A 112,955-nucleotide genomic window follows, 5' to 3' on the forward strand; every position below is an offset into this window, starting at 1 on the left:
TATTTTTGATATTAATGTACTTCGACGCGGTTTCACCAGTAACCATGAAAATTAGGTCATATATGAATTCTTCCATGGAAGTTTTTATAATGTTGCAACTCGTCACTAGATGGCGTTGTTGCATTACAACTACTTAACATTCAACCGATCGTCACAAAAATTAAGAATCGGCATTCATAGAGCACGGAATATTTTACCGCAATATTGTAGCGTCGCACAATAGTTTTTATGTATATGGACTCTAGCTAGTATATATACATTTTAAAATGACGTTGAAAATGCTTCGTTTTTACAAAATTATTATTTATTTTCGTACCTTCGCATCAAATCACCTTGAGCGAGATAAACCAGGGCTGCAGGCTCTAAGTTCCATTAGTATTTAGATCTAAATCCTAGCTGCAATAAAAAACTTGACCAATCCCTTGCTAATATTGGTAGAGTTTTTCTTTTATTCATCCAGTCAGCCAGTTGTATTGCCGCTTCAAACCTTTATCTCCGAAGAAGTTCCTAGTTCCTAGTACTTGCAAGTTCTGATCGTCCTATAACGGCAAATTCACAAATACACTTGCTTGTTAAACAGACGGCATGTAATTTGTAACATACCCATCGTGTAATTCAACTACATTGCTATTTAGCGGTTTTTTTATCACATAAGGTAGACTGGGAAATGAACCATTTTATAAAGTAATCATTACCCATTAGACCTTTGCGACGTATGAAGAATTAAACGTCCCTTATACCTCCAAAGCACCACCTTGGAAACTATGTTGGGTAGATGTTTTGTCCCTTGTGCCTGTAGTTACACTGGCTCAAGTATTGCTGTTTGGCGGTTGAATATTTGAGTGGTACCTACTCAGACGGGCTTGCACAAAGCCCTACCACCAAATAAATATAGTTCTAAATACTAATTATTTATTTAAAAATATAAAAGCATAGCGACATAAAGTTCTACATTAAATGTGTCACAAACTGTAATCGTTTCAATCTGAATGTCTGTACAATAATAATTAAAATATTTAAAAACATTTTATTAACAACATCGTACAATTTAAAATATTTTATAACGTCTTGAAATCATAGGAATATTTTATTTAAATGTGTTTGTTTGTAAATACGTTTCGTAAGCACACGGCTTATTATATGATGTCTGTGAGTCATGTACTATTATGTATAGACATATTAAAGTTGTTTACTTATTTCTAATGGCGTTTTTTTATTTCTACATTTTTTCATGAAGACTTTGATCTATCTGTCCTATTGTTTAAATTGAAGAGTTTGTTTATTTGTGTGCACCAGTATCGGCCCCTATCTAACGCCTCGAAACATTATTTTATCCTATAACTTTTCCTATTTTAGATTGATATAACCTTACAAAAATATTTTGAGAGTTTTTTTTTTCGAAACTTGACATTTCAGTCATAATAAAATACATAAAAAGTACGTGTTGAGTTTTTTACTTTCCAACAGGGCACCATGTTCTCCCTAGATGTATCAATGCTCCCCAGAATGTGCTACGACCAAGATCCTCAGATTAAAGCGAACCAGGCCCTGGTTTATATACCAAGCCAATTAAAAAAAAAATCATAATATCTTGCCTTAGATAGCCCATTCATTGAGGAAGTTATAGCTTAAGATGAAGTGGTAACGTAAATAGTGTTGGAATATTTTTCCGCGAGTTGAGCATATTAGTGATTTTTTTCTTTATCACTTCTATCCTTTCTGAATGAATTATACGTCTATTACCACTGATTAGATATAATTTTCTTCAATTGGAACGTAGTAGAACGTTGAACGTAAGTAGTGTACGAATGAGGAACGTCTTTACCTTTTGCAAGAGAACATTTTTTCAAGAAATTGACGTCGATGATATTTTATACGAGCAAAGAGGTCATATAACAGTTAGTTACAAGCTGTACGAAATCTAACGATAACATATTTAATTACTAAGGGGATTGTATTTGTTATTCCCCCTCGAGCCCGCACAAAGTTAAAATGGTTAAATAAAGAAGTAGTTTCTAAGGGACACTTCATCGAAATATAATTTTTTTTATTTATTTCCTTCTTAAATATTTCATTATAGGAAAATCTAATACGTTTAACCATTTTAAATTTTCCATAGAATTTTGAAATTAACCATTATTTTCTGCGAGCTGGAATTGTTCAAAATCCTGATAGATTTGTTGCGATAGAACCATAAATGAATTTCTACCATTGCACAGATAATAAAAAAAAAAAAAATTAGAAAAAAAACGCCTGGTTTTAAGCTCTGGTTCCAACACAGGCTTGATTGAACAATAATTGTGAATGAAAAGATGAATAATTATGATGAAAAGAGCATCTGTACGAGTTTCTTGCCGTTTCTTTTCGCTGGATACTGCTTTCCGAAACGGCGGTAGTGTTAAAATACAGTCATACAAATAAATTTTATTTGATTTTAATAATGTACAAAGGAAATGCAGAAGTAATTTTTATTATAAAAACCTTCCAAGGCAGCCTAAGCTCCTTCTAAGTAATACTTGTATTGAATTTAATTCTAGAATTTTTCACTCATGACCAATGACTACACACTTTATACACATTTTGTAATTAAGTGGTATTCCAACTGTTTACATTGTTGAGATATATAATAAAAAACATCCGATTCTTTTTATTATTATTCTCAATACAATTCAAGGTCGAAGTCGTAAGTGGTTAAAATATTATTCGTTACTCGTTCGAGTCAGAAGTTATTTATTTAAAGACTTTATTGACCACCACAAAGTAAATGGAACTAAAGGCGGACTTAGTGCTAGGTGCTCTCTGCCATTCAACCTTTAGGTTAAACAGAAAACCATGAAGGTGGTTATTAATAAGTGTCACTACATAAAAATATAAGTACATATTATAATACTTGTATAGGTATAGAACTATGAAAAAAATTCATATATATGTTGAGATTTGATTCTGGATGGCCAGTGAAGTCAATTACTCTTGGTCACGTTAGAAAAACATAAAATGTCAGTTGTCAAGAAGGATAAGATAATCCACTAATGACGATAATCCACCCATCGATTTGTTGTATTATTTGTGAACATGTATGACGAAGATGGTAACCCCGAACCAAACAATATTGCCGGCTCGCCGTTATATACATAGACATACTTATATATATACTTAGTATAAGTAAAATGCAAATGAAATAGGATTCGTGCGCGCGTGCGCGTGCGCGCGTGCGTGCGTTAAATAAAGTTAGTATTTTGTTTACAATATGTTTACAACAATATTATCTATATTCATAACAATATAGATCTTTTCGAAAGAAACGGTGACAATCATGGTATAGACACGAGGAGGAAAGGTAAACTAACGTCACCTTGTTTGTGACTTTTCAGACTTAATACATCCTTCCTGGGGCACATATTCGTTTCTATAATGATTACAACCTAGACAAGGTTTGAACCCGCAATCATCAGTTAAAATGCACGCGTTCTAACCATTGGGCCATCTCGGCTATGCAATCAGCGTTGCAGTAGTTTGGCTGATTATTCTTCAAACATGAGGATGGAAGAAAATAGTCCACAAGTTGGGCATAAACTGCAGATCGGTGACACATATCCGGCTAAATAATATTCCATCAGAACACTCATGTTTGTCAACAGAGGTTAGATCCTTAAATTCCTCAATGACGTGACTCAGTTTTAGAAGGATCTGAATTGGACATATTCATAGAAATGCTCTAATTGAGTCACAGTTAAATCTAGACACGCGGTAGCGTGTCAGCCAAGTTCTAGTAACAGAACTGGCGTGCAGCACCGTGTGTAATATTACACGAACCATTTGGAGCCACTTTTGACCTCCTCATAACTCATAAACTATTTGTCATAAATGTGTCAAATTTGGCTCATATATTGAGACTCGCGAGATACATATGTGTTCCAAATTTCATAAACGCATCTCAAATGGTTATTTAGATATTAACGTCTAAAAATCGTCATTTTTATCACTGACTGACCTATAGATCAAAACTATATCCTACTTCCAGGTGACCTAGAAAGTTCAAATTTGGTATGCAGGTAGATAATTAGGCCAATATAAAGGAAAAAATCTGAAACTGGTAATTTTTTATCATTTTATTATAATTTTTCATTTTATTGGGTCTATAGGAACACTTATATACTTAGTTCCTGTAATAACTGTAATAATAAAAAAAATTATGTAAGAACCAGCAATCAAAACTTATGACAGCCGGTCTTAATATGGATTTTAAGGTCTTCACGTGAATACATAACAAGTTGAATACCACCCTTAAGTTTTTTAAATCCAAATATTTCCATTTTATCACTTATTAGTATAGCCGACTTTGGTATTTATTACGTTATTAACTAGCATTTAGCGCACATCAATGGTGCAAAATCTATATATATATATATACTTCAAAGAAATAAAATAATAGGCATTTCGGTACACGGCGCGTAACGTGACGCCGAAGCAGGGGGATAGAAGCGTTGTGATTAAACCTTAACGCGGACGTGTCTGAGCGAGTGGCAACCGCACTCATAAGAATTATTTCAATGCCTTCCGATGGAAGCTGCCTAGTCTATTCGACTGCATATTTTTTGTTTGAGTATACTAGTATACAACAATAAAATAGGTTTCGTGAGACTGTAGTAGAGTAACTGTACTTACTGTAGTAGAGTGACTGTAATCGTAACTGGAATGATTTAAGTTTGTACTCTAGCGCTTCAAACGGGGATCCTTATTGCTTGGAAGAACAGTATCGAGCGAGCATGCTGATGTCAGCAAAGGACTGGTGAATGGATCCAATGGAAAAATAGAGAAAGTACATTGAGGACGTCGACAACAGCAATAGCGCACGTAAAATAACAATTCAATTTAAACATAATTTAATTTGCGAACTAGAAACCAAACCAAGTTACAGATATTAAGTAATGTCCATATATGTTCAAAGGAAACAATTCTCTATTTGCTTAGCATATTCTACTACTATACACAAATCACAAGGCCTTCGCCTTGACGGTGCTCTTTTCGACATAGGCTCCTCTATATTAAGTAAAGAGCAGGCTTACGTTGGCCTCTCTAGAGTTAAAAACTTAGATGGAGTACATCTTATCAATTTAGGTCCAAGTCAAATCAAGACACAAGAGAGCTCTATTGTAGAGTACAACCGTCTGCGCACATTATACCACCCCTACTTGGGCAAATTAAGTATAAACAGAAAACGCGTAAAAAATATCCGGACACTGAATGATCAATTCACTCGAACATTTAAGAGGTACCTACAAGAAAAATAAGAACGTATAAAAAAAAAGACAATTATACCCCGTAAACATAAGAAAATAGAATAGCTTAACAAAAACCATTTGGTATTCATTTTGTTATTAATAAGTACCTACTAATAATTTATATACAAAAAGTAGTGATATCCCATCAAAAACATAAATGTAAAAATGAGAGCCAAGTTAAATATTATGATATATACCTTGGTTGTTGTCTTCAACGACAAAAGAAGTGAGATCTAAATTTGTGCCAAGTTAAATAGTCCTTTCTGAAATTTATTTATAACTACATAAAATATCATTTCTTCTTATAACTTGGGGTAATATATTGTTGCCTAAGGTCTGACTTGGCTAGTTCTTATATACGAATTATATTATAGCCTTCGTAAGTTGCAAGCCTGTTACAAATGAATTATAAACACAAATTAAGCACACAAATATTCAATGGTACTTGTCTGGATATGAACTCGCAATATCTAGTTAAGATTCATGTTTTCTGGTGACTGGACCGTCGCAGCTCTTAATGTACGTTAATACTAACTAAGCAATACTGAGTTGTCCTCCATTCTTCTTAGATGTTCTGAGTTATAATTTGTTATTCTAAACGCAAACTACAATTTGTGTTTATAAACATATAAGAACTAGCCAAGTCAGACCTTAGGCAACAATATATTACCCCAAGTTATAAGAAGAAATGATATTTTATGTAGTTATAAATAAATTTCAGAAAGGACTATTTAACTTGGCACAAATTTAGATCTCACTTCTTTTGTCGTTGAAGACAACAACCAAGGTATATATCATAATATTTAACTTGGCTCTCATTTTTACATTTATGTTTTTGATGGGATTAAATAAACCGCCTACATACGGCGCCGCTTTGATTTATCGCAAATCCCACATCCTACTATTAATAAAATAATTCCATAACTTGAAATATAATTTAAGTATATATGATATATGTGCTATATTAAGATAGTTAGGTTAATTATTTTAATGTTACACCTCCTTATTATTTATTATTTGCCTTCACGGTAGCATGCGTAAGCGATCCCGTGGCGCCCGCCGAAAGACGGAGAGGGTACCGCTGGTTTTTTAGTGGGTAAACCCGGCGTACCTGGGCGTACTCGGCGTCCAGGGCTCTGGGGAGTCCTCCCCCCCATTTATCATCACATGGAGGAAGCGCGTAAAGCGTTTTTCCAGCGAGAAAAAAAAAGGATTTATTATTTGTAAGTATGATGACACTAGGCAGCTGTCATAGAATAAAACCCGATGTCAGACGTGTTAATTTTGATTCCGGAGTTATTAAGGCAATATCACTCTTTCTGAAACGTTTCACTCAAAATAATCCCACATATATACACAATAAGTTACCTCTTCACGCATAAGCAGCTGATTTCGACCAAATTTGGTAAGGAGAAAGAAGAGCCCCGGGAAAGGCAATAGGCTACATTTATAACTCACCCTTCTAGGGGGTAAAATGGTGGGTATAAAGTTTTATAAATTTCGTGCGTGTAAAGCCGCAGGTTCCGCTAGTTGATCTATATTTTAACACGTGAATACCGAAAGTATAGTACAACATGAATATTCATTTCTTGTAAAGTGGTAGAACCTTGTGCAGTCTTCCTGGGTACTACATTCCATATACACTCTGGAAAACGATCAACAACAGTAACAGCCTGTAAATTTCCCGCTGCTGGGCTAAGGCCTCCTCCCCCTTTGAGAAGAAGGTTTGAAGAAAATTCCACCACCATGCTGCAATTCGGGTTGTGAATACAGCAGGTTTACTCACGATGTATTCCTTCGCCGCCGAGTACGAAATGAATTATAAACACAAATTAATCACATGAAAATTCAGTTATTGCCCCTGGGTTTGAACCCGCAATCTTCGGTTAAGATGCACGCGTTCTAACCTCTGGATCATCTCAGTTCAATACGATCAAATAATATTCTATTCAAATCGACTCTTACTTTTGAGATCGCTTTATTCTGGTCTCAATGGTGAACGAGCGAATGTAATTACAGATAATATAAGAGACATAACATCTACTGACTTATCGTTGACGGCAGTTAGACGTATATTAGGTAGTTATAATAATTATTTGCTTTACAAACTCAATAGCTACTTACAATGGTAAGGTAAGGATGAGCTAACATAACATATTTACCTTCCTCAAACAAATTAAATACATAAATAAAAGGCGATATATATGAAGAAACTATTGTCCAATGTTGTCGAGTCGATTTTAAACACGTTTTAGCGACTTTAAATAAATCGCTAATTCAAAGCGATGCTAACGTCAGGTTTGTTGCAAATGGCATACAGTACATTTCCGCATCCTACGCAGTAATTATAAACCAGCTTACTTGGGTTAGAAATACATGTTCATTAATAATATTTGCGACTTAGATCTAATCATTTTGACGCTCATATTGATAGAGGAAATAATGCCTATTCAATAGCCCCTTGCTACACATATGTAAGGCTTCGCTGCTGAGAATATTAGGAGCGGAGCTTGCTTAGATACGGAAGACAATAGACTGAAATATTCAACCACTGGCCTTAGTTCTCCTGGAAGTTAGCTCCACGGTGTTCTAATAAGGGTTGGAGACCCATGAGACAGATTTTGATGCGACACATTCGAATTCCCTTACGATCTTGTTCACAACTGATGTGATGAAATATAAACGGTGTGAAGGAATAAAGATACATATTTAAAGAGGAATATGATAGTTACATATTATACGTCCGTTAAAATTGTAAATAGTGACAACACACATCAAACTTAACATTAATTGCCGGCGCAAAAAATAGGTCTCATCGACCTTCAACGGATTAATCACAAATACTACGTATTATAAAAGTTAATTTGCGGAAGCTTATTATGTAATAATTATATTCGCGCGATAATATTTTATTGTATACATATTTCAAATTATGGAACATTCATTATCTGTGACGCAAGCATGCCTCCTTTCATTGACTAAGGAAAGCAGTGACGCTCTGTAATCCTGCCATTCCAGCGGAATCCCGCAAAATTTTCTCGGTATTTTGGGATCCAGTGATACCGAGATTACAGTCCCTAGTTCTGACAGATGTGCGTTCTTTATTTGTAACACAGATAAAAAATGTAACATAATTTGTTTACAAAATTAAATAACAAAATAAATTTATTTCTCAATATTAAAAGCATATTTAATTAGTTTTTTAAGTGACTTATGTATGTAACAGCCCGTTGATGTCCACTACTGGATGCAGGCCTGCCTGGACGGATAAGACAAGGCTGTCTTGAGAAGGAAGACAAGCCGATTTCGCACGACATTTTTATAGTGTACAAGTGTGTACTTAAACACAAATGTACTTTTAATTGGCTCTCCCAAAATGGCTAATCCTATACAACCGGGAAGAGACCGATCTTTACACGTGTTACATGATTTCCGAAGTACGGGAATACATTGGCGATTTATAGTCTTCCAGGCTGACTTATCGTCAGAAAAACTCAATAGTTTTTATTGCTCCGACCTGGAGTTTAAGCATCAACCTTAAGATTCGCGACCTTCACCAACAGTATTATTATGATTTACATTTGTAAGTCTGCAGTTTGGGAAATACTAAATTTAGTTTAAAAAAACCAATATGTCCGGATATCCGCCCTCGCTTCGCCGTATATAATATTAGATACGTTTATTACAAACATATTAAAAAGACAAATTATATGTTTTAATACAATGTTTAGTTGCAGTGTATATGTGTTAAGACTACTATGATTTTGTCATTTGGATCAGGGATGTTATAGAGCTCCGTGGCCGTAACGGAAACCGATAAAAAAAATATTTATTATAATAATTTTGTATTTTGGTTTATTGCTATACTTAGAGAGGGTTGCAAATTGTATTTTAAAGCTATTTTTTTTTTAATTATATAATAGCTTACAAACAGAATCAAATTAATATATTGTAATTGTTTCTTTTATAATTTCTAAATAATGTTATATCCGTATTAGAATATATCCGAAATATTCAGATAATCCTAAATAATTTCGTATCCGTAACCGTAACTGAAACCGGTAAAATATTATTCATATATATTCATACCCAGATCCGAAATAACGTATACATAACATCTCTAATTCGGAAAATAGGACGTGTGTCCACGGCTTTTAATGCTTTCCGAGGCACAGGTGACATTGACCTCTCAGCTATTAACAACTTAACATCAGAAAAACACCATTTTTATTGAACCCAGCCATTCGCAGCCATTCAAACTACAAAACCAAAGAGATATATTAATACAATTACAACTACAGAAGCCTTAAATAATGACTTAACTGCTGTTAATATTTAATCATACTAATATACATATTATCGAAACCAACAGAATATTTTTGTATTTATTATTCATTGAGGAAAAATATGTGTATTATTCCGATTAAAGTGCACGCATTTTCGAGAATCGTTTAGCAAGGTCGCCGTGAGGTCACTAATAAAACACATCATGGATACTTTTCAAAATTAATTAATCCTATTGTACAGTCAATATCAAAATTAAAATATATTTTATTTAAAATAAAAAATATAACAATATTTGGTATATTGTTTTTGAATTGAGCTGGAATGTATAAGATTCATCCGTTATCATTAAATCCTGAGCTAAAGTGTTTAAAACTATTGGATATCGTTCTGATTGTTGTCAATAGATAGAGCTACTTATATACTCGTAATGGCTTGTTTCTTATTAATCCATATTTTGAATGTAATTTTTAGCTACTTTTACTTTTTCTTTGGCAACCCGTCTGAGTAGGTATCACCCAGGGGCGTAGCTACCGCCGTATCTGCCGTATCAATTATACAGGGCCCCCGGGGCACGGGGCCCCTAACGTGCGTAAGCAAAAATTAATAAAAACTTCCTAATTCTTTTTTAATTTCACAAACGACAAAAGTAAAAAAAAGCAATTCCTTAAAAGTGCCCAAAGTTTTGGAAAATGTGACATAATTACGATGAATAAGTATTTCTTTTATTTTTATTTTTATTAGATTCAGAATTCGTTTGATAATTTGATATAGAAATGAAGTTGATAGTTTTTTTTTAAACTACCCTTCATAACGTGCAAGGAACTTAACTTGCTTTTGTTATTAATAAGCATTTCGTGTCATATGTACCGAATTATATGTTGATATACAAATAAGCTTATGTATAATATATGTCGAAGAAAAACACCACTTACCTCATTAACATCATTAGTGGTTACAGGTCTTGAGGACGTCATCCTCGTCTCGTCAATTACTTTACGATTACTTAAAAACGGTCACAACGGTGCGCGACACCGATCAAACTCCACTAAACAACATTATTATTTAAATAACTTTGCCACCTTCCTTGATCCAGCATTCCGCTGTTCGTTGTACCCCAACTCCCATGACATACATTATCACTACGTGATTCCCGCCAAAACGTTAAGATGGCGTCTCAACGCAACTCGAGGCGCCTCTACTCTTATTTGTCATTCACTTCCTACGATTTGTATAACTACATTGTATATTTAAAAAAAAATAAAATATAAAAGGGTAGTTTAGCATATGTTGTTTTCATTTGGACTGTATCAGTACAGTCAGAGAGACATTGGAGTTGGAAATCTGAATGAGAAATATGTCAATAAAATTGTACCCGCAAAGTCTATAAATAGCTTAGATAAATGTCCAGTATGGACTTTATGGTCGTTGACTTTTAATCCTTCAACTAGGACACAAAAATTTAAGTGCTTTTTTATATTTAATATGGATATATATTTATGTACGCCGACTTTTATTTAATGTATAGAAGTCAGAATTATTATTTTTATAATTTTTATAAACAATAAAAATATTATTCACTGCCGGTAATTATATTTTGTGGATGGCAACAATATATGTGAGCAGGGAACGAGGATACGGGTAGTGTTTAAGGTAACAAAAAAAAAGTGTGAAGTCAAGAGGAATTATAAAGTGATTGATAACATTACGGAGTTTTATTTTGGACATATTTTGTTATGTTTACATTTATTACTTTGATTACTAATAAGTGGTAATATAATACTACATTAATGATCTTGAATTATTTTTGAAATCATTATACGTAATTTAATTATTATATATTTAGGAGATTCCTTAAACTATACAACTGGCTGGAATGAATAAAATAAAAAAAATAAAACAAAAGCGCGCGAAACTGTATCAAGCCGTCATTACTTTTGCTGTTTAGGCGCGAACAGTAAGGTCAATATTGGCGCGAATTGTGATTTGTTAAAAGTGTTATTTGTGTTTTATTTGGATTTGTAAGCTCAACTGAGTAAGTAATTTACTTCAATATGTATGATTTGGTGATATATTTATGTTAAGATAAATTCGAAGTTAGAACTATTTGGTTTGTTAGTAAATTGTTTAAACTAACTTATATTCTTGTCTTTTTTTAATCATTTCACATTCATTTCACTTCTGTAAGCTAAATATATAGTCATTATTTAACCAAATAATTGTTGTGTTCGGATTTGGTCAGTGAGCAGGTTAAGATACAAGCCCAAGGGACATTACATCTTAGTTTCGAAGGTACATTGATGATGTGAGACATGGACCATATTTCATAAATCAAAATCAAAACATACTTTATTCAAGTAGGCTTTTACAAGCACTTTTGAATCGTCATTTAACAAACTATTTAAAGTAAAGCTACCACCGGTTCCGAATGTAGATTCTACCGAGAAGAACCGGCAAGAAACTCATACTGCCGGCATACAGTGCCAATATCTATGAGTGATGGTGACCGGTAACAATCAGGAGGCCTGTTCAAACCGTTCTCTCCATTTTAGGTTAATTTAACTAAGTTTAAGTTTAAGCTCTTTATAATTCCACTCGTAATATTTTCAACAAACAAAACTTGTCTAATATCTTATCTTTCGTAATATTTAATAGGAATGTTCGGTGTCCTTTGGGTTTCCCGGTACGCTGGCGTTCATTCACTGATTTAGTTTATGTATCAGCCAAGGTTACTGGTTACTGGTCAATTCGATTTTTATTACATGATGATAATATGTAATCCATACTAAATAGATACCAAAGAGATTTAAGATCGACAGACGGGTTATACGACAGAATGTCATAGAAATACCATGTCCTAGTAACGCCATCTAGTGTAATTTATTAAAATTAGAGCGTGCACTTGGATCATCTCTAGTAGGAAGACACACCCACGGACGAGACACCCACCCGAACAGGACATACCACTGGGTCCACAGGGCCCTGACCACTGGGTCAGAACAAAATGACGCGGTAGCTAAAGGTACCGGGGAGGAACAGCCCGGGTAAGGAGCTCCCTCGAGGCCCATACCCAGTTCGGCCTCGGCCGAGCAGGAAGACCTCACTACATACATCTCTAGTGTCAGTACTGCGAGAAAATGTTCTAGATCTTTTTTCGAAAATTAATTAAATACAATTGCTTAGAATATAAATAATACTTACGAAAATAAACCTAAGCGAGGTCAAGACACTTTATCCGAATGAGATTTGCAATATCGTATTGCGAATAAATTTTATTAGCTATGTCTCTTCTATTCTTGAGTAGTCTGCAATATATTTAACGATCACATATGAAAGAGATAACTATATCTCTTATCTTGTCATGTCATGTCCTATGTCTGCCTGCAGTCTAGTATGTTTTGTGTGTTATGATTGGTTATAATCTATACTACTATATAAATCTGTAGAGTCTGTCTGTACACTAAATTTTTTTGTCGAATTTCGTCATAGATATTCGTTTCACTGACATCAGTTTTACCATTTTTGATTTTTGTCTGTCTGTATGTCCCTTTATAACTCAAGAACGATTGAACTGATCTTTATAAAAATTGGTATATAGTAAGTACTAGTAGAAGTTTATATATAAGCAAAAATTTTGATCATTAATTTTGTACTAATTAAATAAAAAAAATATTTATTTTAATGCCCAGCAAAGCGAGCGGGTAACAGCTAGTAATAAATAAAGCCACTTCTAAGAATGCTTTACTCTTTGCACTTTCCTATGCAGCGTTTTGTTAATCTGTTTGAAGTTTTCGTTAATCTTTTGATATTACTTTTAAAGATTTACGACATGTTTCGTATTAAAATTTAAATGTAACTTGTAAATGAATTGTTATTTTTAATATCAATTAAAAATGTCAGCAGAAAAAAAATATCTTGTTGGTTATTATTATAATCATAATTCGAGGTTCGATGTTTATTTATCGGTAGATACAAAACGGTTTATAACATTTAGGTACGAACGTTCCGTAATTGGCAGATTATTTTTTGCTTTGACTTTATTTAAAAAAAAAAAAATATTTATTTTTATAAATCCTTTTTTCAATATTGTTTTATGTATATGTTGGTACGTCCGATTATGTTTCAAATGAAAAAATTGATCATCGTTCTAGAATTATACTTTTTTATATTGATTGTTTATTGAACAATGCATATTTACTGAATTATAAAACGTATTATTCCGATTACAATCACAATGAACGGTTAAAAATTTCACATAATAATTTATTCTTTCGTCATTACGGCAGGATAAAATTAGTTGATGAAATACATCGCTGATTTCACTGATTTTAAAGATAAATAGCGTTCACCATCGTAATTACCTAAATATATACATATTCGTAGTTTTATTTGGATAGTTGCAAGTGATCGTCGTACCTATCTATTATTATTTTTATTTTTTATTTTTCTTATAGAATTAATTTAAAAAAATACCATAACCTATTGATTTTATTGTAATTAGATTCAATAGTGAGAAACGTAAACAATTTTAATTAACGTTTTTTTTTAAATTGTTTTTTTTTTTAAATTAAAACGAGTTCATGGCAGTGCCTTAATTGTTTAATTTTACATTAAAATGACGATTAATGGTCAAACTATTTGTAACGTCATCCAAGCCTTCCCGGTATTACTTATATTAGTACAAAACAGCAACAAATGTCTCCACACGCCTTTTGTTTACAAACCACCAAGCCCCACCCAGTCCCCCGAATATTACGAAGCTTACGACAATCTCCTCCACCTATTGCTACATGACAGCTGCCATGATTACCAATATGGCGTACCTCATGCATACAGCCAAAAATATCCTCACGAATTAAGCCATAAGAAAATGTGCTATAATTTCCAATATCCAAGCTCAGTTCACGGACACATCCCATACGGATATAATTATGCATCCTATCCGAATCACGGATACGAAGTACCGTATCCGTTAAATGAGAATCATGGCTTTAATTATGGTTCGAAAAATTCCTTCGGGTTCAATGATACGAGTTATGTTTATAAGACGAATTACGCTCCGACACAAGTGCACAGACGAAGATACAAAGTGGTTGTGAAGAATGTGGGAAGGAAGAGATCGGAAAAAATTACACGTAAGTCAATATTATACTTTAATTTTTCCATAGATATGTTTTAATAGACAGTTGTTCCTGGAAGAGTGCGTTGACTTGCTTACGAAACCCAGAGATAATGTGATTTTTTGTTATTTGTGTGAGCCAGATGTTGAAGTATGTGCTTTTTTATCCATTTGTGCTATGCACCAGGTAATTTCGGCAAAGTGATTTGTATTTTGTATAAAATAATAATAATAATAATGGCATTGATGTAGTTACGCAGGAGTACTATAGTGCATGTGTGTACAGACAGTGTTACTCCCTGTACCCTTGCTGTCATAGACCGATGGGATATCAAGACCTCCGTGGTCGAGTTGTGTGTACACCGGTTTTCAAAGGTACGCCACTTCGAGGTCCCGGGTTCGATTCCCGGCCGAGTCGATGTAGAAAAAGTTGATTAGTTTTCTACGTTGTCTTGGGTCTGGGTGTATGTGGTACCGTCGTTACTTCTGATTTTCCATAACACAAGTGCTTTAGCTACTTACATTGGGATCAGAGTAATGTATGTGACGTTGTCCAATATTTATTTATTATTGTATTGACGAGAACAGAAATCATGTGCAACAGGACCAAGGGCGTTCCGTGTAAGGCAATTTAGTCTAGCATTATAAGATTATGTACTTCAAAGTGCTACTTAAAATCTAATAAATACATAATAACTTTTATTCGGCCTTCCCAGTACGGTTTTTTGAAACTCTTGATGTGACCCATTGGTGAACTATATATGTCGTTTGGGAGGCCCTTAATCCGCCAAGGAAAGTAAACACTAAAAAAGCACACATTTTATTTTGCTGTGGGCTTCCTAAACAGTTTAAATAATTATCGGGTCCACTATAAGACGTCATGGAAAAATTAAGATGGTTTTTGGGACAATCTGATTGAGCCGCTTACCGATATAGTCCAGGGTTACATTATACACAATTATTTTGACATACTCAACTGGGATAATGTGCCTTTTTTATGACATATGTTGGCGGACGAGCACATGGGCCACCTGATGGTAAGTGAACACCACCGCCTATAGACAGTGTCTCTGTAAGAAATATTAACCATTCCTTACATCGCCAATGCGCCACCAACCTTGGGAACTAAGATGTTACGCCCTTGTGCCTGTACATTGGCTCACTCACCCCTCAAACCGGAACAAAATACTGAGTAGTGTTGTTTAGCGGTATAATATCTATAACCTTAAATAATCTAAAAATAGCCTTAAAATATAGTGAGCTATTTTAAGGGCAGTTAATATTATTGATGACGTCACAGAACCGTTTAACGTGACATAAATATTACTCAATCTTCTCTTCTCAGCATCTTTATCGCTGAAACTTTCTAAAGTAATTAATCATTCATGTTGTGTGGTTAGATTGATAATATCGACATTACGTATCCAAGCAGTTGACCTAAGTTCAGATAATATTTAGTAATAAAATTAATTGAAATATCATCAACTATATACAAAACTGGCTGTCTATATTGACGTTATATAATCTTTATTCTATTTATGAATATATTTCTTATCTGTAGATGTAGTCTGTGGGAAGATACTCGAAACTCACCGCAGAACACGAGCGAATATGATGATCATAACATACGACATAGAGTATAATAATTTTTAAATTTATAGCATACACGTAACAAAATGGCGTATCTCCGTAAGTCGATTATGAACATTTCACGAGTAAGATACTTGAATTCTAACAGAATCGGACTGCATTTTTATTTTCTTCGAATGTAATGTTTTGCAAAAGCCCGCCAAAATTACCTACTTTTTTTTCCACAGACAATAAAATCCAAGTTCGATTTTAAGAGATACAAGTAAAATGGGTTCATTTCAGTTACACTAATACCTTTTTTATCAGTCAATGATTGCTAGAAAAAACTTTTAAATATTTTATACGTCAACCGACATCATATAAAGTATTTTCTATTCTTCTGCAAAAATAAATAACTGAAATATATATACAAAATATCCTCTGTTTCTGCTTATTTATTGCTAAGTTATCTATAACAAGATTTTTTACTTATAATGGAATACTAAGAAACAAAACAGTAATTCATTACCATTGTATTTATTTGTATTCAATCATATATTTGGGTTATTTTCGTAGAAGATCTTTTTTAATATTTTTATACGTAATCGTTCGCGATAAAATTCCTTTGCCGCCTTACAAATCGCGTTGTGCTGAACCTGACACACTCTTCTCTGCAATTACAAGGAACAGAAGTGTAAGGTGTCCGAATGGCATATATATCGTTTACGCGCAATCGAATAAGGTCAACGACGAATATCTTAAATTAATTCACGAAACGAACGTTTGATTACAGTAGACGCAAACAATTTTTGCTTCGAAGTGTAAAGTAATATTTCAAATAATTGTCATTTGCTTACAATATACACGAGAACTATCCTACACGTGCTAAAGCGCGACTGAGATATTAAAAAAGTTGTATGCAGTGGCACAAAAATAAATCCGACCCTTAAATTTAAGGAGAAAATTATTTTGTTAACTATGGTTAAAATAATAAGTAAGTTCAGTAATAATTAATTTTAGTGAACTCTTTTGATTGGGTAGTTTTATCAATTTCCTTTAACATATATTTAATTAATAAGTAACTAAAAAATAGGGAACAGCTACGAAATGTACAGCCATTGCTCCGAGCACGTGCCTTCTTTGGCAAAAATACGTCACTGGTAAACTCCAAAAACAGTACATACTGCTTTGAAAATAACTGATAAACATATAAATCTAACTATTAACATAACTTCGAAACTCTCTCATAAACGTTATTGTAAATTATCTTTATTATATTTTTAAATAACACAAGACTTAGTTAGGACAAACTATTTTTAAATTATAATTGTAAATTGAAATAGGCGAATACTACAATCAAGCTCGCGGACGCATGTCCGTGGAGAAATAAAATAATGAACAAAAATTCTATGTGAATGTGTAACACATACTTAATTTAAAAATATAATTACTCAGATGACCAATACGGGTTTTTTGATCAATATATCCCCTTGGAAGTGAAGTTCCGGTCAGTACAGTGGACATTTGAATAAGTACAAGTAACCTCGGACGTTTATATTAAAAAATCAGTCAAGATCTCGCCACAAGTTTATCGAACGCGGGGCTGACGCACGCTTTTTAGAATTGAAAGAGTTTGTACAGAGTGTTAAGTTTGATAATGGCGGGTGTGTCCATATTTCTGTGTGTTTGTTTGTGGTTACAATTAGTTACCGGCCAGTTTGGTGAGTCTACTTTCATGGTGTTTTTTTTTTGTTAAAATGGTTTCTATTTTGAGAATGTTTAATATTGAGAATAGATTAAGTTTGTTTTTGTTTCAATTATTTGTTTATGTTAATTAAATAATTAATAAGGGTTTTTATAGTCATTATTAATAATAGTTAATAGTGTTTGTTTTTTTTTTTTTTAACTGTGTTCTCTATTTTAACTTCCTATTTAAGTAATGTTTATAATTCGTAATACGATTTTAAAATTATTATATTTTAAGTTATTTAACTATGCAAATATTCTTGGCTCCAATTAGTTGAGTTGTTAAAAGTTTTATGGAATAAATGTTAATTAAATTAAATTAAAGAAGTTCTATTATTTTATTAGTTCTGTCAAATGTTGTAAATAAATTTAAAATGTGATAAAGTTTTTAAACAACTATTCATATAAGCTTATAGTTTGAAATAATTGTTGTATTATTGCTAATAGTGCCTTATTGGAAATATGTTAAGATTTCTGGGATACTGTGATTTATGTATATGACTAAAATTGTTCGTAATTAACTTTAAAGACAGGAAAAATCCTGACAATTGGAATCTTCCCATTAGAGGTAAACAACTGCCGTTTAAAATTTTATAATTACTGTAATTTGTAAAGAAGAACAATTCAACAGATATTAATCAATTATAAGATAAATCGTTTAGCTTCCATGATTGCTTTATTTATAATTGTTTTAGAGGGGGGGGGGGGATTGTGTGTTAATTAGTTTGACAGATACTACGCTTAACTCTTTCTGGTTGTGTGGGATTTGTCGTCTCATCAGATTAGGGGAATAGATATTGCGCTTATATGGCTAGTCCCTCTTGATAACGAGTGTAACTATGGACACCAAACATCTTAGCTCCTAATGTTGGTGGTGCATTGGCGACGTAAGGAATATTTCTTACAGCGCCAATGTCTATCGGTGGTGAGTTATTGCCTAACCACCCAACTATATATTGTTAATTAATTAACTTACGTTATTTATGGATGAATATTTACTCGATATATTTTTGTATATACACTCGTCTAAGGAGTTGGCGCGTCGTGTGCTGATAATAATCCGATTTTTTTAATAATAACAAACGTAATTATTCTTTTAAGGTCGATTAAATTAGCTATAATATGATATTTGAATAAATATTTTATTTTATGTAATATTGTTTACGTCAGTATTCTTAAAAAAGAAAAAAAAAAACGTGTCAAAAATATTTGGTAATATGATAAACTCATAAAAGTTTCGTTTAAAATTACGCGTTTTATTAATTTGAATATTGTAATTTAAAACTAAAACCTCATATCACTAGTTAATTTAAAAAATATATCATAAATACATAGTAACACTGCACTTAAAATAAATTAAAAAAATAACAGTTGCGTTACATCGGTAGTAATTGCAATTGAAACACATTTAAAAGGAACGTAATAAAAATAATCTAAACAGGTTAAAACTGTGGTGATTAGTGCTAATTAAGACACAATTATAGCATTCATGGGTTTTGCATTTTATTATGTAATTATAAGTTAGTAGTGTAAATTGGCATACATTTTTGCTCGAGTTTAAATAATAAATATTTTTATTTTTTTAAGTTACTTAAATATATATTTACTTTTTTTGTAAATTCCATAATTTGTATTTAATATTTGAATTTTTGCTCAATGACCTTCGCACATTATTATTAAACAAATTAAAAAAAAAATCGTTTCGACGAATCACGTTTTAACCGGTAGTTAAAACAATAAAGCTTAATTAAAATAAAATAACTAAACTCAACGAAAATACATAAAACTCGATCATTCAATATTTTAATATCTTAAATCTTAATATGTAAGATCTTAATTAAAAACTGCCCAAACAACTTTATTACCAAGCAATATAAATTTTAAATTAATAATCCCGATTAATGGAATTCAAGATTTCATAAAAAGGTTTTTATTAGATATTAATAACTTTTGTTTAATATTATTATTATATAATAATTATCAAATTATCAATCATTTAAAATGAACATTGTTACATTTAGCCAATTATAGCCAGCCAATGTTAAAAAAAGCAATTAATAAAAGAAAAAAAAAAAGAAACAAAATACAATTTTGTATTATCTGTGAATCCGAGTAGAAGGTTAAAAAGTTTTGGCGGCAATGACTATAATAGGGACAAAATTGATGTTGTAAACCACGTAACCGAACCGGTTGGTAGCTTAAAAAACGCGGGAGTGTACCGAGTTTATATTGTATTTACAACGTAATAATTATTTATCTTGGAAATACCAATGTCGAGACAAATTAAATCTTTATTTACAATATTACGGGAATATTAGATTTACAGCCACAGTTCAAATAGGTTAAATTAATAAGTAATTGTCATATACGAATCTATAGTAAGAATTTAAATTAAGTTTTATCTTTTATTTCATTGATAGAATTTTATTTCTTGCACAAAAAAAAATGACAAAATATTAATGTTTAAAAAATATATAATGTAACGGATTATGCAAAATCATTGACTGTTTTAAATATTGAAAGGAAACAGACAATAATAAAAGAAAAAAACATTTTGGACTCAACTTATTTTTAATTTAAATTTATATTGTAAGTTTTATTTGTTACAAAGTGTCGTATGTTAATAGAAAAAAGTTAATTAGCTTCACCATAAAAAGCGATGATGTATACTCTGTATTATTATTTGTGTGGCATAATAGGTAATAACCTAAACACGAACCACTGATGTACAATTGTGTTTGAATTTATCATTACATATATTACAGTCTCGGTAAACATAACGTTTTTTTTTAATAACGACGGTTTCGGTACTTCACATAAAAAGTACACCTTTGCCTATTTGAATAGTTTCTATGATTGTAATTAAAAAAAAAAAACACTGTATAAATCTTAATGCTCTAGCTAATTTTATGCGTTTGATTTTGTCCTTAAACAATTACGCGATACGATTCTCAGGCTATCTATTGTCTAACAGAGCTAAACTACAACTACACATGTAATCTCAATAAGCGATAATTTGCATAATTTAACATCTGTAAGAATTAAGAAATTACTATTATAACTATTGTTACACCGTATATACATCAATAAATTAAAAAAATATTGTCTTATGTAGGAATCTTCAATCCTCGCGCTGATCGTCGATTCCCAACATTTGGTTTTACTCAGAACTTCTTAACAAATCCAAATGGAGTGAGGAACACGCTGAATAATCTTTTCAATCCGCAACGAGGCCCGCCAAATCAATACGATCAATATAGACCAAACCAATACGACCAAAACAGACCTATATACAACAACCAATATGATCAAAACAGGCCTATAAACAACAATGGATTTGAACAAAACAGGCCTATAAACAATGAATATGATCAAAACAGGCCTATAAACAATGAATATGATCAAAACAGGCCTATAAACAATGAATATGATCAAAACAGGCCTATAAACAACAATCAATTTGAACAAAATAGGCCTATAAATAACAATGGCTTTGAACAAAACAGGCCTATAAACAATGAATATGATCAAAACAGGCCTATAAACAACAATCAATATGAACAAAATAGACCGGACTATAATCCACCCAATAATGTTCGTTTTCCTAATCGAGGGGGTGAAACAGACATACCGCAAGATAATGTTAACTTTGGACCGGAACAACCAAAGCCTGAAATCCTACAACCGGTTAATGTTCCAAAAGAAGACGAAACGGGTTATGGTTTTCAGAACAATGGAGACCAACCTAACACAGGTTTTCTGAACAACCCCGACGAAAGCTCAGCAAAAAATGAACCTACCTCTGCCCCGTTTGGTAATAATCAAGAAGGCCAGGATGATCTGTTCAGTAACAAGAATGGAATACCGACAGCTCCGCCACCGCTGCCTCCGTCGACTGATTTACCCAAACTGACTCCAGTGCCTCCGTCCGAATCGAGAAACAATTTCAACTTTGGATCGCAAGGACTATTCAGTAATAACTTTTATAATTATAGTTCATAATAATTGTTAACATCCATAATTTATTAATAATTCTCATATGTGATAATTTGCATGGTAAGGCTATTGAGGAACATAGCTCTGTGGTCCTACACTAAACAAAGATTAATTAATGTGTGATAATCATTTTAATTAATTATATTTAGATTGATGCTGACTGTGGCAAGATTACTGACAACGCTAACGCTATTTAATTATTTGAGTATTTGGAATGTATGTAACTAACTAAAGTCGATATTATATCGATCGAATCATCAAGAAAACGATTTTTAAAATCGAAAAAAATATATATTTTTTAATCAAAATATCGTCACGATATTAATATTCGCAACGATATATTCGTAAATGCAACATCGACTTTATTATTATTTGTTAAGATTTAAAGCATGTTAGGTAATACCAACTTACTTATTAACTTAAATGCTAATTATGTTTCTTTACACGTAGTGTTGTGTCTTTAATGATATGACAGATTTTATATAACAAATCTTAAATTGCATTAAGCTTATTTTAGTTAGACAGTTTAGTAATTTTTTTAACTACATAGTAAGCGACCTCCTTTGATCAGAGACCCTAGCATTATAAAAAATTATAACCATATTTACCAATGCACTACCAATAATGAGCTCAGTTTTCATGCTTTGTGCCAAAAATAACAAATGCTTTCAAATAACTTTTAAAATTGGAACTGAGCAATATAAACAATTTACTTTATGGGTATACTGGTGAATATATATTGCTTGTCTATGAGAGACCTTGTCCACATTTACTTGGTGGTAGGGCTTCGTGCTCCGTCTGGGTAGGTACCATCCACTCATCAGATATTCTACCGCCAAACAACAGTACTCAATATTGTTGTGTTCCGGTTTGAAGGTTGAGTGAGCCAGTGTAACTACAGGCACAAGGGACATCTTAGTTCCCAACGTTGGTGGCGCATTGGCGATGTATGGAATGGTTAATATTTCCCACAGCGCCATTGTCTATGGTGATCACTTAGGTGGCCCGTATGCTCGTCCGCCAACTTATGCCAGAAAAAAAAAACAATCAATTGGCCGTTTACCCGTCAGTGTTTCATTTATAAAATACGTAAAGTTCTAGTATTATCTAAATCTCCGCATGAAACGTATCAGCTTCATTCATTCATTTTGACAATCGTGTGCTTAAGATTTTCAACATGTATTTTCCTCTGTGACCGATTACCCAATACAATAAATACGTTTGGACAAATATATTAATGTCTCAACGTCTGTTTGATTAGCATTGATGAGATGTAAAGCCACGAGTGACTTTAACCTTCTTGAAAGACGTCATTGCTATAATTGTACTATTCAAATTCTATTATATTAGACAGCATTGGGACTTTATAGAAATACTTTTATAGGAGATAAAAATTCTAGTTTTAGGCAGTTATTAAATTAGGGTCCTAATAAAAGATGAGTAAGAGAAGTTTACGCTTAGCGTTAGGACTTTGACAGTGCAGTTCTATCGCAAGTCCAATACATACATTACATTAGCAGCCCGTAAATGTCCCACTGCTGGGATAAAGGCCTCCTCTCCCTTTGAGGAGAAGGTTTGGAGCATATTCCACCACGCTGCTCCAATGCGGGTTGGCGGAATACACATGTGGCAGAATTTCGTTGAAATTAGACACATGCAGGTTTCCTCACGATGTTTTCCTTCACCGCCGAGCACGAGATGAATTATAAACACAAATTAAGCACATGAAAATTCAGTGGTGCCTGCCTGGGTTTGAACCCGAAATCATCAGTTAAGATGCACGCGTTCTAACCACTGGGCCATCTCGGTATTTTTCAAGCTGAGATGCTCGATTTGAATTTCAATTATTAAAAACCAATGTTTTCTGACTTGCGACGTTTCGATTAAACGAATTAAGATAGACTTGATTTTTGGATGGAACCTTCTTTGGATAATATAGAAGTAGAATGGATTTTGCAAAAATAGACTTTATGGTGTGTGCTGCAATGTTTAATTTTCAATTTTATTTATTCTACACTACAGTAAAAGACAATGATCGTGTGCGGTTTAGTGATTAAAACGGTACTAAAATATTATTTTTAAAAGCCGCTGTCAAAGTCATGACGTGTGGCGTGGTATTATTATTAATTATAATTCAAAGGTATACCAATATTAGCGCAATGAAATATTGTTTTGTGAGAAACAATAATACGTTAACAGCTTTTTCATAAATATTTTTTTTATTAAACTCAATAAGGATTTCCTTTGTCCATGACTGTAGATAAAAAAGCACTTAAAACACATCCAAGATTAATATAGTTCGTTGAACTGTGAAGCTAAACCTGTCTTAATAGCCGTACTAAATTATTTTTATTAATGACGATTAAACTTATTTCACAAATAAGAAACTGAAATGAATTTTTTTTTATTGTTTACGTAGAAGAATAATTTAAAAAATGACAAATATTTTCGACGTATGTACTAATGTTACAAATAAGAAAGTAACTGCTTTGTATGTCTTTCTTTCTGTTGCTCACGGACAAACGACTGAACCGAATTAGATGAAATTTGATATAAAGGAAGCTTGAACTTCTAGGAAGGATGTAGGCTATTTTTTATGCCTAGCTCGACCAATTCCTAAAACGCGGGCGTTATTCTCAGTAGGCTATTTGACTGGTTTTTAAAATCCATTTTATATTATTTAGTGGAGGTTAAGGAAGTAATAGTTGTTTTTTTTTATTCTAGTACATATTTGCTGAAAAATATCAAATTAAAAATCCCATATTTAAATATAGCGCGAAAACGCTACTTTGACAATATGGCGCTGCAATGGGGTCGGGACGTCACTTGCCTGTATTGTAATCTGTGGCACATATAATCCACGTACAGTAGGCAAACGAGGTTAACAAGCAAGTGACGTCATCATAAGGCCGACCAATCAGGAGTGTTTTGTGTCACGTGACAAATGTTTGAAAAAATGCATTTTTATTTATGGATTCATTAATTAATTATTATTTCAAGGATCAATTCTTGGACCTTTTCTATTCCTCATATATATTAATGACTTGCCCTTTCTTGTTGGGAACAAACATGATATAGTATTGTTTGCTGATGATACCTCTTTGGTTTTTAAAATTAATAGGAAACAGGTACAGTATGACGATGTAAACAATGCTATGTCTGATATAGTACACTGGTTTAGCGTAAATAATCTTAGGCTGAATAATAAAAAAACTAAAATTGTAAAATTTAGCACACCAAACGTGCAAAATGTAAAACCCGATGTACTTATCAATGGGGAATCGATGGATCCAGTTGAAACAACTGAATTTCTTGGCCTTACTCTTGATGCCAAATTACAGTGGCTCCCCCATATAAACGGATTGGCGGGTAGACTGAGTTCTGCGGCATTTGCGGTCAAAAAAATTAGATTATTTACCGATGTTGATACGGCTCGCCTAGTTTATTTCAGTTACTTTCACAGTATAATGTCGTACGGTATTATGCTTTGGGGTAACGCAGCCGCTATCCATACTATATTTGTGCTGCAGAAGAGGGCTATTCGCGCAATCTATAACCTGGGAGCCAAGGAATCTTTGAGGTATAAATTTAAAGAAATTAAGATATTGACTGTTGCTTCTCAATATATATTCTGTAATGTTTTGTATGTACGGAAAAATATTAATGTTTTTATGAGAAAATGTGATTCTCATAACGTTGGTACAAGGAACAAACACAATCTTGTTACTCCTGTTACTCGACTGCATAGAGTCAGTAACTCTTTTGTGGGGCAATGTATACGCTTCTACAACAGGATCCCAGAAAGCGTTCAAAATGCTTCTGTTGCGAAATTTAAAAAAATTGTTAAGGAACGCTTGTGTGCGAAAGGTTACTATACAATTAGTGAGTTTATGTTTGATAGCACACCTTGGGAATGAAACGATCGCCTCCTGGCTGTTTCTACTCATATATAATTATGTATATAATTAATTTGACGTAAAGAAAAAAAAAAGTCCCGCTGAGTTTCTTTCGCCGGTTCTTCTCAGGTCAGGGTGTTTTCTTTTTCCGAACCGGTGGTAGTGTTTAACTTGACAATCAATAAGAAAGTGTAATACTTCTATATTGAATAAAGGAATTTGAGTTTGAGTTTGAGTTTGAATTTTTAACTTTCGTTAATAAATAATCCTTTTTAAACTCATAGTCATAATTTATACTGATTATAATAATGGACTTTTTATTTTTCGCATTGTCAAATAGCCTATTGTCACCGACTACCGACAGCAAATTACGAAATATAAGTGTTGTTAAAATAAAAAAATAATAAACAATCTGACAAATCGGAATATCATTCGAACGACATGAATCATTCATGACCAAATTGACTTCCCTGTACAATCACCAATTCTTTCTACTACTAAAATTAAAATGTCACGAAATTGAAGTAGGTAGTAACAGTTAACACATATATCATATGGCCTTTTAGCGCAATGACATTATTTTTTTATAATTTTGAACCTTTTTATACATAACATTACTGATGCTAAATTATTTCGTTTCTGCCCGTACGTGTACTCTGTTGTCAATCTTAAAACATTTTTTCCATTTTATTTAAACATTGGAATTTAAAAATGGGAAAATATAACCTTGTATTCAGTCCAAATTATCCGTATATAGTCTATTAAAAAACAAAAGCCAAATAAACAACCTTTGACATTGACGCGATACCATTGGTCGAAAGCTTGATGATGACAATATTCAATATGGATTAGATTTGAAATTCATTTTCACAACGAAGCTGTTAGTGGAACTTCGGAAGAAAAATTAAAGTGGATATAAGTCGAAGTGGAATAGTGTTGTACTATAAATAATATTAATCAAGGTCTTTTAGTAGAGCTCAATATAAGCCGAGCTATTAGCAAATTGAATGAAATTTGTAAAGTTAAAATTTCGTTATCTTTATTTCTACTTCGACTGAAATAGACTTGAGATCTATTTACTCTCGAAGGCGCGCCTCTGCGCTAAATTACTATCGGCGTGCATTAGTACGAGTGACGCTCATGATTACAATATTTGTTAGTGTGCGTGAGCCGACTAAGAGTAAGGATTGTAAAAAATATAAATTAGATTGTACTTTTGTTAAGTTTATTATTATAAAACGTTGATTTTTATTAAACGTATAGATCTTTAGAGTATTTGTGCTGAATTAAATAAATTACCTTTTAATATTTAACGGTTCATTTCTTGATATCTTTTTAATCTGTATAATATTATTCCTTTTTTAAAATGCCTGTTTTTTTTTCGGCGAAACAAAGATGGATGCTCTTAACGTAATAATAATAAAACTAAATCATTATTTCAACCGATCGCTATATTTGTACGAGGTACATTTTTATTAAGTTTGCTTGTAAGAGGTTTGACCTCAAGTTTTATTTGAATTTATTAACACTAAAAACTCGCTATTAACAAAATTCGGTCGCTCGTTTTCCTCATATCTATATTTATATACGTTTGAAGTAGTCAAGGTTTTGTTGGTCATCTAACAGGTCAAATGAGCGCCATGACTGGAATTAGCAAACACATCTTGTGTTAGCTTAGTAACTTAGTGATGTGAACTCTCTTTGTGTAACGTAAAAAGAACGAGTCCCTGTAAGCTACTTGAAATTTTATTTAAATTATTTTGACATATAACATTTTTTAAGCGTATTTTCCACCTTGAATACTTTTTTTTTTAAATTTCAACTATTTAATACAACATCAAGACTAGGGCTGCATAAATTGAGGTCCTAAATTTAAATCGAGAGTCGAGCAACTATTAATGAGAGCGGAGTAAATAAATTACACGTGTGCTCACTGAACGCTCATTGGTCGATTATTACGTCATCAGCTACCATCGACCAATAGCAATTCGGCTTAAATTGTTAATTTGACATTGATATCCGAAACTGAAGGTTGATTTAACTAATAACTGATGAATAACATCAGTGATATATTAATCTTTGCTTTGATTAGGTAATGGCATTCTGAAGCCTCTCATTCGTTGAGATGTTAATTGCATTAGTTTTACTGGTAAGAAAGCGTCCACTAAGGGTCCCGGTGTCTTTATAAAATTTTCCACTAAGAATAACTAGATACAACGTCGTATGAAGCGGCTTGTAACAGTAAAGCCTTAATAGATTATATAATAAACTGGAATTAAAATCCGGTCCCCCTTGACATACTGCGTCATAAGTTCCAAACTGTCACGCATATGTTTTTACAATTAATGTTTTTATAAGACTTGTACTATATATCACAAAGTACGGCGTTTTAAAAAGAACGATACAAAGAATGGGAAAATTCGTTGCATATAAATACATTTTTAGTAGAAGTAGAAATTGGAAATATTTGAACACAAAGCCTAAATAAACAGTCTCATATCTTAATTACTGAACCTACATAACATTCGAAAATTGTAAAGCCAGCATTTGTAAAGCCAAAAAACCTTCAGAAAGGTATAATGGGGGTTATGTGTGGTAGCCCTAAAGGTATAACGATGCATGATGCAACGCGCCCGAGGCTCCTCCCGCATTTGTATATTAAATATAAGAAGATAAAGAAACAATCTTGATATTGAATTGATGATACTACGTCTAAATTAATAATAAAGATATATTAATGTGTTTGTTGGACATAATATAGCAGAGTTGTTAACAAATGGCATAAAATATGTAAATTGAAGACCTGTTTGATTGTAATTCTTATTCGGTTAGAATAAATAAATAAATATTGGACAATCACATCACATACATAACTCTGATCCCAATGTAAGTAGCTAAAGCACTTGTGTTATGGAAAATCAGAAGTAACGACGGTACCACTCGGCCTCGGCCGGGAATCGAACCCGGGACCTCGGAGTGGCGTACCCGTGAAAACCGGTGTACACACTACTCGACCACAGACGTCATCATAATTTATAGTATATATATATATATATATATATATATATTTATTTATTTAAGAGAATGGTAGCAATGCACCATTATTAGGAGTTTTTAATATTCTTATTACCCCTCCCTTTAAGCTTGAAGCTTGTTTTAGGAGTGGGGATGACAATAGCCCAAGGAGTCAGGAACGATCCTGCGACTTTTTACATCGCTAGGCGGCCCGTAAACCACTGCGCTAATAATATATACATAAGACTCGGAAAATTTTATATGAAACGATATGCCTCAGTGCACACAGCACGCTAATCTAAGCCGAAGGTTCCGTGTTCATATCTAGGCAGTTCCAACCTATCATTAGTTTTAATAATTCATCTCGTGTTTACGCAGAAGGAAAACTTCACAAGGAAATCTGCATGCATTGCGAAAATCCAAACTAATAATAATTATTCATGAGAGATTGACTTTGTTATTTTGTCTCGTCTTAATTCTTTAGCCGGGATTGAAACACTGTAAACTAATTTCTGATATATCTATTTTTTTCCTATACGTAAGTTAGCGGGCGGTCAATAAGACACTTGGGCTTAATATGTGGCGCCAATCACGACTGCCCGAGGTAATTGGCGCCGTACGAAATTTCAACCATACTTTAATCGAGAATACTCCACTAACTTGGACAACTGAGATATGATATCGTTGTACTTGTAGGTACACTCACTCGACCCTTCAAACCGACACACAATAGTACTCATTACTCTTTGTTGCTTAGCGCTAGAATACATGGATGCGGGGATGGTACCAATTTAATTTGCACAAGACGTACCACCTAGATAAACGTTTCTGACATACATTAACCTGCTATTTCCTCGGCAGGAAACATAGGGATGTAACTTTTCAATTGAAACCGGTAATCATATATTCACGAATCACTATGCGGATACGCGAATTGTTTACGGTTCGTTTTTGTAACTAACGCGTCGTATCTAACGTCAGACTCTCGTTAACTGCAAGACAAACATATTATTTATACATTAGTATAGCTTACGAGGATACACGGTAGTGCTGTGTTTGTAAAAAGGTTTTATATTTATGCGCTAAATCAATAAATTTAAAGGGTTTTTATCCAGCACATTCAGATAGCAACTAAATCCTCACGCATTTTGTTAAGAGGAAGATTTATATACATGAATCTTTAAAATCATATAGCTTATATATCAGAATGAAATAAAGGCTCTATGTTATAAAGATATTGTGTTAATTTTACCTAAAACGCAAGCGAAATCATCAATCAAGCGAAAACTGGTACTAAATAGTCTGTAATTCTATACAAAACAAGGTTCGTAAAAATCCGATATTGTATAAGTAGGTATATATGTATGTATGTATGTGCGATTTTTTAATAGCTCAGCAATATTGTTCGTGTGGACAGTTCTTAATTTTTTTTTTAATGATTTATTATTATTTCCACAAACTTGATGTCCGTGCCATTGGCGTATCTTATTTTTAATTTGTTCTTTTTTAATTTTAGTGTATTGTATATTTTTAAAACCAAGCTGCATCGTCAAATTTGAGGATTAATTATTAATATTATTTTATAATTTGATAAGATTAATATATATTTAGACATAAAACAATTCCATTCCATTTCAAGGTATATTTATAGAGGGTTTAATTTCACTTTCAAAGTTCCGATAACTGCAAAGTAGACACGCCATTTTTTTGCTAATCCATTATTAGTATCAAAGATTATTAAAACTCTCGACCTCGATGTCAAATATTATTTATTTGTCTTAAATCTTCAAAACATACCAAAAGAATAATCCAAATTCTTTTGGTATGTTAAATAATTAGTAGCTATTATAAATATATATCCTGCCAGAAAATCCCCAGCAAAAAAATATAGCATTATGATGAAGCCTAGAGCATGATTTTGTTACCTACTAGTTTTCGCGCACACCTTCGCTCGCGTTTTAGGTGTTGGCTATCAGATAATATTAACACAATCTCTTTATATATAGCCTGTGTTTAATTCTGATGTATAAGCTATATTATTGTAAAGTTTCATTACAATCCGTTCAGTAGTTATTGCGCTAAAGAATAAAAAACAGCCATACATGTTGTGATAATATTAGTGAGGATAGTCTTGTATTCTTATCGTGTGCTTTAATTGTCGAATATAGCGACGTTATGGCTTATTGGATTTGAATTACACCAATTTTGAAAACACTTAAGCAATTGTGTTTTTATGTGAAATAATATTATTTTGATATATTTGACATTTTTTTAAATATTTGTTTCTAAATATTTAAAGGCAAATCTCCATCTCTATCAGGATAGGCCATTTGTTTATTATTTTCATAAGAAACTACAATTACACAATATAAAAAATTATGAGAAATAAAGGCGATTCGTCGCAGACGTGGTAGCGCTTGCCGTTGACTACCCCACAATAATGGCGGCTCTCAAGATTTCTCGCCAACCATCGATACGACGCTTCACCAGACCGACTAGCTGACAGCTGTCAAATCTTGTTTCCTCGTAATTTAAAAGATGTCGCTAGTGACGCGCCGTCATATTTAATCTATCGTCTGCAATGTTTGATTCCTTTTTTAAAAAACTAATCGTCCTCATATGTGACGCGTTCGAATTTTCACAACGTCTTCATCAAAATGTTCGAATGTAATCCGGATCTAAGTCTTGACGTAATTTATTTTCAAGTAATGAGATAAATTGTTACAAGGATATGTTATACCCGTGTGAAGTTTTACAATCATCTGACAACTTTAACATATATGTGTAATAACATACTATGATACATATAGAATGTTACCTGTAAAATTTGGAACGATTTTCATTCATGGTCTTGATTTACGAGTCAGAGTTGGCCAAGTTGGTCAAGTGGTCACCAAACATTGGTGCTATAAAAACGATGCGTTTGTATGTTTGCGTATGTGTGTGTGTCAGATATTAGATACGAGAGGAAAATGCTAATATAGGTTCTGGGCTGTGTGAGAAAATTACTTTCAAAGTTTGATTTCTCGTACAATATTCCGAGTCGCTAAACATCCTTTCGAGGGGACTATTAAATAGACCAATGTGCATAGCCGAGATGGCCCAGTGGTTAGAACGCGTGCACCTTAACCGATGATTGCGGGTTCAACTCCAGGCAAGCATTACTGAATTTTCATGTGCTTAATTTGTATTTATAATTCATCTAGTGCTCGGCGGATCATCTTGTATACGTCCTAGTATAATAAAATTCCGCAGACATTTTTAACTTTGCCGTTTCAAAGATTCAAGTCATTTGTAAAAAATACATCGGTAAAGAAGGCATATTATTCGATACGAGATTATATAGATGATAAAAAAGCGTGGAGTTAATGCTTGTTGACTTCCAGGCAGTAGACATAACATACAAATATAATTGTATTTAACGAACATGACTATTTTTAGATGTTGAAAAAGAGTAACTACTGAGTTTCTTGTCGGTTCTTCTCGGTGGTAGCTTTACTTAAAATAGTGACGAATGATGAATGATTCAGAGTGCTTTTAAAAACCTACTTGAATATAGTATATTTTGATTTTAATTTTGATTTTTGAGTATAACGGAATACCTACTAAAAAACTAGCGGTACCCTCTCTGTCTTTTCATGCGAATGCTCATGCTACTGTGTCCTTCAACGATAAATAGTCATTAATAACAATTATTATGTACATTTAAAATTAATCTTACGAATGTCAAACATGGCCACGAATGACTTATTCGCTCTATATGACGAGATTTATTTATTATTTATTATATTTCTTTGTCGGAAGTCGCCTTGACAATTTGTCGTACAACTGTTACACATATGTCGTGTCCTGTTTAAGTTCCTTCTACACTTAAATATATCATAATAACACGTGTAATATGTATTTTTATGCACGTAACCTCGCGGTCTACTTAGATTTGAAATAATTTTGCACTGGACTCACTCATTGTTGCGTCATAATATATTTACAACAATATTATATATGTTCACAGTAGCATTGGTCACTTTGATAAAATCAGTGATAATCATTGTATGTGCACAAGAAGTAAGGATAAGCTTAGAACGCCAAGTTTTCGACTCCGCAAAGTTAATAAATCATTCTTGGGGCAAGGTATCCGCTACTATAATAAAATTCCGCAGACATTTTTAACTGTGCCGATTCATAGATTCAAGTCGTTTGTAAAAAATACATCGGTAATGAAAGCATATTATTTGATACAAGATTATATTGATGATAAAAAAGCGTGGAATAAATGCTCGTTGACTTCCAGGCAGGAGACATAACATACCTACATATATAATTGTATTTAACTAACATGACTGTATTTTTAGATATTTAAAAAGAGTAACTACTGAGTTTCTTGCCGGTTCTTTTCGGTAGAATCTACATTCCGAACCGGTTTTATCTTTACTTTAAATAGTTTGTTAAATGACGATTCAAAAGTGCTTGTAAAAGCCTATTGTAATTTAGTATATTTTGTTTTGATTACGATAGTCAACTTATTAAGGTAACTTCACATACGAAGTAGTAACGTTCCACATGATCAGCTAGTCTATTAAAAATACAATTGCCTCAATAGATTTTATTTACATAAGAATTATTAAAATTAACTCTTTAAATATTAATTACAAATATGAATTAAAAATAGTTACTGTATAAACATTGACCGCGTGCAATGGTGGCAAGAATGCTAGCAGCATTTCGCCGTTGAATCGCAATTCCTCTGGGAAAAAAACTAATCAGCCCGCCTATCACCAGTGGAGACAATTAGGCGAGGTGTATAATTTTAATGAGTTTAATAATTTAATTAACAATATAGACGTATGCTTCAATTAAAACATGTTTAGTGGCTATACTATATAATAAGATTGCTTAGTAGCTTTTGTGCATGCTCAGCTGGGCAAGTACCCAGCTGTCTTCAGGTATTCTAGCGCAGGAATACTTAGTGCTATTATATTTTAGTGTAACTACAGGCCCAAGGGACATAACCGTGGGAACTAAGATAGTTCTCATAGCTGATGTCATATTGGCGATTATTATTAGAATTCTAAAAATTTCTCAATTTCCCCACCATAACAAACTCTCTCGATCTGTCATCAAAATTTTGAAATTCGAATGTAGTAAAGTTCGCCAGTTCTAATAACAAATTGTCAGTTCGCAATGGAATCGAAACGTTATCGTTGCCGTTTAACCAATTCTTGTAATATAATCCAGTTGCCGCTCGGTCGTAGTTATACCGTAATACAATTATAGGATATGATATTATCATCTACTCATCAGGTATTCTGCCGCCAAACAGTAGTACCCAATATTGTTGTGTTTCGGTTTAAAAGGTTGAGTGAGCCAGTGTAACTACAAGCACAAGGGACATCTTAGTTCACATAGTTGGTAGTGCACATGGTTAATATTTCATACAGCGCTAATGTCTATGTGCGGTGGTGACCACTTACCATCAGGTGGCCCATTTGCTCGTCCGCACGCGATATAAATAAATAGAATAGCCCTCAGTTACGATTAAACGTATCATAAGCGTTATACGTCCTTAGAATTGATCCCCAGCTTTGTTTTAATAATTACCCTATTTATATATTTGTACGAAGCCTTTAATTGATACTCTATTTGCAGAGGAATCATGTACAACAATAGAAGGAGGCATCGGAAGTTGCATATCTATAGTGTCGTGCCCGACGTACGTGAAGCTATTGCAGCAAGTCAGAACGAACCCGGCCGCTGTGCAAGTGTTAAGGAAAGCGCACTGCGGATTCGACGGCAGCAATCCTAAGGTAATATTCACCAGCAGTGTTTTTTGGAACAATGTTATTTTACGCGGCACACACTAGAGTGAACTCGCAGTAATAGCGAAAGGAAAAAGCGTTATGACGCCTCATGGCGACCTTTTTATCCTTTTCTCTTCTCTTCTTCTCCTATTGTTTCCTTAAGACAGGTCCTTTTCTCTTTCTATTGTTTCCTTAACACAGGTTATTTAATTAGCCTAGCTAGGATAGCCAGTACTTGATCTGTGTTTCGTTTGATGACTATGTTATTATACATCGAGAGTTTTTGTTCTAGTTCAACCATGTAATTGTTTATAAAGATGATTGATTAATGATTTTTTGTGGAATCAATTATTATTATTCTATTATCATATTTAACGAATTCAAACCAAGATTCGTATAATCTAATATTAATTTGGCCGTTTCGGCTTCTAATAAAAATATACAATAATGAAAAATTTTATCAAAATATCTACAAAAATAATAATAATATCAACATAAGTATTGTCATTAAGGCTCTTATTATATATAAATAAATGTTATTGTTCACGGTCATTTTTATATACATATCTGTATATATACGGTTAATTTATTTCATTTTGTCTATATTTAATACATAATATACAGAAAAAGGAATTCGTTTCAACTGAGTGTCCGTTTTTTTTTTATTAGTAGCAGATGTGAAGCTTGATTTCGTACGTTCCTTAATAAGTTTTGGATGTTTGAGATTATGATTATTTCATCGTGACATATCAAGATGCTAATATGTATGTCAGCCACTTGTCATCTATTGCTGGACAATGACCTCTCTCAAAGTGAGCCAAACCTCCCGGTTCTCTCCTTTCCTCATAGAATCGGGTCCCTTCCTAAAGTGAAACTCAACTCAAATTCCTTTATTCAATATAGAAGCATTACACTTACTTATTGATAGTCAAATTAAACACTACCACCGGCTCGGAAAAGGAAACACCCTGACCTGAGAAGAACCCACGAAAGATACTCAGCGGGTCTTTTTTTTGTCAATCTAATTAATTACATATATTGAATATGAATAGAAATAGTCAGTCAGCATAGTCAGTCATCGAGCAAGTCATGGTTGCAGATTGGTTTGTAATTAAAATCATTGTTCCAGGTTTGCTGCCCACTTAACACTATACCAAATACTCCGCCGCAAACCCCAGCTCCTCCCGCGACAACGACAACTACAACAGTGGCTCCCGTAACACCTGACGCGGCGTCCGGGAAATCCCTGGAATCCGATTTCCTCCTCGCATTCCCAGCGCCGCCAGAATGTGGTGTTAGCAACGCTTCATTCAGTAGAGTGGTTGGGGGAATTGACGCTAAGCTGGGTAAGATCTATAATGTGTATTGAATATATGTAGAGGAATATTGATGGATGGTAGGAATGCTTTACGATAAAAACTTCCTTGACCAATTCATTCATCTATAAATATATTTTTAAACTCTTCTTAATTTTTGGCTATCCTCTAGTTTGCCATTTCTTTTTCATTGACTGCTTTCGCATTCATCTTTGTCTTCTAGTAAATGAGGAAACTTTTTTTGTAATGCGACCAGACCAATATACATAAAACTTGCACCAGAACAACACGTTCTGCGTGTATCGAAGAAGGTTTTAGTGCATAATATTATTACATAAATGAGTAGCTGCGCTTCGCAGTTTTATCCGGTTTACATTTAGACTATTTACGTGACAAGCTTTAAGTTCACCTTACAATACTTTTTGAAATAAACAATTACTTTAAGGGTAAATCAAACATATATTTTGTACAAAAGTATATGTATACTGAATCTTGACTTATTTATGTGATGTTGAATTTATTTTCTTATCAGGTGACTTCCCCTGGATGGCGTTACTGGGTTACAAAGATAGGCGAGGCGCCTCAACTCGTTGGCTGTGTGGAGGTTCCCTCATCAGCTCGCACCATGTGCTAACCGCTGCCCATTGCATACATAACCATGAAGAGGATTTGTAAGTAATTTTAGTTTTTCCATGGTATTAAATCGTGTACCATACTTCTGTGGGTTATGGTATACAATATTAAACTTTGTTAAGCTCTACGGTTTATTAGTCCGAAAAAATATATTCGAGTTTACTCTACGAATTCTTAACACCAGCCTGGAGTCTGAATTTGCCCTCCCATCGGACTATGAGAAGGAGGAATTCCAATGGGCTTTGTTCGTTGCACACACTTAAGCACGATAATACGCCCTCAAGTGACAGCTAGTCTCCATTTTGAAAGGTCGCTGGGGCCAAATTCGATCAAAACAATTTAGGTCATTTTAACATTAAACAAATTCTAATATATTTTTATATCTGAACAAACTTAAAGCAGACATAATATTTACTTGGTGCAAGGCTTTGTACAAGCCCGCCTGAGTGCCCATTCATCATTTGACGGATGAGTGAGCCAGTATAACAACATGGAAATAATGTCCTAGTTCCTAAGGTAAACAGGCATTATGACGTTATAAAGCAATGGTGACCACTTTATCAAGTGCCCCAACGCTAGCCTGCCTACCTATCATTACATAGTATAAAACAAAGTTACTTACCGCTGTCCGACCCTATGTATGCTTAGATCTCTAAAATTACACAACGGATTTTGATGCGGTTTTTTTTAATAGATAGATTGTTTCAAGAGAAAGGTTTATATATATAATACTTGCACAATATAGTAGAGAAACACTGATAATATTAGAGGTTCCTAATATGATGTCGTAAATATATTTTTTTTTGCGCTTACGTTGCAAACGCTGGCTGAACCCTACGAGATAGATCAAAATAATGTACTACGGTATTGTACACCTTTAAAAGATCTTTCTGCATTACACCCGTGTAAAGCCGGGGCGTGTTGCTAGTTTTAAATAAAATAGTGTTAGTACCACAATGGTTAACAAGTTGCCTAAAGAAGTATAAGGCAGTCTGTCTATCCAGTAAATCTGTATGTTCCACTGCAGATTATTTATCATAACGTTGATGTCTTATGAATAATCAAAGTTTACTGATGATCACACTACGATGCTTATTGAATATATGATATAGTATCCTTACAATTAACACAATATAATCACGTCATTAAAATATATGAGATTATTTTAAGTGAGTCGTGGTTCTAGATGTATCCAACGGAATGTCTCGGATACACTCAACAAATAATCGTCGCGACACCACACTATTCAATGCGAAATAGAAATGAAAATATCTGGCTTGCTTTCTATGAGAGAAAGAGAGAGAGAGAGAGAGAGAGATAGACAGAGAAACATGCGCACGCCGCACAGCTTACAATAGCTAAAAGTGTCGTTACAACTTTTCGCGAGATTATTTTCCGTCGAGGCCCCTGTCACAACGCGCGATAAGGAACTTCGTTCCAAAAACTTTGGTAGAAAGCTGCATTATTTCTAAGTGCTATAGAGTATATACAGCCTATAAGCCTATAACCGTGAAAAGCCACAGGGTAATCTTATATAATCACATATTATATACGAAATGGCTCAAAGATTATGATTGTGGGTTCAGACACAAGCAAGCCAAGCTAGTTTTCAGCACGTCTTGTCTCACGCTGATTTATAAGCAGCCAGAGAGGTTTTTTCAAATTAATTTCCAAAAAATTGCAAATTCACGCCGAAGGCTCCTTTGTTATTGAATTATACTATACACTGGTTTCATTGAATTAATCTTGTGAGAGATTGCTTCCGAACAAAACGAGAACAACGACAAAACAGAGAGCTAAATATCTTATTCAATTATGGTATAGCTTTAATTTGAATAAAAAATGACGTAAAAGTAACAAACAGCAAATAAATGTTTTAAAAGTAAGTAACATATAATTTTCTTAAAGTTTTTTCGATAACTATTACAGAGAAAAGGAGATTTGAATGCGACCCCATTAAGCCCATTTTACATATAAATCACATGAGAAATAAATAAATATGTCATTTAAAGGACCACGTATCTAATGAAGCAATTTCCATAATGATTAGAGTGACTTTATAACAAGCACTAGCCGACGATCAACTTGAGGCTATTTATGCTAAATTATTCTCTTGTAATGACAAGTGTTATTTGTGTGATTTATGTTATAATAGCAACGAAGCGGATGTGGGATTATGATAACTCATGATATTTTATAATTAGATTTTTTGTTCTCTTACGAATGTATTTGGAAGCTCGATTGGCAGTTGTTTTGTGGTCTTTTTTTTAATTGCTAACGACTTTGGTCGAAATCGTATGCTAATGTAATTGCGAAAGTAATTCCGTCTGTCTCTCCGTCTGTTACGCTTTCCCGATCAAAATGTGGAACCGAATTTGTTGCAATTTGGTTTGAAGCAAGCTTAAACCCCATAGGTCATAGGCTACTTTTTGTACCTAATACATGACCATTAACCTCTAAAACACGAGTAAAGCCGCGGGCGGATAGTTGCTAATAAAAATAAGATTTGACATGTAGGATAAGACACATTGATTTGAATTTTAATAGATTTAATTAAGTATATATTTTTTTTACTCAAAGAACAAAATTCGACAAAAGTTTGATTTTTTTTGGCATAAGAAAATTATCCGATTTATATCAGCAATCCAGAACCATGATTATGATAGTGATATGTGCCAAAAGTGTTGCGCCTGCTTTATCTCCGGTACGTTGGATTAATATTCCATCGAACTTTATGAGTGAGGAAATAGAGAGCGCGGCTGGGAAACAAAACAACAACCAATTTTAAAATATATCGTCTTGCGCCTTCTGTATCGCAACACTGTTTTAATAATAAACATATTGTTCGCAGATACGTAGTGCGACTCGGTGAGCTGGACCTCGCGAGTGAGGACGAAGGAGCGACACCAATAGACGTTCTCATTAAGTACAAGATCAAACACGAAGGCTACAATGCCAAGTCTTTTACCAATGATATCGGTTTACTGATATTGCAAAACGATGTACAGTTCACAGGTATATATTTGATTGTGTTATATATGTATTTATTACTAAATATTTAATCGTTATCAATTCATAAACACGGAATAAAAACGAAACCAATGTTTAAAAAAATAAGTAGAATTAAATTAACATAAATTACAAAACAGGTAGACTATACGTGGCTGTGCGTCGACTAAAATTATATACAATATATGTAGAGTTGCTTTTACCAAATTATCAAAATTTATGTGCTACTAAATGCGATGGGGGTCATATCTGCTCTATATGATTCTATAGAACCGAAATCCTTAACAATTTATTCGCTTGCTCAACACCATTGACACTTATGTGATCCAGTATTTTTGTATATATTGTCAACCGATTTTGTGAAGTTATTTTTGTTTTTATTTTTGATGATGTACACTATTAATTCTGAGGAAAGTTTGAAGCTTAATCTTTCACCAACGCGAGGTGGAATTTGTGAGAAATAGTGGTCACATACAGATTTTTTCATGATATTCTTCAATACTGGCCACGAGATAAATTATGAATAAATATTAATCAACAAGAACTCAATGGTACATGTCCGAGTTTTAATCCAACATCGCCGGTTAAGATACATGCGGCCCATGCGGGCTTTGCTTCATCTGTTCCTCTGTTTAAAATTATCGGTTTTCTATTTCAGATCTCATCCATCCCATATGTATACCTCTGTCCAGCGATTTGAGAGCTAAAAACTTCGAGAACTACAACCCTATCATAGCCGGATGGGGAGACACTGAATTCCGTAAGTCAAATTTAAATATACTACATTGTTTTTTACAAGGTCGAATATTGCATTGTTCAATTAACTTCTCGTACAAAAAGGTTTTACTCCTGTATGCTTAATTATCTCATATATCATACTAGAAACTGGCTGTAAATTTATATAATCTTCTTTCAATTGCAGGTGGTCCATCAGCAACACATCTGCAAGTTTTACAGCTGCCAGTTGTCAGCAACGACTTTTGCAAGAAAGCGTACGTCGATTACAAGGCCCAGGTGATTGATGAGCGAGTTTTGTGTGCTGGATACAAGAAGGGTGGTAAAGACGCCTGCCAGGGAGACAGCGGTGGACCTCTGATGCAGCCAATTGTAAGTAGCAATCAAATTACCTATCTCTCTAGGAATGTTTATGGTCATGAGATAACTGAGTATTTTTTAAAGGCCTTTAAAACTGGAAATGGTTACTGGTGACTCAATATTAGAGTATTGAATGAGTTTTGTATTCGATCTAGTAAGTCTGACTCTTCGTTTACCATTGTCGGTTAAAAATTAGAAACGTTTGAAGTATCGTATCAAATTACTAACAGAGGGATAAATAGCAGCCAAAAATGGCGTATTGCTTATATTTCCAAATATTTCAAAATTGAACCGTGTTGTCTAAAAATTTTTCAAACATTACAAACTTATAATCGTCAAAATTTTAGATTTCGATAAAACAAATTAAAATATGTAGACCATTATATCTCCCGTATTACGACTTCCTAACATATGTTAACTTTGATATAATAATAGTAATCTTAATTTCCAGTACTACCCCCAAAACTTGACGACATACTTCTTTCAAATCGGAGTGGTGTCCTACGGCAAGCGTTGCGCGGAAGCTGGCTTCCCCGGCGTGTACTCGCGCGTCACCAACTTCGTACCGTGGCTACAAGAGAACGTCTTAGGCAGGGCCTAGCAAACATGTTTAGCTATGAACTCAAAAAACTTGACAATACTTAGTTGTGTGGAACAAACGGCTTGACTGTGAAGAACGAAAACGACAGTCTCATTCTAGAAGATGGGAACTTAACTTGCCGCGTGGATCGTAATATCCCAAAGTTCCCTTCCTTCATAAGTAATGTCATTTACCAGTGCGAGATTGACTGTAAATAACTTATCCGTAGCCATGACGTCTAGAATAGATTTACAAGACGTAATAAATATTGTGCATCGGCAAACATCGGACACAACCGTATTTACTTTACTTAATCCATTGTGAAAAGTAATTTGGACGTAATAAACACTTTACTCCAAAATAATACGTATCAATGACGTTTCTAAAACAACAACAGCTGTCCCGCTCTTTGCCAGCAGTGCAAGTGAGACAGCAAATTATTAAATCATTTACGACTAGCATTCAAATTTCTAATGGAATTAATAATAATACAGAGTAGTTATAACCCCTCATTATTCAAGATAATTTTGTTATTTAAAGGGCACTTTTATTGTAGTTTGAAATTAATTTTCGAAAAAATCGTTATGAGAATCTATTAAGCACTGTTAACAGTCTTGATGCAGTCGGTCATGTTCGTAAGTATGACGTTAGCCGACGTACAATATTTATTCTGAAGTACTTTATCTACATTATAAATAAGCTTATTGAATGTTTTAATTTAAGATTATTTTATTTTATTATCACTTATTGTATTAATTGTTTCTGAATCACTTTTTATATTGTTTTTATTTATCTTGAACTTTGTGAGTTCCGTACAAGCGATTGCTATGATAATTTGCATATATTTATTTTGCTTGTGACGGTACAAATTATAAAGTAGGTTAAAGTACCGTTGACATAAAAAGAAGTAATATAGTAAGATTGTATTTTTATTTTGTAACACTAGATATATTTTTCGTATTTGACAAACATAAACAAATATAGTTTTGTTCCGTATACTAAATAATTTATTTAAGGTTATACGTGTATACTTAATAAGTTATAAGTTTTATAATTAAATCGTATTTCTAGATATATGGTAAATAATATATTAAATGTAAATCAGTAAAATTAATCACAAGCGATATTGAATTTCGTCAGGTTAATAATGATTTACGTATTTAAAATTGCGAGCTGGTTTGAATCTCATTTGAAAAATCCTAATATGATATAGACCGTTTATTAAAGACGGTTAATTCAGATTTAATAAAACTATTTATCAATATAATAGTTATTTTCATTGCGAACTTCTAATAATTAATAATATTACTGTACAAAACATCACCGCGGTTATAGCGAGAATTATATCTCCATTGAATCACAATTCAGATTTTCTGGATAACATTTGGAATCAACCTTTCTGTCATGTGTGTTATACGTATAGTATTAAAAGTATATTTGCACTCTTACACAGAGATCCAAGTGTGTTAACAACAAACGAATATAACTTGGAATCATATATGTCATATGTTATTAATCCAAATATAACAAGGATGAAACGGGGAGTACGTGTAGTAATACGTTACACTGTATCCGTAGATCAATTAGTTTATATTTAACATTGACCTTCTATGAGGTCAAGTATTGTATTTCACTGTTTTATCTAAAACTTGAAGTTCTTTCTACTTCTGTGACAGTTGTATGCATTTATTTATATTTAATATAAACTCGGAGAGTGTGTATTTAATGTTCTATTTATTGTTACCTAATGTTCTATATATTTAGCGATACCTCTATGTTTGTATGTTTATATTTCAATAAATATATCGCAAGTATACGAATGACATACTCAATTTGATTTATATGTATTCTGTTGTATTATGTATCTTAAGTTTTATATAGGTATATATACTTGTTTAATAAGTATCATGACGAAGACAGTAGTATGAGATTAATCTATTTTTATAAGCAAGTATACGTATATATGTATAATACTAGTTGTCGTCTGCAGCTTCGCTCGCGTTTTGGGGGTTGGTTGTTACGCAAAAAAATATCGGCTTATGTGTTTCCTTGAAGTTCAAGTTTGCTTCGTATTAAATTTCGTCAAATTCTGTTCATTGATTTGGCAGTAAAAGAGCGACCGACAGACAGACAAAGTTACTTTCACATTTATAATATTAGTATTGATGTATTTGCTAGCAATAAGTCCAATTCCATATAAGAAAAGTTTTCAACTTTTGTGTTGTCAACAAAAATTGTCACTATATTACGCATTAGTTGGTAACCTCGTGAAGAAGAGTAAACACAAAAATTGACAATTCGGTCGAAACGAACCAAGAAGTTGCTCGAAAAGTATTTTGCTTCTGTGTTGTCAACTCGTCTTGGTGACAAGAATTCCAAACACAAATTACCGACCATCTAATTAAAAACGCACCATTGTATTTAATTAGAAATGTAAAAACCATTTATTAAGCCTTTTATAAATATAATGAGAAATCAAAGGTAATGTCAAAAATGTTTATATTAATTTTTAAACGTTTGTTTTTGTCGATCGAAAACATAAATAACCTATATAATATTAATGTTATATTAGGCATAATTTATCTCAAGCGCTATAAGATCTATTAAGAGTTGTAATCTCGAGTTTATAATGTCATTGAAATATTATCTTGACGTAATAAAAATGATTAAATTATCTACCTTGCTGTTTTTTTACTAAAATCCTTGTATTTTTCACAGCTGGACAAAGGTCATTTCTCCTCATGAGAAGTTGGATACACATATCAACTAGTAATATTTTATTATTATTATTCACATATTTAAAGCAATCGGGATTTTTTATCTGTAGACGAAGCATAAGCATTTTTGGCGGGATTTTATTAAGTCAAATAAAATGGCCGATTTTTAGTATTAATGTAACCGATAAATAATTGATTATTATTGTCAATAATAAATACATGCAGGTATCGAATTACCATACTCGTTCAAATAATTAAACTGTGATGTACCTATATTTTTATTAAATTTTAAAGGGACGGATAACATGTCTGGAGTTAAAATTTCGACATTAAAATTGTTCTAATAAAACAGATTTTTTTCGTCATATCCTACCGCAATACTGTAATTGTAAGTATGTAGTAATGAACTTATTATGAGAGCTTTCGAACAGTACGACAGTGCGTGCCGAGCGACAATTATATGACATCGTTTTACTATTTTTAATACTAAATCTATAGATATATACGCCGATCTGAGTATATCTATATCCTTTTCTACTCGACATCACTGCGAGTGCCGCCCCTGGTGACAATGTCGTGAGTGTCATATGAGTTTTCACGGTACGGCGCTGGGCCGTTTAGAGATCAATCGTAGTCATACAAAAAATCACACCTTCAATTAATATTGATTTAAAGTTTATTCAATGATTATGATTGACAACATATAGGTGCCATAAAATTGACGTATTTTAATTAAACGCACGAGTGACATTTTTAAAAGACCTTTTAGTTTTGCTCTAATCATTTGGATTGATAAGATTATTGAATCGATAGTCAAGTACAAGTCAGTATTAACGGCTTCGCGGACGGCGGCGCGTGTACCGCCCAAAGTGCCAAAGTGCTTATAATAAATTATTCGTACCCAATGTGATATTATATATTAATGAATTAATTTACATAACTTAAACATGATGTGTAAGTATATATCTTTATTATTAATATGTAATCGAGAACTGTTTTGCCTTGAATTTGATTTTTCGAAGGATATTCAACTCATTTTTTTAGTCTGTATGTGCACTTGAATTTAATCCTCTGTTAATTTATGAAATATATTTAATTAATAAATTATACTAGTGGACTTTCGTTGGTTGAAATTTTAGCGTTTATTGTTAATAACAATAAGATAAGATACATTGACTTGTTTATTATTTTTTGAAAAACATTGGATATTAGGCTGAGCTGAACGATACCTTGTCACGATTACAATAAAAACCCTAAATGTCAAAAAGGCGTTACTAGTTTTTAACTTTTAAACGTTGATTTTTCATTTTATTAAATACGTATGCGTAAATCGCATGGTAGTGTGTGTGTATGTTTTTTTTTATTGATTTAATAAATTTAAATATTTTTATAATGCATTATTGAAAAGTAAAAATATTTCTGCAATCAAATCTATCTGTGCCAAATTTCTTAATCCTCTGTTCGCGTTATTTTCGGGTAAAAATTTTTGCTTCACGTATATACATATTAATACGCGATGGAGGTACCTACCTCGTTGGAGGAATACCTGCAGGTCTTGGATTCTGATTTCTAGCCGGACTAGTAAAAATATTGTATGTGTCGTGGAAAATAATATCTACGAATTTTAGATATTTAATTTAAAAAAAGGGATGGATTAAATTTGTGGGATATGTCATTGGGAATATTTCTTAATAATGCCGAAGAAGTTGAACTTCTCACGCGCGTACACGAACATTTTTTTTTCAGGCTTCATCAAAGACGAAGTTCTTTTATAGTTTAGTCTGACATCATAACTATTATCTCAGTCATTGCGTCTCTTCTTCCTTGAAAATACTTCATTGGTACAAATCGATGGCTTCTAAGTTGCTTCTATTCAAATTATAAACTAGTAACGCGTATAAAATGTATTTATTCATTTCTTTTTAAGCACAACTAGTGCCCAGGTGCAAGAAGTGTTCTGCTTATCACCCCTCCTTCCTAAAAATAATTTAAATAATCCAATTCCGATGATTTAAGACTTAATCAACACCGGCGAGGTACACTATAACGTGTAGTGTCCGATTTTTTCGCATCCCCCGCAACCTGAATTAAGACGGTCCGATTGTTACAATAATTAGCGGAATTTAGAAGTTTCATGTAGTAATCGTTAATTGTGATTATATTAGCTCAAAGATAACATATAATTAATAATTATACAATGATATCATTCGGTGATACGGTTATAGGGTGTTAAGAACGTTTAGACCGTATAATACCATTCACTGCATATTATACCATCAGATAATCAAACGCCAAACACCAACAGATCGTAATGTAGAGTTTCTAGTTTGAATGGTGATGAGCCAGATCTACAGACACAAGAGACATAACATCTTAGTTGCCAAGGTCGGTAGCGGAATTACGATGTAAGGAATGTTTATTACAGCACCAAAGTGTATGGGCAGTGATGTTACCTATATCAGGTTAAATAAAACTCAAACTCAAACTCAAATTCCTTTATTAAACATAGAAGCATTACACTTTCTTATTGATGGGGAAATTAAACACTACCATCGGTTCGGAAAAAGGAACACCCTGACCTGAGAAAAACCTCTTAAAAATTCTAAAAAAAATACGTACACAGTAATATGTACTAAAATTAAATAAAAATCAACCTTGATCATATTAAACGGTATCTTTATCAGTTGTTATTTGATTACTTTTATAATTAAATATAAAAAAAAAATAATTTTAGAAGAGGAGTCTTATCAATAAAAAAATTTAGATGATTATTATGCGAAGATAAATTAGCTGTTCGATGTGTGTGTTGATATAATTTACTATTAAAGTGTAATTTACAATGATAACAATTATTTACATAAAAAATATTCAAATTGATCATCTAAATATGTATATACAAATCGTAATTAAATAAAACTGGACTTATCTTAAGCGCGTGGTATCGCGACGAGAATGCTAAAAGTACTTCCGCGTTTAATCGCAAATCCGTTTTTGGTCGTTGTGGCGTTTCTCCGCAGAGAACACCCTATGCAGCAGGATATTATAATTATAATGCACAGTATTACCTCACTCTCATATTGTCATGGGACGTGGTTTTGGTCTAAATTGTCCAAGAAAACTCTATAATAACTTTTAATTAACCCAATAAGGGTTCAACCTCGGGTTTTATAACTATGAACTAGCTGTAAGATCAACGAGGCAGTCAACTATGAAGTTTTTTTACATTAGCAGCTTATAAATTTCCCATTGCTGGGCTAAGGCCTCCTCTCCCTTTGAGGAGAAGGTTTGGAGCATATTCCACCATACTGCTCCAATGCGAGTTGGTGGAATATACATGTGGCAGAATTTCGTTGAAATTGGACACATGCAGGTTCTCTCACGATGTTTTCCTTCACCACCGAGCACGAGATGAATTATAAACACAAATTAAGCACATGTAATTTTGCTGGTGCTTGCCTGGGTGTGAACCCGAAATCATCGGTAAGATGCACGCGTTCTAACCACTGGGCCATCTCGGCTCTTGAAGTACACAACATATCCCATTGTATTGTTAAAACCCCCATGTTTTCTATTAACGTAAGAATTATATTAAGTACTTAAATATATACAAATAGGAATTAAAAATACTGTTTAAATCAAGACCGTCGCATAGAGGCAAGAATGCTAACAAGTTATTGTCCTTAAATATTAATTACACTTAATACTAATTATTATTACAGAGCGCTTCGGCAAAGACTACTCTGACATAACGTTCTGGCGTACGGTCAAATCTATTAGATACTGAGTTTAATTTTAACTACATTTTTAATTATTATTTATAAATTGATAGCGACCTACCCCGCCTTCGCATGGTTCAGTAACGGTCTATATACAGGATTTTCTCAAGCTGCTCCTTGGGCACCCATGAAATTGGGGCCCTTTTGGTAGATATTTACTACCATGTACAAATAGTTTGCTTATAGCCAGGCCTTAAGTATAGTTTCAAATAAACGGTGCGGTAATTTTCGCAAATTTGTAGGAACCTGATTGGTTGTACAGTCTTATGGCCATAGTATATCTATTTGTTTCATGAGGAGCACGTCTATAGCTTTCTAATTTTAATATCGACTATCGTCACTAGCCTTTTGATAATTATTTTAGTTATTTCTTACAAATATGATAATTTCGAAAATATACATAGCAGTCAACGTGAGCACAAACGTGTGAAAGAAATTGTTGGTTCTTCGGGGCCCTCTCAGGAGGCCCGGGGCAAATGCATCGTGTGCCCTATGGTTAAGACGGTAATATCTATATACAACTTTAGATTGAAGAACAAAAAATTAAAAAAGAAATTGTATGCCTGTATTGTACATGTAAACCTTCCTCTTGAATCAATCTGTTCATTGATTAAAACCGCATTAAAATCCGGTACGCAGCTTAAAAGGTCTAGGCATATAAGCGGAAAGCGACTTTGTTTTATACGATGTAGAGATCATTAAATTAATCTCTGTCAGTATCTTAGTAATTTTAATATAATTTTACTATTTTTTACTGTTTGTTGTATTCCACCTATTTCAGTAATCACAAAAGGATGGTTCCTCCTGCGCAAGTATATCCTGACAATTCCGCGTTTCGACCTGTTCCTGCAAGGGGCGCTACTAATCGTAGTGTTTCTGGAGAGCAATGTCTACCTCCTTCTGAGGAGAAATGCGGGTACCGGGTACCTGTCCTCAATAAATGAAGGTATTTATTATTATTTGCATAAAAGTTACGATATTTATTAATAACCTGCGCCCCAAATCTACGAACAAATCGACAGTTCATCGCAAAGGAATCGAAAAGTAGTAGAACCTATTCTGCAAACGCAACAATCTAACTGATATGAATAGATATACTGGGCCCTCAGTTACGTTTAAGCTGTGGTTAATTTCTATAAGGAATAGTCGTAGTTGGATTAAAATAGAATCGGTGACATTTTATTTATTTTATTTAATAAGTACACTAACAATATACATATTAATTGATGGTTTACACAACATCCAAAAAAAGAAAATCAACTTCTGATATGTACATCGATTACAAGTGTAATTACAGTTATAATTTAGTAGAATTGGCCCCCCTGTATAGAACTCAGTAATTGTAACGCACGAGCAAACTTTGCGGAACAATTAAGCTCCTTTCATTACGTTTTCTTAGTTTTTACTAAAAATATTTTTGTCTTCCGAATGTAATATAAAGAACCATAATACCAGAAATAATGACCAAACAATTGAATTTTTCAGATTGGGTTAAATTGGGAGTTGGTGGTGCCGAGTTTTTTTTGGGTGCAATGGTGGCGTGGTATGGGCGAGGCATGAGACACTTTACGCTGTCGGCTTGGCTTGGAGCCACAGCCATTTCCGGACTGATAGTTTTAGCCTTCCCTTATCCTGAATCTGGGCGACCTTCGGTAGGTAAGAACGTATTTACAATAGAATTCTAAAAACACATTGCACATTGATTTTTAAGTCCTAGGAACTTGAAAGATATACATAGGTGTATCATATATTCTAACCAGCTGAATCTGCGGATTTACCCGCGCGAAATTTATGAAACATAAACTTCCAACTCCGTTTCACCCCCTTAGAGTAGAGTTTCGTAAAATCCGCATTTCTTAGCAGATGTCAAGACCCTATAAGGAACCTACCTGCCAAATTTCAAGTTTGTAGGTGTTATGGTTTCTGAGATTTCGTGATTGATCAGAGAGTGGTTTTTCGCTTTTATATAAATAGATTAGAAAACTCGAATCTTATTAAACGATAGCGGCTAAATGATAAAACCCTGAATAAACACTGATTTTTCTTATGTCAGAAGTAAATCTGTCACAAATGTATCCCTTATTACTTTAGTTACATTGACTACCTCGACCTTCAAACCGGAACACAATGCTAGAATATCTGATTAGTGGTTGGAACTCTGGATATAAAGTTAATCAATTGCGTAATAAAAAACGTGAAGCAAATATTATTTAATATTATCTGATCATAGCGAATAATTATCGTAATGTTAATTCTCGGTATCATTTTCTTCGTAATAGATAATTAGAATTAATCTTGTAATTATTAAAAAAAAACTCTGCCGGATACTCACACTTGTTCATCGATCATAGATAAAATAAGAATCTCTTCAATTACTTGACTACTTTAATTTTCATTATCTCATTAGTCCAATGGTCAATTTATACAAATGTAGATATGACGAGTTCGAATCGTAGCTAGGGTTTTACGATGGGCGATGTATGTATTTAGATTTTTTGGAAATGCTTTAAAACTGCAAGTAAACATTATTATTATTTTTTTTTGAATGACAAATGTAACACCGGTTAGTCACTGCCCATAGACAAAGAAATATTGACCATTCCATTACAAATACGCCACAAACCTTGGGAACAAAGATGTTATGGCCCTTGTTCCTGTAGTAACACTTACTGAGTGAGTCATGACTATAAAAATAAACGGAACATAGCAATATTATCTATTGCTATTTGGCAATAGAAAATATCATGGGTAGGTTAGCTAGTAGCCTACCTACCCAGACGGAATCCCGAAAAGCCTTACCATGATAATATATACCTAAATATTGATATATAAGGGTCGCTGGATTAAATAGGGACTGGATTAGAATCTGGTTATTTTAAGCCAGGACCTACACCACAATACTAATAATAATAATTCTACGTGTTTAATTTAAAATAAAGGTAAATATGTGTTACTTATTTAAGATGAAATTCTGCCATATATCCACCAAACCGCAGTGAGCTTAGTGAATGAATTTTTAAGCCTTATCTATAACAGAAAATTATGCCTTTACCCATGTAGGACATTTTTGGACGGTGTTATACTGGATGCTGTATATATCTTCCCTGTTGCGAGGATAATAAATTAGTAATTTGAGTTATGTGTTTCTTTGACTCAGAACTTTGCGGAGGTGGTGTGATCTCCGCATACTCCGAACATCACCTGAAAAATCAATCCCCTGAAGATAGCTTTCTGGTTCCAAGGACCGTGGTCCTCATTATCACAGCAGTTCTTTGTGCACTCACAAAGATCAGCGTGTGGGCGCACGGGATCACGTATTTGGATGACCACGAACCGGAGAGTGGACCATATTTTTATGGTGAGGAGTTTATTTACTATTACACTTGAACATATAAATTATACATACGATGTTGGTATATTTCATAATAAATTTTCGCACTGAAAAGTTTCATTAGAAGAAAAAATTGCCAAAAATTCTATTATGGTACTTGAATAGGTGACTAATCTTCTTCGTTTCCTTTCTATTACTCATGCGGAGCAACATTTCTGCATCGATTAGGACACCGCGGACACTAATGTCGCCTTCAAAATGAGTATAGTCCTCAAATGTTTATTCTCCATAGTGAGGTAGAAATTTCCACTGTGACCTCTGTGGACGATAAACTCTTCAAGTTATAGGGATTTGGGAAGCTGAGTCATCTATTGCAGGAGGGCAAGATATTATTCCTTTAACTTCAAATCACCAAGAGGATAAATTAATATTTATTTTATTCAATTTATTGAGTATTAATTTGTTTTACTATGAGGCCAATGTACCTGAATAATCATTTTAAAATTTTAGGTATTCTAATATCAATTCGCCTGTCACTCGGTCTGAGTGGTCAGAATTGGTTGAGGAGTGGTTCAGTGAGAGAGGATTGGTGGGAGGCACATGTGTCCCTCTCGATGCTGACTCTCATGTTCTGTATCCTGTTCACTCTCTTCCCGAGGAAAATGGAGGGGTACAAGGAGTTCGAACCAATTGAATACAACTGTAAGTTATTGTCTACGTTACGTTAGCCCGTATTTGGATAAATCTCGTGAATCTCGTGAAACCAAAAACATGACCTATTTTGAAAAAAAGGATTAACGAATAATTATGATGTCATGCTAGCTAATATCTGCAAAAGACTATTGCAGACGGCGACACACTTTAATGTATTAATAAAATACTTATAAAAATCACAATATTACCATAAGCGGCATTATCCGTATATTTCATGAGGCACTATCTTCCTTAAACTAAACACTAACTTTAAAATATAAAGAATATGTAAGCTTAATTCTTTGATACCCTGCTGACTAGTTTCGGTTACGACGGCAATTCTAAATGGAATATATTTAACTGCGCACAGCATATTGTAGTGCTGAAGTGTGTTCGCTAACACGGTATTATATTCGTTACTGTCATAAGCCGATCAGACGACGATCCGACACGACCGTTGAGGTTTCAAGTTTCAGACGCCGTACCAATTGCTTTACGTACTTTCCGAGACATGAACTTCCAGAGTCCAGGCTGCTAGTTTATTTATTTTTTGTGTTACAGAATCCAAATAACTTTTAATCGGCCTGACCTGGGTTAGAACCAAGGACCACAGGGTTTGTGGCCTTATATCTAGTTACTATACCAACAAGGTAAACTCATCAGATGCTTGGAAGCTTACTCTTCCGGACACGGAAGAGTAAGCACTTCCAAATTTAGGCCTACTAAAATTTCTTGTAAGAAAACCCCAATATTTTTTTTTTGGTCAGTGTTTAAACTTATGACCATGGAATCTGCTGTTCTGTAGGCCAGCCGCAAAACCAAAGAGGCGGTCAGTTTTATAATTATATTTACTTTTCCAGGTATACTAAAACCGATTGGTCGCATGCTTCGCAATAAACCGTTGATGCTGCAGACGGTGGCGCTGTCGCTTCTCAACACGGCACTCTTCGGTTACGTCAACTTCGACACTGCCACTATACAGGTCCGCTAAATCATAATGTAAAGTTCTTAATTATATATAAATAAGAATGATAAATACGCTACAAATAATCACCGCGTGGAATAGTGCCGAGAATGCTTGCAGCCTTTTTCCGTTGAAATGCAATTCTGATCCTCTGGATAAAAAATTAACCGCAGCAATAAGATAAATATATAATATATAATAATAATAATTCTTATTTTAAATAAAGTAACAGCCCGTACATGTCAAACGATTGGGCAAAAACCAAAAGCCTCCTCTTTTCTTAGGTTATTGATTCGACCTTATTACGTGACGCTGCTCAAGACTCTTGACTTATAATATCGCCCTGCACGTGACATGTTACTTCACCTTTGTTACTTATTCGTAATTGTGATAAATACATCCAAACAGGACGTGTGAGTGAAGCACTGATTTTCGGTGAAAAACTACGTGTTCTTTGCACACAATTTGAAAGTACTATACAGCTCTTTTCTAATTTCAGTCGAAGTTCCACGTAGAAACTCTGCGTCAAGATCCGCGCACGGCGCGCACTATAATGGACATCTTCCGTTCTCTAGTTATCATTTTCTTCGTCTCGGTAAGGATTCACACGTAACTAGCTGAACCAACACGGCTTGGCTTGTGTAGAATGCAATCTGTGGTCAAAATGCTTTAAGAACTTGTATAAAAACCTTTTTTAAACCCTTAAAGGGGAAAAAATATCTTATGCCTGTCCTTGGGCTTCGAGTTTGCGTCGGGCCATAATCGTCTTCAAAGTCCATATATTTAGCCATGAGAGCATAACAGACAAAATACAGACAGACAAATTGACTCTTGCTGTTATAATTTTAGTATAGATTATCGTTGGAATAAAAGCTGACTCCCTGAGGTAGTTTACATTACATTAGCCTGTAAATTTCCCACTGCTGGGCTAAGGCGTCCTCTCCCTTTGAGGAGAAGGTTTGTAGCATATTTCCCGCTGCTCCAATGTGTCCGTGTTGGTTGAATACACATGTGGCAGAATTTCGTTGAAATTAGACACATGCAGGTTTCCTCACGATGTATTCCTTTACCGCCGAGCACGAGAAGAATTATAAACACAAATTAAGCACATGAAAATTCAGTGATGATTGAACTGGGCTTGAACCCGCTATCATCGGTTAAGATGCACGCGTTCTAGCCACTGGGCCATCTCGGCCAGGTAGGTAAAGGTACTGAAAGGTTGTTTAAATTAAATGTATATACGTAATTAGTAATTCCATTTGCTTTGAAGTAGGACTTTGTATAAGCTCATCTGGGTAGACAACACCCACTCATTATGAGTAGTTCGAACTTCCATCGGTCGCAACGCATAACGCATTGCCGTCTCATCGAATTATGAGAATAAAGAAATAAAAAGTTCTTTTGTGTTTCCGTTCATACATGTCTGCGCAATTGGTTCTCTGAATGGACATCATAACCAAAATCAGACAAAATAACATCATCAAATTTCACGTACAAGCTTTTGTTTAAACTCGCCTCTTATTATGTTTGGATTCAATTTTGTAAATTTTAATATATAAATATAAATATATTGGTCAACATCACATACGTTACTCCGATCCCAATGTAAGTAGCTAAAGCACTTGGGTTATGGAAAATCAGAAGTAACGACGGTTCCACAAACACCCAGACCCGAGACAACATAGAAAACTAATGGACTTTTTCTACATTGGCTCGGCCGGGAATCGAACCCGGGACCTCAGAATGGCGTACCCATGAAAACCGGTGTACACACTACTCGACCACGGAGGTCGTCAATTTTAAACAAGTTCCTCAAATCTAATCGTATTAGTTGACATTTCGCACGCATTTGTGGTTCTCATGATATTTAATTCGTTTTAGAACATGGATTCAATAAAAGCCATGTTTGTATATCTTCTGTTTAGATATTTCGTATGCGGTTTTCCGGGCGCCGCAGTGATGGTGTTAAATCAAACACTGCCTCTAAAGTTGGTGGTATTACCTGTGTTTTGGTGACTGCCTTCTTCGCTGTACTCGCTGGCCTCAGCTGCGGCACCGGGGACATCGCTGGCTTCAACGGGGAGTACTTGCAGCCAGGCTGCAGTGTTGGATGCGAGTATGTACTGAGTATATCAGAATCGTATCCTCTAATTTAAAAACGTTACCGCTATTTGATATCAGCGAACGAAGATTTCCAATTATGTGCTTTATCACGGTGATATTAGACATCAAATTCTACGATTATGTTACCATAATATAAAATTTTCAACAATTTTGTATATAATTAAGGAATATTACCCTTTTTTGGTATCTAGGAATCAAGGTCCAATAGTGAGAATACGTGAATCTTACCTATTTCTAGGCGAAATCGCTTTCTGGTTCAAATGTTTAACACTTATTTATTTCGTTTATGTTTATTAATTATCACATGCTTGATGAAGGAAACGATTGTGAGATGGTGAAAGCGGAACATGTGCGTCTCTATACTATATGTGTATGTGTTGACTTCTGAATATATACTAGAATTGTTTTTTTTTTAGATGTAAATCGGAGACTTACGGGTTCAGCCCGGTGTGTATATTAAATACTTCGACGACGTACTTCTCTCCGTGCCACGCGGGATGCAGGGAATATGAAGACCTTAATGGATTTTTGTAAGTTTATTAGAAAGAAAAGCTGTAAGACATCCAACTGCCTCAACACCGATTATGGCTCAACATAGGAGAAATCAATTTTGTTATGGTTTGAAGTAAAAACAGTCACAAGGTACATAACGCTTTAATTCCAGAGGTTAGCGGCGCATTGCCGATGTACGGGATGGCTAATATTTCTTATGTTCCAATATCTATGGACAGTTACCATAGTGTTTCAAATTTGCCAGTGCAGACCAATATTAAAAAAAAAAACTTCAAAAAAAAGGTTCTAAAGGTTGTACATAGTTGATAGTTGATATTAAAACAATCGCCTGAGTCTTTATTTATTTATAGATAATTGTGAGCTGTCGTTACCATAAAAATGAATCTGGAAAGTTTCTTTTGCCAATTTAGCCGTGCAGACTAAGTGCATCTACCAATTCAGCACGTAAAGATCACAACAACAAAAACTTTGCCAAGTAAAGCGAGGAAAGCGGCCTGCTGCATTCTACCAAATCTTTCCATGTAGTTAACTGTTACAAATAAATGGTATAAGATTATGTTTATGTTATCAGTGTATAATCTAACAAACGCTAATAATTCCAAAGATTGTTCGACAATTGCGCTTGCGGCCCACAAAGAGCGGTTCGCGGAAGCTGCACCTTACCTTCGTGCTGGCTCGTCTACAACATCTATCTGGTCTTCTTCACGCTAGTGCTCGCTGCAACGGGTGAGTTCTGCCTTTTTTTAAGTCAAATATGACAACTGGATTTGAGGTACGGTAATAAGGTACCACAATTCAGACAGACACAACAATTAAGGTACAGACTTGGAAGTCTGAAGAAGCTACTGGCCAAAGGTTGTCATTAAATAATATTGGCAATTGTAAATAATTAACATTATACAATTATTCATTATAGATTGTAGATTTTATGGACATGGATCAATTTACAAGTTGTACGTAATTATAGTACCTCTAATCAAAACTATAATACTGGTTCCAGTTTCAAATAGGAGTCAGTCTAGTCTCGTAGGGTTGTATTATTACTGGCACAAGGGATATAACATCTTAAAGTCGCCACGTTTTGTTATGATGATATCAAAATCAAAAAATCCAAATCAAAATATACTTTACTCAAGTAGGCCTTTACAAGCACTTTTGAATCATTTAACAAACTATTTAAAGTAAAGCTACCACCGGTTCCGAATGTACCTTGATTCTACCGAGAAGAACTGGCAAGAAACTCAGTACTTACTCTTTTTCAACACCTAAAAATACAGTCATGTTAGTTATATGTATGTTATTTCTCCTGCCTGGAAGTCAACAAGCATTAACTCCACGCTTTTTTATCATCAATATAATCTTGTATCGAATAATATGCTTTCATTACTAATGTATTTTTTACAAACGACTTGAATCTATGAAACGGCAAAGTTAAAAATGTCTGCGGATTTTTATTAAAGAAGCGGATACCTTGCCCCAAGAATGATTTATTGACTTTGCGGAGTCGGAAACTTGGCGTTCTAAGCTTATCCTTACTACTTGTGCACATACAATGATTATCACTGATTTTATCAAAGTAATCAATTCTACTGTGAATATACATAATATTGTTGTAAATATATTGTGACGCCACAGTAAGTATTCCTACTTTGTTAAAAACTCTAGCTCCAAGATTTTAAATAGACCGGATTGCTCTCTTTTGTAAAATAAAAACAGATTCAATATCTGCAGCATTACCCGAAAGTAATATGCCATATGACATAATACTGTGAAAATAACCAAAATATACTAGACGAGCGGTATCAATATCAGTTAGTTGTCTAACTTTTCTAACCGCGTATGCTGCGGAGCTGAGTTTTCCTGTCAGGGATGATAAATGAGGACTCCACTCAAGTTTGGAATCCAATGCTATTCCCAAAAAAAACCGTAGTATCGGCTACATCATGGCGGCCACCATATAAACATATATTATAATTTTGCTTTCTAACATTGGGTAGGGTAAAAACTATACTTATTTTTTTTTTGAGTATTCAAAACTAAATTATTCACTGTAAACCAATCGTGTATCTGTGATACACCGTGCACCGTTCACATCGTAATAGTCAGTCTTTTTCCTGTTTACGTTAAAATCAGTGAAGTATCGTCAGCAAACAACACTATATCACAAATACCATTAACATAAAAAGGAAGATCATTTATATATACTAGAAATAGAAAGGGACCCAAAATTATTGTAGTATTTGAGCTTATACAGGAGCGTCTCGTGTTCTACACAATCAAATGCTTTAGTCAAATCACAGATTACTCCAATAGCATTCTGTGATTTTTCCCAAGCATCGTAAATATGTTTAAGAAGTGTTATTCCCGCATCAGTTGTCGAGCGACCTCTTGTAAAACCGAATTGCTCACTACAAAAAATAGTATTTGTACCGAAATGGATGAGAAGTTGATTTAACATATTTTTTATATTCCTTGAATTATTTTCTTTTATGTTATTGTAAATTTGGTCAACATTTAATTTAAATTCAACGCCTTATTTATAAAAAAAATAGATCACACTCTCGAGTTTCGTATACTTATCAAAGCCGTCCGGTGCATTTTTCCTCTCCAATAGGCTAGTTGACAAAATTTGGAAATTAGTTTAAAACTATAGCTTACAAGCTTAGCTTATAGCATCTATTTTAACCCAAAATAAACTATATTAAGAAAAATACGTTTTTTAAGTTAGTATTTTGAGTTTTAAGAAATGAACTTGAAATTGACCGCGAAAAAGACCAAGATTGTCATGGCGTCTTGAATGACGTGACGTCACACCTCGCGAAACAGCCGTGTTTGTGTATGACAGTCAATTGTGTTTTTTAATAAATAATGAATTCCTCGTTTTATAAATACTGTATAGTGCCCCAGTGTAAAAGTACAACGATAAAAACGCCAGACAAATTATTCATATACGTTCCAAACAATAAAGAAATGCGAAGAAAGTGGTTAAAAATGGCAAGGAGGCAAGATGCTCTCACTTTATCAACTAATTCCACAATTTATTTCTGTGAAGATCATTTCAATGTAAGTATTAAATACTACTTTATATATCTATTTATAAATGTATAGTAAAAGAAATGAATTTAGCAAATATAATATACCAAACATAACCTATAAAATGTTAGGACTAGAATAGGATTTTATGATTTGTTTGAGTTAAAAAATTTTTTTTTTTTTAAATTTATTTTATATGTATTAATTCATACTCTTCTTATTTTTTTAGTTGCCAAATGATATGACGAATTATACAGAGTATCATATTATGGGTAAAGTCTCTCAAGTGCGCATGAAACTAGGTTGTATACCAACGAAATTCGAATGCCAAGAAGATAGAAGGAAACGGACGGGTAGCTATAAGGAACGACCATATATGTTGAAAAAACAAAGGATGTCAATAATCGCTGAGTGTTTGAAAGAACCAGAACCAAGTAGTACACCCAGTTCATCTGTCCAGGATACTTCTAATACAAGTTCAGGTAGGTAACAAACAAAAGATACGGATTGTAGTTTGAAATAAGTATGCAGCTATTATTATCATTATGATGAATATTTTTTATTTTCCAGATTTAAAAATTGTTGGAGAGAATGTACCTGAAACTTTATGTGAACTAACAGCAAATAAATCAGTTCAAGCATTAATAACAAACAAATTCAGAAATAAAGCTGTCCAGACTACAATTAAATCAATAGAAAAGGCACTATCACCATTGAAACCACCAAAAATATCTACCTCTACATCCCCGTTCAAATGGGAAACCATTATAAATTCAAGCCCTTCTATGTCCGGTCCCAGCAAAACTACAAGAAATATGTCTAATGAAGTAGAACAGTCAGATAGTGATATTTCTTTACATGTACTATCTACATCTACCACCAGTTGTTCCGTACCGCCTGTGCATTCTTTGAAAGTCAAATCCAGTACAGTCAGAAGACTGACTGTAGTGAATTTATTGAAGAAGACAAAAAGGTAGAAGCAAAAGAGACCATATTTATTGTGATTAAAAAACTTGAGAAAAGGCTTCAACTGTACATTGGTGTTCCAAGCAAATGTTACTATTTGATTGATATAATAAAAGATGAAGTCGATATTCCCAAACATCATTTATTGTTTTGTTTAAATAAAATAAGATTGGATAGTTCGTTTAATCAATTGTCAGATGATTATGCCATGACTCCATCATATTTATGCAAGATGTTTTCAAAAAATATACCATTAATAGCTAGTGTTGTGAGGCCTTTTATTGTAACCCTAGATAATGTAATGATTAAAAAACTTTACCCACGGCATTCAGGCACGAATATAATAATTTTAGTTGCATTATAGACTGCCTTGAAATAGAGAAAGAAAAACCATTTAAAGCAATAAATCAAACATTAACGTGGTCAGATTATAAAAAAGCCAACATTATAAAATATTTAATATCCTGTACACCAAATAGTAAACTACTAGTTAACTATATTTCTCTGGGATTTGGAGGCAGGACGACTGACACTTGTTTAGTTGAATCCTGTGACATTGTCCAAACATTAAAAAGTAGTATGTTGGTTATGGCAGACAGGGGTTTCAAACATTTAGAACAATATCTTAAAAAAGCTGGTATAAGAGCACCTAGTGTCGAAACAGGTGTAAGGATGAATAAAACTGAAGCAAAACTAACTAAACAAATAGCTAGCCTAAGGATACATACAGAGCGAGTTATTCGGCGTTTACGTGAATTTCGTATGCTTAAACCATATGCATGTATTAATTTCAACTTTGTAAAAATACTTGATGACAATAATCACAGCATGTGCCTTAATTAATATACAAGATTCATTAATAAAAATCAAGACTTTTTTAGTTTCTGCACTACAATAATAATTGTTCTTGTTAGATCCCGTGTTGTGATTAACTGCCGTGAATAAAACAAATCAGGTTGAATTATTAATTTTTATAATTTCAGCGGCGTCGTTCCTCATGCAAGGCATGGCGATTCTCCGCGCCGTGCCGCGCCGCGACAAGCCCATCGCCATCGGAGTCAGCTTCGCCATAGTCGGCGCCTTGTCGCATGTGCTTGGACATTTTCTGTACATGGTGATCGGCTGTGAGTATTGCATGCATACATATAGATATAGACATTATTCCAAAATATCAGAAGATAATTCCATTAATTCATTTGTTCTGTTACAGACCTGACGTGTACCTACGAAAGAGATAGCATATGTCTGTTCCATGACTTTTCAATCTGGTCCGTCGGAGCGGTTAGTGCTGTACTCGCAATAACCTCGGGTATCGTCAGCATAGTTGCCAGTAGATATCGACCAACTCCTGAACTTCTCATCACTAGTCATGAATATAGCTGATAGTTATTTAGTACATAAAATATTAGTATTAGCAGAATAGGTTACTGTAGCACGGGTGTACTGACTGACAGAAGGATTGTTTATGATAAAGCTACAGCCACACCTGTGTAATCAAGTCGGGTAAGTTTATCCTAGTTAACAACTTCATTCTTCTACATATTTGAATGAATTGGGGATCGTTAGAATCCTTGCATCATCCTGAGTGATATTTAGGAAAATCGTGTTTTTGTTAATTATTATCATATTAATAAAATGTTTTATTTAAAAAGTTCTACTACTCGCACAGGAATGGTTGTAGGTTAAAAAGAGATTCTGTGTCATATTTATATTGTTTAAATAGATCATTTCAATTATTGAGATGTTTATAACGTTAATATCGTCTTTGTAATACTCTTATAGTACGGGAGGCAGGATTAAAAATTATAGTATTATTTAGCATAAATTATTTAGCAAGGTATTCATTATAAATAAATATTGGACATCACATACATTACTCTGATCCCAATGTAAGTAGCTAAAGCACTTGTCTTATGGAAATCAGAAGCAATGACGGTACCACAAACACCTAGACCCAAAACAAACATAGAAAACTAATGAACTTTTTCTACATCAACCCGGCTTTAACCTTCTACATGAAAACCGGTGTACACACTAGCACGGAGGTCGTCATAAAATGACTTCATAAGTATAAAGTAACTGACACCACTGTCTTCGTTGGTTAAAGCAGCTAATTACTATTTTTTTTTATAATTACGTAATGTTATGACATCAAGTGTGTTAATTATGGACCGATGTGGTCCTAAGCCTAAGTAATGTTTATGCTTAAAATAACTATGACTAAGTTTCTTGCAGCTGTCTCCCGGACTATTACCAATAAATATCGCATTCTTTTATATCTGGGTCAGTTATATATTTTTTAATTTATTGCCTTGTGCGTTTTACTTTATTAAATTATTAAGATAAGATTTAGTATTACGGTGGTGTTAATTGTGTTAACGGTTTTAAAGCATATTAAGTATCTATTTAAATACAATTGAATTTTAAGATGTTTGTCGTTTTATTTTCACATATACCTTTAACAAACTCTATTATTTAACCGACTACAAAAAACAATAATGAAAAAATCGATTTAAAAAATTATTATATCGGTTTGGTTATATAATTTCCATTGGTCGCATTGAAACTTAAAGTCGGAAATTTATGTTGTTAACATTTTAAAGTTCCTTCTATGTTTTAATTAAGCAAGTTAGTTGAACACATAAGGATTGATTTTTTTTTTTTTTTCTTTTTGGTTAATTATAAACTATGCAGTTCGTCGTTTTGAAATGAGGTTAGGTGGGAGGTAACCGACGTGACTTATATATTCTAAGATAATACATAAGTACATAAAAAGATAAGAGGGTTACTCATAGAGAATGTGATATATTTTAATAATATTATTGTATGTTTGAGTAATATCTAATACAATCTGTTTTCAGAAATATGAATGACTAAAAATAATTTATGAGAAAAACAAATATTTGTATGAAATAGTCAACAGGTTTTTCAGTCGAGTATTACGAAAAAAAGATTTTTTTGCATGCGCAAACCGATTTGCACATATCAGTGGTCATATGTCGCCATTGCAGAGATTAATATTAGTAAAATATGACTACACTTTTATATACAATATATTTAACAAAAACCTAATTTATTGGTACAATAAAACATTTAGACTCATGATAATTTCTTTTTAATATATTCCAATTTATTTACATAATTTCTCATTGACCTCGAAGAAAAAATACATAACATTGAAAAATAATAATTTATTAACAAGATAAATATAGAAACAAGAGTTTTTAAGTAATGGCACAATATCTTGCAAAACGTTATGAATTAATAAATATTGTTTAAAGTTTAATCTAAGCCATATAAAAATCACGAGAGAGTAAAAAAAATTACAAAAACATTTATAGTAACAATAGCATTGTGCACTTTTAACTGTTCGCTGTCGTTTCCGCTTATTCTGTAACTCAATTCTCACTCATTTGAAAACTGACAGTGATACGCTATTTTGATGCAAAAAGGTTACATATCACACGGTCGTATTCAACGTTGATAACCGAGTTTGTTCTTAAAGAATAGCCTCTCTCAGCCAACTTCGAGACTTGCCTTCCAGCATATTAATCCAACAAATTAAAAAGATATACATTTAAGTTGTTCCTACATTTATCGTCCAGCGTTTACAATCGTATGTATAATATGTGAGACATTCAGCTTATTCTACCCAAAATAAAACCGATATAAATATGTCTTAAAAAACACGTACATAGAGAATACTACGAGAAACTGGGGTCAGGTTATCCCAATATAAATTGCGATTCGCTGTTTTATATTGGAATCTTACATGATTCACAGTTCAATCGACAACTTCTCAATAAATTCGTAATAGAAGAGAACTATTTATATAAAAAATGCTTAAAGCAGAGCCGATTAACTGTGGTTTCAGTTATAGAACCTCTTTGCACAACAAACCAAGTGCGAGCAGAGTTCGAGCCCTCCACTCCCCAATAAATATATCGAAGAGACCTTCTGAGGCGCTCCACAGAGGCATAACTTTGCAGAAATTTGTTTATATATACACATATATATTTAAAAAAAAAACTATATATCGCATGTACCAATTCATTTTTTTTTAAATCATTTGATGATTAAGATAGATAAATTAATGCACAGATAACAAAAAAATATATTATTTTATAATTACTTTATAAAAAAAAACGCGAAACGATTGCTTTGAGCCCAATAATATACATATATATCTGTATGTCTATCAATCTCTAATTAAATAAATAATAATTTAGAACATTTATATTATAATTTAATTAACTTTATCGATTAAAAGGAAACCCCCGATGTATCTCACAAATCCACTTCCGAAGTTAAGCCATTGAGCCATAGACAACAGAGACTTATCCGTAAGTCGCACGTACATAGCACAATATATTCGATAACAGCTATAAAACCAGTTTGTCTGTGCTTATTGAATGAGCAACTTGCAAAAACATTCGTTCAATGAATGATTTGAGATTAAAATCGGTACCATTCATAATTTTAGAAATCTTCGTTTGTATTTCTGATATCAATTCATTTAATAAATATATTTTTATGTTTAAACATGTGTGTGTTTTCCATTCGACCATGTTGTAACGTGTAAATGTCTAAATATAATGTAAATTCAATCCTACTACAATAATGTAAAGTTCAATTTCCCTAGTGATCCAATATACGTAGATTGCCCGACACTATTTTGTTCTCGAGCAGGGCCCCAGAGGGTATGTCGATTCGATCTCCGTGATTCGCGATTACTATAACGGTACCCTGAAATTAAAACAAAAAAGTATTACAAGGATGACAAAAGTATTTTTAATTGAGATATTATTTATATGTTTCATTTTCGAATCACCCACCTTTAAAGAGACTCCTCTGCCGAAGGTCACATCTCCGGACACAGTCAAATGGTCCAACTCGATCAGATCCGGTATGGTCGCGAATCGGTTCAGGAATTCCTTGACTTTCGCGAAGTGATTGTCCCCCAATTTGACGAGCGGCGTCGTCGGGAACATCCTCTGCGGGGACATGACCAGCGACCCGTGCGACAGGCTGTACAGGTTGGACATCACGAGCAACAAGTCGGACGTCTTCTTCACGGGCAAGAATCGACTCCTCGGCACGTTGACCCCTATCCCTCCCTCGAAGCACTTCATGGCCGCGCCGACTGCCGTTTCGAGCTGGATCACGTTGACTCCGTCCGCGAGACTCTTGTTATTGACGATAATTTCCATGTTCAGGGAACCTCGCTCGACGACTCTCTGTATCGCATCCAGCTTCGCCCAGAGATTATTGGTGTTGAAGAACTTGAATTGGCTGACTGACTTGAAGTCGTCGACGTGCTCCTTCGGTACTTGCGCGATTTCTAGAAGACGTAACTTCTCCTCGTACTGTATGAGAGTTCCACCCTTGACGTCAGCTCGCGTCTTGTCGGTCACTTCCATGACGAACTCTGATTGAGCTTTCTGTTCTGGGTTGAGGAGCAGGTCGAGGATATTCATATCGACGGTGGCTCCCAAATTGTCGATGTTGCTGATGAAGCAGTAGGTTCTGCCTTCCTTGATGAATTTCTGAAGGAGGCCGGAGTTGTAGAAGGATTCGTAGAAGTCGCCGTGACCGGGTGGGTACCAACTGAAAGAAGATATTAATTTCTTAAATTGAAACTATCGAAAAAAAATGACCTACAGAAACGTATTAATAATTTGAGGTATCTATAGCGAGAAATAAAAATAAGATTCAGATTCATCGTGTTATTTAATCTAAAGAAAGGCAGAAATTTCTTTTTTCACATATTTAGTAGTTCTCACTAAAATTATTACCAAATGTTCTACTTTGGAGACCGTTTATAAACCGATAAAAGCAACAATCAAAGTCGATACCTGCAGAATTTGTCCGAACGAAATCAAAAACATTCCAAGATATAATTGTTATTTACCAATTACAATTGAAGTATCACTTTAAAAAGTAAGATTATATTTTTGTGAAATCTATTGAATTGAAATTAAATTATATTTTATAGACCTCATAGTCTGATGTTATATTGATAACCTTTAACAATTTAACGAAAAAGATTTTTAGAAAATAGAAAATCTGCTAATGGGTCAGCGCTCAGCTCTTCAAACAAATGAAGAAACTACTGCATTATTTGATATGAACAAAACGAAATTTTAATAAAAGTCTTTGTTAGTCCATAGAAGGGCGGTTTATTTGGTGTTAGGGCTGGGTAGGTACCACCAGATCCTCACTACCGATAAGCAGCAATTCTTAGTATTGTTATGTTCCGGTGGGAAGGGGAGTGAGGCAGTATAACTATAGGTATTTACGATAAGGAATGTAAATCACAGCGTCAATGTTTATAGACGATGGTAGCTTATCAGGAGGCCCAAACAAACAATATCTTCAACTTTTTATAATAGTACAGATTCCATTGTCAGTTATAAATAGCGTAACATGAGCCGCTCCTGCATCGATCAGCAGACAGATCCGATTACAATTCATAATTATAGATATATTTGTTTACTGAACTAAATATAAATAAATTGGTAGATATGCACTATAATGAGTTTCTGTCTGTCTGTTCTCAGCTTTTTTAATTTATTTTCCGAAGCGAAGTTAAGTAATTTGACTATTGTTGATGACACCATTATCGATTTCGGCCACGACAGTTTATCTCAATGAACCAGCCTACGCAAGACATATTGCATCTGTGTAATGCACGAGTCTGTGCACAAAACAGATGCAAACCTCTTTGTTCACACCCTCATAATCCGAAAGGACGGCAAATCTGACACGGCCGGAAAGTCCAGCCGTAGAACCAACAGCTTTATCGTTTTTCCGGGGCACAGGAGTATATACACTTCCAGACATTTAGCCACTGGACCAATGAAGTTATCTGACTATCAATAAGGAATTTGACTTGCCATTAGATGGACTATCATAGCGGTTGATGTCAAATACTTAGAGATGAGATTTTAACTCACGCTTCGATGTTGGAGTGGACGTCAGGGCTCATAGCTATTGGCAGCAGCGACTCCCTGTTGATGCGCGGGTGACAGGATTGGTTGAATGTGTGGATTTCCAACTTGAGACCTTTGTATTTTCTGATGACCTTCTGCGTGTCTTCGTCCGTGTTGAAGGAGTTCATCAGTACCAACGGAACGTTGCATTTGTAAGTTTTGTTAAGATGCTGGAAAGAATATTCGAGTCTTAACCATCAAAGAATATCAAAAAAATCAAATTCAAGAACTTTTTACGTATGTCATTTAGGTGGTTAGACTGGCAACTGGACCACCTAGTGGTTAATAAGTTCACCACTATCCATAGACATTGGTTCTGTATGAAATATTAATCCACACATTACCAATGTACCGCCAAGCTTGGAACCTAAGATATTATGTCCCTTGTGGCTGTAGCTAAACTGGTTCTCTTAAATTAAAAAAAAGGTACAGTTACTTTAATTTTAATATACATACTAACGATTCAGTTTGTTTTTTAAAATTATGTTATGAATAGAAAAATATTAAATAATTTTTAATTATTTATTGAATGCTTTTATAAACACAGGCGAACGTGTTTTGTCAACACGCGTTAGTAACAAGTTCCTACAATGAATTCAAGTTATTTCTATAAAATCAAAATATACTTTATTCAAGTAGGCTTTTACAAGCATTTTTAAATCGTCATTTAACGAACTATATTAAGTGGAGCTACCACCGGTTCGAAATGTAGATTCTACCAAAAAAACCTGCAAGAAACTCAGTAGTTACTCTTTTTTAACATTTAAAAATACAGTCATGTTAGTTAAATACAATTATATATGTATGTAATATATTCTGCCTGGAAGTCAACAAGTCGCAAGGACATAGATTTCCCACGATTTAAGTTTAGTCTACTGATTTTGTCTAATTCTATTCTATGACTAAGCTCACCTCGATTTGTTGTACAGTCAAATCTAAGAAGGTCAATTCGTTGCGCACTTGAATAACTGATTTTGGTCCTTTACAACCCATAGAGGTACCCAATCCACCGTTGAGTTTGACCACTACCAACTTGTCCAGCATGTGATGGATGTTGTCTGTGGTCGGCGTTTTCAGTGTTGAATAGTCTATGACAGCACCCTCTGGAAGCCTCTCGATCTTTTCCCATGTTACAGATGGACCCTCTAGAATTTAAAAAATCTATGGTCGATTTATTAAATAATTACAAGTGGTTTACAAAATTTCGTCAAGAATTATTTTATCTTATCGTAATTGATTTTAATTTGTTGCGTTTACTCTTTCAAACTTAACGTTTTTAAGTCTTTAAACTTTTGCGATGTATTTGTATTATATATTCATACTAATATATAAATAGATAATTTTTTTCTTGTGTTTGTATGTAAGGATTGGTTAATTTCTTACAGCGTCAATGTCCATGTAGCTACTTCCCATCAGGTAGCCCATAAGACCTCCCCCTACCTACACCTACCACCACATGATGCATGTTTCTCATTAAATTCTGCTTCATGTGTCATCTACACCATTATCAGCTTGTGAGATTTTCCGCATCAAATTGCAAATTGTAGCTAGTGAATTATTAAACTCACGTTCAGCTAAGAATCTGCTGAACAGATTCTTGAAACCCCTGAATTCCTTCTCAACGAGCATTTGCTTGTTCTCGGGCAAGGCTGCCAGCAGCCGCTCCAGTTCCACTTCCAGCCTGGCGAGAGCATCTCGCTTTGTTGCTTCCTTAAAATCCCGAGACCCTGATGGTGTGCGCTGGTGGCTGCGTATCTGGAAATTGTTTTAATAGTTATAAAGGGTTCTTCTGACTGAACTTCGGCGAGGCAATCTATCACAGGATCGAACCGCAGGGGACACTATTGTGTACAAGTGTTGTAACTGGACGCTTTTTTTTATTTTTTGTGATTTCCCCATGACCGAAGTATTTTTACGACAAACACAGTGTGGTTTATGACCTATTCCCCGATGATATAGATGTGATAGATGATCGGCTTTTCGATCATTTGCCCTATTATAAATTCGAATATTAGCAACAGTTATTAAATATAAAAATTAATTATACCGTGTTCGAGTACTCAATCATTGTAATTCCCTTACAATATAAGGGATGAAATATAGTAAAACTCCCCCCCATATGGTGTTTGGTTCATTTTAGAAATATGAACACTAATATTTAGGGTTTTCAGTACTAATAACAAGCGGTGATATCAAGATTTTTTTTTATGTTTGCCCATATGGGGGGGGGTGGTTAAATGGCCATCCCGGGTAAATTTGCGCTTCCTTACTTAATTAAAATATTTTTTTAATCTATTTTTGTAATTGTTTCCAATTTTCAATATAGCCAGGAGGCAATCATTTTATTCCGGAGTGTCTGTGACCCATGAACTCATAATTCCATACCTTTGGCACACCAACACTACTCTTTCTCAAGACGGTATATTTATTGGCACATGGGATACATCTTAGTTCCTATTGCTGGCGTAGTTTAGTGTAAGTGGTTAACATTACAGTATCAATATGGGCAATGGTTACACCTTGCCATCAGGTGGCCAATTCGATAAGCTGCTTTTCTACATCAAAAACTTCTAAATAATCGCATTCATGAGGAAAACATATCCCAATACAAATTTAACAGCAAACTTATAAATGATGCCTAATTTTTTTTTATACGATTTGTTTTCTAAACCGGAACCAGTAATGATAAAGCAGTACAAACTATTTATATAGTTCAGTTTGAGCTTTTTATCATACATTACGTGTTAGTACGTGTATTTTATTTTATTTTTTATACGATATGAACTAGGCATAGGATATATATGTATATTTTTTGCAGCTACGAGCTGTTAAACATCGACTCACCCTCTATTCGGCTAAAAATTAAGTGTCATCTCTGTCATCGAATTTCAAAACGATATATTTTTTATGTAAAACATGCAATATTTGCAAAATTTCTAACGATATTTTAGACAGATAAAAACTTACGTACCCAAGAAGAAAGATACCCGGAATCACTTGGCATTTTGTAAGCAATCACTTTTATATTTACTTAAAAAAAAAATATTTAAAAAAAAAAAGATTCATTCAATAGAATTGTACACGACATCCAATGTCAGTGTTGTATTCGGTACTGAATTAAATCTGATAAGAGTTTTGTAATGCCCGGCGTGTTATCAATAATAAATGACGTTATTAACATATCTACTAATCAATCAAGCTGAACTATAAGTTTCGAGCCGAATTAATTTTACTTAAATAACGACAAAGTTACTCGTAGACACAGGTAAAGTTAGATATTTTCTTCTCCACAGATATGTTGTCAGTATCCGTCCTGTTGGGAATATTACATATAAGTAAATTTGTTATAAATAGAACATCTAACAGGTCTGTCAAAGAGTGGAACGCGGAGAGGCCGATCCTGGCCCGCGAGGTTGAACAAAGTGGAGGGCCGTGATCATGGTCCAGAAGAAGACAGCGGAGAAGGAACAGGAAAAGACCGATCCCGCTCCGCTGTCTCCTTCTGGACCATCATTATATTGAGACGATCCCACAGCATCTCTGGTTTATCCGGCCATTTATGGTTTAAGTGGGTAAGAATCTCAATCAATAGGGCTCAAAATTGATAATTACACACGTCTCTTAGAGTATTTTTCTGTTACTTTGATTGAGTTTAGACGTAAAAATGACTAACAATTGCTTAGCTAGTCGTCAATTTCTTAGTCGCACCAAACACACGGTTTGGTATATATTCTCAAAGCGCCCGCGACCTTGGGAACTAATATCTCGAAGTCTATCAATCTCGAACAAATATTTCAACACCTATTTTAATAAGATAAAGATTTTCAATGTATTTTTTCAGACGATCCTTTAGTGTGAAGGCCAAGAGCCTGTGTACAGGTACAGGATAAATAGCATCTTAGTTTTTATGATAAAAATATAAATGAGATTTTATGTGGCACTAGAGTTATGAATCGATCGCATGATCGTTGCATTACGAAAGTTGATAAAATTTATTTATTTATCTGTCGTAAAGATAACGCAAATTACTAGTATCTATATTATTATTTGATGACACACACACAACTGACAACACGAATAATCAAATATATATTTAAAATAATTCATTGGCATTTCGACGTATTTCCGTTACGTTCTTTTTTTTAGTTTTTTGTTTTTAAGGCATTTTCGAATAAAGAATCTCAATACAATATTGAAATATCGTTATATTTCATAATTGTTGTTTTAATAATGTTAATTAACCGTTATTTAATAGGTTTTATAAATCAGAAAAAAAATGAGATTTAAATTGATACTTTTTTAAAAATACGTTTTTGAAGTTGCATTTTTGATTTATTTTGAACAAAGCCAAAAAACGTGATAACTCAAAAATGGTTCACTTTTGCATCATACATATGGGGGTTAAAATTATCGCAACTAGTTACTCTCTATGTGTACTATTACATTTAAAAATTTATAGTGCAAATATTTCGTTAATTGGAGTGCAATAAAATATACATAGTTATATAAATATGTGTTATTTATTTTAACAATTAATGTCAAAATCTTAACCGACGATTCTGAGTTCAAACAGGAGCAAGCACCATTAAATGTTCACGTGCTTAATTTGCTTATAATTCATCTAGTGTTCAGCGATGAATGAAAATATCCTGAGGAAAACTTTGGCGGATGACAATTTGCCTCGTGTTACCATTGGATCAGCATAGTGGAATAAGCTCCAAATTATCTTTAAAAGGAGAGGAATTAGAGCTTGCCAATATACATATAACAATTAATGTTTAACCAAAAACAAAAAAATATATCCCGCTGAGTTTCTTTCGCCGGTTCTTCTCAAGTCCGAGGTGCTAAATTCCGAACCGGTGGTAGTAAAGTGTAAACACTTCTATATTGAATAAAGATTTTTGACTTTGACTTTGACTTTGAACCATTCACTTTTTTAAAGTATTTTTATATTGAAGTAGGCTGAGCAAAAGCAGACCATTGTAGGTAAATAGGTCACTGTCTCCGATATACATTGAAATTATAGGTAATATTTACTATCCCTCGAACCGTCAAAGGAACTTAGACGTAAAGTCATTTGTGCCCTATGTATTTGTGAGTAAAGATTAGTAAAAAAAGACAATTTATCTATGTCTAAATCCTACCGTCTTGATCAGATATATATTATATTTGTCAGTACGCCAGAAGGCTATGTTAGAGGAGGTTCCATGTCGGGTACTCAGTAGTCGTTCTGATCAATGTATATTGTAAATAGTAACCAAACAAGACTAAGAATTCAATATTAGTTATATTTATACGTTTCTTTTAGTGTATTTTTCTAATATTTTGAATGAGTTTAGAGGAACAATTTCCTAGTTAGTCAATCCACTGGTAATCATAAAAATTAGGTTATTTATATTTTGAAAACCTCCGTGGTCGAGTGGTGTGTACACCGGTTTTCATGGGTACGCCACTCCGAGGAGCGAGTCGATGTAGAAAAAGTTCATTAATTTTCTGTTGTCTTGGGTCTGGGTGTATGTGGTACCGTCGTTACTTCTGATTTTCCATAACACAAGTGCATTAGCTACTTACATTGGGATCATAGTAATGTATGTGATGTTGTCCAATATTTATATATGTAGTGTAGTTTAAGTGTTTAATATGTACACAGGATGACTCGGCTTCCAAATTCACTGGCTCACTAACTCGGCAACACATCAATACTGAGTTAACTGTTTGGAATTACAACTTGTGATACAATGCTCTATCAATTGATTGTCTGATATCCAGTATTCGTAAAAAATTAAATCATTATTCGAACTAATCTTACCGATGTTAAACCTTTCCATAGACCATAGTTACGTACGAACAAACGCACAGACAATTAATTAAGTTCAAGGCGAATTTCATTCGAGCAAATACATTTATTTGCATCGATTTTATATTTTAACGCCAATCGAATCAATAATCGATTAAACTATTTACTCAATTAAGAGTTCTTCTGTCACGATTTCCTCAAGGCACATTAAATAAATATTAAACAGAAAATACATCTTTGAACCGCTAGTTATTTTAGCTTCATAAATTTGTTATACTGAAGCATCAATTAAAACGATCAATTCATAAGCAAAATGTCTTAAATACCCTAATATATTATTATAATATCAACTCTAAAACTTTGCACTAAGAACGAAATCGGCGAAGCAGTTGTTTTGATTACCCACAAGGTTGTTATCTGCATACTGCCAGTGCGCAGTTGTCTAGTCTCCAAACAATATTGAAGAAATTGTGTATAAGAGATCAAAGTTTAATGAAGATAATAAATTATTCTTAAAACATTCATAAGGCTCAATCAAGCAAAAACTGGCCGAAAGGCTGAAAGGCGGCAATTAAAAAAAAAAAAAGAGTTAAAAAATCGCGATCACAGAATTTAAATTAAGAACGACCGTTAGGTCAGTGTTGCAATAGAACCATCCCTATATAACGCAAATACAGAAACCAATTTTTATTATTTTAATATTGACTGTTCCTTAATAATCAAAATGTTGCTCGTTTTCAAATCATATTACTTGTAGCTCCACTAATATTGTTACTATTATATCGTAAACAAAAACTGATCATATCACTTTCATCTTTAATTCATAAATAGGTTTCAAATTCATCATAATTTAATGAGTAGCTTGTTCGTGCGTTAATACACATAAAATTTATAAATAAGCTTAACGCCCTTTTACAAAGACTTAGTCCAAATATTTGAATAATTTTTTTTTATTTCGTATTGACGATGTAAGGGATGTTTAACATATCTTAGAGTACCCACATCTATGGGCGATAATGACCACCTACCATCCGATGAACCATTGGCAAGTCTTACTAACTAAAGGTTTTTTTTTATGGCATTGGTTGGCGGACGAGCATATGGGCCACCTGATGGTAAGTCACCACCGCCCATAGACAAAGGCGAGGCCCATAGACAACCTTGGGAACTAAGATGTTATGTCCCTTGTGCCTGTGATTACACTGGCTCACTCACCCTTCTAACTGGAACACAACAATACAGTGTACTGTTATTTGGCAGTAGAATATCTGATGAGTGGGTGGTACCTACCCAGACGGGCTTGCAAAAAGCCCTACCAAAAAGTAAGTTATTTTAAAACAAAAGTAAAACGTCAGTAACGACGAGTACGAAGTCAGGAAGCAGGACACTAGTAAGTCTATATATAAATTAGGACATAAGTGTATGGGAGATACGTAAAATATTATATTTATAGGGTTCCGCGCCCCAAGGGTAAAACGGGACCTTTCTGTCACCCGGCTGTATCTCATGAACCGTGATAGTTAAACACTTGAAATTAATGTATTTAAGTTGCCGCTATAGCACCAAATACTAAAAACAGATTAAAATAAATATTTAACTATATAACAGACATTATTTTTTGCCATTTTTATAGAATATGCTACGGAATCCTATGTGCGCGAGTCCGACTTGCACTTGTTTTACAATGTAACAGTGTAAACGGCTAAATTGTCTATGATACGCACTATAAATAACTACGCTGTTCAGTTTTAAGTCTCCGTTACACGTGTTATATGTCTTTTAATAAGTTAATTAATTAATAGATACCGATCTTATCATATCTAATGAGCTACATCCGATCGGACGGATAGGGAAAAGATTATATGTCTGACATAATATTAAGGTCAGTTATCATTAGGTATTATTAGGATTTTTGCAAATAATTCTGTTGCACATAAAAAAATCATGGAATTAAAAAAATGTTTTTAAAATGTAAATGGGTCTTCGTTGTATTGTTTTCGAACATTCAATTGAAATATTATTATTTAAAGGTTTATGCGTATGTGTGTACGTATATGTGTGATAAGATATCAGTAAAACTAACAAGAAACGCAAAAATTATTAGATTTTAATAAGATCTTGCAATGATTGCAAAATCGACAGTTCCCAAAAAAAATGACCAATAATCACGCTATATTTGAACATAGAACTTCTATCACTAAAGACGCGTTCAATAAATTGATATGTACTTTATGGATATAAAACCGAGTGAGTTTTGTTTTTTTTTATTCTAAATTTTAGACAGACAGGGGCGCTAATATTCTCTGTAAGTTCCTTTTCCTTTTCAAGTGACATGAATTAGTTCAAAATAAATCATTTGTTTTTATTTCAATCGTAGTGGAATTTTATTTTTATCAGAAACAATAAAACAATATTAAAGAACACAGAGCTATGGTGTATATAAAATTACAGAGGACGCAAACTGTAGTTAGTGTACAATTAGTGTCATTATAATAATTTCAATATTACGAAATGAGAAATAACACAAACATATAATTATATTATGTGAAGTAAGCATGATAAAGCAGTATACAATAACGCGTCACGTATTCTTGAAAAACATAATGTAAAATATTAATTCGTTTTAACTACGGTTAACTTTGTTGTTGTAAGTAAATATGACTCGTAAAAAATCTATTGTCTTCAAAATGCTTTAATATTTCATCGTTTTATAAATATTAAAATAACTATGTAGACATACTTAATTTAAATCATACTGACACGAGTATAAAAAAAAACTTATAATCTTTTTTTAATTATTCATCAGATTAACAAAACAATCAACGAAACGTTAATTTCCTTTAAAATTGATATGATAATAGCATAGTTGTTAATTTCTTAATTAAAATGCAAACTTAAATACCTTTGATAGTAAATCCATTGCCGAATAATTATAATCCGAAATTAAAAAAATAAAAACTTCACTTTGACACTTTGAACTGTCAAATTACCGCGGGAAAAGACAGACTTCAGAGCGAGTTGATATTAGCGCTCCGCGGACGTCGTCGGACTAAATGATGAAATGATTGTTACGGTTATGTATACACGAGCGACTTCTATACATTTGATATCATTGATATTTATCGTATTTGTTTGTTCATTGTTATCTTAACCGCTGGGGGATATGACATTTGCATGCATGGTCCACGATTGCTTCCATTTTGCACAACAATAAGAAGTTGTTAAGAGAAGAAGTTATTAAATTGGCTACTTCTCTTAGCTTCGCAGTCGCTTCCATTTCCATCCTGACTGCTAAATGTCAACTTTAGAACTAAAGCTGATATTTAAAAAAAAAACCCTTTTCTAAATAAGCCTAAGTTCAAAAGTTTTGGTTTTTTTTTTATTTTATATGTATAAACCTAAACTTAAACGATTAGTTTTTATCTAGTAGAGATAAATATATCTTACTCTACGCAAAAAAACACCGAATAGCTATTCGGTGTTTTTAAAGCTTTAAATGCACCAAAAACAATCGCTTTCTGTTTTATTGGACGTGTACACGTACGTTTGATTAATGATTAGTGATGTAATTAAATAAATATTAGTTTATTGCAAATAACAGATGCCACAGATTATAAAGTCAAAGTCAAAGTCAAAAATCTTTATTCAATATAGAAGTGTATACACTTGCTTATTGATTGTCAAAAATCTACCACCGGTTCCGAGTTTAGCACCTCAGACCTGAGAAGAACCGGCGAAAGAAACTCAGCGGGATATATTTTTTTATTTTTTTTTAACCATTTTCCGTGTACAATGAAAATTATATTTTAGTTATTTGAAACAGCCTGGAGGCGATCATTTCATTCCCAAGGTGTGCAGTCAACTAAAAAGTCATTAGTGTTGTAATATCCTTTAGCACACAAACGCTCTTTAACGATTCTTTTAAATTTTATAATAGAATAATTTTGAACGTTTTCTGGGATCCTGTTGTAAAAACGTATACATTGCCCCAAAAAAGAGTTACTAACCCTGTGTAATCGGGTACTTGGAGTAACAAGTTTATTCTTGTTCCTAGTGTTAACAGAATGTAGGTCACAATTTCTGGGAAAATCATTTATGTTTTTGCGTACATACATACATAAATTAAATTCAATTGGTTATTTTTGATTCAATCGTAAACGTATTGTTAGTGACTTTGTCGAGTAACAATACGTTGTATTGAGGTAGGTACAGTCAGCATAATAAATTATTTTATACATTATACTCAATACAATATGAAGTAGTAATCTCAGGTAGAATATTAAAAAAAATAAAGAATAATATAAATAACTACACGTTTTCTAATCATCATCATCATACAATTATATAAACATGTTGTAGTAAACTATAAGTTATTTTTGTAAGAGTACACATACTGATTACAAGTATATATTTGTAATCTGGTCATAAAGCACATTTTGTAGCAAAATTTAAACCACAGTTTGCCATTACCAAATAATTAAAAAAAATATTGTATCATATCTGATTAGCAGATATAATTTATAACTTTAACAAAAATATCTTTTTAATTTTCATAATTTTTTAAGGGGGGGAAATATACCCATTCCAAGCAATAAAATAATTTTGTCATTTTGTTTATAAATGATGCAGACCTAAAGTAATCATTAATAAACATAAAAAAAAAACAAAATCGAATTAATAACCTCTTTCGTTTTTTGAATTACTTTAAATGACGATAAATAATTAATAACTGATAGCACCAGACCTTGGATATATACTTATATAATATATGTGTTCTTGTCATTATGAAATTGAAACCCATATTATTTTAACTTGAACAGAAATCAAGAGTTTTGTTCTTGATATCAAATGCTCGTGCGAAGCGTGTACTGTACACGTACCTAACACAAGTGTAATAGTTTATCAGACGGAGTTATATAAATAGATTGACTGGCCAATTAAAGAAGTTAAGAACCTCTTAATGATAATACACCAACGATATGGTACGCGAGCTTATTAATTGTATTTAATAAATACCTACTGAACGAACAGTTGAGAAACTCAAATGAACTACTCAACAATGTAATATTATATTAATTCCATAAATTTCGATTTTTTCAAAATTCTCGTGATTATTTATTAAATGTTAAAATAGCTCCAAGAAAGATCGCCTTTCATGAAGGCCACGCAAGATATACGAGGAGGCCACGGCTCGGCGCCACGTGTGTCTTATACCTTAATTAATATTGACAAATTCTTCCGTTTCAGCACGCAATTATGAAAAAACGGCAAGATTTAATTTAATCAGAATCAAAATGATCAAAAACTCCTGAAACAATAAATATTATTATTGATTTTCTTATATCCCAACACAGAATGATTCTAGAGTATGCAAAAAACTCTAAACCCTGTATAAAACCCGCTTTTACGAAAACCGCCTGAAGATATTTCCGCGGCATCGTCTAAAGCATTAAAGATGACCAGGTTCCTGTTAATGATGTGAAATAATCGGGCCTAAAATATAATCTTGACTCCGCCACGATCTTACAACTATAGTTGTAAATACGCAAGATAAATAGTACATATTTTATAAATGGGTGCGCAAATACTGGTTCATAGTTAGAGGGAACAGCAAACAACAGATAAAAAGATCGAGTAGAGGACCATCAAAAATTTTTTTGACGGTCCTCTACTTTATGTATCAAAGCCATTACTGAGAATTTCTTGGCAGAACTTTTAAAGGGCCGTTGTGGGTTTCGGCCATAGGAACTTGTAACATCTGACGTATATATACAAACTTGAAAATAAGAGATGCAAGCGATACAGCATAAACTCTTTATTTTAAAACTCCTTCGTTTAAAAAGATCACTCGAAGGAAGTAGTTTGAATGATTGCTAATCAATAAATTTAAACATAATTGTAACGGTTACCTAATATTTTTGGTATTTATATATAACTTTGGTATTTTGTTGATTACATTAATACAATTTTTATTCGATAACGAATACACGTTCAGTTTCATAGTCTTTTCACGTACTTAGATATATATATTACTTATTATTCGTTTACGCCAAACGTATACGATTACCTTGTATTGCCGTGTGCCCGACTGAAACGTGAATGTTACTTCTGAAAATTTCAGGCATAAAAGTCTGATCAGATTGATAGTTATCGGTGCATTAGTGTAAGAAGTTTATTCTTCTTTAACCGACTTCAAAAAAAGGTTCGATGTGTATGTAGGTAACATTGTTATAATTTAATTATATTTGACTATGATGATCCATTTAAGCTGCAAGTCGTATCGAGTTGATTATTTTTTATTTAAGTTAGGTATACTTCAACTTAGGGTACAGTGTAAGTTTTATTAAAATCAGTCCAGTATTTTTAGACATATAATTAAATTACTTGTAAGAAAACATAGCTAGGTAGTTGTATAGTTATTATTATTCTATTGTTTATACTAGTGTTTATTTATTATATTTAAATCGTTTATATGTTTAAATGTATGAATGTATTTTTAATAGGTAGGTGTTGTGACTTAGGTACATGTTTTTTTTTCTAAAAAATAATAATATCTAGCGGGCGTGTCATTTTCATGACAGCACTGTAACAGCCGTCAATCTACCTTGAAGTGCTTAACTTTGCCTTGAAGTCCAGTACCTACTTTTTTTTTACCCCTCATTTTAAGTTTAAGCTTGGAGCGGGGACGACTATAGTCCCCCTTGGACTATAGTCGGCATCGAGCCTGCGACTTTTTACATCGCTACCCATAAAGCATTGCACTATTGACGCTTCAAATTTCTGTCTGCCCGGTTTACTAACTAGATTTCGGGTCTGCAAATAACGATATCCTGTAATCAAAACTCTGGTGAGAGTTGAAAAAAAAAACAACATCATATTGGGGTATTTTTAGAAAGGAATTATTTCGGGTCGTATTGGATTATGAAGGTGAGGATTCCCTCTATAATCATAGTGCACGCAGACATTTGTGCACAATATATCCTATGTAGTTATTCAATCTACTTGGAAAATGACTGACGTTATCGAAAGAAGTCAAGAGGATCTTTATCAATCAATTAAATTCTCATATCAATAATTATTATTTTCAATATAGGTTAGACCATCTAAACCTTTTTACCATTATAGGTGGAATATCTTCTTTAAATGTATATGTCACAGTTAACTTGTTTAATTAGGCGATTCTTCTAAAATAATAATGGTTAGGCGAGATAATAATCATATTGTTAATTAAAATTTTATAATATTAACTTTCTGTATATATCTATGTTAAGAGTCCGAAGCAAATTATCCTATTCTATGAACGAAAGATTGGCTCTCTGGCAATCTATTGGCTGAATATAATTCAGAGTACTAATTGATACGGCTTTGTGCAGACTACGCTGATAATTGAATGCCTAATTAAGTTAACTGTCTGCGATATATAAGAGTCATATATATTATCGGTCATTTAAATTTAAGCATCGGTCGGCATAACTACAGGCACGAGGGACATAACACCTTAGTTACATAGCCAAAGCGACGACAACCTTGGGAAGGTTGGTGACGCATTGGCGTTGTAAGGAATGGTTAATATCTCTTCTTTCTCTTTCTTCGCCAATGTCTGTTGGCGTTAGTGAGAAAAAGGACAAAGGGAGAGGAAGCCTTAGCCCAGCAGTGGAAAATTTACAGGCTGCTAATTGATTGATTAATTTAAATATAAAGTGATGAAAACAAACGAATATATCACAAATTAAGTAACAATGATTATCATAACGAAATAAGGTCACGACTTCGATGACTTGGACATTGGGTGAAGATAAGGAGTTTATTGACTGCCCATTCATGACCGTCATGTGATGACCAATTGTCATTGTAAGTTGCATTTGCTTAGTGGTAGGTCTTGTTAAATAAGGAATGTTACTCGATACAAAATTATATTAAAAATAAAAAAGCGTGGAATAATATTTATTGACCTCTAGATAGGATATATATATAAAAAAATGTTCTTTACTTTGACATACGCTTAAATTAAAACCATGGAGAAGTTTCTTGCCGGTTCTTCTTGGTACAATCTACTTACAAAACCGGTGGTAGTTTTAAATTTAATGATTTAAAAGTGTTTGAATAAAGAACATTATGATTTTTGTGCAAGTCAATCTCAATAGGTAGGTACTTATCAGATACTGAAACGTCAAACAGGAATACTTATTACTTTGTATTATTGTGTATTTACTGGCACGAGGATTTGGCAATACTTTTTTTTAATTTGTTCATCAATCTGGAAGTGGTATATAGACTCTTATTGCTGCGTGAAGATTACATTAAAGACATTAAATTTAAGATTACATAACTTTTATGGAAGAGATCACTCTTTGTGTGAATGTGGCCTAGACGAAGGTTCCTTATCCCTTGTACTGTTCTCCTGCCCCAAACTCATCCATCCTATATACGACCTTCTTCCTCCTAAAGTTCCTCGTCCTATTAATGTTGAATGTTTGTGTTTAGTCAATTTTATAAATTTCTATGTAAACATAATGACCCTAATAAGATTAAGCTGTAAATAGTTATGTGGTTGTTCTTATGTGTTTTAATAGCATATTTTTTTTTAGCAGCCTGTAAATTTCCCACTGCTGGGCTAAAGGCCTCCTCTCCCTTTGAGGAGAAGGTTTGGAGCATATTCCACCACGCTGCTCCAATGCGGGTTGGCGGAATAAACATGTGGCAGAATTTAGTTGAAATTGGACACATGCAGGTTCTCTCACGATGTTTTCCTTCACCGCCGAGCACGAGATGAATTATAAACACAAATTAAGCACATGAAAATTAAGTGGTGCCTGCCTGGGTTTGAACCCGAAATCATCGGTTAAAATGCACGCGTTCTAACCACTGGGCCATCTCGGTTATAATAGCAATTATTTTTATCTAATTATTATTATTGTGTTGTTTTAGGTTATGTTGAATTTAATTTGAGCCTGTAATCTCGACCGTACCGATCAATCTCTATCGTGTCTTCTCCATCGCACGTGACATTGCCGAAATAATCTGTGCCTTTTTAGCACAAACAAAAGCCAAACATAAAAAAATATCTTTTATGGAATTATTATATATAATGAAAATAATTCTAGGGAAAAATAATACGAGTGCTAATAATCAGAAATACACTAGGGCAGTATTGCTAACACAAATACGTCAATATTTTTACTTTTAAAGTGTATCAATATTAATTCCTAATTAAAGATAATCAATACTTATCATACTAATAAGTTATTTAATAAAGTAGCAATTCATAAAATAGTCCACATTCGGTCTTCGTCCAATATTTATAATAATTCAACCACATTTGTGAATTAATACTCCGTTACAACCCAGACAAACTATGAATAAAACATTTCAACTATAAATATATAATTACTTAATAACTTAAGCAGTACTTGACAAGTCCTATCGTTTATTCTGGTTATATGCTAAGTAAAATCACAGCTATGAACTATTGTATCACCAAAATAAATATATTTTCTGAATAAGACAACAATTAATTAAACATTAACAAATTAACAATTGAATAAGAGATAACATTAACAAATTAACATTAAGTTCCCAACATATATTTTTTTTTTACAGAAGGTCAGTTATCAGTGTTTAATTAAACACTCGGTGAGTAATGTCTACTAGAATGGCCGTAAGGATTTAATTATTAAAATTGAAAACTACAGGCTTGCACAAATCCCTACCAGAAAGTATTCATATTTAATTTAAAGAAAATGTATACCCACATAACCTCAATTTTGTGTGTAATTTTGTGTGTTTAGTTTAGTACTGTGTAGTATTAGTAGTATTTTATACATGATTTGGGAATAGTTCATCACTAAGTCTAAAACCTTATGACTAAATTCTATTTCATGCAAGCAAACATGTCTAAGCAAAACTATAAGAGAACAACATCTAAATTCTCTTGTGATAATAAGTATCACAGAACATTTTAAACACAATAAATATTACTTATGTTTATACAATTAATAATTCTAAATAATGTATTTACTCCATTTATATACTTTGGACCTTTAAGTAATAATGCAAAAAAAAATTTAAAAATATAACTCCGGTCCCATATCCACTGTTGAAAGGAGTGCTGGTTTACTTTTTAATCAGTGAATCGGCATTGACATTCAACGACTGCCAGACATTCTTGTTGACAATTTTAATTGGTAAATACTTGTTTGTTATCAATCTAAATAAAATTAGATTTTCATCAAAAATTAATTTTAAATCATAATTTTATTTACTTCATTACATGAAATTAAAATGAAATCCCAAATGTTTTGTTATTAACAAAAATACTGCATGGGCTAGGACCATCACCATTTTATGATTCTTCTTTTTTTTCTTGATTGTTTCATGCTCTATACAATTTACTACAAATGACATGGACAAATTTAATGCATGCTAATGATTTAATTTTAATAAATTTCGTAACATATGATACTTGTAATTTAAAAAAAAAAAACAATTTAACCAATGCCTGTTAATTACAAAACAAAATTTTGGAAAAGTTCTAATTAATCTTACCGCAGGTTTCAGCCTGTTGTCATCAGCCTGTAATTTTATCAATTCTTTTATCTTTATTTAATATCATTATATAATTCAAAGTAACTATTTATAAATAAACTAGTAACAGTAATAAGGTTTAGAATATTTAAAATTTTGTTTTATTTCAAGTTTATACAGTAATTATTATTGTATATACCTTACTATTATAGTTGATTATTATCATCTAACTTACTTATTATTTTAAGCTATTGTATAGCAACAGAATATAATGTTTATACGTGGGTAATTAGTAAATTTTCATTGGTTACCCAAATTAAAATTAAAATAAAACCTGACTATATGAATTTTTAATAGCTTCATAGTTTTCTATCCTTAAGATTAAATTCAGACTTGAACTTTTAGATGACCTCTACAATAGGCAAGGTCGTCAAAATAAATAATAGAACTGCGTTATCACTTAACGTACTTGATAACTTCTGTTAAAGTTCACAAGTTTAGTATGAATTATTATTATTACCTTTGGCCTTGCTTCTACGCTATCACCCATCGCGTAAACACTAATAAAACCGCGTATCAAAACGGTAATCAGATAGAAACAATAAGTCTTATTACAAACACCGTATTTATATAATTTTGACAGATCCCACAACACGAACTCATGAACACAAGGTTCGTTTGCTTACCAATGTCATTCATAAAATGTCAAATGTAAAGTTTGTTTCAATTTACGCTGGAAATGAATTTCTTCGGCTTCTATGGAGTATATGAAAGACGAATCTATTCAATTAATTAGTGAGATGGACTTGCACAACCAAACTAGTGGTAACAATTACTTTGCCGCAAGGACAACAATAATTAATTACTTTGTGGTTATATGTTCCTGTTGGAACGATGTATGAGTCATGAGAGGCGACTAGCGAGAGCTGTGGCCAGTGATACACGTTTAATTCACTCTAGTGTACTACTTTTCAAACTTGAAGCACTTCATGAATTTCAGATTTAATAGTAGCTAGCTATTGTATATGAAGTAGCTATATCTATATGTGAGCTTGACCACTTTTTACTGTTAAGTTTATACAATTTTCTCATCTGCTTATATTAATTAATAATTTTTTATTTCCAAATTCGTTATGAAGGTAACAACCTATAATTTACTGGCATTTATATAAATTTATTTCCCTGCGATTATTTACCAAAGAAATTCTTAATATTGCATAGCCCCCGATAATAAATTAAATAATTATTATCTAAATATCGAATACTTAATATGTGTGTTAACAATTAATTAACTTTAGCCTACAAAATCTTTAATCCCAAAAAAAAACGAAATGTTTCAAAGAAAAACATTATATATTCTAGTATAAATATGATAACAGCAAGGAGAAGGACTGCAGAATAATTACTATTTTTTAAATAAAAGGGGTCGAGGAGAGGTATATGGGCAGGTTAAAAATGCAAATTGCGTTTTTGTCATTAAGTTCTGTCTAATGACTTTATGCTATTAAATTATCGTTTATATATTTTTGAACCTTATTAAGCAAAGTTATATAATAAAATAATATTAAAACTAAATGATCATGATGATGATAATGAACGCCAGATGGATAATCTGGTTTATTGAAATTGTTATTGAATGTTAAATAATTAAAAATAAAATCCAATGCAAATTCTAAATAAAACAAGACTTTAGGGTAACGAAACGCAACGTCAAAATGACGTGAATAATAAATTTAAATCAATTTATTTTGTAAATATAAGGAGATTTTGTAAAAAAAAATAATTAAACAACTGAGTTTAAGTAACTATATAATAGTTGAGCCATTTACTTATGTCAAAATAACCACAATAAAAACAAAGATGAATTTACTGTGGATAAGCACCTAATTCTAAGTAAATATGTATTTTTTAGACTTAAAAGTTAAAACTAAATAATTTTTTTATGTACTATATAAATGTAAACATTTGATATTTAATTCTGGACAAGAAACTAAGTACAACAAAAAATACTTATTATCTACATTCATAATTTCATATCTTAGATATTTATTCGAATATTTTTTAATTTATATATTAATTAATCTTAATAATATATTTATCATTATCATTAAATTTGTATGTAAATTACAAAAATGTTTATACAAACATTTAAAAAAGACTGCAAATTCCAAATATATATACGCGCGCGAACATTATTTAGGTCATAGCTTTTGATGTACGCTCTATGGCTCATGTCAGTAGCAATTTTTGGCGCAAATCAAAGGAAGAGTTACATCAGTGTTGCCATTCTAATTAAATGAGAACGAGAACATTTTCAGATACAAAAAATGGCTTTAATTTGTAAACATAAAACTGAAATTGAGGAAGATTTTTACATGATCTTCGATAATTTTAAAATAAAATTAGTTATAGGAATTAAGGCTCTGCATTAGTTACTCGAATTAATTTTAAAATATTTGATAATCTATATTTGGTCTCCTAATACATTTTTTGATAAAAAATATAGCAAATATGCAATGAGTTTTCCATTAGAATATCGAAGTAATCGGTTGTTGAAAATTACAGATTAAATTAATATTTTGTGTGCTTACATAAAGTTCATCATACTTTTCACTGACTAGCGAGTCCAATGTGTTACGAAATTACAGCGAGTGATTGCTTCTTTTATTGTCTATGACCATTTGTCGATATACAGTTAATTACTCTGCAAAATTAATCACACAATACTTCATTACAAGAATAAAGTATAATGTAACCCTTTTAGTATCTGGGATACTTTTATTAATTCATCGTGAATATATTATTATCACATATATATAGCGATTGTCGAATTGTTTACTAACACAAACTTTTATAAATAATACACGAGTATTTAATCATAAATTAATTATCCTACATAAATTATGACTAGTACTGTCCTTTTCATAACCTTGACTCAAAACTTTGACCTTTATTTGCTGTTCGGATACAAATCCAAGTTGTGACACTGGTCATGATAGATGTGAGGGTCAGGAAGGCGCTCGTGGCTCCAACTAGATACGGAAAGGTTTGACTTTGTAGATGACATTTTTCAGCTTCGAGCCAACCGCATGTTGCAACTGTAATAAAACAGATTCAATTATTAAAAAAACACAGATTATTCAAGTATGCTGGGTTTATGTGTTTGCGTTTATTTGCAAGAGAAAGAGCTTATATGTTTTTTTTTAATTTATTAGCATGCATTAATCCTTCGAAACCTTACCTCGAAGGCCTAAGAAAACTGAATGTCCACACACGAATGTGACGATTGCAATCATTGACCACATCAAGCCCATCACCACGGACCTATCACGAGGGTCCACGGTTCGTAACAAGAGAACTCCTTGAGCTTGAAACACCAATACTGCGAAGATGAAAATACATTATCAATACTAAAATTATAATTGGCGTATGTTTGTGTGTTTTATAGTTCGGCTTTCTTCCACACAGAAACGGATACATGTGTTTTTTATAAACTAGACTTTAGAATATGACATAGGTGTACAGTTGAGACGCGGTTCTGTTTTCATATTTACTGAAATTATAAAGAGCTATGCGACAATGACAATGGTGGCAGGACTTTGTGCAAGCCAGTCTGGGTGGTTAAAACCCACTGACCATACATTCTACCGCCAAACTCAGTATTTTTATGTTCCGGTTTGAACGGTGAGTGAGCCAGTGTAACTACAGGCACAAGCGATATAACATCTTGATTCCCAATATTGGCGGTGCATTAGCGACGTAAGGAGTTATTAATATTTCTTGCATCGCCTTTGTCTATGGGCGGTGGTGACCGCTTACCACCAGGTACCGAAATTGTACCAAGCAAAACTCAAATTCATTTATTCAATATAGAAACTGTACTCTTACTTATTAATAGTCAAAGTAAACTCTACTCCCGGTTCGAAAAAGCAAACACCCTGACCTGAGATGAAACGGCGAAAGGAATGCAGCGGGTTTTTCTTGTCAATTTTATTGCATATATTGAATATGAATATAAATAGCCAGGCAACGATCATTTCATTCCCAAGGTGTGCTATCAATCATAAACTCACTAATTGTAACTATAATAATCAACAACCAACACAAGCGTTCCTAAACTGTTTTTTTGAACGCTTTCTGGGATCCTGTTGTAGAACCGTATACATTACCCCATAGAAGAGTCACTGACTCTATGCAGTTGAGTAACAGGAGTAACAAGTTTATGTTTGTTCCTTGTTCCAATGCTGCGAGTATCACATTATCTCATAAAATCGTTAATATTTTTCCGTACATACATAATATTACAGAACATACACTGAGTAGCAACAGTTAATGTCTCGATTTCTTTAAATTGATACCTCAATGATTCGATTCTCGTTCCGATTATAACTGGATCAACGAGAGAATGAAATATGAACCGTTCCTACTTGTTATTGTAATGGCCAGGAAGAACAGCATGCTGTGCAGGCGGAACGCGCGCCGGCAGCCCGCGTCGCCGCACGCGCGCTCCAGCACGCGCGCCGCGCCCGCGCCCGCGCACGTGCAGTTCGAATACACTCTGGTGGACAAGTCAAATTATTTAATTCCACTACGTAATGAGTGCCCCCATTACAAACATGACTGCATTAGCATTAGCAGCTTGTAAATTTCCTACTGCTGGGCTAAAGACCTCCTCCCCCTATGAGGAGAATGCGTTGAATTTCAGAATTTCGTTGAAATTAGACACTTGCAGGTTTCCTCACAATGTGTTCCTTCACCGCCGAGCACGAGATGAATCATAAATTCAAATTAAGCACATGAAAATTCAGTGGTGCCTGCCTGGTTTTGAACCCGAAATTATCGGTTAAGATGCACACGTTCTAACCATTGGGCCATCTCGGCTCAACATGACTGCAATTATATCGATTAGAAAAAAAAAAATATAAAAACATAAGTACTCACTGTATTCCATTTATTACTTCCGAATCTCTACAACCAGCATGACAGGGTGAGATGTACGTGACCATGTCGTCGGTCGCACAGACGGGCTTAAATTCGTCCCACTGAGGCTTACAGCTGCAACAGAAACATTCAAAGTCTAATTAAAGATTATCGATGTTAAGACTGTGGCCCAACGGAGTGAGCTGACCATGAATTCGCGGCAAAAAAAATCGTTATGACGTAGCTAGGCTTTGAATTATGAGGTTTGAATCAAATAATCTATCCAATACTTACGATAAAGTTTAAAAAACTCAACTTACTTTTTTAGCAAGACGTAACTTGCAGACTTTGTGCTTTTATTATTATTACTATTAAGTATATATCCTGTTTAATTATTTATTCACTATGTATATGTCACCGTAAGATTACAAAAATCGTTAGATTACAATCTGACGAGACAGATTATTTTTCGCTATAAAACCGGCCAGTCAGGGGACATGTTGTAATCTAACAGGTTGACTTCGACAGATTACAATATAGCGAAAAATAATGCGTTAAATTGCAATCATATTTCATGGTTCACAATATTTGACAGTTTACAATCTGACGAGATAGATTGTAATCTAACAATGTTTGTAATTTATTTTTGATTACGGTGACATATATATCTATTGTAACAGAGTTCTTCAGAATATCTTACATACCCTTCTAACGTATAGTCAAATCTAATAGATACACTCTAATCTTATCATAGACAATTTTGGTACTTTTCTTAATTTTATATACTCCTAACAATACTCTCAGGGATATATACAAGCAGATTAAAAATAAATAATTGTTAATAATGATATTAATCACGAATATAAAACCTACTTGCACGACAAACTGCATTCCGGATGTCCATAATAATTCTTCCCCAGGCCGACGACATTTCCTGGGTCGCAGCCGCGAACAGTTGTCATTATGGTGTATAATACGAAAACTACTATACTCATAATAACTGTCTTCTTGATCGCCTTCAAATTACAAAACTCCATGAGAATTGGAGCTGAGAATTTAACACCGGTATACTGAAATTTAAATATTTATATTAATAATAATTATCTCGACTTTTATCTAACTATATTAAATAAACAAAGATTTATTAAATACATAAACTAGCTGTGCCCGCGACTTCGTGCGAGTTTGAATTCAACAAAAAAATTATTGTTCAGTTCGCAGATTTTACTAGGTATAACTTATTAATTCTGTATTAGGCAGCTTTTGTGGTATAATGTCGTTGGTGGCACCCTACGTGACGCCGGAGTGGTGGCATGCGCGAGGTCTGCACGCGGTACTGGACAGAATTTGGACATTGCAGCGTGACTATTATTATTTTGTATATACATAATTCTAAAATAAAAGTGGCCTCAGTTGATCCTTATTACATCAGCTATCTGCCAGTTAATGTCCCGTGTAAATCAGTCCAACCGTTCCAAACATTGTAAAAAATATATTTTTTGGAATATGTACCGTATATACATACATATGCTTTTATTAAAAAGCGGTAATTTTAATATTACAAACAGACACTCCAATTTTATTACATGTATAGATAGAGAAATAAAAACAAACTTACAGCCACAAAAACAGCAAGAAAATAGTATAACAATATTTCAGTGATTTGGACCAGTCCATTCGTCTCAGGAATCAAATTGTATTTAACCTGAAAAAGATATTACGTATTATTATTAACTATGCAAATGCAACTACTTTAATATACACTAGTAGGTCGCACGCGAAACCTCTCGCTTATGGAACAGATTTTTACAAATTTCGAAACCTAAGACAGTTTTTAATTTAATCTCATTGTAAGCTGACGACATCTGTTCGTACAATTTAATGTTTTTTTTTATACAGCCATAGCGCTGCTCTCAATGTGGCCTGTAACTTTTTTCCGCTCTCTAAAATCAATTCTTTGTTAAATCATAACAATCTAGTGAATTGCAATCAAGAAACCTCTTTAATTTTTTGCACATCTACGGCTGGAGCTCTTCAAAATGTGACCATCACCGATTTTTTATATGCAACCATCGTCCCATAATCACTGGGACAAAAATGGCCTTACGCTATTAATATATAAGATAGTCTCATAACTCAGGCAAGATTTATGTTATGAATTCAGTCGTTGAGGCCCACCCGAAAACATCGACACTTATGACTGTAATTACACTTGTTCGCTCATAATTCACGAATCCCAGGACACGCCATGTAAAATCTTACCACCATTATAACAGGATGCTCTTTGTATAAACAAATGACAAGTAAATAATGATGATCTAGCTTCTAATTTACTAGTTATACAATTCGAAGGAAAATTCGACTTTCTATTTCCTCAATCTACAGTCCGACGTAACGTCAATCTGATACGACTGGAGAAAGATCAGGCATAAGACTAGTATTACGTATTTTTCGAAATACGAGTTTGGTGATCTTTTACTAAATACGGGTTGCTATTACTGATAACTTGATAGGAATTCAATAAATCTCTTGTCGGGGTCTCCATTTTAAAAATAAACAAAACATAAGTGCATACAGAGCACGGTGTCTTTATCAATTCAAAATAGACCGAACGCGGTTATTTGGTTAATAAATTATTTCGATCCACGAAAAAATCATTTACAATCTAAGTCATTGGCTTTTAATTTGAGGTCAAAAAATCCGCGATGAACCTACGACAGAGGTTTAACTGGCTCGCAAAAAGTAAGGAAGACTGAAGTCGCAACATATCTGCGGGTGTAATAATAAAGAGTCCACCTTCGAGTAATCGATGTGCTTCTTCATGTCTGTCGATATGGTCGAAAACAGTTTTAAAGAAGGCCCGCTAATTTCACTCCAAAATTCGTTTCGTGACAAAACAAAGTTTCTAAAACTTCCAAATGCGTCATATTTTTCAACCTCCGCGGAAGATCATTATTATTGATTTTTATGTATGTGATTTTAAATATGATATGATTTTAAGTAATAATGGTGGATAATAGCAAGTTCCTCGACGGCTATTTGCGACAGCGAAGACTCTGGACATCTCTACACTACTTAATGATGTAAGGTCCCGAATAATTGTACTTTGTGCACCAATTTAATACCTACAAGTTCGTAATGATATATTGAAGTATTCCAGTTAAATTTACCTTAACAATATTCAGCTCGTGGAAGCCGTAACCCCACAGAGCAGCCGCCAGAAGGCTCATTGCGAACATTTGCGTCATCGCCACAGAGTTGTTGAACACGCGCCCCACGCTCGTGATGAAACCTATGTTTAAACAACAGAAATATTATGTTAATTACTAATTAATTTACACTCAATACTTTCCTAACATTTTAGACATACATTAATTACCGCAAAGACAATACATCCACCCTGGAGTTTTTATTTATTCTATAATCTGAAGAAATGCTGAAGATAATTTAAAGCTTATCAAAAAGTAGGCATACAAAGGCTAATAGGCTTATCAAAGGCTTTTTAAAGGTATGACGTCAATGGAAAGTAAGAAGGGTTGTCGCACAAAAAAGTGATTTTGGGAAATGAGGTTTAAAATTGTTACGTGAAATCTCATTTCACCAAAGTAAGCGTTTTTAATACTTTTAAATAAAGTGTCCAAAAACGAATTTACCGTGTTTCTACCGAACTATATCGGTAGAAACTGATCTGACATTTGATTTTTATGGAATAAAAATTTGCTCTTAAAAGCTTACTCGAGTAAAATATGATTAGATTTTTAATTTTAATCAAAATCAACAAAGATAGAAAAGAAAAAGGTGAATATACTTACTCCGTTCGTGTAAGGGGACGGGCACTTTCTGCACTCCATCCACTATGGGCACTGTTTTTGGTACAAAGAAAAACAGCTGTATTAAGTTCAACAGAAAACCGACGGCTATTCCAGCGGCCTGCAGCGGCATGTTATCATCGACTGCGCCCGTCAATGTCTTGTATCCCAGTACAAGTGGTACCACTCTAGAAATCAATAGAGCACCTGAAAAAAAAGACAAATTTCATAAAGATAAACAAAATAATTAAATTAATCCACTATAGGTTACAAATTTTATTATCGACTATCGTCACTAGCATTTTGATCACGATGATAGTTATTTCTTATAAATATTGCTATTTTGAATTGGCCGTGACCCTAGGCACGTGCCCCGTGTGCCCTTAATAATGGTACCCCGTGGTAATGGATGCTCTTTTAATTAACCAGATTCACATTTGTTAGATGGTAAATTGATTATATTTCCGGTATCTTATTATATATGCGTATATTATTGCCCACATACATTCTCTTTGGCGTATGCAAGCGGAAAGCAGGGGTTACAAGTGTGTCTGTAATATAATGTAAACATTACATAACATAAACATAAGCAGCCCGTAAATGTCCCACTGCTGGGATAAAGGCCTCCTCTCCCTTTGAGGAGAAGGTTTGGAGCATATTCCACCACGCTGCTCCAATGCGGGTTGGCGGAATACACATGTGGCTGAATTTCGTTGAAATTAGACACATGCAGGTTTCCTCACGATGTTTTCCTTCACCGCCGAGCACGAGATGAATTATAAACACAAATTAAGCACATGAAATTTCAGTGGTGCCTGCCTGGGTTTGAACCCGAAATCATCGGTTAAGATGCACGCGTTCTAACCACTGGGCCATCTCGGCTGTAAACATTATATTATCAAAAATATATTGTAAAGCAGCCTCCTCTTTAGATAACTTTTCGAAGAATTCTTGCCTGCAGTAGAAATACAATTTCAATATTTGCGGCATTACCCCAGTACTCATATAATTATGTCTGTGAGTTTCGAATTTTCTTGTGAGCCACTGAACTATTCATGTACTGATCTGTATATGTTTTCACGCACAATATAGCATACGTAATTAGAATCATACTTAAATTGGGAATAAAACGATTTCTGTATAAGTGGTGTAGCCACGGCCCTAGATCCTAATGGATCCTAATGGATCTTTAACTTAACAAATTACCTAATTATCACGGGATTCGACTGAGACGAGCTACCAGTAACTAATAATACGTTCATTGTACTGAAAATATTTCTCCTGATTCGCTTAAATAACAAAACTATGTAAAATAAAAATATACTTTACCGTAATGAACACTGGCCCGAGCCGGCGCGTATTCGTCGGAGTAAGCAACGCTGTGACTCCAACACGCCACACGCGAGAGCACAAATGCAACACACGAGATAATAACTATGACGAGACGAATAATTGAGCGAGTTGTGGTTCCACGAAATGCAACACTATTGTTTGAGTTTGATGCATCGCACAGTTCTGAAAACAAATGATAGAATACATTATCAATTAATAAACTTTAATAATAAGTTTCCTGAAAATATTGACTAGGTGGGACTAGTGCTGGTCCTGGAGCTTAGCAAACGGTACAACTGACTAGGAGCAAGGTGCAAAAGATGCCAAAACATTTTTATAGTGGCCATAATAAGCGTATTATATCGTGAAGAAATAAAGAATAGGTATCAGTGGCTTAAAATGAAGGTACAAATGAGCAAATCTGCAATAGCTGAACATATTTTTCTGTTGTTTGAATAATTAAAAGATATTGGAAAAATAGAACTCCTCATAAATCTTTTATATCATTCTAACTAGATCTAAGTTTTCAATCTTCGAACTAAGGGTATTTGACATGCAGTATGTGAAATTATTTACAAACTTATTTACTTTTTTTGACTAGAGAAATTGCGATTTGAAGGGGAAAAGCTGCTAGCATTCTTGCCACCATTCCACGCGGTCATAATTTATACAGTAACTATTTTTAATTCATATTTTTAATTCTTATTTCTTATCTAAACATAAAAATATAAAAGTATTCACATATATATACACATAAAAGTTTCACTAACTTCTGTTTAGTTTTCTATTTATAACACCACCAGAGCCAAAATTTGATTGGACCGAATTAATATAATTAAATTTAAATAGATTTTAGTTTAATAAAAAGTACCTGATTCTTCTCTCTCTAATTTCGCTGGTATAAACCACCACGTTACGCTGGTCACGGTGACAGCAAATGTGTAGCTGATCAGCAACATGCGTCGATTCCTAAATCCACACCAGGAAATGAACGGTGCCACAATCGCTTCAAATATCGAAAACACTATTATCATGAGATCTGAAAAACACATTGAGACACATTTAAAAGAAAATATTGTTGTGAATATAATATTTTAGTTAGTCATGCAAAAGGCAAGGAAGCTTTTAATAGGTTACTGCTTAAGTTAATATATAAGATATTGATGATAAAAAAGTGTAATTCATTCAGGAGTTTAAAAATCTAGAACTCAGTTACTGGACTGTTCTGTTCATTGGCGTTGTTACATTGAAAACTGTTAAGGAATGTTTATTATTTATATATAATTTATATTTACCAGCGAGATAGGAAGGAAGTTCTCCAGCCTTTATATCTTGCTTGATGATTTTGTAAGAGGACACCTCTCCAAGTGTTGCGGTAAGCGTGATCCCCAAAATTACGCCTCTTAATTTTTGAGGATTGAAATTCTTTCCATTAAACCAAGACGCTATGCGACTCCGCACTGAAAAAATATATTAGAAAATTCTTAAAATTGGAAATTATTTGTTTTTTCTATTAAAATAATTGAATTTAAATATAGAATATTATAAAAAAAACATGCATGAGTCAATTTAAAATATATAACTCCCTCGCAATTACTAGAGATATATAATATCACCTATATTAGTCAAATAAGTATTAATCCGTCATTAATCGCGTAGCTTACAAGTTTGTTACGTTTGAGAAACGTTTTTTTGTGTTCAATTTTCTTCATGAGGTTACAAAAACTAAAATCGAACGCGTTTATTTACGTCGTTTTTTCAACGAAAGAAAATTTTATCGACTTCCGTATGACATGTCTTCATATTACACAATATAAATAGTAAAGCGATGTCAAAGTCAAAATGTCCAGTTTACTCTTAGGGCTTAATCTACCAACGATTGCTCTTGTATTTTGGACACATAATATGACCTGAGTTAGAGAGTCTGGAGAAGTTTATTATAAAGAACCAAAAAGGAAAACATTATTTAAGTGTGCATCAACCAGATATTCATGTCGGTTTAGTTACTTTAAATCATGCAATGTCTGTACATTCGCTAAAAATAAATAAATACTTAAAACATATTTAAAAAAAAATCAACGCCTCATATATCATTCGAACCTGATAAAAAGGTGAAATATAACGCAATATGCGAAATTATTGACAAACTTTTATTTAGTTTTCTATTTATAATTCAACAGAAACCGTGGAAAACGAAATTATTAAAGCGTGTGAGCTTGCAGCGCCAGGTCCACGATGTTCAGAGTTGAAGGGACGATGAAAGAGAGATAATACTTTGTCACACTCTTGTTGCTTCTAACAGAAGTGGTAAATAGTTTTATACTGCGGCGCATCCATTCATATATCCAGTTACAAATAAAATATGCATTTTAAGTGTTAAAGCTATCCATAATCAATCGGAAATTAGATGGTGGTAGGGCTTTGTGCAAGTCCCAGACGGGCACTCTGCTGCTTAACTCCACTACATAATAATGTTGCGTTCAGGTTTCAAAGACGAGTCAGTATAACTATAGGCACAACATTTTAAGGAATATTGTAAGGAATGGTTAATATTTCTTACAGTACCAATATTTATGGCATATGAGCACTTATACGTCCTTTTACCTACACTTTGAAACAAAAATATTTCGTAAACTGTAAATCCGTTATTGATCTTTACCCGATGGACGTTCGAACATTCGATGATGCTCCATTTTTTCGTTGTGTTGTTAATTTTTTCAAGCTCAGTCTTGATTGTGATGATGTTATAATCTTTTAGTTCACTTGGTAGAATTATTTCGTTTTTCCTGAAACAATAAAAAATATTCATCATAATCATGATCGATGGTACATCATTGTGGATATCGTGGTATATCGTGGTGGAACATTATAACCGTAGCAGTAAAAAACAGGTTCTACTAGCAATTTTAGAGTTATGTTGATTTTATAAGGCTAATTGCTGGATCGGTAAATGGGGCACGCCATTCAGGAGGCAGGACTGAATAGCGATTACGAGGCACGGCAAGCAATACAAACTTCAAAGCTCCAAACTGCTACTGTCAATTTAGTGGCAGAATACAATTTTTTTTCTGAAAACCTATTAAACAAGCCACAAGACAAATGAAACAGAAAAATTACATTTATCAACAACATACGCAGGGCTGGATTTACACTAAAGACACCTTGGGCTAGTGAAGACATTGGTAAATTATCGGGGATGCCAAAAATAGGAGAATAAGAAAAAAAATAACTCATCTCATCTCCCAAAATAGGTATAATTAAGCAATTTCATTACACATGCTTAACATACATGTTTACATTGATATAGTATTTTTCTGATATAGAGTAGTATCTGAGATAGAGTCATTTTATTTATTTAAAATTCGTGGATCGATTCTTTATCCATTTTATGCAAAATTTTGTCAATGGACATCTTCATATATAACATCCCCATTTCTCCTTAACGGGAGATCCTCATGCAGGCATTTGCTCGGCATCGGCATTTAAAGATTGTTACCGTAATACTTGTTCACTGGTGAAGTTTCTTATCTACCAAATCAAGTCACTTTTATTCTGCGGGTATTGTTATCTAAGCATTACTTTAATCAGATACGTATGTAGGTTGGAAATGGGTAAACGATTAGATAATTATATATTGAAATTTGGTCAATATTTACTTGGTTCGATGATGTAATGTGAAAAGTTTGTTTCCGTCGTCAAAAAGTAATACATTCGAATTGATAATCGATTATGAACTAATTATTTTCTCTCTACTCGAAGAATACTTCCTCGAAATTATTTTTCTGAATTTTAATTTAACATCTCTGCTCACAACAGCACTTTATGTGCTCAGAATAGTCATTTTTAAGACAATTATCACGAAGCTTTTAGTTTCATCTGTTTGGATGAGTCTTTCAAAATGTATCTACATAAGAATCGTTTCTTATTGAAACTGTAATTAAGTATATTTATACATAAACAATCTCCTTAACAAATCAGGACCGCGTGAAATGTGGAAAGAATGCTAGCAGCATTTCCACGTTCTTCGCACTTCTGGACGAAAAATGAACAATTCCTCTAGAGGTAATAACTTAAGTAAATGTGTTTAAGAAAGGTTTAGTAACATTACTTCATGGTATAATTTTTAGAACAGCAAATTAGCGCATCAGATTTACAAGTGAGATTCAACGCAACTGCAAAACCCTTATAGAAAAAAAACGAGGCAAAGCATAATACCAATAGAACAATATTATTAAAGTTAAATTCATCTTTGAAACCGTATAAAGAAATTCTAGCTATTAAAATTGCGTCTAGCCTTAAAAATAAGTCCGGTTTATGACCAAGCTTCCAGCCTTCACAAAGCCCTACTACTGGGTACTAAATTGTCTTACCAGCTGATTCTTCATTTACATTTCCGGTACCTTTAGCCCTATCTTATCATTATGTCAATCAGAACTTTATCTTGATTTATTGAATGAATCTAACAAGATGTAAATAGACATACATAAACATCTGTAGCAAACGTTTTTGAATATTAGCTATGATATAACAAATTAGTCATATTGGTCACTAGCGATCCGCCCCGGCTTCGCCCGGGTGCAATGCTGATACTAAATATACTACAGAATAGTTTATATACAACGTTCACAGCTTTGTTTGTTATTAGACATTACAAACCGCTATGTCCCTACATTTTAATGATAGATATCTTCGAAAATATTCAATATTCAAAATTACATACTGTAAAGAGCCATATTGATCTATATAAAATGGGCAATGTATTTAAGGTACTCAATTGGATAAGCAGGATTGGCAGTATTGCTTGAAATCTCTTCTTAAATAAGCCATTAATTCTCGTAAAATGTAAAGGATGAAATACTTATTGTGGGCTATCCCTAAGAGATAGAGATATACTATTGCGGACTTTTTAAGGTGTACAATATTGTAGTATATTATTTTGACCTTTTCAGGTCAAGCAAGCGTTTGCAATGTAAGCGTAAAAAAAGTGTTTATTTACGACATCACATTAGAACTCTAAAATTATCAGTATTACTCCACTATATGCATGTATTATACATATAAAACATCCTCTTGAATCATTATATCTATTAAAAAAATGTATCAAAATCCGTTGCGTAGTTTTAAAGATCTAAGCATACATAGGTAGATAGCAGGAAGCGACGTTGTTTTATACTATGTAGTGATACGTGACACACGACTTGATATGTGAGTAAAAAATTATATAAGATATACTTGGGACCCATTTCAAGTGTGCAAAAACCCTTTCAAAGACAAAAGTAAACGATACATGATTTCGGCATTGTCAAGCCGAGGAAGATAGACGATGGACCTTTGAACGCTTTATTATTTAGACCGTGAAGACCAAACTAGTTACAAATTATTAACTAACAAGGATTGGGATTTATAACTTGTGGGTCCATCTTGTTGTGCTTTTGGTGCCATTTTATATTCGACCAAAGACAGACTGAGCCACAAGGGCAACTTTGAACTATCCAGGGTCCTGGCAGAAATCAGAAAGTGTGATCGAGGACAAACTCTATCGATATACATAGAGGAGGGATTGAGGATAAGCCGATTGAGACAGACTCCGGACCTCGAAGCCCCACCCACTAGTGCCGGCAATGAGTGCTCCCTAGAAGAGTTGGCGTCAGAAAGATGGTCGTCAATAAAACTGCCAAATGTAGTGTATGAACAAGAAACTCATTGTAAATGGGCTAAGTCAAAGTTAATGAGAATAAAACAACTGGTTTGAGGAAATACAGAACCGATTTATCTTAATATTATAATACTGAACAAATTTGACGCCATTACCAAGCTGAAACCGTTCAAGTTGTTCAAAAATTTAATTATGGTGATTGTTCGTCGTGGAGCAATTGCAAATTCCACTCGAAAGAACACTAACACGAATATTGAATAATACTCCCAAAGAATGGCTTACGAAATGAATGACATCTTATCGAAAGTAGTTTAGTGATTACTGTAATGTCAAATCAATCTGTCTGATTAGACAACAGAATTGAATGAATCAGTTGTTCAATATGACGATGCACGCGTCGAATCGAAAATATGAGGAGGGTACTGATCAAAAGGGTGCTGGCTTTATATATTACACAGACATGACGTAAAGAAACGTTGAAAAGTGCTCGTAACGGTAAAAACCTAAGAGTACCTAGACAGGTACTCAAATTAAGATTGTATAATGACGTATGTAATACACTTATGTGTCACTCATAAATATATTACACACACACTCACATATATTTAAATTATGTTAAAAACTCAATACTAAAATACAGAAATCTATAGATCACAAAACATAAAAATGTCAAAAATTTACCGCCATATCGCATCGATAAAATAAATTTTAAAATTGTTTCCATTATTAAATACACGTATTTTTTATATATGTTGGTAAGGAAATAGCAAGCCCGTTTGAATAGGTACTATCCTCTCGTCAAATATTCTACTGCTAAACTCCACTAATTAGAATTGTTGTATATTTTAACGAATTAATAAGCGAGTGTAATTAAAGTTTACACATACTTAGTTCTTTAAAAAAATTAAGAATATAATCTTTATAAGTCCTTATTATTACACTAAGAATCGGAATTGATATTCGACAGGAAACCACCATCATTGTCACCTTTTAATGTGGGTATGATTAATATAGGAACTTTTTTTTTTTAATATATTAAAACTCTAAAACCGTAAAACATAATTCATTGGTACACATTCACAAACATGATTCTTGAAATGAAAAGAATCTGGCCTCTCTAATATTTGATATGAAATAACGATTTTAGCAATGAGTTTCGATAAATTAATTAAGTTTCTTCTTTTTAAAGAATATATTATGTTTAAACATGAGCTGCTTCATAAATACTCAAATACAAAAACTATGTTTCTTTCAAACGTGAAAAATCTATATAATATATTATGTTGTTTTTACTTAATGAAAAATATTTCTGATAAAAACTCACCGGCCATAATCTTTGTGCAAAATAATTCCAAATTTGTTTACATGCTCAATTAAAACCACAGATTATAAAATAAATGTCTTGTTGAAAAAAAAAAAAGCTAGTATAGTCGTTGCCTCGATTCATTTATGAAATGAGCTCAGCCGAAGAGACAACACGTGTTATACTATACAACAGACTGATAACAATGCTGTTACTTTCAGATAGATTGTGGAATTATTTATCGGCAATTTTTTATTTATTAACTGCTTTCGGCCATTTCTACGAATCAACACCACACTGACAGGCGCATAATAAAGTTTATCTAACTTCCAGCAGTGTAAATAAACCCTGCGTTATCCGTGGTCTAATTATTATCGTGATGTTATCGTTTACAATAATATTATCTAAAAAAACTTAAACTTTAGTTATTTATTCGTTACGGGGACAATAGGAACAATAGTATTATAAATCAGTCGTTTTTTTTAATTTATTGGATTTACTAATCAAAATTATTGGTAACATTTGTATGTAGCTATTACAAAAACAAAATGATAAGCTAATTTAGATAAACAACGCATGCACCAAGGATTAAAATACATTAACTCTAGATACGTGAGTGTACTTAACTTACGTAACAACGCAAGAAGTAGGTACGTTAAACTTTATTATACTAATAGTATGAAGTCAAGAATCTAGATTTAAATGGTGTAATACAGGAGGAAGAAGGCTAATCTGCGTGAACTCAAAGCTAATTATTGGTAATCTATTGATAAATCGCAGAAAACATGCGGAAAGAAACGTTTTCGTTTCGAAACGTAGAACTCAAGTTGTTAAACCATGCGCGGGCATAATATGTGGTCAATATTTTTGTACATTTCACGCTTGTCTGTTTACATATTTCAAGTTTTTTATTGCAATCCATAAACAATTATTTTAACGAGCAGAAAATTATAAGGAAACTTTTTACTAGTACGTACGTTTTTTGCCAAGGAAACCCACTCAGCTTAGCAGAATATAGTGCAAAGTGTGTGCAGAAACACAGGAGCGCTCTTTCAAAATTCAAATACGATTGAACCGGAAATACTTCAGGCGTCAACAACGACTTTACCTGCTTTCCAATGCTCTTACTTTCAAACAGAACACTGACAGAAGAAAAACACAATAACTTTATATCAGCCCAAGCTGTATTGAATCCGGGAATTTACGATCTACGGCCTTAAGTCTAGCCACTTGACTGTGGTATCCTAATATGTTTATAAAAATTAACGAGCATAAGGTTCATATGGGCACTGAGACTGCAGTCAGTGCCGGATTAACCACGTAGATAGAGTAGCAAGTACTACGGGCCTCGCGCGAAGAGGGATCTCGCATATTTAAACCCACTTATCTCTGCCTGAGCGCAATTTTTTAAATAATTTATGTTGTATCATCCATTTTAAATTGGTAGTTCCTTATCAAAATTGTTCTAAATTGTCAGACAATCTCATTTTTGGCTTTTTGTACTAGTCAGAGCCTAGCAAGACCTATATTAATATACTAGACTATTAATTATCCACAAAAATGTAACCTATAGAAGGAGAATAAACGTATTGAGTTTTGAATTGTTTGTTTTTTCTACTTTATACTTAAGAACCCAAAGCAGATCATGCGCCCTTTAAAGAATTTGCTACGGACGACGTGCTTGTTTAATCCGGCACTAACAGCGCTATTGTTTAAGAGCTAACTTTATTTCTCATTAGTAGTAGAAAACATACTGTGATAAGCGATTTTGATACTTATTTATTTTGAATGTTGCCCGTCTGGGTAGGTATACCCGCTTATCAGATATTCTACCGCCGAACAGCAGTACTCAGTATTGCTGCGTTCCGGTTTGAAGGGTTAGTGAGCCAGTGTAACTACAGGCACACGCGAAATAACATCTTAGTTCCCAAGGCGCAAGGTGAAGCATTGGTGTTGTAAGGAATGGTTAATATTTCTACAGCGCCATTGTCTATGGGCGGTGGTGACCACTTACGGTCAGGTGGCCCATGTGCTCGTCCGTGGGATCAATTCATTAATATGGCCTCGTTTGTAAGACTGTGGCTACAGATGTATATCCTATTCCAATCAATGAAAGAACAAGGGAAAGAACGAAAATTCTTGATCAGAATATTTTTAATTTATTATAAATACAACATTTTATATCAACTTAACTACTTTTTATATCAACTTTAATTTTACCTTCAAAGTTCCGATAGTAGCTTCGTCAAGGTACAAAATGTCATTTTTGGGAAATCCGTAATGAATATCATAGATTATATTCAAAATCTCGATCAACGTATCGTGTCAATATGTCCAATGTTGTTAATTGTTTGTTTGGCTTTTTATCCTCTTTTGGTCGATATAGGCTATACATCCGTTCGCTTATGAAAGCGCGCCCTGCTAAGTTAATATATTAGGGCGTGCATTAGTAGTAGTAGTAGTAGTAGTTTTGATTCTACCTAACAGCTCCGTCTTAAGGAAAACAAGCGCACGCCTGCAATCGGCAAAGCCGCGACGCGCGACGCAGCGTGACCTCCGGTTTTTTTCGAACCGCAGGGGTTAAAATGGGCCTAGTGTCTACATGCCTAAAATTGTACGTTTGTAATTTAAATATTGTATATAAGAAGTGGTATTTTTTTGCTCGTTTCATTCGGTCGAACCTTTTAAGAGTTGTTCTTGGCAGCTGTGTAAAGCAGTTGAGAGCAAGGGGGAGGCATTAGCAGCCAGTCTGGACATAGCGAAGGCCTTCGATCGCGTGTGGCACAAAGCGCTTCTTTCAAAGCTTCCTTCCTATGGGCTTCCCGGGAAATTATGCAATTGGATTACCAGTTTTTTGGTAGGTCGGAACATCAAGGTCGTTGTCGACGGTGCATGCTCTGACTTAAAATTCGTCAATGCTGGTGTTCCACAAGGCTGCGTTCTATCACCCACTCCGTTTCTTCTGCATATCTATGACTTGTTGCAAATCATTGAAATAAAACTAGTTTTTAACGGATTTAATCGCGTATATACGTGACCACGAGCACTTTGAAACGTCGGGATGTTAAAATAAAATAATTAATATACGCGATAAAATCCGTTAAAAACTAGTTTTATTTCAATGTGTAATAATCGCGAAAATCTAAGACAACATTATTGTTGCAAATCAGTAACATTCACTGCTATGCAGATGACAGCACCGTAGACACCTCATACACCGGCCGTGCTAATATTTCTCGGGAAAACGTCGAAGAAAACCGGAACAAACTTGTGTCTGAAATCGAGTCTTCGTTAAACAAATTCTCGAACTGGGGTCGGCTAAACCTAGTCCATTTCAACCCCAAAAAGACGCAAGTTTGCGCGTTAACTGCTAAAAAAATATATATAAACAAATCGTTTGGCGAAAAAAAAAAAAATACTCCATTGCAGTGGTATGGCGGCCATTGGGAACTGTCGGAAAAGTATGGCAAGGTGATTTTCGTGAATGGCTACTCGACGGTGATTAGCTTTGGTTGAACTGTTTTATTTAAATTAATGTATTCGCGTCGGTATGGCGGGTTGTAAGTCACACCCGAGAAGTATGGCATTACGCTACCGCCTACTTCTTTTTTTTCGTCTATCTGAAAATACAAGCATTTTTGTGGAACAAATCGTTCGACACTCGTTATTCATCCGACGCGTTCGATTAACGCCCACGCGATTGGGCCACCGGTGCGAGCACTATGACCATAATTTTCCTTTTTGCCTTTACGTGATTAGATCCCTGATGAACCGCCATACTGGTACAAATGACCTAGAATTTTGTGTCATCATCTCCCGGTCCATTATGTAAAATTACAATGCAATTTATAAAAATAATGATTTGCCAATTTCAATAATATTAAAAGGTGAAATGGTTAAATTATCAAATGTTGTAAACTATTCATTCTGTAACTTAATTTAATATATGTATATTCCTTTCTTTTTACGTTTAAGATATATTATTAAGATCCACTTCGCTCTGACCTTACTATACTACATTATATTAGTATCTAAGTCTTTTGATGGTGATCTCAACATAAACATATAATATTTGAAGCACTTATATTTCTAATCATCAATGAACGAAATGAGAAAACACATGACTCAATTTATTACTCAGATAAATATTGTTAAGATATACGACAAAGTTGATATTATGAGCAATTGCCTCATCATTTAATGTACTTATTATTACTATAGAATAAAATACTGATAAGGATCATGTGAATTTATGAGCCATTTCACATTTCGATGTGAAGGACCAACCTGTGTTACGACTTAAGTATTCAGCTGACAAAGTCCAAAACAGGTTATTCCAAGTAGTTGCTAACATGCGTTCTTGACCAGATAGGAGGTAGGATGCAAGGGGGTATACTCGAAGCCACCAGTCATGGAAAATAATAAGTGATAGAGATTAAGTTTTTATTTTTATTAACACGCTTTTATTAGCTTCACTTGTAACTAACTATCTATGTAAGAATGGCTCCCCAAGATGACAGATTGGCTATTTGAAGCGCACCCCAATGATAAGGGTAAAATGAAAGGGTACCTAAAGCTAAAACCGTGTTTTTTAGTTTTTTGTAGTTTTATATTTGGACAAAACGCACCTTTTGTAATTTTTAGTGCGTGCTAAAAGCGTGCATTTCAGTTTTTAAAACTATTATTAGATACTACTTACTTAAATAAAAACTTAAGGTCTGTCCATAAATTTCCACACACACATGCTGCTAAGTAATGTGGCATCAGTCATTTGACTATCTAAAACTCCATAGATGCACTCTAATGTATGATATTTTATTTGCGCATATAACAACATGCAGACAACCTTCCTGAGAAAAATCTTGCTGGCATCCAAGCGTGCATATAATTTTACAAGATTTAATTCAGTTTTAAATTTACCAGTTCGGTTTCAGCGTTCAAAAGGTTACAATCATATGTATGACTAATCATTATTTGAGAGTATCAACTGCCAATTTGTCTTAGTGCATGGGTCTTCAAACTGCAAGCCAAGAGCCACACGAGCACGTGATCTAATACAAATTTTTGCGCTAAGTATTCTCAACTCAGGGAAAATCTTTGAAATTATTATCACAACATATTAATTTACTTCTTTAAAATGGAGTGATTTCGAGCTTGAGCAGTTCGCTAATGTTTAATATTTTTAAGACATTTTGCCTCGCACAACAACTCTGTGGAACCAGCTTTCGCCGGTAGTTTATCCGAACCACTAAGACTTGGCAACCTTCAAGAAAAGAGCGTACTCGTTTCTTAAACGCTGGCAACGCACTTTCAAGCCCCCCAAGGTGTTGCATATATCCATGGGACGTGCTAGTCACTTTCCATCAGGTGAGCCTCCTGCTCGTTTGCCAACTATACCTAATATAAAAAAAACCTGTTGAATATGGACACAGTGGAGGAATTACTAGAGAATTCTTATTAGTGTTTATGTTTAATTGGTTTCATCCATGGATATCCAAGATAATTAAATAGATTTTTTTTTTTTTATGTCATAAGGTGGCAAACGAGCAGGAGGCTCACCTGATGGAAAGTGACTACCACCGCCCATGGACATCTGCAACACCGGGGGGCTTGCAGGTGCGTTGCCGGCCTTTCAGGAAAGAGTACGCTCTTTTCTTGAAGGTTCCCGAGTCGTATCGGTTCGGAAAAACCGCCGGCGAAAGCTGGTTCCACAGAGTGGTTGTGCGAGGCAGAAAATGTCTTAAAAATCGCGCTGTTGTGGATTTTCGGACATCTAGGTGGTGCGGGTGATATTTGGAATTTTGACGAGATGTCCGAAGGTGAAATTCAGCAGCCGGGATTAATCCGAACAATTCCTCGGAACATTCCCCGTGATAAATTCTGTAGAAGATGCAGAGCGATCCAACATCTCTACGCAAAGCCAAAGGATCAAGCAGATCGGAAAGGGCTTGATCGTCGATAATTCGAGCCGCTCTACGTTGGATACGGTCAAATGGAAGGAGCTGGTACTGGGGAGCACCCGCCCAGAGGTGAGAGCAGTATTCCATGTGAGGCCGAATTTGCGCCTTGTATAGTCTTAGACGATGGGCCGACGTGAAATACTGTCTTGCCTTGCTGAGCACACCAAGCTTTTTTGATGCCAATTTGGCTTTGCCTTCCAATTGACCGCGGAACTGAACGAGACTCGAAACATCAACGCCAAGTATTCCGATACTAGCTGTAGCGGCTAACGGAATGTTCTCGAATCGTGGAGATACGACAAATGGTGTTTTTTTAGCAGTTAACGCGCAAACTTGCGTCTTTTTGGGGTTGAAGTGAACTAGGTTTACCCGACCCCAGTTCGAGACTTTGTTTAACGAAGACTCGATTTCAGATACAAGTTTGTTCCGGTTTTCTTCGACGTTTTCCCGAGAAATATTAGCACGGCCGGTGTATGAGGTGTCTACGGTGCTGTCGTCTGCATAGCAATGAATGTTACTGATTTGCAACAAGTCATTGATATGCAGAAGAAACAGAGTGGGTGATAGAACGCAGCCTTGTGGAACACCAGCATTGACGAATTTTAAGTCAGAGCACGCACCGTCGACAACGACCTTGATGCTCCGATCTGCCAAAAAACTGGTAATCCAATTGCATAATTTCCCGGGAAGCCCATAGGAAGGAAGCTTCGAAAGAAGCGCTTTGTGCCACACACGATCGAAGGCCTTCGCTATATCCAGACTGGCTGCTAATGCCTCCCCTTTGCTCTCAACTGCTTCCGCCCATCTATGAGTAAGGTAAACTAGAAGATCACCGGCTGAGCGACCCCGACGGAAACCGTACTGGCGGTCGCTAATCAGCTGGTACTCCTCTAGGTACCGCAGGAGCTGGCAGTTTATAATGGACTCCATTACCTTGGAGAACAAGGAGGTGATGGCTATAGGCCTATAATTGGACGGGTCTGAGCGGTTGCCCTTTTTAGGGATCGGATGCACCAAAGCAGTCTTCCAGGAGTTCGGGACGACGCCGAATGCATAGGATTGCCGGAAAAGACGCGTTAAGACCGGCGCCAACTCGGGAGCACAAGTCCGTAGCACGATTGGAGGGATGCCATCGGGTCCACTCGACTTATGAATATCCAAGGAAAGAAGTGCTTTACGAACTGCACTTTGCCGGAATTTAACCTCCGGCATCGTGGTATCACACCGCGGGATTGTTGGTGGCGACTTTCCTCGGTCATCCAGAGTCGAGTTCGCTGCGAAGAGAGAGCCTAAAAGATCAGCCTTCTCCTTCGCTGTATGGGCCAATGACTCACCGTCCTTGTGCAGAGATGGTAAGGAAGGCTGACAGAAATTCCCTAAGACAGCCTTGACGAGAGACCAGAACGCACGTGTTCCTGAAGGGAGGCGCACCAGTCTCTCGCCAATTCTGCCAATGTACTCCGTCTTCGCCTTAGCAATCACGTTTTTGAAGGACCTAGAGGCAGAGTTATATTCCTTTCTGATTGCGCTGGTATTTACATCACGAGACGCTGATGCGTTAGCCCAGTCTTGGTAGCGTTCCCATTTTCTGCGTGAAGCCGTTTTGCAGAAACGACCAAACCAGGGCTGGGACTTGCCACCGATGGGGACCGCAGAATACGGAATGAATAGTTCCATACCCTGAAGTACCACATCGGCAACAGAGTCAGCAACAACACTCGGATCATCCGGCGAGAAACAAACCTGCCCCCATGGGTAGGATGCAAAGAAGGACCGCATCCCATCCCAATCTGCTGACCTGTAGTGCCACACTCGGCGGCAGCCCACGAAACGAGGTCGTGAGTAACGCGCAACCGGCACTGTACTTCGGACGAGACAGTGGTCCGACGAGCCCAGAGGGGGTTCGACGATAACCTGGTAGCCATCCGGATGGGAAGTCAGCAGAAGGTCCAACAGGGAAGGTGTATGATCCTCCACGTCTGGTATTCGCGTTGGCGAGGGGACTAGTTGTGTCAAATCATATGCTAAAGCGAAGTCGAGAACAGATCTACCCGCATGATCGGTAGTGCGCGATCCAAGCCATTCGGCATGGTGGGCATTAAAATCGCCAAGAATAACGATCTCTGCGGATGGGATCTGCTGCAGCACGGAATCTGTAGCCATTTGGACGTGCTCAACCAGTCGGTCGGTTTCGGCATTACCGCTATGGGACCTATAAAGGCACGCGTAGATTCGCGGATGGTCGTCGCAGTCTACACGCAGCCAGATAATCGATAGGTCCTGCCCTTCAAGGCTGCCGAGGCGTCGAGAGCAGATATCATCTCTGACGTAAACGCACACCCCAGCTCGTGGTACAAAGGAATGTTCCAATTTGTACCCGGGGTAAGAGAGAAAAGTCGTATCGGCAGGAGAGGATATCTGGGTCTCGGTAAGAAAGAGCAAGGCCGGCTTAGCCGTCTCAAGGTGAAAGTGAACGGCGTTCAAGTTGGAGTTGAGTCCCCTTATGTTGCAGAAGTCCACGGTGAGGGTGGTAGGGGTTGCCTTATGATGCCTGCTCCGCTTGCCCCGAACAGTGGCGAGCGCAAAATTGCCCCCCCCAGAATTCGGAGGGCAGCCTGGGCATCCCTGCTCAGGTTGTGTACGTCCTGAGCATGGATGCCCAGAGAGGGATTCTCCACCGCAGTCACTGATGGTACCCTCCTGGGGTAATAGAACCAAATTCTGCACAACCATTATGATTTGGGGGGGAGGGGGATCGGGACTCCGGGAATCTCACATACCGGACGAAACGCAGTAGCATAGCTACCACTTCACGCCGATTTTAAGTGAGAGAGTGGTACTTCCCCGGGCGTGCCGGCCCATTCGGCTGCAACTCGAAAGTATGCAGTGTGGCACTACCACTTAAGAAAATAGATACTTAAGACTTAATTGTAGTAGTACACTTCATTCGAGTGGCTCTTACAAACACGATTTATTCGTCATATTACAAGATACAATTTAAATTGAAGTTACCATTGGTTCGCAATGTAGATTCTCACGAAAATAAATGACAAGAAAATTCATGGTTACTCTTTCAAACGAATTTAATTTTATATATGTGTGTGTATTGAATACTTTGGGAATAATTATATATCCTTCTTTTTTTATATATTTAATATGTAAACTGGCGTCGAGTGATGTTCTGTAATTTTAGCACGAGATTTAAGGAACTTATTACATTTTTAATTTTTCATTAAATTGTAAACTTCAGTATTCGTTTTCTGGGAAACTAAACGACATTGAAATTTTAAACTTATTGAAAAATGACGAAAAGTTATTAGTTTTGACCATAGCAGCTGATTTTTTTAAATTAAAAGACATGAAACTACTAAAAACGTTCCGAATTTGTCTTGAATTTCTCATAAATAAATTATTATTTTTAAATAACGAATTAAAAGACTTAAAAATATATAATTACAACTCATGGATAATATTCATTCCGTATTCTGCAGTGCCAACCCGCAAGTCCCAGTCTTGGTTTGGTCGCTTCTGTAAAATGGCGTCACACCGAAAGCAGGAACGCTGTTAAGCCATGTATTGAAACTGGAACAAAGTTGTGTTTGAAATAGAGTCTTTGTTAAACAAAGTCTCAGACTGGGGCCGGCTAAACCTAGTCCCATTCAACGCTAAAAAATCACCATTTGTATTAGTATATCCACGATTTGAGAACATTCCCATGTCATTCCATTCTCAAAACCTTCAAAAAAAGGAGCCTACTAAAAACTAGCCTTTCTTAAAGGCCGGCAACGCATCTGCAAGCACCCCGGTGTTGCAGATGTCCATGGGTGGTGGTGTTTACTTTCCATCAGGTGAGCCTCCTGCCTGTTCGCCACCTATACCATGAAAAAAACAAAGTCCAGTGGCCCCTTGAGTGGGTAGGCAACTATTTTTATAGTTGCTGTTGTATGACGTCACGGCAACTTATTCAAATTATTGAGGTATACTGATAATATATATAACTATCTGTCGGCCGTATCCTTGCTCGCGTTTATGTGTTTGTCTTTAGTGCTAGGCATCAAAAAGTAGCCTATGTATGTTCTTTCTTAATTGTAAATTCCATCGAATTCAGTTCAGTGGTTTTGCCGTAGAAGAGCAACATACAGACAGAGAATACGAAGAAGACAGCGTTCTTTTAGTACAGGCTGAAATGTTCCCAGTTTGCAAAAATTTTGTGCCAAATTAACGATGATATTATTCGACTTACTACTTTACAAAGCATTATCATTCAATTCTAAATTGTCCTGTCAAGTTCGTGTAATCTTTTCGATCACTGCGATGGTCCCGTCTTGCGCTGTTACACTGTAATGGTACATATAAATTTTAAACATCAAAATAATACCGAAAGAGAATGCAAGTATTTATTACAAATATTTATATCTCATATTTATTATTATTTATAAATCTTTGACTGATAACATTTAAGTAATTATATAAATGTACGATAGCTTCATAATTTTTTTGCACCCGTTTTTGAAAACAGAGAGAATTTTTTTCTATGAAGCACCTGCAGTCAACTGCCACGTAGCCGGTGCTCTGGTACTTGGAGTAGCAAGAACAAATACCCGCGTACTTTTTGCGATACTTATTGAAAGCAAGAAGTATCATTAGGAGACATCTGTATTTAAAGAGTTTTCTTTTTGCACATATTTTTTCTCCACAATTATATTGCCTTTGTTTTTAATTTAATTATGTCATTTGTATTTTTATCAATTAATGATTATCTGTATGATTGTCTATGTGTTCCTAAGCAGTTCCTCCGATTGTAATGAAATTTTGATCTCTTATCCAACTTAGGCCTGCGTAGGACCTTGGACCATAAAACTTTTTTTTAGGGCAGATAGCTTATTAGTAGGCAATTTTTAAATATACTAAATAACAACTATATACCAACTCGTAAAATTTAACTTTTTCATTATTCCAAATAGATTTGTACAATGCTTTTAATTATTCAAGTCCCACTACATATAGTAGGATCTTATTGTCAATATTGTTAACGATAAGATGAATCATAGCGTTATAATAATACTTCTGCTTTATTAGATAGAGGTTGTTTTAATTTTAAGCAGTCTAGTCAACAACATCGTCATACATCATTCAAAAATATATCTTCACTGAAATGTTATTTATGAATAGACGGCAAAATGTGCTCATTTCGGCAATATACCAACAAGATAAGATTAACCATACAAAAATTTGATAAAAAAATTTGTATCGGCTTAGTCCAAAAATGAATCATCAATTTGTCATTTCACTTTTGAAAAACTACCCTTAATTGGTGATGGCCCATCTTGATAGATACGATTCCCCCGTCAAATATACACAGAACGAGTAATCTTAAGCAATTAAAACCACGAGATACACTTCTTAGATACCACGGTCAGTGATTTACTCACTAAGATATCATTTTTATCTATCTATTATATCTATTGACCTATTTTTAATAAATACGAAAACATAAACATGAACACAATGGTTAAATTGAACTTTATTTACAATGAATAAGAATGGTTGATTGTAACCTTCTTCTCGCCTTCCTGCAATCTGTAGAAGTGATTTCGTGAAAAGGAAGGAAAGTGTGCAACCGGAAGCTGATGAAGCGTGCACTGTTTGATTTGACCAATGAATCGAATCTGGTATTTCACGCATCCCCCTGTTGTGGTTTGGTGATGGCAGTTCCTAGGGCTATGCCTTATCTACTGCGGTGTCCTGTTCGCTGCCCGTTACTAAGCACGGGTCGTTGGGGTCGGGTAATTCCGTGGAAGTACCCTAGTGGCGTGTGCAGCAGACATCTCTTGGTCCTCCGTACATTCTCCAGATGAGACCCCGTATGGGGGGGGGGGTCCAGCGAACGACCTGCTCTGTAAATGTCTGTGCACGACAGTTATCGTGGTACAGAAGGAGGGTTCGGAGACATCTTGCTGCTTGACCAATGAGCGCGCGCAGTGCTTGAGTTATCCGTCACATTTTACCATCCCATACCATTTCGTTTCACGACGTTACGATTATTAACCTTAAGTATACCGATATATAACCTACTACGTCATTATAATATTCTTTAATTCCACACATAAAGGTGAGGTACATAACTATATAATAAATTTATTCGGCAGATATTCGGCTTCGTGTTCTATTAAAATACTGAACCGTCTTGTTTTAGTCAGAATAAAAATAATCGTCACCGATATATAGAATAATTAGAAGAAAACCCGGTTTCGCTCGGGTAAAATAAATAAATATAAATAAATACGGATTATCGGTTACTTTTCATATACTGCAAAAAATATCACTTGGAACCCACTTTCTGAATGCACCCGTAAACGTCAAACATGGCCGCCCGTTGGCTTCGTGTCATTGAATTTCTGGATTTAATATTATCGAAATATCTCGATTGTACGGATTTTGCGGATATATGTTGTCGACTAAAAAAATCATTACTTTTAACGATCTATAATAAGGATAGGTTTCGATCGGGCCTATAGTAGACCTGCGCGAAATTATTAATACATATACATTATTGAATTCCGTAGTTTATTTTCATTCCATCTTTATCTCTTAAGACAGGCTTATATTAAGTCAATGACTGGTGTAGTCGCCACGCCCACGGTCACTAGACTTGGGAAAACATTCTGACAGATTGTCAATTTATCGAAATTGAATCGTAACCTTATTAAGGTGTAGCCTCTTTTCTACGATCCAGTTGCGGAACCGTTATAAACTAGTAAAATTATCCCCGTTTAAATATTTTTTTTGTATGAATCCAGCGTTCTTTGTTAAGAATATATAGCATTGGTCGCAGTAGCGTACAAAAGAATTGTAGTCATGAACCGGCGTTACTTATTTGTCTAAAATGAGAGTGTTAGTCGCTGACACAGCCTCGTAGGTTGAACAAATGGTGAGATTTTGGGGTTTTCGTATACAGCGAATTAGATATCGTAAACAATACTGTCGCTGAACATTCGTTGACGACGAAGATTGTCGGCACTCTCTAATCTACGTATCAATATTTTTTGCAACAAAGGAATTAAAGGGAGCGGTAGAATTTCACTGTTCATGTAACTTTTATCAATGTAATCTAACTAATATAACTGTTTTTTCCTGATTGTGTGCCTAGAAGCCCGCGTAATTGGAGTCATCCCGGGCTCCAAATGGCGCAAACTGTAAGGGCATC

At 34.1% G+C, this 112,955-nt stretch overlaps 4 protein-coding genes across 7 annotated transcripts; 2 read left to right on the forward strand and 2 right to left on the reverse strand.

The window, feature by feature from the left end:
- Positions 1-17,829: 17,829 nt before the first annotated feature.
- LOC125071283 lies at positions 17,830-44,014 on the forward strand. 2 transcript variants are annotated; one of them, XM_047681459.1, is made up of 10 exons: positions 17,830-17,975; positions 21,116-21,380; positions 21,441-21,973; positions 34,554-34,711; positions 35,835-36,051; positions 36,554-36,692; positions 39,506-39,669; positions 40,322-40,423; positions 40,586-40,770; positions 41,210-44,014. In XM_047681459.1, exons 1-10 carry the CDS (start codon positions 17,912-17,914, stop codon positions 41,357-41,359), a joined length of 1,977 nt encoding a protein of 658 aa, XP_047537415.1. In that variant the 5' UTR covers positions 17,830-17,911; the 3' UTR covers positions 41,360-44,014. The 2 variants fall into 2 exon arrangements, with proteins under 2 accessions (XP_047537415.1, XP_047537414.1); XM_047681458.1 differs by having other exon boundaries at positions 21,116-21,973.
- Positions 44,015-45,002: 988 nt separating this feature from the next.
- Positions 45,003-61,255, forward strand: LOC125071592 (solute carrier organic anion transporter family member 1A6-like). The gene is made up of 12 exons (XM_047681914.1): positions 45,003-45,009; positions 48,613-48,777; positions 49,317-49,487; positions 50,989-51,189; positions 51,673-51,864; positions 52,716-52,837; positions 53,319-53,414; positions 54,745-54,935; positions 55,360-55,473; positions 56,061-56,182; positions 60,439-60,579; positions 60,666-61,255. The coding sequence occupies exons 1-12, from the start codon at positions 45,003-45,005 to the stop codon at positions 60,836-60,838; spliced, it is 1,695 nt and encodes a 564-aa protein (XP_047537870.1). The 3' UTR covers positions 60,839-61,255.
- A 1,298-nt stretch (positions 61,256-62,553) lies between these two features.
- Positions 62,554-83,442, reverse strand: LOC125071312 (UTP--glucose-1-phosphate uridylyltransferase). Of its 3 annotated transcripts, XM_047681504.1 has the most exons (7): positions 83,289-83,442; positions 82,790-82,816; positions 68,016-68,202; positions 67,360-67,592; positions 66,412-66,617; positions 64,291-65,062; positions 62,554-64,201 (listed from the first exon to the last, which is right to left on the reverse strand). In XM_047681504.1, exons 1-7 carry the CDS (start codon positions 83,316-83,318, stop codon positions 64,094-64,096), a joined length of 1,563 nt encoding a protein of 520 aa, XP_047537460.1. In that variant the 5' UTR covers positions 83,319-83,442; the 3' UTR covers positions 62,554-64,093. The 3 variants fall into 3 exon arrangements, with proteins under 3 accessions (XP_047537460.1, XP_047537461.1, XP_047537462.1); XM_047681505.1 differs by lacking the exon at positions 82,790-82,816 and having other exon boundaries at positions 83,289-83,437; XM_047681506.1 differs by lacking the exons at positions 82,790-82,816; positions 83,289-83,442 and adding an exon at positions 75,147-75,307.
- Positions 83,443-84,907: 1,465 nt separating this feature from the next.
- LOC125071366 (solute carrier organic anion transporter family member 1C1-like) lies at positions 84,908-99,923 on the reverse strand. Its single transcript, XM_047681580.1, has 13 exons — positions 99,810-99,923; positions 95,489-95,615; positions 94,125-94,289; positions 93,701-93,868; positions 92,827-93,012; positions 91,501-91,704; positions 90,859-90,980; positions 89,307-89,393; positions 88,562-88,758; positions 87,710-87,823; positions 87,196-87,326; positions 86,010-86,150; positions 84,908-85,866 (listed from the first exon to the last, which is right to left on the reverse strand). The coding sequence occupies exons 2-13, from the start codon at positions 95,520-95,522 to the stop codon at positions 85,691-85,693; spliced, it is 1,725 nt and encodes a 574-aa protein (XP_047537536.1). The 5' UTR covers positions 95,523-95,615; positions 99,810-99,923; the 3' UTR covers positions 84,908-85,690.
- Between the last annotated feature and the right edge of the window lie 13,032 nt (positions 99,924-112,955).

The sequence above is a fragment of the Vanessa atalanta genome, chromosome 19 (genome assembly GCF_905147765.1).
Source record: "Vanessa atalanta chromosome 19, ilVanAtal1.2, whole genome shotgun sequence".
In the NCBI taxonomy this organism is placed as follows: Eukaryota; Metazoa; Arthropoda; class Insecta; order Lepidoptera; family Nymphalidae; genus Vanessa; species Vanessa atalanta.

Excerpts from the sequence above, each read along its gene's own strand:
- LOC125071592 (XM_047681914.1), top strand. Across the intron at positions 54,936-55,359 it reads GGCTGCAGTGTTGGATGCGA|ATGTAAATCGGAGACTTACG; the intron begins GTATGTACTGAG and ends TTTTTTTTTTAG. Across the intron at positions 55,474-56,060 it reads GAAGACCTTAATGGATTTTT|ATTGTTCGACAATTGCGCTT; the intron begins GTAAGTTTATTA and ends ATAATTCCAAAG.
- LOC125071366 (XM_047681580.1), bottom strand. The coding sequence starts at position 95,522 with ATGGAGCATCATCGAATGTTCGAACGTCCATCGG. Across the intron at positions 89,394-90,858 it reads ACGAGCTGAATATTGTTAAG|GTTAAATACAATTTGATTCC; the intron begins GTAAATTTAACT and ends TATCTTTTTCAG. Across the intron at positions 87,327-87,709 it reads GAAGTAATAAATGGAATACA|AGTGTATTCGAACTGCACGT; the intron begins GTGAGTACTTAT and ends CTTGTCCACCAG.
- LOC125071312 (XM_047681504.1), bottom strand. The coding sequence starts at position 83,318 with ATGGGTGATAGCGTAGAAGCAAGGCCAAAG. Across the intron at positions 82,817-83,288 it reads GCGTAGAAGCAAGGCCAAAG|GCTGATGACAACAGGCTGAA; the intron begins GTAATAATAATA and ends ATAAAATTACAG. Across the intron at positions 67,593-68,015 it reads CAGCAGATTCTTAGCTGAAC|AGGGTCCATCTGTAACATGG; the intron begins GTGAGTTTAATA and ends TTTAAATTCTAG.
- LOC125071283 (XM_047681458.1), top strand. The coding sequence starts at position 17,912 with ATGGCGGGTGTGTCCATATTTCTGTGTGTTTGTTTGTGGTTACAATTA. Across the intron at positions 21,974-34,553 it reads TGGATCGCAAGGACTATTCA|AGGAATCATGTACAACAATA; the intron begins GTAATAACTTTT and ends CTCTATTTGCAG. Across the intron at positions 36,693-39,505 it reads CATAACCATGAAGAGGATTT|ATACGTAGTGCGACTCGGTG; the intron begins GTAAGTAATTTT and ends TATTGTTCGCAG.